Raw genomic sequence first — 144,179 nt, forward strand, 5'->3', positions numbered from 1 at the left:
GTTGGTTTGCACTGTAAAGGGTATGCCTACAATGTTATTCCCCAGTGCTGCCTGGGAGGAGTGGATTACACCATTATCAAACTGCGTTGTAAGGGTTTGGGCACTACAAAGTTGTTATCATGCACAATAAGACAGGGTTAGGCTACAGTATTATGACCTGTCCTGTGAAGGGGGTGGCCAGTGTTATTACCCTACAATGAGTTGGATACTCAATGATAATACTTTGCCCTGTAAGTGGGCATATAGTGATTTATATTCTGTTGGGAGTGATGTATGGTAATCCATCGCCAGCTGTACACTTCCATTCTCTTCTTTGAGCTGAGGAAACTGGAAATTGAGAGGAAACTGAAAAATAATGTAGTAGCCTTCTTGCAAAATATATTAGGAGCAAATATACCAGATTGAATTGCAAATCCTTAACCTTTAGCACTAATAAAAAGGGAACTGAAGTTGGAAAACAGGAACAGAATACAGCATTTCAGTATAATTACTAACTCCTATTTGGATATAATTGGTAATGCACAAATGTGTGAAGGTTTTTTATTTGTTTATTAATTGTCTAAGTGCATTTAATGAAAAAAAATTTCCAAACAAAGCACTTGTTACTTTGTACCAAAATATTAAAGTTTCACTTTGTTGTGGTTTCAATTAACATTTAAGCCACACAGTTTCGTTGTTACCCTGAGGTTAGCTTTCTTCCTTCCTCAATAATTTGTGAAATCAAGACATATCATGTGATTGTTTAACTGATTCTTTGGCATAATCATACCATTGCCTAATCACTCCTTGCTGATTTACCCTGTCTCCTACAAAAGCAAGACACTACTAAAGTTAGAAATCTGTGACGAGAAGGAAAGAATTAACATTTCAGGTTGAAGACACATGTTGCCTAATCTCCTGTATGTCCAATCATTTTCTTTTGTTTTTAATCTTTTCTGTGATTTATTTTTTAAAGATTGGATTTCTAGAAGACATTTGATAAAGTTCTATACAAGAGTTTTACCAGGTAAGCTGCACAGCAAAGCTTTTAGTAGGGTGACTAGAATATTTTTAGTCCTATAAGCAATAAATACTCAGATGTGAAGTGGGGATATGAACTAACCTAATTTGAACATGAGTAAAATCAATGTAGAAGGGTTATGTTCGCGAAGTCGTTTTTGCAGATAAAAGAGATTTGCTTTAAAAGCAAGCTGAAAAAGCTATTTGAAGATAAGTCAGTGTTCAGTTATCAAAGGTATTCAAGGAAGAGAGAGAGGTGGTATAAAACCAATATGTTCTATTTAAAAAAGAAGGCAGGACACCCAAGCCTTGACTGGATGTCAAAAAGCAAACAAAAGAAAAAGGCAAAAATGGGCACTGACATCCTAAACTAAACACTGCAAAAGGACTGGAAGAGGAGAAGAAGATGCAGTGTGAAATCATAATGAAATTAGTATCAAGAATGAAAAGAGGGATGTGAAAGTAGCATGGAAAATCAGGAAACGTGTTTTATAACTTCAGAGAAACAGGATACCCAAGGAAAGAGCAGGGCCCATCAGAGACCAGAAAAATATCTTGTGTGTAGAAACAGCAGACTTCGGCATAGTTCTTAATCAACACTTAGAGTCATAGAGTTGTACAGCTTGGAAACAGATTCTTTGTCCTACTCATCCATACTGACCAGATATCCTATATAAATCTAGTCCCATTTGGCAGCATTTGACCCGCATCCCTCTAAATCCTTCCTATTCAAATACCCATCCAAATGCCTTTTAAATGTTGTAATTGTATCAGCCTCCACCACTTCGTTTGGCAGCCCATTCCATACACACACCACCCTCTGTGTGACAAAGCTGCCCATAGGTCCTTTTTAATTCTTAACCCCTCTCACATTAAATCTATGCCCTCTAGTTTTAAACTCCCCCGCCCCGGGGAAAGTACCTCGTCTGTTCATCCTATCTATTGCCCTTCATGATTTTATAAACCTCTTTAAGGTCACCCGTCTCCCTCAGACGCTCCAGAGAAAATAGCCCAATTATTTAGCCTCTCCTTATAGCTCAAACCTTCCAACCCTGGCAACATACTTGTAAATCATTATGAGCTCTTTCAAGTTTCACAACATCCTTCTTATAGCAAACAGATCAGAATTGCACGCAGTATTTCAAAAGTGGCCTTACCAATGTCCAATACAGCCATATTATGACCTCCCAACTCCTATATTCAATGCGCTGACCAATAAAGGCAAGCATACCAGACACCTCCTTCACTATCCTATCTACCTACATATCCACTTTCAAGGAACCCGCACTCTAACATCCCTTTGTTCAGAAACACTCGTCAGACCTTACCGTTACGTGTATAAGTCCTGCCTGATTTGATTTTATCAGTGTACCCTAGAGCTCTAATGGAAGCTAGGGAAGTGATTGCTGGGCCTCTTACTGAGATATTTGTATCATCGATAGCCATAGGAGAGGCGTTGGAAGACTGGAGGTTGGCTAACGCAGTGCCTCTATTTAAGAAAGGTAGCAAGGGAAAGCCAGAGAACTATAGACCTGTGAGCCTGACATCAGTAGTGGACATGTTGTCGGGGGAATCCTGCAGAACAAGATTTGTGTGTCTTTGGATTGGCAAGGACTGATTAGGGATGGTAGGAACTGCCAATGCTGGAGTCTTAGATAACAAGGTGTAGAGCTGGATGAACACAGCAGGCCAGGCAGCATCAGAGGAGCAGGAGAGCTGATGTTTCGGGTCACTGAAATGTCAGCTTTCCTGCTTCTCTGATGCTGCAAGGACTGATTAGGGATAGTCAACTTGGCTTTGTGTAGGGGAAAGCGTGTCTCACTGACTTGATTGAATTTTTTGAAGAAGAAATGAAGAGGACTGATGATGGCACAGCGGTGGACGTGATCTATATGGACTTCAGTTAGGCGTTCAACAAAGTTCCTCATTGTAGACTGGCTAGTAAGGTTAGATCACATGGAATACAGGTAGAACTAACCATTTGGATGCAGAACTGGCTGTAAGGTAGAAGACAGAGGGTGGTGGTGGAGGATTGCTTTCCAGATGGGAGGGCTGTGACCAATGATGTGCCACAAGGATTGGTGCTGGATCCACTGCTTTTTGTCATTCATATAAATGATTTGGATGTGAACATAGAAGATATGGTTAGTAAGTTTTCAGATGACACCAAAATTGGAGATGCAGTGGACAGCAAGGGAGGTTGCCTCAGAGTACAGAGGGATCTTGATCAGATGGTCCAATGGGCTGAGGAGTGACAGATGGAGTTTAATTTCGATAAGTGCATTTTGGAAAGGCAAATCAAGGCAGGCCCATACTCTTAATGGCAAGGTTGTGGGAATTGTTGCTGAACAAAGAGACCTTGGCGTGCTGGTTCATAGACCCTTGAAAGTGGTGTCACAGGTAGACAGGATAGTGAAGAAGGCATTTGGTATGCTTGCCTTTATTGGTCAGTGCATTGAGTACAGGAGTTGGGAGGTCATGTTGCAGCTGTACAGGATATTTTTTAGGCCAGTATTGCAATACTGTGTGCACTTTTGCTCTCCCTGCCATAGGAAGGATGTTATGAAACTTGGAAGAGTTCAGAAAAGATCTCTGTGGCCAGGGTTGGAAGGTTTGAGCTATAGGGAGAACTGAATAGGTTGAGGCTATTTTCCTGGAGCATTGGAGGGTGAGGGGTGACTTTATAGAGTTTTATAAAGTCATGGTTAGGGTAAAAAGGCAAGGTCTTTTCCCCAGGGTGGGGGAACCCAAAACTAGAGGGCATAGGTTTCAGGTGGGAAGGGGAAGACTTAAAAGGGACCTAGGGGCAACTTTTTCACACAGAGATGAGCTGCCAGGGGAAGTGGTGGGGGCTTGTACAATTGCAACATTTAAAGTGCATCTGGATGGGTGTGTGAATAAGAAGGGTTTTAGAGGGATATAGTCCAAATGTTGGAAAATGGAGCTAGATTTACCTAGGATATCTGGTTGGCTTGGATGAGTTGGACTGAAGGGTCTGTTTCCATGCTGTACATTTCTATGACTCTTGTGACCTGATCAGATCCCAGAATTTATTCACCTTTGCATTTTAAGATGTCCAGCACCACCACCTGTATAATATGGACATGTTTCAAGTTGTCGCTATTCATTTCTCCACATTCTCTATCTCCCATTCCCTTCTCCACAGTAAACACTGATGCGAAATACTTGTTTAGTATCTCTCCCATCTCCTGCAGTTCCACACATAGGCAACCTTGCTGATCTCTAAGGGGCCTATTCTCTCACTTTATAGACTTTAATGTATTTGTAGAATCCCTTTGGATTCTCCTTAAACTCATTTGCCAAAGATATCTCATGTTCCATTTTTGCTGTCCTGATTTTCCTCTTACATATATTCTTACTGCCTTTATAATCTTCTAGGGATTCACTCGATCTCTACTGCCTATACATAACATATATTTCCTTCTTATTCTTGACCAAAACCTCAATTTCTCTGGTCATCCAGCATTCCTTACACCCACCAGCCATACCCTTCACCCTAACAGGAACATACTGTCTCTGTACTCTCATTATCTCATTTTTGAAGGCTTTCCATTTTCCAGCCATCCCTTTCCCTGTGAACATCTGCTCGAAATGAACTTTTGAAAGTTCTTGCCTTATACCGTGAAAATTGGCAATCCTCCAAATTGGATCATTAACTTTTAGATCTAGTCTATCCTTTACCACCACTACTTTAAAACAGATAGAATTATGGTCCCTGGCCCCAAAGTTCTCCCCCACTAACACCGCAGTCACCTGCCCTGCCTTATTTCCCAAGAGCAGGTTAAGCTTTACGCTTTCTCTTTTAGGTACATCCACATTCTTTGGATTTTCTTCATAAAGGTTAGGGCACAGTGCAGACATTATTGTTCACAAGGATAATATGAAATATAAGGTGGCTTAAACATAGAAAGTAAATAGTAAGGGATTTAGTATCTTTGAAAATTGACAAATTACAAGGTCTAGATTAAATCCCAGGCTGCGAATAGGAAGCAAGGGAGGAAAAAGAAGTCTCACTTTCGGCTTCTCTCAGACTTCAGGCATTGTGCTGGAGGACTGAAAAGTTGCTAACATTATAACATTGTTTGGAAATGGAGGATAGCATAGACCAGGTAGCAACAGGTCAGTTGACTAATCTTGGTTATAGGAAAATTATTGGTTAAGGTTCCAAGGAATAAATACGAAAGGCATAGTTAATCATTTAGGAAGAGACAAGTTAACGTACAATAGCCACTGTGGAAGGTTCTGCCTGACTAACTTTTTTTAAGTAATGAACGGAGACTATGAGACATGGAGTTGAAGTGGGCCATTTGGCCATCAAATCTGCTCCACTGTTCGAAGAGTTCATGGCTGACCTGAGAATCCGTAACCCCATTTTCCTATATTTTACCCATACCCCTTTGTTCCCTCACTAATTAAAAATCTGTATATTGGGTGATGAGGATTCTGTGTTTAATGTAGTTGGAATGGATTTTAGCAAGACACTTGATGAGGCTCTAAGTGGCATACTGGAAAGACAACAGTCAAAATCTATGGGATTCATGCCTCCTGACATGTTGGATTGAAAATCGGCTCACTTGCAGGAAGAAAGAGGTTAATATATGTTTGAAAAGGTGTTTCCATTGGAGCTATGCAGGACCAAGTACCAAGACCTTTGCTAATTCTCATGAATATCAATTACTTAGTCATAATTAAGCATTCATAATTAAGTTTACATTTCTTTATAAATAATTGTGTAGCTGGGAGTGAGAAAGAAAGCTGTAAGCTGGTGGCAAAAATCAGGTGGGCAGAACAATGGCAGACAGTATTAAATCCTGAGGAGTGATGCATTTGGGAAGGAGCAACAAGCCAAAGGGAATACACAATAAATGCTAAGTTACTGGATGGTGTAGAGGAATTGCGAGACGTTGCAATCCATGCCCACAGCTCCTTGAAGGTAACAGGACAAATAGATAAGGTGGTTAAGAAGGCATACAGGATACTTTTATTACAATCCTCTTGATATAGCAGCTATTGCTAAAGAGGAAACCCAAAGACCTATCAATTAACTGACAAAATCTATGCAAAAGGATTTCATGTTTGTAACAAAATAAGCATTTTTATATCTATGGAGAGAAATAAAACAAAGCAATTGCCACTCATTTAGTACCATAGATTATAAACATTACTGGTATTATAAGAGATAATGGGAACTGCAGATGCTGGAGAATCCAAGACAACAAAATGTGAGGCTGGATGAACACAGCAGGCCAAGCAGCATCTCAGGAGCACAAAAGCCGACGCTTTGGGCCTAGACCCTTCATCAGAGAGATTTTATAAAGTCAGTTCTGTTAAGTTCCAAGAAGGTCCAGGAGGTTAAATGGTTAAACAGCAGGAGCATTATTACGGTTGGTCTTCACTCTAGGTAGAGAGGTTAGATTAAACTATTTCCAGCCCAAAATGGATGATGATATCATCATTACATTGCGTGATTGGATTCTTAAAGTGACACTTCACCATATTTACACAAATACACAATATCCCTCCCCCTTTACATCAGAATTTCCTGTAATGAAAACATTCATCTTCAAAAGGTCCAGTATAGTCAATGTGGACTCTTTACCCTGGCCTTTACTGTCCCTCCCACAAGTGCAATGGCACTAGTGGAGTTATGTTGTGAACTCTTGCACAAGCTGCACATATTTTTGCCTTCTCTTCAGTTTTTAAGTTCTGGCCACCAGAAATAGCCCTATCTCCTTCATTCTGATAATGCCTCAGTAACCTCTCTGGAGTTGATTAAACACATATTTTCCTAGCTGTCCCACCAACACAGATATGTCTGCATCCTATCCTAGCCACCAGACAAGGCATCTTGCCAACATCTTCATTTTGGAAACCTCTGGTGATGTTCGGCCAGTATCTGGTGGTGACCTTTGCTTGGGACAATCACCCTTGCTCCCCATAATAACATGCCCTTCCATACAATAATCTGGTCTCTCTAGGTTCAAAAAGGTTTCAGCTCTGGTTGTGATGAATCTTTGGTTTCCCCCAATGCCAGCTGTTTCAATTTTGCCAGGTCCAGATCTTTCTGCATTCAAAGTCAGACATTATCAGCTGTGACTGGAAGTGTGTTCAGAAATTTCGAAATCTTTACGCACACTTCCAGTGATGGTACCACCAGTGGTGTATCCGCCAGCAGGAGGCAGCTCAATGCATCCGCACTTGCTACTTGGCCTCCTAGACAGTGTTCAACTTGTAATTATATGCATTTAGTATTCGAGCCCACGGCTGAGTTCAGCCTGAAGCTATGGATGGCACTGCCTTGTCCTCTTTAAGTATACCTAGCAGGAGTCTGTAGACCCTTACTGTGACAAATTTACTTCAATAAAGGTAATGGTGGAACTTCATGACTTCAAATTGAACCACCAAACCTTTCTTCTTGATCTCAGCGTATTTATGCTCTGCATTAGCCAAACTATTGGATTATTCGCTATTGAGTATTACTCTCCAGTGGGCCACCTATGTGCTAATGCAACCCCGAGGCCATACAGGGAGGCATTGCATATCAATTCCATATTTCCAGATCATAGTGTGCCAACACCTTAGACAATGACAACTGTTTCTTCACTCCTTTGAAGGCCATGGCTTGGCTATGCAACCATTTCCAAGGCTGACTTTTCTTAAGATTTCATGTAAAGGTGTCAGGATGGATGCCTGGTTATGTATAAACTGTCCATAATAGTTGACCTGCCCAAGGAAAGGCCTAAGCTCTGGTTCTGATGTGACAGCCAAGCCACCTTTGATCACCCTCACCTTATCTTCCAATGGGTGTAACCTGGTTTTGTTGACTCTGTAGCCCAAGTACCTAGAACACACATTTTTCCCATCGAAGGTGAATGTCCACCTGGGAGAAACTTCTAAGGACTATGTCCAAATTCTCTAAATGCTCCTTATTGTTTTCCCCTGTTATTAGCATGCCATCTGAATATATGACAACCTGGGGTAGACTAAAATGTTCTCCAACACCCGCTGAAAAATTATACAAGCTGACAATACCCTAAATGGCAGTCTGAGGCTTGCCTTTGTTTTGGGTTTTGCTGTGGACTAACCTAGAATCCCTCTGTTCAGGATATGAGGTTATGGAACTTCACTCAAGTGGGGTTCCCCAAGCTCAGTCCAACTGGCAAGGGTGCCCACTACCATCAGAATACCCAGCAACTCATACTCCACTTGCTACATTTTTCAATGATAAATCCAATTGTAGTGCCTTTTTGAAGTCCAGCTGGGCTGCAGCTAATAGGTGCTTTTGCATGGTTACATCATTAATCCCGCATACCAAACGGTCTCTCAGTATCTCATAAAGGGTTAAACCAAAGTTACATGCCTCCTGCTAGCCCTCTTCGTTAAAAATCCCAATATGGATTCCCATGGTTCTCCAATTGCAGTGTAAAACCGATTGGATCTCAGCATTAGAGAAAGCTTGGGGTCATAATATTCTTTAACTAAATCCATCAACTCTTTAAAGGTTTTAGTATCTGGTGTCTCAGGGAAAGTTAGGCTCCTAATAACTGAAAAAACTGTGGGGCCAAAGAATTACTTGTTGCTTATCATCTGCTCCAGTGTAATTTGCCTAGAAAAAATGGTGCATTCTTTCCACATATTGGGCCTAGTGTTTGATAGCAGAATGGCATTGAGTCAAGCTTCCCAAATAATGGCATGATGCCAGAAATGCTTACCCCAACTCAGAGATGACTGTTGCAAGTAAATTTCTTCAGGAGCATGCTTTTCTCTTGTCACCACCGAAATATCTCCACAGAGGCTGGTATCTTGTCACCAAGTCACTCTTTATTTACACATGGAGAGTCCTTGACACTGATCTAGCTTCACTGGAGCCAGCTCTTAGGGTGAACAGGATGTCTGACACTCCTGTTCTTATCAGTCAGCCAGGGCTGCCTGGTTTGACCAGATTAACAGCCCTGGTCTGGGAATTCATATTCTATGAAGTCCACTGGGGTGGCCTCATTACAATCACTACACACTACCTCATTTCTTCCCATTTGAAACAAGATATTCCAGAGAATGCCTATTTCTTTCTGAATATACATCCCTAGCTGAAGACTTTTCTTTCCATGTTGTGTTCTTGTAAGTATAAATGCCATGAAGGCCAACATAACATTTGCCTTCTTTACTATGAGTTCCTAGACTGGGGCTGTTATTCAGGTAACCTTCAGGGTGATGCACATGGCAAGCTTCTTCTGGACTGATCACCTCTTCTATGGGTGAATTTTTTAAGCAGTATTTATCCTTGTCACCACTTTTCTCATGTAAGTTCCAAGAAGAACCAGGATGCTGAAGCATTAAAGAGCAGGAGCTTTATTATGGACGTGCGAGGAATAGGAAGAGAGAGGAGTGGCTACAGGGATGGTGCAGGAGGGAGAGTTTTGGATTCTTGGATAATTGGGGCTCTTTCTGGGGTAGGTGGGACCTCTACAAGCAAGATGGTCTTCACCTGAACCAGAGGGGTACCGATATCCTGGGGGGGAAATTTGCTAAGGCTGTTCGGGTGGGTTTAAACTAATTCAGCAGGGGGATGGGCACCAAAATTGTAGTTCGACTATAGAAAAGGTTGAGAGGAGGGTGGTCCGAAATAAAGTTTCAGGGAAGCAAGATGGCACCGGCAAGCAAGAAATTGGATTGAAGTGTGTCTACTTCAATGCCAGGAGCGTCCGGAATAAGGTGGGTGAACTTGCAGCATGGGTTGGTACCTGGGACTTCGATGTTGTGGCCATTTCGGAGACATGGATAGAGCAGGGACAGGAATGGTTGTTGCAGGTTCCGGGATTTAGATGTTTCAGTAAGAACAGAGGAGATGGTAAAAGGGGCGGAGGTGTGGCATTGTTGGTCAAGGACAGTATTACAGTTGCATAAAGGCTGTTTGGGGACTCGTCAACTGAGGTAGTATGGGCTGAGGTTAGAAACAGGAATGGAGAGGTCACCCTGTTGGGAGTTTTCTATAGGCCTCCGAATAGTTCCAGAGATGTAGAGGAAAGGATAGCAAAGATGATTCTCGATAGAAGTGAGAGAGACAGGGTAGTTGTCATGGGGGACTTCAACTTTCCAGATATTGACTGGGAACACTATAGTTCGAGTACTATAGATGGGTCAGTTTTTGTCCAGAGTATGCAGGAGGGCTTCCTGACACAGTATGTAGATAGGCCAACAAGGGGCAAAGCCACATTAGATTTGGTACTGGGTAATGGCCCCAGCCAGGTGTTAGATTTGGAAGTAGGTGAGCACTTTGGTGATAGCGATCACAATTCCGTTATGTTTACTTTCGTGATGGAAAGGGATAGGTGTGTACCACTGGGCAAGAGTTATAGCTGGGGGAAAGGCAATTACGATGAGATTAGGCAAGATTTAGGGAGCATAGAATGGGGAAGGAAACTGCAGGGGATGGGCACATTAGAAATGTGGAGCTTATTCAAGGAAAAGCTCCTGTGTGTCCTAGATAAATATGTACCTGTCAGGCAGGGAGGAAGCTGTACAGTGCGGGAGCCATGGTTTACGAAGGAGGTGGAATCCCTGGTCAAGAGGTAGAAGAAGGCTTATGTTAGGATGAGATGTGAAGGCTCAGTTAGGGCACTTGAGGGCTACGAGGTAGCCAGGAAAGACCTAAAGAGAGAGCTCAGAAGAGCCAGGAGGAGACATGAGAAGTTGTTGGCAGATAGGATCAGGGTAAACCCTAAGGCTTTCTATAGGTATTTAAGGAATAAAAGAATGATGAAAGTAATATTAGACCCAATCAAGGATAGTAGTGGTAAGTTGTGTGTGGAGTCAGATGAAATAGGGGAAGCACTAAATGAATATTTTTCAACAGTATTCTCTAGAAAACGAAAGTGTTGTCGAGGAGAATACTGAGATACAGGCTACTAGACTAGGTGGGATTGAGGTTCACACAGAAGAGGTATTAGAAATCCTTCAGAAGGTGAAGATAGATAAGTCCCCTGGGCCAGATGGGATTTATCCTTGGATCCTCTGGGACGCCAGGGAGGAGATTGCGAGCCTTTGGCACTGATCTTTAACTCGTCATTGTCTTCAGGAATAGTGCCAGATGACTGGAGGATAGCAAATGTGGTTCCCCTGTTCAAGAAGGGGAGTAGAGACAACCCTGGTAATTATAGACCAGTGAGCCTTACCTCAGTTGTTGGTAAAGTGTTGGAAAAGGTTATAAGGGATAGGATTTATAATCATCTAGAAAAGAATAAATTGATTAGGGATAGTCAGCATGGTTTTGTGAAGGGAAGGTCGTGCCTCACAAACCTTATTGAGTTCTTTGAGAAGGTGACCATACAGGTAGATGAGAGTAAACCGGTTGATGTGGTGTATATGGATTTCAGCAAGGCGTTCGATAAGGTTCCCCACAATAGGCTATTGTACAAAATGCGGAGGAATGGAATTGTGGGAGATATAGCAGTTTGGATTGGAAATTGGCTTGCTGAAAGAAGACAGAGGGTGGTAGTTGATGGGAAATGTTCATCCCGGAGAGCAGTTACTGGTGGTGTACCGCAAGTGTCGGTGTTGGGTCCACTGCTGTTTGTCATTTTTATAAATGACCTGGATGAGGGCGTAGAAGGATGGGTTAGTAAATTTGCAGACGACACTAAGGTCGGTGGAGTTGTGGATAGTGACGAAGGATGCTGTAGGTTGCAGAGAGACATAGATAAGCTGCAGAGCTGGGCTGAGAGGTGGCAAATGCAGTTTAATGCAGACAAGTGTGAGGTGATGCACTTTGGTAGGAGTAACCGGAAGGCAAAGTACAGGGCTAATGGTAAGATTCTTAGCAGTGCAGATGAGCAGAGAGATCTCGGTGTCCATGTACACAGATCCTTGAAAGTTGCCACCCAGGTTGACAGGGCTGTTAAGAAGACATATAGTGTTTTAGCTTTTATTAACAGAGGGATCGAGTTCCGGAACCAAGAGGTTATGGTGAAGCTGTACAAAACTCTGGTGCGGCCGCACTTGGAGTATTGTGTACAGTTCTGGTCACCGCATTATAAGAAGGATGTGGAAGCTTTGGAAAGGGTGCAGAGGAGATTTACTACGATGTTGCCTGGTATGGAGGGAAGGCCCTACGAGGAAAGGCTGAGGGACTGGAGGCTGTTTTCATTAGAGAGAAGGTGGTTGAGAGGTGACCTAAATGAAAGACACAAAATAATCAGAGGGTTAGACAGGGTGGATAGGGAGAGCCTTTTTCCTAAGATGGTGATGGCGAGCACGAGGGGACATAGCTTTAAATTGAGGGGTGAAAGATATAGGACAGATGTCAGGTGGTTTGTTTACTCAGAGTAGTAAGGGAATTTGCCTGTAACGGCAGTAGATTCGCCATCTTTAATTACATTTAAGTCATCATTGGACAAGCATGTGGACGTACATGGAATAGTGTAGGCTAGATGGGCTTGAGATCGGTATGACAGGTCGGCACAACATCGAGGGCCGAAGGGCCTGTCCTGTGCTGTAAAAATGTTCTATGTTTTCATTCTGTGGGCAGCAAGGTTAGATCGAGCTGTTTCTCACCCAAAATAGCTGATGATGTTACCATTATGTCACTTGATTGGATTCTTAACGTGATGGTTCACCATCACTTACTTAAATATGCTTTCCTAGCTACCCACCTCCACCCCAAAGAGTTTTCTTATTGTCATTTATATTTCTTGGGAACAAATCTCTCTCAGCATGAAATGTACTTTAATTATCTTTGGTATTTCGGCTATACTAAGAAGCTTTCAGTAAAATGGGAAAGGTGACCAAGCCAGGGTTTACAAGGGAAGTTAGAGATAATGTTAGAAGCAAGGGTGTGGCATACGAATTGGTCAGAAAACAGTAACAGATCTGAAGAATGTGAGCAGTTTAGAATTCAGCAATGGAGGACAAAGGGATTCATTATGAAAAGGCAAATAGAGTACAAGTGAAGCTTCCAGGGAACATAAAAGCTAACTACACAAGTTTCTATCAGTGTGTGAAAAGAAAATGATTGGTAAATACAAATGTAGGTCCCTTACAGTCAGAAACAGGGGAATTTTAATAGGGAGCAAAAATGGCTGGCCAACTAAATACATACTTTGGTTCTGTGTTCACAAAGGAGAACACAAATAACACACCGGAAATGTTGGGGAACACAGGGTTTTGTGACAGGGAGGATCTGACGGAAATCAAAAAACCAAAAGAACTGCAGACACTGGAAATCAGAAACAAAGACTGGAGAAAAACTCAGCAGGGTTTACAGCATCTATGGAGAGAAATCAGAGTTAGGTTTCAGGTCTAGTGATCCTTCATCAGAACCGAAGGAAATCAGTTTTAGTAGGGAAGCGATGTTGGAGAAATTGATGGGAATGAAAGCTAATAAATCCCCAGGACCTGATAATCTGTATCCCAGAGTACCTAAAGAAGTGGCCCTAGAAATAGTGGATCCACTGATGGTCATCTTCCAAGATTTTATAGACCTTGGAGCAGTTCCTGCAGATTGGAGTGTGGCTAATATAACGATCTATTGAAAAAGAGAGTTATTATAGACACCCTGACATTGGTAGTGTGGACAATGCTAGAGTATGTTTTAAACGATTTAGCAACAGAATACTTTGAAACCAGTGGAAACAGCTGATAAAGTCAGCATGAATTTATGAAAGGAAAATCATGCATGATAGATCTACTGCAATTCTTCTAGCTTGTAACCAATAGAGTTGATGACAGGGAGCCAGTGGATGTGGTTTATCTGGACTTTCAGAAGGCTGTTGAACAAAGTTCCATTTAAGAGATTAGCATGTAAAATTTAAGTGCATGGGATCGGAGTAGTGTATTAAAATGGATAGAAAACTGGTTAGCAAACAAAAAACAAAGAGAAGGAATAAATAATTTTTTTGAATGTGACTAGTGGGGTAATGCTAATGCCCCAGCTATATATGAATGATTTAGATGAGGAAATTAAATGTAATAACTACAAGTCCGTGGATGACACAAAGCTAGGTGGAAGGGTGAGCTATGAGGAACATGCGGCGATGCTTCAGTGTGATCTGGAGAAGTTGAATGAGTGGAAAATGCATGGCAGATGCAGTACATGTGGAAATATAGAGGTTATCTACTTTGGTAGCAAAAACAGCAAGGCAGAATATCATCTGAATAGCTATAAATTGTGATAGGGAAATGTGCAAGGAGACCTGGATATCCTCATACAATAGTTACGAAAGTAATCTTAAGGTTCAGTGGGCAGGAAAGAAGGCAAATGCTATGTTGGGCTTCATAGCCAAAGGATTCAAGAACAGGAGGAGGGATGTCATACTGCAATTATTCAGGGGCCTGATGACACCACACCTAGAGCATTATATGTAATTTTGATCTTTTTATCTGAGGAAGGTTGTTCTTGTTATAGAGGGTTTGCAGCACAGGTTAACAAGACTGATTCCTGGGACGGCAGGACTGATGTATGAGGAGAGGTTGAGTTACTTAGGATTATATTTGTTAAAGTTCGGAAGAAAGAAGTGGTGGGGAATGAGTCCCATAGAAGTTTATAAAATTCTAACAGAACTGGAAGAGTAGATGCAGAAATGATGTTCGTGATGGCTGGGGTTCCAGAACTGTCAAAATAGAAGGTAAACCATTTAGGACTGAGATGAAGAGAAATGCCTTCACTCAAAGAGTGGTCGGCCTGTTGGAATTCACTACCACAGAAAGCAGTTGAGGCCAAAACATTGCATGATTTCAGGGATAACACAGTGTGGAGCTGGAGGAACACAGCAGGCCAGGCAATATCAGAGGAGGAAAGAAGGTTCCCAACCAAATTTCCTGCTCATCTGATACTGCCTGGTCTGCTTTGTTCCTCCGGCTCCACAGTGTGTTATCTCTAATTCTATCATTTGCAGTTTTTACTATTTCTGCATGTTTTCAAGGAGTTGGTTATAGCACTTGGGGCAGAAGGATCAAAAGGTATGAGGAGAAAGCATGAACCGGCTATTGAGTTGGAAGATCTGCCATGAGCATAATGAATGGCAGAACAGGCTCAAAGTTTTGAATGGCCTACTCCTGCTCCTATATTGTATGTTTTCTTTAAAGAGATCAAGGCAGTGGGATCTTCAACTCTTTGCCCTCGCTTTAGCCATATACTGTTTCTTTCCAGTTTGCTTCCATAAATTCTGTATAGCTCTTTCCAAGGTAACTGTTCAAGCTGACGCCTGTCTGTCACAAGACTTTATGCAGACTAATATAGATTTCTTCCACTAGCTACATACTGCAGCAAAAGTTCCATTTGCCTTTTCTTCATGAAATGCAAACTGAACTGGCTGCTTCAGCAAACACACAGACACATTAGACGAAAGAACTTTCAACCAAGGATTCACCCTGAATCACAATCTCGATGGCAGTGTTTCATACTCAGGACCATCAGTGTAAATTAATTATTTTGTATTCAAAACTACTCTTTGATTCTATCACTGTTAATAACTTATATTACTAATGGAATTTTATGATTTTGTTTCCTATAGACTCACTGCACTGCATTATAAATTGGAGATGTATCATTCATTGTTCAAGATTTTCATTGTCAATTCCAACATTCTAAGACAAATGTGGATTTTATGTATAATAAAGGCAAGGCTTGTTTGAGTTGCTATAACAGCAAATTGCTCAATCAGATGCTTTCATTTGTCCAAAATAAAGCTTAAATTAATAAATTGTTACATTCTAAAACTTATAAATTATGGACCAGGCTTTTTGCAGACATAGAATACAAGAGCAAGAAGATTATGCTAGAACTGAATGAAACATTAGACCAAAGCTGGAGTACTACATACAGTTTTCTTTGCAATACAGGAAGGATGTGATTGTATTAGAAAAGGTATGAAATAGATTTACAAAATGTTGTTAGGAATAGTAAATCTTAGCTATGAGGAAAGATTGATACACTAGGGTTGTTTTCTACAGAGCATTGAAGTATAATTTGAAGTGTACAAAATGATGAGGGATTTGGACTGGATAGAAAGAAATTACTTCCCTTTGCAGAGGGGTCAGTAAGCAAAGGAGGATAGAATTACATTAATTGGTAGACAGATTAGAGAGGAGTAATGGATTTTTTTAAAACCCGTAGTCTGCTGGGTCTTGTAAAAATTGGACGTGCTGTTGAATTACTGCAGCCTACAGAGCAATGGACCACGACTGGAAAATAATGTACTAGAAAGTTATTTTTGTTTGGCACAGACATTACGGAATGAATAACTTCCTCCTGTGCCATTCATTTTCTGTCTAATGTTACAAAAGTGAATTGAATAAATTCCATTTCTTCTGTAGTTAGCTCAGCCTAACATCACACACACCCACACAAATTTCCAAGCCTTACTCCTCTGTCACTGATTTTTTTCTTCTGTGGTGTATGTTAAAGGAAGTATTCACAAGTAGAAGCTAAGTGAGGCACTTCTGGGTGTGTTGGAGGAATTGAGCACAGCAGGAAGAAAGGAATTGGACAAATGACTTTGGGGAATTTTCCAGCCATTAATTTAAGCAAATACAGTGCATCCTGTACTCAGGAGAACTTCCTCCATCTTATCTATCTTTCTGAGAGCTAACATGTATCTTATCTGTGTAACACACTAGTGAAGCTGTAGTGAATGTTACTTGCCTTTGAAAGAGGAAGCAAGTTGTGAGCACACATTCCTCTAGTCAGGAGGTTATGTGTTCAAGTCTCACTCTACGATTTTAAACTAAAAAAAAGTGGAGCTTATGTTATGAGGGAATACTGAGGGCGGGCTGCATTGTTGAATGGTGCTGTCTTTCAGATGAAATGTTAAACCAGGACCCCATCTGTTCTCTCTGTTGAATGCAACCAATCCCACAACATTATTTTGAGGAGAAGGGAAGTATAGATTTCATAGACTATGTGGAAACAGGCCCTTCGGCCCAACAAGTCCACACAGGCCCTCAGATCATCCCACCCACACCCATCCCCCTATTACCCACCTAATCTACATATCCCGGAACACTACAGGCAATTTATGACCGCTTCACAACACATCTACATTCTGCTTGCAAAAAAGACCCTGAGCCTCCGGTTGCCTACCACTTCAATACACCACGTTTTTCACTAGCCAACATCACGGTCTGAGACTTGCTGCACTGCTCCAGTGAAGCATGCACAAGCTGGAAGAACAGCACCTTCTTTTATGTTTGGGAGGTCTACAGACTTCTGAACTCATTATCAAGTTCAACATTTTCAGGCATGAGCTCTCCCATGTCTTTTACCCAAATCCACACACACCAGGCCCTGTTAACACTGCTATCATATGGTAGCTCCATGGTTAGCACTGCTGCCTCACAGTGCCAGGGACCCTGATTTGATTCCACCCTTGTATGTCTGTGTGGAATTTGCATACTCTCCCCATGTCTGTGTGGCCTTCCTCTGGGTGCTCCGGTTTCCTCCCACAGTCCAAAGATGCACAGGCTAGGTGGATTGGCCATGCTAAATTGTCCATAGTGTCCAAGGATGTGCAGGCTAGTGGATTAGTCATAGGAATGCGGGGTTATGGGGGTAGGATAGGGGGTTGGTTCTAGGTGGGATAGTTTTCAAAGGGGGAGTGTGGACTGCCCCTCCAAAGGCTGAATGGCCGACTTCCACACTGTAGGGATTCTATAATTCTTCACACAACCCATTTTAAGCCACTGACAGTCCCCGTTAACAGCTATTCACCCTGCTGGGATGATTATTTTCCACTCTCTTGCCTGTCCAACTGTCCCTTTTTCTCAGATAGTAAAATGTGAGGCTGGATGAACACAGCAGGCCCAGCAGCATCCCAGGAGCACAAAAGCTGACGTTTCAGGCCTAGACCCTCTGATGAAGGGTCTAGGCCCGAAACGTCAGCTTTTGTGCTCCTGAGATGCTGCTTGGCCTGCTGTGTTCATCCAGTCTCACATTTTATTATCTTGGATTCTCCAGCATCTGCAGTTCCCATTATCACTGTCCCTTTTTCTCTTTGTGTTCTATTTCCACCCATCATTTACTCCTTACCCCTTCCCCCAACCTGTCTTCTGCACAAAAACCAACATTTTTCTAGCTGCCATCATTTCTGAGAAAGGATCACTGAACTGGAAATGTCAACCCTGATTTCTCTCCACAGACACTGCCAGACCTGCTGAGCTTTTCCAGAAACTTCTGTTTTTGTTTCTGATTTCCAGAATCTGCAGTCCCACAGATAAACTCACCAGAATCATGGCTTTCTAAATTAATGGAGAATCCAGATAGCACAGTGTTACAGCTAATCAGGTATTTGGTTTGTTTGCGCTTAAAAAATACCTGTTTGTGAAATCTGTATGAAAACAGGCTGGATGTGACGGTGGTGTTATTGCTCCCCTCTTGAGACAGCGGAGGTAAAGATTACTTGTCTGATTGGTCAGGTGATGACAGTCCAAGAAAATATGCGTAATATGTGGGCTCTGAGGATGAGGAGTAGATAGCTGTAGTCTGGATTCAAGGACTATGTGACAAGTTGAGTAGGGAGGCTGAGGTGCCGAGTTTCTTTGTAGGTGTTAACCAAACATAGATTGGTCTTGTTCCACAATGTTGCATGTCCGTCAGTGAGTACTCTGCAGGTTTTTGTAATGTTAGATCCTCAGTTGCCCACCTGTACCATGGCTGTCTTAAACTATCCAGTATACAGACAGCACAGTGTTACAGCTAACATGTTAACAGTATCCAAGCAGAGTGTCTGGTCGCATGCTGTGGTTAATCTCCGTATATCCAGGCAGTTCAACCCTCATCCTGCTCAGTTCCCACAGATATTCTAACAATGTTTAATTCAAACATGGTAACATGGGCATGATTACAGAAGGTGTGGGCCTCTTGCTTTTGGTGGTACATATTAATGATTTGCCTGGGTTGGAACAAAGCTATGAAGAGATGCTGGATCAGCTCAGCTTGTTTTCTTTAAAACAGGGAAGGCTGAGGTGGGATCTGATTGAATTTTCTAATCAACCTGTTCGGAAATGTTATGGCACACCTCTGGAGGGGGTGGTTCAACCTCCTGGTTCAGAAGCAGGGACATCACCATTGCATCGCCAGCACAGCCCTTGAGATTATGAGGGGCATGTACAGAGTGGATAGGTAGTTTATCCCATTAGTTGAAGGGCCAAGAAGAGGAGGCATAATTTTAAGGTGCAGGGCAAGAGGTTTGGAAGAGATTTAAGGAAAACAGTTTCACCCAGAGGGTGGTGGGAATCTGGAATGCATTGCCTGGGAGGGTACGAAAGGTCAGAAACCTCACAAACTTTAAAAAGTAACGTGATGAGCACTTGAAATAACATTCAAGGCATTGAGCCAAGTGCTGAAAAGCGGGATTAGTGTGGATGGGTCAGTGCAGACTCAATGGTTCAAAAGGCCTTTTCTATGCTCTGTGACAGCTGATGGGCCATCCAACCCTGGTGGCCTAAGCCTCCACATGAACGATGACTACTTAGTTGGAGGTTCTGAACTCCAGCATGAGTAGTTTAAGAAAGGAAGGGTCCACTGGGGAGGGGGAGTTGAAGGGTTAGGGACATGAAGCTTCCTGGGACCTGGAAGCACTTTTAGGGTATCTGATAGTCAAGGTTGGTACTATAAATAAATACAAGCCTTTTTGTTTGAAAAGGTTGCAGCAGTAAATAATCACCAATCTGCTGCCCCTCTCCACAAACCTGCATTTATCTGATAAACATAAAAGGCAAACATAAATCTTGTTTTCTCAGTGGGACTGAGTCTCATACTTGACCCTGCTCTCAACTAACACAGACCTTTGAATATTGACTTTAAATTTCACTGCACACCAAAGCTAAGTGCCTTATTGAGTTCAATGAAATCTGTGATTTGTTCTCAAACAGAGAGCAAAGCAAAAAACATGATCAAATCTCTTCTCCTCAGCTTCTGATTTTGAGTGCGCCCTTTACTTTTTAAGTTGATTTTGCTGAAGTTCAGAACCACTGGCTAAGTAGCCGTTGTTCATGTGCAATCTTAGACCGTCAGTGCTTGATGGCTGCTCATCTATGGAAGCGTTAACGTTAAGACCTACCTGTTGTCACAAAAACTTCACACTCACATTCTATAACAGGGTCACCAGTCTATAACAGATAGTGACACAGTACCTAACTGATTTTACGCCCCTTCCCATCAAGTGCCCTTGAGTCCAACTGTAGAATCTCAATCATATCTGATTACCAAATGCATGCCAGTGGCTGGGCCGAATAATACAGCTCAGTAATCACCAGGCGGTCTTGATATTCTGTGAGAGGAGGTTTCCTCGCCCTAGTGATAATTTCGTTGAGAGATGCAGTTTCACTTGAGGAAATGGGAAGAAACATTTTTCACTGGCAGGTTTCTACTAGCTAAAGGTAGGTAAAGGGGATGCAATTAAAGAAATTTTGCCCTCTGGTTCTTTGCTAATCGGCTTTGCTAATGGTGGATGTAGTTTGAGTAACTTTCAAAGAGAAATTGGATAAATACTTGCAGGGCTGAAAGGAAATCTCCATCAGTGCTATCAACGTCATTCTGCATTGCAAACCAGTTGTCCAGCCAACTGAGCTCATGGAACTAATTCAGTAGCTTTTTTAGAGTCACACAGTCAACATAGATAGAATAATAATCACAAAGAATTGTAACGTCTGGAAATCATACAAAAATGGAAAATGCAGGAGAAACTCAGCAGATCTGCTGAGAGAAAGAGTTAACATTGTTGTGACCCTTCTTCACAAACTGCTTACGGTACGATTCTGTGACTGTTGGAACCCTGGAACAATGGTCAATTTAGATCAAGTTTCTGTGAGCTGCAGGTTTCCTGCTGGGGTTACACATGGGCAGGTGGATGGGGCCATTATCAGGAAGGCACACACTAGTCAGCATCTAGAAATGGCCACATTAGGTAATATCTAATGATACCACACATTGTGTCCTGGCTCATTAATATCTGAAAGGAGCACAAACCTTTTAGTCTGAGTCAGTCTAAGTCATGCACCTTCTGTAGATTCTAGCTTCAGTATCCATTAAAATCATTCAGAGAATTTCATGCTGAAATTAAAGTTTGTTGCTTGGGTGAGTCTCTGTCACCTTCATACACAGACCACACTCAAGTGCATCCACCCATTAACATAAAACAAAAAACTGTTGATATTAGAGCTGTGAAACAAGAACAGAAATTACTGACAAAACTCAACAAGTCTGGCAGCATTTGTGGGAAGAAGGCAGAGATGACGTTTCAAATCTGGTGACTCTTCATCAGAACTTGCATCAACCCATTAGTCTGGTTGAAGGCTTCCCATTGATTCTGGATCATTTTAACTGTGCTGCCTGCAGAACACGAGCTCTGTATTGCAACTTGCAGTTGCAGGGCTGGTGATCCATTGAGATTGGAGCTGAGATACATTCATAGATGATAAGAGAGATTTACTTGGTCATTCCTGATCTCTGAATAATCGAGACTGTCACTGCCATTCCTAGATTAAGAAGCACAAGATCAGATTGGATGATTGCCCTTTGTGGCCAAGCTAGTTGCTAGTTCCCAGTTAATTATTGCACAGCATTCCTCAAGTTTGCTCCTACTGTTTTATGAGTTACTGATATGACAGTAGTGATTCTGTGAAAAAAACGAGGTTTGTCTTGGCGTCTTGTTTGAATGTGAACTGTGCCTTAGAGTGAATGATTCAGGCCTGCCTAGGATTTTCTCTCAAGAGCAACATTGCAACTCATTCCAAAAAGAAGCTGAACATATATTTAGGGTGTATTGGTACTGCCCAATTTCATATCAATAGCATAACCCAGGACATAATATTGGGAGCCCCTTGTGATCTTAGCTTGATGTTATGTCCTACACATGCCCTTAGTTTCACATTCCTAATGTTTTTGAAGACTGAGAGAAAGAAAAGATGAGAGGAGCCCAGATATTGTACCAATAACTGCTTTATTTAAAAGAAGTGACATACAGGTAAAAGTTCATGTAAATTTCACTTAGCTCGATGGTACTTTTCAAAAACATAGCAACATTAAACTGCCAGATTTGATGGTTTCTTTTGGAGTTGAAATTTATTGCTCTGCAGCCTGCCTTGCTGAAATGATCCTCTACTTCATCCTGGCTTAGTTGGCTCAGTTGACTCATCTCTAGATCAATAAAGAGTTTCCCATCTGGGTACATTAGCACATATTTTAGATGGAAAGTTCATTACTGCTGCCTTCCAGATGATACACAAAATGAGGCTTAGTCTGGTCTTGCATCTAGATGGAAATTATCCCAGCCATTAATTGCAAGCATAAATACAAATTTAAAATTAGCAAGGTTTGTTAACATTATCGGCTGGTTTTAAATTTGCAGAATTTAGCTGTATGCAGGCTGACTGCCTGTTTCCCAGATCACAATTAAAATGACTCTCATAGGAAGGTCCAAAGTTCTACACAGGTTGAAGGTATAGAAGACACTACATAAATGCAATTTCTTTCTTAATACAGCCCAAGTGCAATAACAGGCTAGTTGTAAGCTTGCAAAAAGCTGCAGATTGAGGTAATGTCATCATTATGGGCTGTACACTATAAACTGTCACTGTGTACAATGAAAGCATTATCTTCATCTCCTGTAAACACTCTCAGTGTTATTTAGGTTTCAGGTTATGCTCCTGAGAACCTTCAGCTAATTTTGTTCTGCAGTCCTCATTGAATGCTGGGGTACAATCTCATGATTGTACACAGTACTTTGACCCATGGCCCATTCATTGTTTGTGAGTTAGTTGGTCAGTGATGGAACTAAGAATGTATCACAGCCAATCTCAATTTTATCTTCACCAAGCATCTATTTATTATGCTTATCGCATCAGGGTCCAGGCTGATTTAATTTACCTCACTTGCTTTAATGCTTTGAAGTTGACTGTGGTGTCCTTTGCGCTGTAATAAAACAGAAATCTGGTCTTTATCCCAAAGCTACTTCTGGGAGTCTCCTGTGTAGAAATTCACTGTTGTGTTTCTTAAAGTATAATAATGTTGGCACTTAAAAAAAAACTTTATTAGCTGTGAAATGCTTTGGGATATCCTAAATTGTGATGGGTACAAACAAATGCAAGTCTTTCTAACTCAACACAAATTGACCCACGATGGCCGAATCGATGTCATTTGGTACTAAACGGGGAGTTAATTCAGCAGGGAAACTAGCCTCTGGCACAATTAAATGTTCGGCATCACTCAGCTGGAATAGATTCATTTTCTGCAGGAACTGTTGACATAATAGGATGGTTTCTCTATATTGTACCACTCTGAAGTAGCAGGGTAACACATTTCTCTGCCCTATGACTAAAATTTGAACATAGAGAAAAGGAGAACTGTTGCAGGTCTAAAACGCCAAAGCCTTGATCATCCAAGGTACCACTTCTCAGTCAGTGCTTCAACGAGATGAGTGAAAGAGGTCAGAGGGTGTGGATGAGTAGATTGTGACTAACTACAGTTAGACATCAGCCGACTGATGTCACAAATCATAGCTTGATGCAAATGCAAGGCAGGAGGCTGATTGGTGGGTAGGATTAGTGAATATTTCTAGTCTTTAAAGTAAAAGTCGGATCTTTATGTTTAGGCCTCCAGCATTTTCTTCTTCCTTCACTTAAAAATAATTGTTTTAAGTACTTGATTGATACTGGTGACTTTTTAAATCTCTTTTTATTTTATAAAAACTAAATCTCAGCACAATCAAATGTAAATTGCAGGTATTCTTGAGTAATTAATTTATAAAGTTAGATTTTAACGCAATAGCGATGGCAGAATGGGTGATGTATTGCCTTTGCAACATACGGAAGCTGTTGCACACCAAAGAGACCCAAAGTGAATATGTTTATGGTAAATGTTTGCAGCTTGAGGGACTTCAGATTAGAGTCAGAGCTAGAGTTTGAGTTGCTGACATTGCGCCACATCAGGGAAGGAGAAAGTTACCTTGACATTTTTGCTGCAGAGGACAGTCATACCCTTCCAATTAGGTCATTCAGAATTGGACTGTGATCAGAGGCAGGAGAGTATGACCACAGGTAATGCAGATATGAGGACCCAGATTAAAACTGGGGAGTCTTGGCCCTGTAATTTTCCATCAGTTATGAGGTACTTGCAAGCTGTATAGACAAAAGTGGTGACTGCTAGGAGGGTGATTAAACTGACAACAGCACCTCAATACCAGAGGCATTCAAGTTAGGGAAAGAAATAGGAATGTAGTTGTGGTAGTGGTCCATGTAATTAGGGGGACAGATGCTGTTCTCTTCAACCATGAGCAGGAGCCCCAAAAACTGCATTGCCTGCCCATTGCCTGTGTTAAGGACAATTTCTCAGGACTGAAGAAGGACTTGGAGAGGGAACGGAATGATTCAGTTCTCATCATCCATGTTGCTACCAGCAAAACTGGTAGGTCTAGAAAGGAGAAAGACTTTGTTGAAAGACTTTGAACGGTTATGAGCTAAACTTTACAGCAGAACTGCTAATAATCTCTGGATTTCCTCCCGAGCCATGAGAAATCCAGCAAAGGGTAAATAAGAATATGTGTTAAATGCGTCACTCAAAGATTAATGTGGGTGGAATGGCTTTCGGTTTGTGGGACACTCTTACCAGTACTGAGATAGAATGGGGCTATTCTGGTAGGATGGGCTTTACTTGAAACATGGTGGGACCAGTATCCTGTCAAATTAAATAACTAGGGCTGTAGAGAGATTTAATCTAATTAGAAGGGAGAGGGAGTTGAGGAGAAATGAAATTTAGACTTACAAAGCAAGAGGAAATGGCAGAATTACCGGGCAGTTATTTGGATTTGGCAGGAAGAATTGAGAAACCAAATATTATAAAGATGGGGAAAAACTGCAGAAAGCTATAAAGCAGATGGATTTGTGGGTTCTCATCCATGAATCACAAAAAGCTTCCAAGTTCAGAGGGTAATCACAGAATCTCTACAGTGCAAAAAGATCATTCAGCCCATTTAGTCTGGACTGACCCTCCAAAGACCATCTGATTCAGATCCCCTTACACCTAATCCCAGTAACCCTGCATTTAGCATGGCTAATTCACATATCCGAACATCCCTGGGCTCTACAGGGCAATTTAGCATGCACATCTAACCTGCACATTTTTGGACGGTGGGAGAAAACTCGAGCACCCGTTGGAAACCCACACAGACGCAGGGAGAATATGCGAACTCCATGGCTGGAATCAAATGTGGGTCCTGACTGTGTGAGGCAGCAGTGCTAATCACTGTAATAGGGAAGGCAAATGGAAAGTTGTCTTTTATTTCAAAGGGAATAGAGTATAAAAGTAGGGATGTTTTGCTAAGATAATCCAGGGCATTAGTCAGTCCAGAGCTGGAATATCATAAACAACCTTGGGTCCCTTATTTAAGGTAAAACATACTGACATTGAAGGCAGTCCAGAAAAGGTCACTGGATATGGAAGGACTGTCTTATGATGAGAAGTTGAGTAGATTGAGCCTGTACTCATTGGAATATAGCTGAATGAGAGGCAGCCTGATTGAAACATATTAGATTCTGAGCAACTTGACAAGGTAAATGCAAATATATCAAGAAGGTAGTCTAGACCCTAATATTTATGTTATTTAAAGGTAGGTTTAGGGTGCTGTGTTGCAGATGTAATTTGATTGGTCACACTACTTGGCTTTAAGCAAAACACACATTATTCTTAGCCCCAGTTAAAATGTAAACCAACAAAAGAAGAATTAATATAACTTTAATTATTGGAAAACATAATAGAATAATAGATTGTTTGACTACTAGAGTATATCTGTTCCAATATAATAGCATCCCATGAACACACACTTGGCAAAGGCAAATTCAGTAAAATAGATTGTCTCACAAGCAATTCTGGCAGCAGGGAGAGAAAATTCTGGTAGAGAGAGACAGAGAGAGAGAGAAGACAGCTTCCACAACCAGCTTCAAAACTCCAACAACTGCTGAAAGCTAAACTAAAATTCTTGTTCTGTAGAAGCTTGAGTCTACCTATTCATGTGGCTGCTATTGTTCTAACTTGTAAAACAAACCCTCAAGGCTTCACAAGCTGTTTACTTTATTGACTTGGAACAGATCATTCAGCGCCTCTGTCTCAACCTCTCTTCACAAAAAATGAACAAAATACAGCACATAGTATCTTTACACTTATGGGAGGGTCTAGGATCAGAAGCCATAATTTCTGAATTAGGAAGCACACATTCAAGACAGAGTTGAGGAATTTCTTCTCTCAGGTGGTAATGAATCTGTGGAATTCTTATACTGCAGAGGGCTACTGAGGTCGGATCAACTGAGAGAGGCAGATTTTTAATCAGCAAGGGAATCAAGGGTTATGGGGCAAAGGCAGAAATGTAGTTCAGGACTATCAGATCATCCACTACCCAATAGAATGGCAGAGTGGACTTGATGGTTTGAATAGCTTTCTTGTGCTCCTGCATCTTATGGTGAGTGACATTTGGCTTTGTTTTTGCGTTTGTATTGTTGCTGTATAATCATGTGTCCTATAATTAGTGGCTTAGAGTCAATAAGGATAGTAGAGATATGTTGGATTGTTGCTAGTAAGTAGGAGAAATGGTGTCATTATCCAAAACAAACTAGTCTTCAACTTTTTATCGTTTTCAATTAAGACACAGAACTTTATTATGTATGGTTCCACTTAATCATCATGGAACCATGCTGCATATGTGAACCTAAACAACGGCTTTTTGTAATTTAACTGTAAATGGTAGGGGCAAGACAGCATTAGCCATATCATCAACAGAATCATATCATAAACCACTCTGCCCACCGCTGAAGCAACTCCATTCACCGCTGATGTCACTCTGCCCACCACCTCCACAGCCATCAGCTCCAGGGTATACACTAGCACCCAGCCCTGCCGGGTCTTCACCATCCCCTGAGAAAAGACACCATCGATGCCGCTCCGCCCACTGCCGATGTCACTCCGCCCACCACCGATGTCACTCTGCCCGCCACCTCCACAGCCAGCAGCTCCACAGTGTACAATAGAACCCAGCCCTGCCGGGTCTTCACCATGAACAGTCTGAACACCATGAACTATAAAACCCGTGGGGAGGCCCCTTGACCCTGACCCCACCCCCGGCCACCAAAACATCATCTCCTCAAGTGAACTCCCACCCACAGCCTCCAAATTCATCACACCCAACCCTGCACTGCCCGTTTCTATCTCCTTCCCAAACCTGACTGCTCTGGTCGACCCATTGTCTTTGCCTGGCCCTGCCCCACCAATCTTATCTCCACTTATCTCGACTCCATTTTCTCTCTCCCCCCCCCCACCCCCACCCAGTTCAGGAACTTCCCACCTACGTCTGTGACACCAGCTACGCCTTCCACCTACTCCAAAACTTCCGATTCCCTGGTCCTGGACACCATGGCCTAAAGGCCCTCTGCTTCTTCCTGTCCTGCAGGCCCAACCAGCGTGCCCCCCCCCCCCCCAAAACTGACACCTTTATCTGCTTAGCTGAACTCGTCCTCACCGTTAACAACTTCTCCTTCTATTCGTCCCACTTCCTACAGATAATAGGGGTGGCCATGGTACCAGCGTGGGCCCAAGCTATGCCTGCCTCTTTGTAGGGTACATGGCACAGTCTCTATTCTGCGGCTACATTTGCCCCATCCCCCACCTCTTTCTCCGTTATATCAATAACTGTATCGGCGCAGCCTCATGCTCCCATGAGGAGCCCCAACAGTTCATCCACTTTACTAGCATATTCCACCCCAACCTTAAGTTCATCTGGACCATCTCCGATACCTCTCTCTCCTTCCTGGACCTCTCTGTTTCCGACTCTGGCAACCACGTGGAAACCGATATCTATTTCAAGCCTAGTGACTCCCACAGCTACCTAGAATACATCTCCTCTCACCCACCTTCCTACAAGAATGCCATCCCCTATTGCCAATTCTTTTGCCTCCACTGCATCTGCTCCCAAAATGAGACATTCCACTCCCAGGCATCCCAGATATCCTCGTTTTTCAAGGACCGCAACTTCCCCTCCACAGTGGTCGAAAATGCCCTCGACCACACCTGTTGCGTGTCCTGCAACTCATACTTCACACCCTCTTCCCACAATAACAACAAAGACAGAATTCCCTCATCCTCACGTACCACCCCACCAACCTCCGGATTCAACACATCATCCTCCGCCACTTCTGCCACCTGCAGTCTGACCCACTACCAAGGACATTTTTCCCTCCCCACCTTTACCTGCCTTCCGGATTGACCACACTATCCATGACTCCCTTATCCGCTCCACACTCCCCACTAGCCCCACCACCCCTGGCACTTTTCCCTGCAACCTCAGGAAGTGCCAGACCTGCCCCTACACTTGCCACCTCAATCCCATCCCACGCCCCAAGAAAACCTTCTATGTTAAACAGATGTTCACCTGCACATCTGCTAATGTGATATATTGTATCCGCTGTTCCTGATGTGGCCTCCTCTATGTCAGGGAAACCAAGTGGAGGTTTGGAGACCACTTTGTGGACACCTGCGCTCGGTTCATGACAAATGACTACACATCCCAGTTGTGAATCACTTCAGTTCCCCCTCCCACTCCTCGGACAAAATGCCATCCTGGGCATCCTCCAGTGCCACAACGATGCCACCCGAGGGTTGCAGGAACACCTCATATTCTGCTTGAGAACCCTGCAGCCCAATGGTCTCAATGTGGACTTCATAAGCTTCAAGATCTCCCCACCCCCAACCTCATCCCAAAACCAGCCCAGCTCGTCTCTGCCTCCTTGACCTGTCTATCTTTTTTCCCACCTATCCAGTCCTCCTACCTCACTGACTAACCCTCACCCCCACCTCTTACCTACCAGCCTCATCTCCGCCTCCTTGACCAGTCCATCTTCCCATGACTGACCAACCCCCATCCTAACTCCCCACCTATACTCACCTTTACTGGCTCCATCCCCACGTCCTTGACCTGTCCATCTCCTCTCCACCTATCTGCTCCTTTATCCACCTTCCATCTGCCACCCCCCCCCCCCACACACAATTTATTTCAGAATTCCCTTCCCCTCCTCCATTTCTGAAGAAGGGTCCAGACCTGAAACTTCAGCTTACCTGCTCCTCTAATGCAGCCTGGCCTGCTGTGTTCATCCAGCTCCTCACCTTGTTATGCATAAACAGAATCAACACAGTTTCACTTTCTAGTGCATCCCCTGGAATCCTTCCCTCTAGCCTAGGACGTTGAAGCCATCTGTAGTAATCCCTACTGCCTTGGTTGAATTCTGCTTGCTCAGCACATGTAGGACTGTGATGGTGTGTCCCTACCTCTGAACCAGGAGACCTAGGTCCAAGTGCGACCTGCTCCAGAGATGTCTAATAACATCTTTGAACAGAAAACATCTATATTGGGCCAAGTAGTTACCTTATGTGCTGGTGGAGAAATGAATGATACTTTCAAAAGTATCCTGGCTGCTGCAACTGGTATGTTGTTATACACTGTCACGTTCTCACAAAGTCACAGTCTGCAAAGCAATATAGATTGGTCAAGTCAATGGGAAAAAAATTATAAATGGAATATAACTTGAGGAAATGACAGGGTATCCATTTTGTATAAAAAGTAGAAGAATATTATTCAAATAGTGAGAGTCTACAGGTTGCTGTGATACCGAGGGATCTTCAAACATGAATTGCAAAAGGCTTACCATGTAGGTAGGACAAGTAATTATGAATACGAAAGAGTTATGAGCTACATTGCAAGGGTGGAATATAAAAGTAGGGAAGTCTTGCTACAACTGTGCAGGTGATGGTGAGACCATGCCTAGAATATTGCATATGGTTTGGTCTCCTTATTTAAGGAAGAATATACTTGCATCAGAGCAATTCAGACAGATTCAACAGATTTGGTTCCTGTGCTGAAGGTCTTGAATTTTGGGAAAATGTTGAGTCTATTATCATGGAGTTTAGAAGAAAAAGAGATAATCTGACTAAAACGTAGGATTCTTAGGGGACTTGTTAGGGTAGATGCTGAGAGAATATTGGCTCTTGTCAGAGATTCAGAACTTGGGGCTACAATTTAAAGTCAAGGAGCTATCCATTTAAGATAGAGTTGAGGGTGATTTTTTTTCTTTTAGAGCTTGGACTTTGGCCCGTAAGTATATTCAAGATTAAATTGGACAAATTTTGATTTGCAAGGAAGATTTATGAGAAACAGACAGACAGGAAACAGGTGTTAAGGCCACAATCAGATTAGCATTGGTCTTATTAAATAGTGGAATAGGCTTAAGGGGCTGAATGGGCATTTCTGCTCCTTTTCGTACAGTTTTAACTAGTTTTCAATATTAATCCAGGCATACCCACTTAACAACGGGGCCTGTTTCATAGAATCCAACAGCTAATAAGACTCACTGAATCTTTTTGAATATAAATTCTTCCCTTTAACTACTTTCATATTTTCCTCATCCTCACTGACCTGACTTTTGACAGACATCATTTCCTGACTGTCTAATGTAGTGGAATAGCTAAGTGGAAAAGTGCTGCTATTGTCTCACAAGGGTTAGTTAAAAAATTCTTCCCATCAGCCTGGAATACCTCAAAGCAGGTAGAGCATTGAATAGGTTACAAATGGATCAGCCTTTGGGTCAAGAATGCCTTTGGGCCTTGGCTTGGTGGAGAACACATTGCCTCTGAGTCACAGGATTGCAGATTTAAATTTTACTTCAGGACTTCATCACAATATCAAACTTCTCAATCCACTGTATTAGTGAGGCAGCGCCACATTGTCATTGCCATCTTTCAGATGAGATGTTAAATTGAGGTCCCATCTGCCCTCTCAGATGGATGCAGAAGATCCCATGGCACTATTTTGAAGTGCAAGGGGGTTATCCTGGATGTCTTAGCCAAAATTTATCCCTCATTCAATATCATAAAAACAGACCTCGCTATGTGCTAATTCGCTGCTATATTTCTTATCTGACAACATTGACAATACTTCAAATGTACTTCATAGACTAAAATATTTTGAAGACCATGAAAGGTGCTATGTAGCAAATCTTTCTTTCTGTGGAACTGACTGATGGACTGTGTTAGTTGGCTTTGCATCTTCCACAACAGCTCTCTCTTTTCCTACTGTGAGGACAGCCGTATTGTGCTCAGCTGCTGTTTTCATATTGCTCAGTGTCACTCTTCAGTGACCTGAGTTGGAGAATGGGCATGGGTTTGAAGTTGTTAATTGTTAGTTTTTATGGCTTCAGATTTGTAAATAATCAATGATTGTATTTCACATAAACTCTTTGGTGTTAAATCCTTAAAGCAGCACTTGAATAATAATACTAAATATCCTCTACATTTCATTATCATTCCAAAAGTCCAACTAATTGATGATCATAGCATGTCATAGATAAACTGGTGTCGAGCATTAGTTAGCAATAAAATCATTTTTAAAAATTATGAGAGGAATAATAAGGTGGATAGTTGGAGTTTTTTCCCATGATGGAATTGTTAAATATTAGGCAACATAGGTTTAAGGTGGGAGAGGCATAATTTAAATGAGATGTGCGAGGCAGGTTATTTACACAGAGGGTGGTTGGTGTCTGGAACACACTGCCTGAGGAGATGATAGAAGCAAATACGATCGCAATGTTTAATACACATTCAGACAGACACATGAACAGGCAAAAATACGAGGGATACAGACTATATGCAGGCAAATGGGATTAGTTTAGAATGGCATTATGGACGATACAGACTTGGTGGGCTGAAAGGTCTGTATCTGTGCTGTATATAAATATATTTGCTAAAGTTCTGCACAACAGACTTGTGAGCAAAGTTAGAGCTCTTGGAATAAAATGGTTAATAGCAATATGAGTATGAAAGTGACTGAAACAAAGAGTAATGATGAATGATAAGAGATAATGGAAACGGCAGATGCTGGAGAATCCAAGATAACAAAGTGTGAACTTGGATGAACACAGCAGGCCAAGCAGCATCTCATGAGCACAAAAGCTGACATTTCAGGCCTAGACCCTTCATCAGAGCCAATGATTGTCTTTTGTACCTGAGAAATGTTTATTTTTTTTAAACAACCTGTTGAGACATGTTAGACTCACCTCTAAGACTTGACCCTGAACTTTCTGATCCAGAGATAGAAATATTGCAACTGTGTCTCATTGGAGGAAGATTTATAGTGGACTTCAGCCAGAGAAGCTTGCACTTGATATATTTGTTTGGATATTAATGAATTAGACCTTGATATTTGGGCAGAATTTCAAAATTTGAAAATGTTGTGGACCGTAAGAATGACAATGTGAAATTTCCCAAGAATACAAGCAGTTTGGAGTGGGCAGACTGTGGCACTCTAAATGTAATGCAGTGAAATACGAGGCAATGTATTTTGGTAGGAAGAACTACAAGAAAGGAGAAAAACAGAAAGCAGGTAACTATGGGACAGTTAGTCTAACGTGCCATTAAGAAACTGCTAGAATCCATCCAGGTGGTAATAGGAAGCTATTTGGAATTTCATAATACAATGAAAGAGAGCCAACGTCATTTTATGACAGAAAAATCATGTTTTCTTAAATTCAGTTGTGGATGTGGGCGTCCCTGGCTGACCAGTAGTTATTGCCCTTGAGAGATGGTGATGACCTGCTTTTTGACCCATGTGACATATTGAGTTATTGGGTCCAACATGGTGGATAAAAGGGATCTAGTAGATGTAGTGCATTTAGATTTCCAAAAGGCATTTAATGACGTCTAACATAATTTTTTACTGAACTTATGCTGTTATGGGTGATAGTAACTTAGATGGATAATTTGCTGATAAGTAGAGAACAGAGTTGGGATAAATGAGTCATTTTCAGAATCACAAACTATAACTAGATCAATGCTTGGGCCTTAACTATTTATATTAATAACTTGAATTAAAGGATAGACAGCATTAAAGCTAGATTTGCTAGTGATGCATAAGTAATTTAGGAAAATAATTGTGTTGAGAATACAAACAATACAAAGGGATATATATAAGTGAGTCAGAAAAAAATTGGCATGAGTATATTTTGGGAAAATGTGAGTTAGTCAGCTTTAGCGGAAAGAATAGAAAAGCAGAATGTTAATTAAATGAAGAGAGACTGCATGACTATGCAACACAGAGGGATCTAGGTAATTTATACATAAGTCACAAAGTTAACATGCAGGCTCAGTGAGTATTTAAAAAGACAAACGAAATATTGAACCAAAAGCAGAAATTGCTGGAAAAACTCAGCAGGTCAGGCAGCATCTGTGGAGAGAGATCTGAGTGAACGTTTCCAGGTCCAGTGACCTCCTTCAGAACTTTCCAACATCTGCAGTTATTTTGTATTTTTAAAGTGGAATATTGGTCTTTATTGCCAGGGAATGGAATATAAAAGTAGAGAAGTCTTGCTATAATTGTGTGGTACATTAGAGCGTTGTGTACATTTTAGGTCTCCTTATTTAAGAAACAATGTAATTGCACTGGAAACAGTTCAGAGAAGGTTCAGTTGATTGATTACTGGGATGAAAGAGTTTTCTTATGAGGAAAGATTAAGCAAGTCTGTACTCTTCGAAATTTAGAAGGATAACTGGTGATATTGTTGAGTCAGAGCCTGTGGAGCATGACAGGCTGGATGCTGAGAGCATGTTTCCTCTCCTGGGGGAATATAAAAATAAGGGATCACAATTGACTGAATTCAGGAGGGATTTCTCCCCTCAGAGGATCATTAGGCTTTGAAATTTTCTTCTGCAGAGCGAAATTGAAGCTGGATAATTGAATATCAAGGTTAAGTTAGATATTTGATTGACAAGCCAATCAAGGGTTATAGAGGGATCAGCATAAAAGTGGAATTACGTGCCAAAATCAGATCAACCATGATCTTATTGAAGCAGGTATAATGGGCTGAATGGCTTATTCCTATTGTTTAAGAGTATAGAGAGTCAATATCAAATAAAAGGTACAATTCTGAAGGAAACATATTCAAACTGTTATGATACAGTGGTAAGTCCTTGCCACTAGTCAAGAAGGTCCAGATTCAATTTCCACCTGTGCTGGAAATGCCTCAATGTATCCAAACAAATTGATTCAAAATACTTGCAATTCTAAGCAAAGAGAGGTGTGGTGCAATGCAACAGCAAAGAGACTCCAGGATATACATATACAGATCATAATGTGGTAGATAACACAGTTTGAGCTGGAGGGACACAGCAGGCCAGGCAGCATCAGAGGAGCAGGAAAGTTAATGTTTCGGGTCAGGACCCAAGAGAGGTTCAGAGAGAGGTTAATAAGGTATACTGGATTCTGGACTTCATAAATGGGACTTAAAGTACAAAAGCAATGAAGATATGCAAAATCTGCATAGAACACTTGTTCAGCCTCACCTGGAGTATTGGGTTCAGTTCTGGGCACTACACTTTAGGAATGATGTGAAGCCATTTGAAAGGTGCAGAAAAGATTCATGAGGATGATTCTAGGGATGATTCAGTTGCGTAGTAAGATTGTACAAATTGTGACTGCTGTCCTTGGAGAAGAGGCGGTTGAGAGAAGATTTGATACAGGAAATCAAAATCTTGAGGGGTCTGGACAGAGTAGAACTGATCCCATTAAGGAAAGGATCAAGAACCAACTCTCTAGAATTTCCTCCCTAAACTTTCCTCCCCTCAGAAACACTTTAAAACCACTTTTTGACCAACTATTGGTGCCTTGATGAAGCACCTTTTTCATTTATTTTACATGTGAAATATACCACCCTGAATGCATAGTGTTGATATAAGTTACAATTTTAACAGGGGTACAGGAGTAGCGGGCTTAGGGGTAAGTGTGCCCAAATCATAAAATATAACATAACCTTAATATTTAACTATCCAGCCCCTCCTTCCCTTTGCAGAAGAAAATTTCAAAAGTCTAATGATCCTCTGAGGGGAGAAATCCCTCCTAAATTCTGTCATTTGTGACCCCTTAGTTTTGTACTATGGTCCTGAGTTCTAGGTTTCCCCCAGGAGAGGAAACATCCTCTCAGCATCCAGCCTGTCATGCTCAACAGACTATGATTCAACAATATCAGCAGCTGTCGTTCGAAATTCCTAAGAGTACAGATTTTTGCTTAATCAGCAAATTATTAGAGAAAAGTTGAGAAAGTGAAAATAAAGAAATCCTGGACTTTACAAGTGGAGCGTAAAGTACAAAAGCAAGGAAGTAATGATAAACCTTTGTAAAACACTGGTTTGGTTTCAACTGGAGTATTGTGACCGGTTCTAGATACTGCATTTTGGAAGGATGTGAAGGTTTTAGAGAAGGTAGAGAAAAGATTCTCTGGAATGATTCCAGGGATGAGAAACTCCATTTAGATTGGACAAGCTGAAGTTGTTCTCCTTGAAAAATAAAAGACTGAGTATTTTTGGTGGACATAATCAAATCCATGAAAATCTGAACAAAATCGGTATGGGGAAACTGTTTCCATTAGCAGAAGGGTCAGAAGCAGCAGCGACAAACAAAAGAAGCAAAGTGACATGAAGAAAGCCTTTTTTTACACAGCAAGTGATTAGATCTGGGATGCACTGTCAAAAAGTGTGCAAGAGGCAGATTTAATCATGTTCTTCAAAAGAGAATTGGATCATTAACTAAAGAAAAAATAATTGTTTTCCACAGAAATAATCTGGGAGAGGGACTAAATAAACTTCTCTTGCAGAAAGAGATAATGGGAACTGCAGATGCTGGAGAATCCAAGATAATAAAATGTGAGGCTGGATGAACACAGCTGGCCAAGCAGCATCTCAGGAGCATAAAAGCTGACGTTTCGGGCCTAGACCCTTCATCAGAGAGGGGGATGGGGTGAGGGTTCTGGAATAAATAGGGAGAGAGGAGGAGGCGGACCGAAGATGGAGAGAAAAGAAGACAGGTGGAGAGAGTATAGGTGGGGAGGGAGGGAGGAGATTGGTCAGTCCAGGGAAGACGGACAGGTCAAGGAGGTGGGATGAGGTTAGTAGGTAGATGGGGGTGCGGCTTGGGGTGGGAGGAAGGGATGGGTGAGAGGAAGAACAGGTTAGGGAGGCAGAGACAGGTTGGACTGGTTTTGGGATGCAGTGGGTGGAGGGGAAGAGCTGGGCTGGTTGTGTGGTGCAGTGCGGGGAGGGGACGAATTGGGCTGGTTTAGGGATGCGGTGGGGGAAGGGGAGATTTTGAAGCTGGTGAAGTCCACATTGATACCATTGGGCTGTAGGGTTCCCAAGCAGAATATGAGTTGCTGTTCCTGCAACCTTCGGGTGGCATCATTGTGGCACTGCAGGAGGCCCATGATGGACATGTCATTTAAAGAATGGGAGGGGGAGTGGAAGTGGTTTGCGACTGGGAGGTGCAGTTGTTTGTTGTAAATTGAGCGGAGGTGTTCTGCAAAGCGGTCCCCAAGCCTCCGCTTGGTTTCCCCAATGTAGAGGAAGCCACAGCAGGTACAGTGGATGCAGTATACCACATTGGCAGATGTGCAGGTGAACCTCTGCTTAATGTGGAAAGTCGTCTTGGGGCCAGGGATAGGGGTGAGGGAGGAGGTGTGGGGGCAAGTGTAGCATTTCCTGCGGTTGCAGGGGAAGGTGCGGGGTGTGGTGGGGTTGGAGGGCAGTGTGGAGCGAACAAGGGAGTCACGGAGAGAGTGGTCTCTCCGGAAAGCAGACAGGGGTGGGGATGGAAAACTGCCTTGGGTGGTGGGGTCGGATTGTAGATGGCGGAAGTGTCGGAGAATGATGCGTTGTATCCAGAGGTTGGTGGGGTGGTGTGTGAGAACGAGGGGGATCCTCTTTTGGCGGTTGTGGTGGGAGCGGGGTGTGAGGGATGTGTTGCGGGAAATGCGGGAGACGCTGTCAAGGGCGTTCTCGATCACTGTGGGGGGGAAGTTGCGGTCCTTGAAGAACTTGGACATCTGGGATGTGCGGGAGTGGAATGTCTTATCATGGGAGCAGATGCGGCGGAGGCGGAGGAATTGGGAATAGGGGATGGAATTTTTGCAGGAGGGTGGGTGGGAGGAGGTGTATTCTAGGTAGCTGTGGGAGTCGGTGGGCTTGAAATGGACATCAGTTACAAGCTGGTTGCCTGAGATGGAGACTGAGAGGTCCAGGAAGGTGAGGGATGTGCTGGAGATGGCCCAGGTGAACTGAAGGTTGGGGTGGAAGGTGTTGGTGAAGTGGATGAACTGTTCGAGCTCCTCTGGGGAGCAAGAGGCGGCGCCGATACAGTCATCAATGTACCGGAGGAAGAGGTGGGGTTTGGGGCCTGTGTAGGTGCGAAAGAGGGACTGTTCCACATAACCTACAAAGATGCAGGCATAGCTGGGGCCCATGCGGGTGCCCATGGCCACCCCCTTAGACTGTAGGAAGTGGGAGGAGTCAAAAGAGAAGTTGTTGAGGGTGAGGACGAGTTCGTCTAGGCTGATGAGGGTGTCGGTGGAGGGGGACGGGTCGGGCCTGCGGGACAGGAAGAAACGGAGGGCCTTGAGGCCATCTGCATGCAGAATGCAGGCGTATAGGGACTGGACGTCCATGGTGAAGATGAGGTGTTGGGGGCCAGGGAATTGGAAGTCCTGGAGGAGGTGGAGGGCGTGGGTGGTGTCACGGACGTAGGTAGGGAGTTCCTGGACCAAAGGGGAGAAGATGGAGTCCAGATAGGTGGAGATGAGTTCGGTGGGGCAGGAGAAGGCTGAGACAATTGGTCGACCAGGGCAGGCAGGTTTGTGGATTTTGGGAAGGAGATAGAAACGGGCCGTGCGGGGTTGGGGAACAATGAGGTTGGAGGCTGTGGGTGGGAGGTCCCCTGAGGTGATGAGGTCATGAATGGTGTTGGAGATGATGGTTTGGTGCTCGGGTGTGGGGTCATCAACCCCGCCCATGGCCGACGCCGACGGAACCCACGGCCGACGACCTCATCGCTCCGCCCACATCCTCCACAGCTAGCAACCCCAGAGGAGACAGCCACACTGAACCCTGCTGCATCTTCACCATTCCCCCAGACCTCCCACTGACTGAGGACGAACTATCAGTCCTTAGTAAGGGACTCACCTTTGTCCCCCTACAACCACACATCAACGAATACCAGTCACGATTGGACATAGAGCAGTTTTTCTGCCGTCTTCGCCTCCATGCCTACTTCTTCAACCGGGAGCCTAACCCTCCCTCCACTGACCCCTTCACCCGCTTCAAACCTAAGTCCTCCTCCTGGACACCACCCCCAGGCCTCCTACCCTCCCTCGACCTCTTCATCTCCAACTGCCGTCGAGACATTAACCGCCTCAACCTCTCCACCTACTCCAACCTCTCCCCTGCAGAACAGGCAGTCCTCCGCTCCCTCCGCTCCAACCCCAACCTCACCATCAAACCCGCAGACAAGGGTGGCGCAGTGGTAGTATGGCACACTGACCTCTACATCGCCGAGGCCAGACGCCAACTCTCCGACACCACCTCCTACCGCCCCCTCGATCATGACCCCACACCCGAGCACCAAACCATCATCTCCAACACCATTCATGACCTCACCACCTCAGGGGACCTCCCACCCACAGCCTCCAACCTCATTGTTCCCCAACCCCGCACGGCCCGTTTCTATCTCCTTCCCAAAATCCACAAACCTGCCTGCCCTGGTCAACCCATCGTCTCAGCCTGCTCCTGCCCCACCGAACACATCTCCACCTATCTGGACTACATTTTCTCCCCTTTGGTCCAGGAACTCCCTACCTACGTCCGTGACACCACCCACGCCCTCCACCTCCTCCAGGACTTCCAATTCCCTGGTCCCCAACACCTCATCTTCACCATGGACGTCCAGTCCCTATACACCTGCATTCCGCATGCAGATGGCCTCAAGGCCCTCCACTTCTTCCTGTCCCGCAGGCCCGACCCGTCCCCCTCCACCGACACTCTCATCCGCCCAGCCGAACTCGTCCTCACCCTCAACAACTTCTCTTTTGACTCCTCTCACTTCCTACAGACTAAGGGGGTGGCCATGGGCACCCGCATGGTCCCCAGCTATGCCTGCATCTTTGTAGGTTACGTGGAACAGTCCCTCTTTCGCACCTACACAGGCCCCAAACCCCACCTCTTCCTCCGGTACATTGATGACTGTATCGGCGCCGCCTCTTGCTCCCCAGAGGAGCTCGAACAGTTCATCCACTTCACCAACACCTTCCACCCCAACCTTCAGTTCACCTGGGCCATCTCCAGCACATCCCTCACCTTCCTGGACCTCTCAGTCTCCATTTCAGGCAACCAGCTTGTAACTGATGTCCATTTCAAGCCCACCGACTCCCACAGCTACCTAGAATACACCTCCTCCCACCCACCCTCCTGCAAAAATTCCATCCCCTATTCCCAATTCCTCCGCCTCCGCCGCATCTGCTCCCATGATAAGACATTCCACTCCCGCACATCCCAGATGTCCAAGTTCTTCAAGGACCGCAACTTCCCCCCCACAGTGATCGAGAACGCCCTTGACCGCGTCTCCTGTATTTCCCGCAACACATCCCTCACACCCTGCCCCCGCCACAACCGCCCAAAGAGGATCTCCCTCATTCTCGCACACCACCCCACCAACCTCTGGATACAACGCATCATTCTCCGACACTTCCACCATCTACAATCCGACCCCACCACCCAAGACAGTTTTCCATCCCCACCCCTGTCTGCTTTCCGGAGAGACCACTCTCTCCGTGACTCCTTTGTTCGCTCCACACTGCCCTCCAACCCCACCACACCCCGCACCTTCCCCTGCAACCGCAGGAAATGCTACACTTGCCCCCACACCTCCTCCCTCACCCCTATCCCAGGCCCCAAGATGACATTCCACATTAAGCAGAGGTTCACCTGCACATCTGCCAATGTGGTATACTGCATCCACTGTACCTGCTGTGGCTTCCTCTACATTGGGGAAACCAAGCGGAGGCTTGGGGACCGCTTTGCAGAACACCTCCGCTCAGTTCGCAACAAACAACTGCACCTCCCAGTCGCAAACCACTTCCACTCCCCCTCCCATTCTTTAGATGACATGTCCATCATGGGCCTCCTGCAGTGCCACAATGATGCCACCCGAAGGTTGCAGGAACAGCAACTCATATTCCGCCTGGGAAACCTGCAGCCTAATGGTATCAATGTGGACTTCACCAGCTTCAAAATCTCCCCTTCCCCCACCGCATCCCTAAACCAGCCCAATTCGTCCCCTCCCCCCACTGCACCACACAACCAGCCCAGCTCTTCCCCTCCACCCACTGCATCCCAAAACCAGTCTAACCTGTCTCTGCCTCCCTAACCTGTTCTTCCTCTCACCCATCCCTTCCTCCCACCCCAAGTCGCACCCCCATCTACCTACTAACCTCATCCCACCTCCTTGACCTGTCCGTCTTCCCTGGACTGACCTATCCCCTCCCTACCTCCCCACCTATACTCTCCTCTCCACCTATCTTCTTTTCTCTCCATCTTCAGTCTGCCTCCCCCTCTATCCCTATTTATTCCAGAACCCTCTCCCCATCCCCCTCTCTGATGAAGGGTCTAGGCCGGAAACGTCAGCTTTTGTGCTCCTGAGATGCTGCTTGGCCTGCTGTGTTCATCCAGCCTCACATTTTATTATTATGCTCCTGCAGAAAGTCAGCTTGGACAAGATGGGATGAATAGCCTTATTTTGTTGTAAACGTTATTATGCTATGATAGAGAAACATTATACGTAATGCATGTGTTTGTGTGTGTGTGTTAAATGGTAGATATTGATAAATAATTGAGAAACAATGTAGGTAGATGGAACCTACATAAGGGAAGCTGATATGCTAGGACGAGGAATCTAATTTACACTATATACAACAGCAAGAAGTTAAATCAGCAACTGCTCCAATCCCATTGGTTTCTGCTGGAGATAGGTTAGAATTATCCTGATATAAGCACAGATAGACAAATGCTGAAATAATCAAATAAAATTATGCATACCATGATAACCTAGCAATGCTTTAATTATAATTGTTGGCCAGGCCCAGATCATTTTGAATTATTGGTCGTATTGGTTCAGAGATTATTATCAATAAATTATTAAATGTGGAGGGTGTGCTCTCACTTTAGAAAACTGTGTTGTAATGAATAAGCAATTTCTAAAAGGAGCAGAGGGGAAATCTGAAACAGTTAAACATCACAGACATTATCACATTCCTCTTACACTGTAGTATAAAAAAGATATGGATTGCATTTAAACTACACCCCTCAGTCAGAATATGGATAAATAAAAATATTTTAAACAGTCAAGTAAAACTAAACAACTGAAAATACACTTAGGGGTATCAGTATTTGAACAAAGACAGACTTAAGGTTCAGATGGACACTCAGCAGCAGAAAACTCATTCTGAATGAAGTCAATACAATGCCCTCTCATTACTCTTTAGGTTGTATCTTCCCAGCGTTTTCTGTGCTTTATTTCTGAGTCATAGTGCATCAGCTGCTGCCAAGAGACAAAACGAGAGAAGATTCAGGCAGGTTAGACCAGATTGCTGCAGTGTTGCAATTCATGTTGGCAAGTACACAACTGAATCATGCAACCATAGCATCAGCTCCACAAACGACTTAGTGACAGCCTGAACCAACACTGTATAAGCTCAGAAACCCAATTCAATAGTCAGGAGACACATTATTTTCTGTGATTATTCTCACAACCCACCCCACTTTCCCGTGGTGAAAGGGAGAGAGAGGTGTGAACCCGACATTCCATTGCCTCAGGAACATTTCTTTAGCTCTCCTGACAGTCCATCCGCTTGGGGCTGCAGCCCTCACTGTGGATTAACTGAGCAGGGGTTCAGATTATTTAAGAGAAAGGGTGGCATATTACTAACTGAGATGGATAGCAAAGAACAGGGGCTGCAAAACATCCACTCAGTTGAATTGCAGTTAATTTCCATGTGGCATTTGATACTAAATTTGATTAAGAAGCTAACTGGATGGAGGGAAATGCTTTAAATAAGTTAAATTTGTCAGCCCCATCATGACAGCTTGTCCATCTGTAGGTTCTGGATTCAAGCCTTATGCCAAGAATTTTATGGCACTTTTAGCCTCTTAAAGATTACAATATAGGGGTGTTGTAAAATAGAGATGATACTTAGGCCACATAAGGTGATGTCAGGGTAGGTGCTCAAAAACCTGAAAGCCAAGAGGGTCTGTTACGGATAGTCTTTAAAGAGAAGTGAAAGTTTAGATAATAAGACAAAGGAATGCATGATAAACAACAGGACCCTGGGAAACACAAGATTCAGAAGGATCTTGGCATGTTATGTCCACCAGTCCCTTAAGGTAGCAGGACAAATAGATTAAGTGGTGACTTGGATCACAGCGTGTATCCAAACGGTTCTTTTCAGATTTGGATAAAATTAATTAAGAGAAGGCTCCACAACAGTGATTTGCTTAGATATGAATGTTTATTAAATAATATAATGACTATTGTGGTAATAATAAATGGAAGTGAAAAAGGAAAAAGAAACAAATCTCGTGACCTTCTACCCGTGTGGGGCCTCTCAATGGCTGGTCTGTAGGCTTAAGTCTCTACGTGTCACCGTTCATGATCCCTGTCCGAGGTGAATTCCAGCAGTTTGGATCGAAACTCTCTCTGTCTTATACAGTGTAACAAATAGCCAGCACTGCAGAAAACAAAGCACAGCTATAGAAAAACAAGTTGCAGGTGCCGTCCCCAGCTCGTAAAGGAATGTGAACAAGACTTATCCAAGGTCATGCAGCTTGTCGAATATCATCAACAACTTTAGCCATTCAGTCCATCCTATACAATCTGTCTTCTCATGCAGCCATTGAATATCACCATTAACTTTTAGCCTTTTGGCCCAAATTATGCAAGTGGTTAAGAAGGCATATAGTATACTCGCCTTTATTAGTTAAGGAAAAGAGATTAAGAGCAGGTAAGATATGTTGGAACTGTATTAAATATGAGTTAGGCCACAGCTGGAGTATTGTGTGCAGTTCTGGAATTCACATTAATTGCCTTGAAGAAGGTGCAGAGCTGATTTACAAGGATGTTGCCTGGGTGGGAAAGTCTTAGTTATAAAAAGAGATTGGGTAGATTGGGATAACAAGGTGTAGAGCTGGATGAACACAGCAGGCCAAGCAGCATCAGAGGAGCAGGAAAGCTGACGTTTCGGGCCTAGACCCTTCTGAAGCTTTCCTGCTCCTTTGATGCTGCTTGGTCTGCTGTGTTCATCCAGCTCTACACCTTGTTATCTCAGATTCTCCAGCATCTGCAGTTCCTACTATCTCTTGGGTAGATTGGGGTTGTTTTCCTCGGTACAAAGGAGACTGAGGGGGAGCATGGTTGAGATGTGCAAAGTTGAGGGGCATAGGGTATTCAGGAAGAAACTTCCCTGCTTGGTGGAGGGTTCAATGTGCATGGGGAAATAGATTTAAGGAAAGGGGCAGGGGATTTACAGCAGATATGAGGGAAAATATTTTTGCTGAGAGGGTTTTGGGAATCTGGAACTCACTACCTGTAAAAGTGATAGAAGCAGAAATCCTTATAACACTTAAGAGACGTTTGGGTGTGTAGAGCCAGGGCATGTAAGGCAATAGGTGAAGTGCTGGAAAATAGAATTAGAATAGTTATATGCTGGTTTTTGACTGGTGCAGATTTGATGAGCCATTTCTGGGCTGTAGACTTCTCTGACTTTATGAATTGTCAAACATGGATCTGAGAAATTGGGTGAAAGCTTGGGATCAACTCATGACACTGGCTTTGCCTTCTCTCCAAAGATCCACAAGAATTACCATTATACGAACAATGACTGCATTAGAAACTAATGTAATATTCAACAGCAGCATTCATAATCTAAGAAAAGCGGTGTATCCTTTAAAAGTAGCACAATTTCCGGAAATACTTGTTGTCACAACCATGTGAACACATTTTGACTACATAATCATACTATCACTATGATTACAGTACTGCACTGTTGGAGAAATTGACTTTTGGTTGAAACATTAAAGCTAACCTCTCACATAAAGGTAGTAAACCCCCCTTTCATAAAAGGGGAGTGGTAATTCTCCCTAGGCCAGGGCTATTATTTACCCCTCAATCAACTTTACCAAATAAACAGATAATCTGCGCTTTTATCTCCTTGTTGCGTGGAATCTAGCTATGTATAAATTAGCAGCTATGTTTCTTGCAGTACTAACCTTAAACCCATGTTTCTCTGACACGTAATTGATGAACCAGCTTTTAAAAAGACCCTGGATGTCCCTAGATCCTGCACAAAATTTCAGTTCTTTCCTCTGCTGGCGTTCACATCCATTGTTTGTTACTTCCTTCTGAAGTTTCAACTGATGTCAAGCAGTGGTGCTAAGAGAATGAATTCAAGTCCTACTGTACAATAGCAATAATTTCCAGCTCTGTACCAGAGTCTTTTCACTTTTAAAACTGTGTCTTAAGCTTGTAACAATGCAGGGCTGACTTGAATCTGCAAAGGCTCTGAGTTCTCAATTTCAGCTGACACTTCATAATGAATCTGAAAGATCAACCTGAACTGGAATTACAACTCGAGCTATCTAAATGAGCTGGAAGTCAAACTCATTCACTATCAATGAGGACCTCGAAGCAAAGTTCATATTATCAGGTGCCAAAGGACAATCAATACCTAAAGCATAAAACGTACTCTTTCTTTTGTAATTATGATCCCATCCACCCCATTCACTGCAGTATTCTACTTCAAGAAAAAGGCAGTACCGTTTCAATCACTGCCCCTCTGAAACAGGAAGTGTGTTTTCAAAGTTCGACTGCTTGCTGTAGTCCGCTTACACACTCACAAACACACACACATTCTCTAAAGAACAAACACAATGACACGTTGGTGGACTGCTAATCCATAGACCCAGATAAAAGCTGTGAGGACAAGTGTTCGAATCCCACCACGGCAGATGGTGGAATTTGAATTCAATAAATATCTGGGAATTAAGAATCAAATGATGGCCATGAATTCATTGTCGATTGTTGGAAAAACCCATCTGGTTTACTAATGTTCTTTAGGGAAGGAAACTCCATCCTTACCTGGTCTGGCCTACATGTGACTCCAGATCCACAGCAATGTGGTTGACTCTTAACTGCCCTGTGGGCTATTAGGGATGGGCAATAAATGCTGCCTAGCCAGCGATGCCCTCATCCTGTAAATTAATAAAGAAAAAAAAACCCAAATGCATACTCACACGTGCACTTAAGACATGCACTGATACGTACAATCTGACAAATGCTTGCAACATAGTGCAACATAAATTCACTATCACTGCAAAAACATACAGTTGAATTTATTCATACAGTAAGCTTGTTATAACAGCATGCCAAGGCTCTTAACATGTATACGCAAATTCATACTTCTGCATGCAGAAATTTATAAACCCCCTGTACAATCATGCAGAAACATGTACTCAAATAGATACACAACCACACATGCTTGTTTAAGTAAAAACTGAAAGAACTGTGGATGCTGTAAATCAGGAACAAAAACAGAAGTTGCTGGAAAAGCTCAGCAGGTTTAGCAGCTACTGTAAAGAAAAATCAGAGTTAACATTTTCGGGTTCTGAAGAAGGGCCACTGGACCCAAACCTCTGATTTTTCCTCACATGCTGCCAGACATGCAGAGCTTTTCCAGCAACTTCTGTTTTTGTTCCACACATACTTATTTCCCTTCAGTATTTTGATCATGTTGAAATCACCCGTGTGAATCTGACCCTCCAATGTCGCAAAACTGCAAGTATTAATTTCAGATAAACAGCCATTTTCCCACATTGTCCTCCTTGCCCTTCAAAACATGTGGAGGCAAATTGTTGAAATTGCACAGTTTCACTTAACAGGCTCCGCGCCCAGATGTCAGTTGACAATCTTACATTGATATCAGAGCTATTGAAAGTTTTCGAGGAAATTTCTCAAAACATGCAGATGTTTCCACAGCACATAGAGTACAGATCTGTGTTATCAGAACTTTGTGGGTGCTGTGCACTATACTCTTCCCTCCCTTTGATCTGTTCTGCTGTCTCCAGGATGTCTCTGTGAAGACCAAGGGCCGAACAAGGGATGAGAAGCATTGTGTCATTTGCTTCCCACACCCACTGTTATTCCTCTTTCCTGTTGCCCCAGTCTCTGAGAATCCCTGGGCATTGAGACAGGCCATGCAGGAGATGTCCCTGGTGTAATATTGCCGGAGGTATTCCCCTCTAGTTCCATGTTTATATAACACCCTCTAGCCCAGTAATTCTATAACACCCTCCTGGCCCAGAGTGTATGTAAACACCCGTCAGCCCAGTAATTTTATAAACTATTCATCCCCCAGTTCAGAGATTTTATAAACCGTCCAGCCCGGTTTAGTGTTTTTATAAACCTACCCCACCCCCAGCCCAGTGGTTCTACCATCACAGACTGAGAGTGACCAGCACACAATAAGCACAATGGTGGCAGCCATATTGTCTTTCCCATCCTCCCGCCTTAGTCCTACACTCCTCATATCGGACCTCGCACTTCCTGAGTGGGAGAAACTGCTTATCTCTGAACCGTTTGTCTGTACTCCACTGCAGGCAAACCTAAAGTCAAACAGGAGCACCTAGTCTCCAGTTGTCTTGGACCACCCTTGACACTGGACCAAGACCATGTGCTGCTAAGTCCGTGTGGTAGCCAGTATGCCGTGTTTTTTCTGTGTTAAAAGAACTCTCACACAGGCAGCTTCCACACCCTCAGGATGAAGTCTGGGACCTCGAATGTCAGGGCTCTTATGGACAGTCCTGCCAGTGACAGACCAAAACGCTGCATCACCATCATTGCCCAGGAACTATGCTATTGACATCACCACCCTAAGTGAAACCCAGAAGGCAGAGGAAGGACAGCCCAGAGAGCAAGGTGGTGCTACACTGTTTTCTGGAAAAGGCAAGGCCAAAGAAGAGCACTGCATCTATGGAGTCAGCTTCACCGTCAAAAATGAAGTGACAGGCCAGCTCAAAGACTCCCACCACGGAATAACCAAATGCCTCGTGACACTCCAACTCATCCTTGCTCGGATGCAGTATGTCATGGTATTCACCAGTGCTTAATACAGCAACTGAGGACAAAGAAGAATTCTACTCCAGCCTTGACTACTGTCTCTCACAGATGCCTGATATGAATAAGCTAAACATCCTCATCTACTTTTACACCAGAGTTGGCAAAAGCGCAGATCTCTTGGTTCATGTAATTGGGAAAGAGGGACAAGGGAACTAAAACTCCAACGGTACCCTTCTCCTGACCAAAGGCCACGAACACAACCTCCTCATCACCAATACATTATTTCGCCAAAGTATAAATACAAGACAACGTGCAGCATCCCACTAAACACTTACACCTCCACTAAACACTTACACCTCCTTGATCACATCATCATCAAGTGAAGGATCGGAAAGATGTTAGAATTACCCATGCCATGACATGAACCAATGACTGCTGGATGGACCATCACCTGATCCAAGCCAGGATCAACATAAATATAGCCCTGTCGCAACACAGAGTTGCAGGATTCCAACAGCTTCAAGGCCTCATGGCCACCATCATCAATGCTTGCAAAAACTCAATGAGTCTCTTAATCAGGAAACAAAAAGACTGGTTTGACGAGAATGATCAGATTCAAGAATTAATAATCCTTTCTGAGTGTAAAACAGCATCAACACTCTGAAGAGCAAAGGCAGACCCACAGGCACTGAAGGCAGATGTCCAGCAATGAACCTGAGGCATAAAGGCCAGGTGGTGGGTGGTGAGAGTACTGGAGGGCAACCATGTCGTGCAGGGTTTCTTTTGTGCTGTCAAGACTGCCTATGAACTGAACGCCCTAGGCCCATCCCACGTCTGGCCAAGGATGGAGTGAGTCTTATCAAAGACAAAGAAGCCATCAAATAATGCTATTTGGCGTGGGGGGGGGGGGGGGGGTACTTCAGAAACCTCCTCAACCAGGGCTCAGCTGTTCATCCAACCATCCTTGAACATACCCCACAACACACAACATGCCATGAGCTCAGCAACACCCAAACCCCACACAAAGTAGAGAAGGCTGTCCACCAGCTGAAGAACAACAAAGCTGCTGGAGCAAACAGTATCTCCACAGAAGCATTGAAGTGCAGAGAAAAGAAATACTGCTGCAGCTATATGCCTTATCTGCTTTGTCTAGAAGGAGAAGTGCATTCCACAAGACCTCTGAGATGCCACAGTCGTGAGCATTTTCAAAAAGGGAACAAGTCTGGCTGTGGTAATGACAAGGGAAAATCTCCCTGCTGTCGACCATTAGGAAAGTCATTGCCGAGATCCTCCTCAATCATCTTCTCCCTGTGGCTGAGGAACTCCTCCTGGAAACAATGCGGCTTCCAGCCATAGAGGGACATAACAGACATGACATTCACAGAGCCACAGCTGCAGGAGAAAAGAACCTAGCCCTGTGAGTGGCCTTCTTTGACACCATTAACCAGGAAGTATTATGAAGCATCCTTCTCCACTTTGGCTACACCACAAAGTTCATTACCATCTTTCGCCTGCTCAACAATGACATGGAAGTTGTGCTAATGATAAATGACTCCACCACAAATTCATTCCCTGTTTGGACCAATGCCAAACAGGGCTGCTTCATCGCCCCATCACTGTTCTTGCTGCAATGCTTCACCTCACCATCGACAAGCTCCCTGCTGGGGTTGAACTAAGGTACAAAACCAAAGGAAAATTATTCAACCTCTGTCACCTTCAAACCAAAACCAAATCACCCCAACCAGTGTCATCAAGCTGCATTATGTGGATGGTATACGTATCAAGAATCATAATTACCACTCTGACTGTTGCATGTAGCATCTTCCCTCAATGGCTCTCGCCCACCCCATCCCCCAAAACAATTAAGCCTTCCTGGTCTCTGCACTGTACACCAATTCACCTGAAATACGTTGCTGCCTTTCCTATTGCCACACTGTCATTTACAACTCTTCCAGCCCCTTTCATCTCACTGATTCCCTGCTTAGTTTCTTTGTCTCATTGATGAAGAAAATGGCCCAGCATAGGGCTGAAAGGGCCAAGATGGGTGACATGGTGGCTGAAATTCATCTCCTCATCCTTTATGAGGTGACAATCCTTGAACTTATTAGAGAGGTAACCACTTGAGGTCCCAGCTGACAGTGGTCAAACCCGTGGATGAGTTTGAAAAATCCTTCGACTGAGCATAGCAACACCTCCTGACTGTAAACCCCTTTACTTGACTATGGACTGTACCCTTAGACTTTCTGGCATGGCCATTTTGAGTGAAACAAATGCGGTGTGTTTGTCACATCGGCTGCTGCCACATACCATAGGTATGACATTGATGTGGCACAGTGCTGTACGTTAATATAATTGCTCCCATGAGTGTTCATTGCCAGTAAGCATGACAAGCTGCTTGGCTGTCTACCTACATTAAAAGGCAAGACAGGACTATTGGTGAACTTGTAAGCTTTGAATTAAGTGGCAAGGCAGAGATGCTGTGTGCCTCGAATTAAGCAGAAAGTGAATGAATCATAAGTAAGCAAGGTAAGTGGCCTGAAATGCATCCTGATCCATTGCATGAGTAATGTGTGTCCCTGTGCATAGAGAAGCCTGGTAGAAACATTGCAATGAAAAGTGTCAGTGAGATCCAAACTGCAATAGTGAAGTGCTCAAGGATATTACAAGTTAGTCTGAGATATGCCATGTGGTGATGCTGGTGCATTGCTGTTGACTTCCATGAAGGTGATTGCTGCCGATGGACCGTGATTGTAAAATGTTGGTGAATGATGGTCAACATGGAGACCTGAAGAAGATGCAAATGAGCTGCAGCTGCCAAATAACTGCTGTGACTTTCGAATCATCTGGTTTCTCACAGGTATCTGGGACGATAGAAACCAAAACCTTGCCATTTATTAGCAAGATTCTCACCCAGCATTGTTTATTGTTCATTTCTGTGGGATGTATGCATCACTGTCTCGCCAGTATTTATTGTCTATCCCTAGTTGCCCTTGAGAAGGTGGTGGTGAGCTGTCGTCTTGAACCACTGCAGAACACATGCTGTGGGTTGACCCACAATGCCATGGGGGAGGGAATTCCAGGATTTTTACCCAGCGTCAGAAAAGGAACGGTGATATATTTCCAAGTTACAATAGTGAGTGGCTTGGAGGGGAACTTGCAATTGATGATGTTCCCATATATCTGTCCTTCTAGATGGAAGTGATTGTGGGTTTGGAAGGTGCTGTCTGAGGCCTTTTGGTGGATTTTTGCATTTGAACATCAGTATGGAGGGAGTGAATGCTTGTGAATGCAGTGCCAATAAAGCAGGCTGTTTTGTCCTGGATGGTGTCAAGCTTCTTGAGTACTGGGGCTACTCTCATCCAGGCAAATGGGGAATATTCCATCACACTCCTGAGTTATGCCTTGTAGATGGTGCAAAGGCTTTCGGGAGTCAGGAGGTGAGTCACCGCAGTATTCCTAGCCTCTGACCTGCTCTTGTCACCACTGCTCGAGTTGAATTTCTGAACAAAACAATGATAACTCCCAGGATGTTGATAGTGGGGTAATTCAGTGATGGCAACACCATTGAATGTCAGGGGATAGTGGTTGGATTATCTCTTATTGGTGATGGTCACAGCCTGGCATTTGTGTGGTGCGAATGTTACTTGCCACTTGTCAGCCCAAGCCTGGATATTGTCCAGATCTTGTTGCATTTGGACACGGACTGCTTCAGTATCTGAGGAGTCATGAATGGTGCTGAACATTGTGCAATCATCATGAACATCCCCACTTCTGACCTTATGATGCTGGGCAGGTCGTTGATGAAATATCTGAAAATGGTTGGATCTCAGATACTATGCTGAGGAACTCCTGCAGGGATACCCTGGAACTGAGATGACTGACCTCCAACAACCACGACCACTTTCCTAGGTGTCAGGTATGACACTAACCACCAGAGAGCTTGCCCCCAAATAACCATTGATTCCAGTTTTACCAAGACTCCTCGATGCCACACTCATCTGAATGCAGCCTTGATAGCAAAGGCTATCATTTTCACTTCACCTCTGGAATTAAAGCTGTTTTGTCCATGTTTGAACCAAGGCTGTAATGAAGTCAGGAGGTGAGTGACCCTGGCAGAACCCAAACTGGGGTCACTGAGCAGGTTATTGCTGAATGGGTGCTACTTGATAGCACTGTTGATGTCACCTTTCATCACTTTACTAATGATCGAGAGTAGACTGATGGGATGCTAATTGGCTGGGTTGGATTTATCCTGCTTTTTATGTACAGGACATATTGGGGCAATTTTCCACATTGTCAGGCACATGCCGGTGTTGTAACTGCACTGAAACAGCTTGGCTAGGAGAGGGGCAAGTTGTGGAGCACAATTCTTCAGTACTATTGCCAGAATGTTGTCAGTGCCCATAGCCTTTGCCATTCTAGGTGCCTCCAACTGTTTTTTATATCATGTGGAGTGAATCGAATTGGCTGAAAACTTGTATCTGTAATGCTGGAGACCACTGGAGGAGGCCAAGATGGACTATCCACTAGGCACTTCTGGCTGAAGATTGTTGCAAAAGCTTCAGCCTTTTTTTTGCACTGATGTGCTGGACTCTTCCATTATTGAGGATGGGGATATTTGTGGAGCCGCCTCCTCCAGTGAATTGTTTAATTATCCACCACCATTCATGACTGGGTGTGGCAGGACTGCAGAACCTAGATCTGATCTGTTGGCTGTGGGATCATTTAACTCTTTCACTTGTTGCTTATGCTGTTTGCCATGCAAGTAGTCCAGTTTGGTGGCTTCACTTGAAACTTTAAGGTGAAAATTGACCTCTTTTCTCAACGTCGAGTATCTAATTTTTCCAATGTTGCTGTATTTTTATAGCTTTCTTGCCAATGCCCATGTCATTCAAAAGCTGAAAATTTTTTTTATAGAACATAGAACATTACAGCACAGTACAGGCCCTTTGGCCCTCGATGTTGCGCCGATCTGTGAAACCAAACTGAAGCCCATCTAACCTACACTATTCCATTATTATCCATATGTTTGTCCAGTACCTTTGTCTCCACAACTGTGCAGTGGTCCGTCCTATCTATTGTCGCAGACTGATAATATTGGCAAGAAGTAGATTGGTGAGGATGAGAACAAACAAGTTTTCATTCTTGCCGGTTCTCACCATCTGCAATAGGAATGGTTTAACAGATGTGTTCTTCAGTATTGAGTCAATACTGGTAATAGTGAGCCCACATTGATGTGGCTTTGAAGTTACTTCATGCCCTGTTCATTCTGTGCCTTTTGAACATAAGGAATTAGTGATTTCATCAGGCAATGGAGAAGGGTAAATGCTGATTAGCAGGAAATTTTCTTGACCACACTTAACCTGGTGCCTTAGGTCTTCATTGAGCTTGGAGTCAATGTTGAGCATTCCCAAGGTCACTCTGTCCTGATTATGTATTATTGTGCTGGCCTGCAGGGCTGATAGGACATACCCAGGAATGTTGATAGAGAATCTTAAAATCCCTACAGTGTGGAAACAGGCTACCTGGCCCAACCTTTCAAAAAGCACCCCAACCAGACCCATCCCCTTACCAGATCCCTGGAACCCAGCAGTTCTCATGGCTAACCTACACATCCCTGTAGGGGCAATTTAGCATGACTAATCCACCTAATTTGCACATCTTTAGACTGTGGGAGGAATCTAGAACATCCGGCAGTAACCCACGCAGACACCGGGAGAATGTGCAAACTCCACATAGACAGTTGCCCAAGTGTGGAATCGAACCCGGGCCCCTGGCACTGTGAGGCAGCAGTGCTAACCACTGAACTACTGTGCCTCCTGTATCTGGGACATTGACTGTAAGTTATGATTTGGTGAGTATGATATCAGGCTGTGGCACAGTTCTCTCAATTTTGGCACAAGTCATCAGAAGTTGAGGTGGACTTTGCATGGTCACTGAGTAGAATGTGCCTTTGAGGTTGTATTTAACTTTTCTTCAGTTGTTTGACAAAACTAAATGGTTGCTAGGTTGTCAGAGAGGCAATAAGATTCAATAGAGATAATGGGAACTGCAGATGCTGGAGAATCCAAGATAACAAAGTGTGGAGCTGGATGAACACAGCAGGCCAAGCAGCATCTCAGGAGCACAAAAGCTGACGTTTTGGGCCTAGACCCTTCATCAGAGAGGGGGATGGGGAGAGGGTTCTGGAATAAATAGGGAGAGAGGGGGAGGCGGACCGAAGATGGAGAGAAAAGAAGATAGGTGGAGAGGAGAGTATAGGTGGGGAGGTAGGGAGGGGATAGGTCAGTCCAGGGAAGCCGGACAGGTCAAGGAGGTGGGATGAGGTTAGTAGGTAGGAAATGGAGGTGCGGCTTGAGGTGGGAGGAAGGGATGGGTGAGAGGAAGAACAGATTAGGGAGGCAGAGACAGGGTGGGCTGGTTTTGGGATGCAGTGGGGGGAGGGGATGAGCTGGGCTGGTTGTGTGATGCAGTGGGGGGAGGGGATGAACTGGGCTGGTTTTGGGATGCTGTGGGGAAAGGGGAGATTTTGAAGCTGGTGAAGTCCACATTGATACCATTGGGCTGCAGGGTTCCCAAGCGGAATATGAGTTGCTGTTCCTGCAACCTTCAGGTGGCATCCTTGTGGCACTGCAGGAGGCCCATGATGGACATGTCGTCTGAAGAATGGGAGGGGGAGTTAAAATGGTTCGCGACTGGGAGGTGCAGTTGTTTATTGCGAACCGAGCCGAGGTGTTCTGCAAAGCAGTCCCCAAGCCTCTGCTTGATTTCCCCAATGTAGAGGAAGCCACACCGGGTACAATGGATACAGCATATCACATTGGCAGATGTGCAGGTGAACCTCTGCTTAATGTGGAAAGTCATCTTGGGGTCTGGGATGGGGGTGAGGGAGGAAGTGTGGAGACAAGTGTAGCACTTCCTGCGGTTGCAGAGGAAGGTGCCGGGTGTGGTGGGGTTGGAGGGCAGTGTGGAGCAAACAAGGGAGTCACGGAGAGAGTGGTCTCTCCGGAAGGTAGATAAGGGTGGGGATGGAAAAATGTCTTGGGTGGTGGGGTCGGATTGTAGATGGCGGAAGTGTCGGAGGATGATGCGTTATATCCGGAGGTTGGTGGGGTGGTGAGAGAGGGGGATCCTCTTGGTGCGGTTGTGGCGGGGGCGGGGTGTGAGGGATGTGTTCCGGGAAATGCGGGAGACGCGGTCAAGGGCGCTCTCGACCACTGCGGAGGGAAAGTTGCAGTCCTTGAAGAACTTGGACATCTGGGATGTGCGGGAGTGGAATGCCTCATCGTGGGAGCAGATGCGGCAGAGGCGGAGGAATTGGGAATAGGGGATGGAATTTTTGCAGGAGGGTGGGTGGGAGGAGGTGTATTCTAGGTAGATGTGGAGTTGGTGGGCTTGAAATGGACATCAGTTACTAGCTTCAATATATTGTTGTGGTTCTAGAGTCATACATATGACCAGGTGAGAATCTTTCCATTGTTTTTTTGCAGCAGTCGTGTGGTTTTATGATGACTGAGACTATATTATTATTAAAGATTAGTTCATTAAATATAAATTCCCCTGGCTGCCATGGTGGAATTTAAATTCAAGTTTCCAGAGAATTAGACTAAGGTTCTGCTTTACTAACAAGTAACATTACTATTTTTGGTATTGCTGAGAAGAGATGCATTTCACCAAAGCATTTTGTTTTGAGCCCATCAAGAGAGTTCTGAGAAATACCAACGTAAAGGGAAAAATAATGTTTACAGTTTGATTGGTCAGTGAACTTTGATTGGTTGAGCCATTTCATGGAGAACACACTACTTAATAACATTGACAGTTAACTGCCAAGTTTTGTTTAAAGGACATGTTTATGGTGAATATCATTATGAGGTGGGGCCAGAACCATGTAGTAACATTGAGTCATGGCCAGGTTACATCACTGGCCCCATCTATGCGTGCATAGGATCAATATTATTGGACTTCTAGGCAGGGAGGTATTGGAGGCAATAGAGGTCAGTTAAGCAGCAGTAATCCCAGCCCATGGGCATGGCCTTCCAGCTCTGGAAGGGGCCCTTCCCTGAATAATGCAGCACCTGTAGAGAGGTTAACTTGATGGAGGAGTATTGCCTGAGGAAACCTACTTTGCAGACAATACAAGGGAGGGGGAGGGTCTACTTCAACAACCCTAGCCCCAACCTCAACTCCACCACCTGCTTGACCTCAGCCTCTGTCTGCCTTTATCTTCACCCAGCCTTGTGACATTAGCAGCATGCTGCAGACAGATGCTTCCAGCAGCCTTTTGCAGACAACTGATGTCATGGACCACATCTGTGCATGGGCCATTTTAGTGTTATGGATAATCATTTCAATTACGGCCTATTGCACAAACACCACTGGAGAGAAGAAGTTCTACTTCGTTGTTCCCAGCCTTCGCCTCCAATTTGGTCCAAGCCGTCTCATCTCCAGCCTGGTGATGTCAGCAGTGCAATGTCCACTGTTGCGCCATCTGACATCATAGGCCACATCTGTGCATGTGCAGGGCTACTTTGGTGTCATGAATAATGACTCAGTTGTTTAAATTTTAAACCAGGCAAATTTATTCTCGTTGGTCCATGTATTACCCTGAGAAATGAGAAATGAGAAATGGCTACCTCCTATTTTTTATAGGATCATGTGTATAATTTAAAATTGTCAGGTGAATTTACAATATCACGAACTTCCATGTATTGGGCATATTGATGCACAGGGTCCTATTCTTTGCAGACAGAAAGAACATATACACATGCTGTTCCTGTTTAAATTAAACAGTCATTCTGTGGCATGCAGCTCAGGGCAATTCCTTGACCAATCAGAGTCAATCTGTCTGCACTTGCATGCTGACCCTTTTGTGTTATGTACAAAAACGCCCAGATCCTTTTGCTGCACGTTTTTGGAGTCTCTCTATATTTGAATAGTCAGCCTTTTGATTCTTCCTACCAGAGTGCATAATCTCACACTTTTCCACATTAAACTCCATTTGCCAAGCTTTTAACAACTACCTATCTATATCAAAAACAAAGTTGCCTACCCCACACACCAGACCTTGTTACCACATAGCCTGCCGTTACACACCATTTATTATTAGTCACTAATAGTCCCCGTTAACAACTATTCGTCCTCCCACCTGATCATTATCAACTCTTTGCCTATCCAACAGCTCTTCTCTCCTATAAGGGTCTATCTTAGGGCGGTACGGTGGCTCAGTGGTTAGCACTGCTGCCTCACAGCACCAGGGACCCAGGTTTGATTCCACCCTTGGCTGACAGTCTGTGTGGAGTTTGCACATTCTCCCTGTGTCTGTGTGGGTTTCCTCCAGGTGCTCCCGTTTCCTCCCACAGTCCAAAGATGTGCAGGCAAGGTGCATTGGCCATGCTAAATTGCCTATAGTGTTCAGGGGTGTGTGGGTTATAGGGGGATGGGACTGGGTGGGATGCTTCAAGGGGTGGTGTGGACTTGTTGGGCTGAAGGGCCTGTTTCTACAGTGTAGGGAATCTAATCCTATAGTTTACTCCCTACTCCATCCCCCTCCCTTTTTTCTGCATATAAAGTGACTTTTTTGAAGCCACCATCAGTTCTGAGGAAGGGTTGCCACATGCGAAATGTTAATTCTTTTTTTTTACAGATGCTGCCAGACTTGCTGAGCTTTTCCAGCATAACAAGGTGTAGAGCTGGATGAACACAGCACGCCAGGCCAGGCAGCATCAGAGGAGCAGGAAAGCAAGTCTGGAATAACAAAGTGTGGAGCTGGATGAACACAGCAGGCCAAGCAGCATCTTGGACCTTCTTCAGAAATGGGGCAGGGGAAGGGGGCTTTGAAATAAATAGAGAGAGGCGGAGACGATGAAAGAAGGTGGATAGAAGAGCAGATAGGTGGAGAGAAGACAGACAGGTCAAGGAGGTGGGGATGAAGCCTGTAAAGGTGAGTGTAGATCGGGTGTTGGGATGGGGGTTGGTTAGTGAAGAGGGAGGGTTGGGTAGGTGGGAGGGAAGATAAACAGGTCAAGGAAGTGGGGATGAGGCTAGTAGGTAGGAAGTGGGGGTGGGGGTTGGTCAGTGAGGTGGGAGGACCGGATAGGTGGGAGAAAAGACGAACTAGTCAAGGAGGTAGGGACGAGGTGGGCTGGTCTTGGGATGAGATGGGGGGTGGGAGGGGATGTTAAAGCTTGTGAAGTCCACATTGAGACCATTAGGCTGCAGGGTTCCCAAGCGGAATATGAGGTGCTGTTCCACCAGCCTTCGGATGGCACTGGAGGAGGCCCAGGATGGACATGTTGTCCAAGGAATGGTAGGGGGAGTTGAAGTGATTCGTGACTGGGAGGTGTTGTTTGTCACAAACCGAATGTATGTGTTCCACAAAGCGGTCTCCAAGCCTCCGCTTGGTTTCCCTGATGTAAAGGAGGCCACATCGGGAACAGCGGATGTAATATACCACATTAGCAGATGTGCAGGTGAACATCTGTTTAATATGGAATGTTTTCTTGGGGCCTGGAATGGAGGCGAGGGGGGAGGTATTGGGGCAAGTGTAGCACTTCCTGCGGTTGCAGGGAAAAATCCCAGGGGTGGTGCGGCTAGTGGGGAGTGTGGAGCGGATGAGGGATTCACAGAGAGAACAGTCCCTCCGGAAGGCAGATAAGGGTGGGTAGGGAAATATATCCTTGGTCGTGGGGTCAGATTGCAGGGGCGGAAGTGGCAGAGAATGATGCTTTGAATCTGGAGGTTGATGGGGTGATATGTGAGGATAAGGAGAATTCTGTCTGTTATTATTGCAGGGAGGGGGTGTGAGGGCTGAGGTGTGGAAAATGTGAGAGATGCGATCGAGGGTGTTATCGACCACTGAGGGGAGGAAATTGCAGTCCTTGAAAAACAAGGACATCTGGGATGTCCAGGAGTGGAATGCCTCATCTTGGGAGCAGATGCGGCAGAGGCGAAGGAATTGGGAATAGGGGATGGCATTCTTGCAGGAAGGTGGGTGAGAGGAGGAGTATTCTAAGTAGCTGTGGGAGTCGGTGAGTTTGAAATAGAAATCAGTTTCCAGGTGGTTACCAGAGATGGAGGCAGAGAGATCCAGGAAGGAGAGAGAGGTATCAGAGATGGTCCAGGTGAACTTAAGGGTGGAGGGTATTAGTAAAGTGGATGAACTGTTCGAACTCCTTGTGGGAGCACGAAGTGATCCTGACACAGTCATCAACATAATGGAGGATGACGTGGGGCTTGGAGCCAGTGTATCTGCGGAAGAGGGATTGTTCCACGTATCCTACAAAGAGTCAGGCATAGCTTCGGCCTGTGCGGGTACTCATGGCCACGCCCTTTGTCTATAGGAAGTGGGAGGAGTTGAAGGAGAAGTGGTTAATGGTAAGGATGAGTTCAATTCAGCAGATGAGGGTGTCGGTGGAGGGGGACTGGTCAGGCCTGCAGGAGAGGAAAAAGCGGAGGGCCTTTAGGCCATCTGCATGGGGAATGGAAGTATAAAAGGACTGTACATCCATAGTGAAGATGAAGGATTGAGGACCAGGGAATTGAAAGTTTTGGAGGAGGTGAAGGGCGTGGGTGGTGTCAAGGACGTAGTTGGGGAGTTCCTGAACCCGGGGGAGAAAATAGAGTTGGGATAAGTGGAGATAAGTTTGGTGGGGCAGAGCAGGCAGAGACAATGGGTCGACCAGGGCAGTCAGGTTTGTGGATTTCGGGAAGGAGATTATTCCGCAACCTCGCACTATGAGGTTGGAGGCTATGGGTGGGAGGTCACCTGAGCTGATGAGGTTATGGATGGTCTGGAACGTGCAGCCCTCCACTCTAACCGTAACCAGATAATAAAATCCATGAACAGTTGTGGTGTAGCGCACTGACCTCTACATCGCCAAGGCCAGGCACCAAATCTCTGACACTTCCTCCTACTGCCCCCAAAAATCATGACCCCACCCCTGACCACCAAAACATCATCTCCCAGACCATCCATGCTTTATCCATAAAATGTAAAATTTTACATCCAGACACAGTTACTAAAGCAGTTCAAATCTGTACAGGGTTTGCACAAGAGAAGAAAACAAACTGGGGCTTGACAATCTCGATAGTTAAAATTAATCTGAAGTCATTTTGTAATTATGCTAAATACAAGGAGCTATCTACATGTATCTGAGGCATCAGAAGGGACCGATAACTGAATGGACCCTTGTTGTACTTTGGCAAGAAGACCTTAGATGGTGGTCTCTGCCCATTGTGCCTTGGCGACATCTGTCCCAAGCTTTAGTGCTTCCCTCAGCATGGAGCTCTGGACCTTGGAATATGCCAGTCTGCAACACTCAACTGGAAAACCACCATGTTTCGGACAGAGTTGATTGTCTTTCAGGTGCAGTTGATGTTTGTCTTGGTGTCCCCCCCCCCCAGGGAACAGTGTCACGGAGCTGGTCAGGATGAACCTTGACAATAAAACCACTACATTTCTCTTCAGACTTCCTTTGCAAAGGCACGTTCTGGAAGGAGATGTGTGACAGACTCTGCCTCCCACAGCCACTTCAAGAGCAGCTTGTAGTGGTGCAGAGAGTCTGGGCATACATGAAAGATCACACAAGTAATGCCCTTCTCACCATCAGCCAAATGACGTCTTGGTACTTGATGGAAAGTTCCGGTGAAGAGCCGTTGTGCCAAATTACAAAGATCAACCACCTCCTTTTCCCGAAGGGTCTCCTGGAAGCTATGTGTAGACCATTGTGATCTAGGGTGTTTTTCTTCACAGATTTCTCTATGACGGACAGGTGATACAGGACAGTCCAACTACTTGGAGCGTTGCATAGCAATGAGGCCAGACCTATCATCCTTGGTAAGACATGGGATAGGTAGAATCTCAGTAAGCAGTGACACTTGGCGTTTGTATACCATCATTTCTGCACAGCTTGACGCAGCCACACACAAATAAGGCCATCACGATGAAGATTGTGTTAGCAACATTCTTCCCCCACTTTGTCCAGCACTTTATACATGGTGTCCCTTCAGATCCAGTTTATTTTCGACCTTCAAATGAAATAGATGATGGTTCAGGTGACTGCAGTGGTGTAGGTTGTAATAGGCCAGATCTGTGCAACATTCAACAACACCAAGACTGCCTCACACCTGATGACCAGATTTTTACCTGGTGGTGCTTCCATCTGCCTAGTTTATGCCTCACCTTAATGATACTTCCCTCCCAGGTTGTAACGCATGCCCCAGCCCCTCTGAACCAAATACCCAGCACCTTCAGGCAATCTGTCCTGACACGTCAGGGGATAAATGATCAGTAGGCCCAGTTCCAAAACAACATGGCCTCGCTCTTGCCTCGGTTTAACTTGGCTCCCGAGGCCAATTCAAACTGGTCCCACATGGTCATGAGTCTGCACAAAGACGCTGGATCTGAGCAGAAAACAGCAATGTTACATGTGATAGGTAATGTTACTGCAAAACTAAATTCGAGCGCAGCAATGCATACAGAGAACGTTTACTGTAGCCATCGACTACCTCTTTGGGTCAGACAAATGACCTTTAACTTAAATTAAAGATATCCCGAGCCCTTCAGACAATGTAACACACTCGAGGCCACCTCTGTGATTTGGGTTTCCTGAAAGTCAATTAAATATGATGTCCACGGGTGTACATGTAGATACCAGTGCGATGGCCAAAACACTGAATGCAAATAATTGAATGAAATATCACGTTTCCGCACATCTAATGTCCTCCGCACACAAACGAATGAACATTTTAAAGAAATGAACGTGTGGTGGCAACATCTGAACAAGGCAAAGGGTTTGAGTAGTGATATTGTAGTGTCCATTGTAATTGAAAATCTTTCTATTTAAAGATTTTTTTTGCCCCTGTTCAACCATCGAGCTGATTCACAGGGCAACCGCAGCGGAGGCTACCAATACGGCGGCTCAGGAGTGAAAGAAGGAAAAGCCTTTAAGATAGCCAATACCTCAACGTTACGAAAGGCAGAAAACGCTCAGGTAGGAATTTACAAAGCGAAGGCCGGTAAACAAAAGTTTGCGCGTCTCAGTGGTAAATCGGACAGTCAATTTGACTTTGATTGCTATGAAGAATCTCCCCCATTTGCGAGCCGGCGATGGTTGAGTCCGCGGGCGCGGTCACGTGCTCCTCCCCGCCCCGCCATTTTGTTGGTAGTTTGTACTTAGGGTCGGGCAGGAGCAGGGCTTCTCTCTGTGTAACTGGAGCGGTGTTCGGGAAGAGTGACTGAAGGAATCGAGAAAGAGGGAAACGAAAGCATAACGCTAGACGGAGAGAGGAGACGAGAAAGAAACAAGACGTCAAGCTGTCAGCTTTGTAGAATCGCCGGTAGTTTTAGTATTTCACACCAGTAACTGACAAGATGTCCACTCCCGAAGTTCCCGAATACTCTCCCTTCTTTGCGGTAATGGGCGCCTCAGCTGCAATGGTTTTCAGCGGTGAGTTTCGTTTGCCCTCGCCTAAGGGAATGGAAGGGCTGCCTGTTACCAACCATCTTATTGGCTCCTCCCCTGTAAAAGAGGGGGCTCAGTTCCCTAGTTCTTTGTGAAATGACCACGATTGAGCCTGAATTATTTTATTTATTTATTTATTTATATCACCCACCCCCGTGAACGGGTTACTGCCGCTGACGGAGTTTCCTGCAGTGGACACTATGGTCTGCGTAGATCCTTCTCTAGCTGCCGCCGCACGAGCCACTTCGGCTCTCTGTCACCAGCAGTGTGACCTCGGCTATTTCCGGAGGGTGTTACTGCTTCCCCGAGTTTCGCTCGGGCCTAGGCGGCTTGCGCCGTGTCGCCGTTCGGGTATTTCCGTTCCGTAACACCCCGTGGTGCGTTGTGGTTTTGGGTGGAGAATGGATGAAAAGGAGGGTTCGGCAATTCTCGGCAAGGACAGTCCCCAGTCGTCATATGACTGGGGTGCGGGTGTTAACGTTGTATATACGTGGACTGCAACATTTTTTCCTGTTAGAGCTACCTATCTCCGAAGGATTTAAAGGATAAGAGTTCTTCTTTCTGTCTTCTTCTCTTCTCCCCCCCCCCCCACACAACTAATCTTATATTAAATACATTCCGTGTCATTGTAATTAATTCTTGGGCTGTGTTAATTTCAAACGGTTTTGGGCTTTACATAATCTCAATTTGAGTTTAGTTTTGCCCTGCAGGAAATCTGAAACGTAACTTTGTAACCGTCTAAAATAATTTAAGTAGTTTTAATGTTAAAAGCAAATTAATTTGCTACTGATAAAGCTGAATTTTTCTGCTTTTCGTTTTATTCAATTTTACTCAACTAATTCAACTTTTCAAGTAAAATACTGCAGTGTGGTTTCATGGGTAAATGTAATAAGAATTGAAATTGGCTTGTCAAGTATACTAGGGCTTGGTTTGCCCAGTACTTCCATCCTCTTAATTTTAGGTAACATGGTGTGAAGCTGGATGAACACAGCAGGCTGAACAGGAAAAGCTGATGTTTTGGGTTGAGACCCTCCTTAAAAGATTGCTTGGCCTGCTGTGTTCATCCAGCTTCACAATGTTATTGCAGATTGTCCAGCATTGGCAGTTCCTACTATCTTTTAACTTTAAGCCTGCTTTACTCGTGATGCTGTGGATGATCAGTTGATGAAAGATTAAAGCAATCTAAATTATGTTGCAATGTGAATCCCTTGGTGTTGGGTATGCACAGACCAGTAAAATTTTTCACTGGGGTGTGACATTCTTGGAATTCACTAACTGGCAGGCTGGAAACTTGCCAATATTGAATGATGGGTAAATTATAAACTAATTAAACCTATTAGCAACTGTCTCTCAATATTTGGTAATATTGTATGATTCTTTAGAGGTAATTTTATTGCTTAAAGATGTATTGAAGCTTTTTGCCTTCTAATTTGTTAGAACAAATGTGAAATTTCAAGTGAACTCCTTTTTTATGCTATAGGAGAAAAGGGGATTGATTGGTTGACAAGCTAGTTCTGTCTGGAACTTTGCTATGGTGCAAGGACTGGTGAGCTATGATTTTAAAAACAAAACCACAAAGGTTGAACATTTTTTTCTCCTGGAGAACAGGTCACTTGCATACATGTACATATAAATGAACCTGAATAATGACATATACCCAAATTCAACTTGAGGGCAGTTGAGTTGGCATGAACCTGATTGTTCTTAGCTCCAGAGTACTTTGAATTTGGGATTTTGATCCTTTCCTATTTTTAGTCTCTTTTACATTTTGCAATTCTGTATACTGCTGACTGCTTGGTGTCTTTAAGTGGATTTGAAATCTTCAATGTATCAAAATATTTCCAAATGTTGAAATAACTGGGTTTCTATTCTAGATTTTTACTCAAGATTTATATTAATGAATACAGACTTAATGCCAGATAAGTGCTCTGGAGGATCTTGTTGATTCACTGGGCTAGTGGTCTCTTCTTTCTCCTCTCCCCAAATGTGAATGTGAGTACACCAGGCAAATCCAGATTGACTGACTTGCTGATGTAGAGTTACTTGTTTTGCATTGCATACCTATAGAGACAGTGAAGGGTGAGCATATAATGTGGGAGTGTGCATAATCAAGGATAAATAGATGTACGCTGCCAAGACTTAGGATGCATTTTGATGTGATATCTTAAACAAGCATTTCTCCTCCTATCATGTGATGGCTGTGTTCTTGTGACCTTGTGATGTAGAAAATAACATTTGTAAATGGCTACACCTGTACACCAGAGCTTGTTGTTCAGTGCTACTGTTCACCAGTTGCATTACAGCCATGTGTAATAGCAGAATTACCTGCACGTGCAAACAATATCAGGACTGTTGGACCTGCATGCCCTCTTGTTGCAGTGAAATAAGTTAAGCAGCCATTTTGATGCCTGCCTAGAGTCAAAAATAATGCCATTCTTAGTGCAGTAGCTGGTGTTTGTCAACATGGTGGCACCTGTAGCATAGATGTGTCACTTTTTGATGACATTCAGCTATGTACAACTGTCTAAAAACTAGTGTAGAAAGTGTTGCATTTGGCAATATTAAGTAAGCTATACACAGTGGAAGATCAACTTGGATGTTTGTGCACATGCAGTTTTGTGCTGATTTTTGACAATCCCTGTGCCCATAAGTACTCAAAACAAGACCTGATATTGGTTTGAACAAAGCATTTCACTTTTACAGGACAGATGTTTATTGCAGCTATTACCAAAATATTAACTGGTCAGATTGATCAAGTGGTTCACCAGCTAGCATGATCTCTGTAGAGACAAATTTAAGTTTCACTTTTTAATAGCAGAAAAGGGTGATATTTTTCGAGTCTTAAGCCAGAATTTTTGGTTCTCCTTTCATACTTGGCTCACCTCCCATGGAATTAGTCTTTGTAGCAATAGCCCATACTTGCTACCAGTTTCTAATGGATTCCTGTTTCCCTGCTGCTTTAAAACTTTAATATCTGACCCCAATTTATTTCCTCTATTTGGGGCGATAGTGAATTTCTGGTCCTTCTCCCTCCTTTCCTGGCAAACCTCTAGTCTTTGGGGATTGCAGGCTGTGCCCCTCCATCTGTCTGTGGGAACTTGCACAACCAAACCTCCACAACTGGTGTATATAATCAGTGATAATGGGAACTGCAGTTGCTAGAGAGCTGCTAGGCCTGCTGTTCATCCACCTCCACACTGTTATCCTGTAAAGTATTCAGTGATCTCCAGGGAAGCTTCTAACATCTTGATGACGTCCTGTGTTCTTTACCTCTTAGCAATGTGAAACTCTAACCTTTATTTGAACTTGGGTGGAAGTGCTAGTTAGCTCTTCTAGATTCCAGTTCAGTTGGATGTTGTAAAGCACAACTGCTTGCAACTTAATGCACATGCCTTTCTGGGGCATTCCTGAGCCTATTCATCAAAACTTGCATTTCAAAACAAACCAATCTGAAAAAGGGTCCCAACCCAAAAAGTCAACTTTGCTCTTTTGCTGCCTGGTCTGTTCTTCCAGCTCAGTACTGTTATCTCAGACTCCAGCATCTGCAGTTCTTGCTATTCCCAATCCAAACCTGGCTGCCTTGAGTAGATCACATGACAACTTTAAAGTTGCAGTTCCATGCCTCAATTGTAAATGGACCATGAGTGCTTAATTCTGTTTTTTGTTTTAAAAAAGTTCACTGATCATCATCTGTCTGTTTAACATCTAATTGTCAGATTATCTGACCCTGGTACAAGGGCAGGTGCCCTTTTGATTCAAAGGTTGTACGTGGCTCTAAATGAGCCAGAAGACTCTTAAAAACAGCTATTGAAGTCTTGTCTTGATCAGTTTTAGCAAGCTTTTGCCTGGTGGTTGCAAAGTGTCATTTGAATCTTAATTTGCTGAGTGAGTCAGGTTGAATTCCATTGAAAAATGACTCCAAGCTCCCCCTATATTGGGGTACAAAAGTATGGACAGTCAGCAGTGAACAGAATGAAGACCGAGTTTGAGAGCCACTTGTTTAGCATGAAAGTATGACTTTGCACATTGGTAGAGAAAACTAAATTCTGTCCCATGTGTGCCAAAAAGCTGCTTAATACCCAAAGACTTAAAGTTGATCCTGCATTATAATGGGGGAATAACCATCTGCAGCCCAGGTGGTGTCTTGCTGTTAAAGTACACTTTTTGTAAAAAGGAGGATCTTTATCAGGTTGTCTTTTTTGGCTCTTTTGCCTTTCCGATCTGGTAATTCAACTGCTGGTCAGTCAATGTAACCATCAGGGAGGTGAAATGTCTTGTCTGTATGTGCCATGTTCCTTAAGCATTGCTGCCCAGTCCTATATAGCATACTTTAGACAATGACATGACTTAGTATTAAATAAGTCCAAATCTAGTCTTTGCACTTCACTGTACCTAAGTATGAATGTCACCATGTTCTGGTGCTGTCTTGGGATTATTAAAATTGCATATTTAACAAAGCTGATTAACGACCATTGAATAATGGAACAAGATTGAGATTGGTAAGCTGGTTCCTGTTATAGTTTTAACTACTTTGCACCCACTTTTTTAATTGTTGCTACACTTTCACATCAGCACTTGTCTACGAACTTGCCCCATTTAGGCAACCATATGAATGTTGCCTGCCTTTGCACATACTTTATCAAGATTTTGCCCACTTCTAGAAGTGGTCTTCATAGCATCTAGGTACTGGAATTTGGGTTATCAGCTATAGATTACAATATTCAGGTTTGTGAACACTTTGTTTGAAAGGTGTCAGTTGAGAAATGTAATTTTAAGTGACTTGTTATCTTAATGGTAGAATAGACATGATGGTTAAATTGCCTATATCAGTTCCAATTACCTTCATGTTCTAAACAGTGACTTCTGCCATCCTTTTTCAGATTATTACAACCATTTTCTAATCTAGTTTCTCTACTTTAACTGACCAATAGCTGACTGTTTAACTTGACATAAATATGCTGCTACTATTGAGCCTGCCTTAAGTGGACATTTGCTTATGGGACTTCAAAGTTGAATCTAATGCTGTGCTTTCACCTTTTTTCCTCTCCTTTAATTCAACTTGCATTTCTCCAGTTCAACCTGGTGAATTTGTCAAGAGATTGACATCAGTCATTGGCTAACAAATTTTGTGATCTGTGTGGTTCATAAAGGTCTTACAAACCAGTTGGGTAACCGCTCAGATTCTAGAACTGGATTAACAATTTGTAAGTAGACTTTTTCTCTAGCAGATCATGGAATTGAATTCTAGACACTTGTGGGTTGGCACTTGCAGAACTGACTATTGTGGCTGTTGGCTAGTGTAGAATCAACTTGTCTGTTCACTGGATATGAGCATTGCTGTATGGATGAACATGTTGGCCTTTTTCCAAGGCAAATTAGGAATAGGCACTGGCCACCTTAGCCAATTCTGAAGTCAGATGTGCCAAACTTCCCCCAAGAGCCTGTATTATTCTGCAGGGTGCTATGCAGGACATTAGCATACATGCTATCCTAAATATGAATATGGAACTAGTACATATGCTACAGCTAATATCTCAGATCCTGAAAAAGACATCTAGTAATCTGTTGAGACAGGACACTTATCTCTTCTACTGAATTAGTAACCTGGAGAGTGGTATTCACACTTTTTTCACAATTTAGCAAACAACTTGCATTGTCAAAGTGAAGAGTATGAAGGATACTTCCCATTGAGGAATTGTGCTTGGATACTTCTCCCTCCAGCACAAATGGAGAGGGACACCCCATATGCCTTGCCATTGATAATGTTGAGCACTCCCTCTGAATAATTAAATACTAGTTCCTTTGTTAGGTATCTCATTTAGTTCTCAGCAATTGAGTGCTAAAATTAGTTATTATAAACTGTGCACCTTCCCCTTTTTAGCAGGACTGAGATGTCACTACAGTGTGCAAATATATAGTCTTTCATCCTGGCTGCTTTTTCTGGTGCAGCAGTTGAGGTCCATGTTACTGAGCATAAAGGGCTGGTTTTAAGCAGTTTGGTGTTGAGCACAGGTTAAGGTTTGCATAATTACTTTGTATCCTGCTTTGAGTGCATATTATGTAAATTTGCAAGCTAAACCACTTACATTGAAATGCAATACCATAGGCCTAGAATTACTGAAGTATCTCCGGTAAATCGGATTGAGTTTATGGCAGCATGGTTAACCATGCTGCTATTGGGTAGCAATATTTACTCACCTGGGCTCTTGATGCCAGCTGTAATGCCTCTAATCATTCCAAATACCCTCTTTTCTCTCTCCAAGAGCAGGGAGAAGCCTCTGTACTAGCTACTAAAGCTGTCTGGATGACCTGTTTCATATTTTTCTTCTGATCACTATCTTTGTGCACCTGAAGTGCATATTTTACACTGAGGGTTTGTCTCTACCACAGATTTTTAAGAATGAGTAAATTCTCTAGATTTTTCTGATCACAAGAACATTGTAGGAGTGACCTCTACATTGTCAAGGCCAGGTGCCAACTCTCCAACACCACCTACCACACCCTTGATCATGACCCCCACTGCCAGCCACCAATCATCTCCAAACATCCACAAACTCATCACTTCAATTCAGGTGACCCCCAACCTAATTGTTCCCCCCCAGTTTCCCCCACTGCCTGCTTCTGTCTCCAACCCAAAATCTACAAACGTAGTCGACCCACTGTCTCTGCCTGCTCCTGCCCAACTGAACTCACCTCCACCTGTCTGACTCCATTTTCTCCCCTTTGGCCCATGAACTCCCTACCTATGTCCATGACACCACCCATGCCCTCCACCTCCAGAACTTCTGATTTTTCCCCAGTCCCCAACACCTCATCTTTACTGTGGACATCCAGGACACCTGCTTTCCCCATACAGATGGCCTAAAGGCCCCCTCCATCCTGTCCCACAGGCCTGATCAGACCCCTCCACTGACACCCTCATGCACTTAGCTGAACTTCTCCTACCCCTCAACAACTTATCTTTCAATTCCTCCCACTTCCTACAGACATGGTGGCCGTGGGTACCCACATGGGCCAAAGCTATGCCTGCCTCTCATGGGTTACGTGGAACAATCCCTCTTCAGTACCTAGACTGGCCGTAAACCCCACGTCTTCCTCCATTACACTGACTTTATCGGCACTGCCTTGTGCACCCATGAGGAGCTCAGTTCATCCACTTCACTAGCACCTTCAATCCCCAACCTTAAGTTCACCTGGACCATCTCTGGTACCTGTCTCCTTCCTGGACCTCTCTTCTTTGACCATCTAGAAACCAATATCCATTTCAAGCCCACTGCTACTTAGAATATACTACCTCCCTCCCACCCACTTTCCTGTAAAAATGCTATCCCCTATTCCCAATTCCTTCACCACATCTCCCAGGTTGAGGCATGCCACTCAGCCAGCCCAAGATGTCCTCCTTTCCCAAGGACTACAGCTTCCCCTCCAGTGGTCAAGAATGCCCTTGACCATGTCTCCTGTATTTGATGCAACTTATCCCTCACCCCCACCCTATAATAACAACCAAAAGAGAATCCTGTTCGTATTCAATCACCCCACCAACCTCCAGATCCAATGCATCATCCTCAAACACTTCTGCCATCGGCAATCTGACCGCACCACCAAAGACACTCTTCCCTCCCCACCCTTATCTGCTTTCCAGAGGAACCACACTCTCCGGGGGACACACTTGTCTGTTCCACACTTCCCTCCAGCCCCACCTCCCTCCAGCCCCACCTCACCTGGCACTTCCCTGCAACTGCAGAAAGTGCTACATGTCCCTCAACCCCAAGACTTTCCACATCAAGCCCATGTTCACCTGCACACTTGATAATGTGGAATACTGCATCTGCTGTTTCCATTGTGGCCACCTCTGCATCAGGGAAACCAAGCAGATGCTTGGGGACTCCTTTGCAGAACACCTAGGTTTGGTTCACACTAAACAACTGCACCTCCCAATTGCAAACCATTTCACCTTTTCCCCTTCCATTCCACAGACATGTCCATCCTAGGCCTCCTGCAGTGCCACGATGATGCCACCTGAAGGTTGCAGGAACAGCACCTCCTATTCAGCTTGGGAACCCTGATACCATTAGGCTGCAATGTGGACTTCACAAGCTTCAAATCTCCTCCTCCCCCCCCCCCCCCCCCCCCCACTGCATCCCAAAACCAGCCCAGCTCATCCTTCCACCTCAAGCTGCAGCTCCATTTCCTACTTACTAACCTCATCATGCCCATTTGACCTATCTCCTCCTACTCTCCCACCTACACTCCTCTTACTGGCTCCATCCCCATCTCTAATTTGTCAGTCTCCTCTATCCATCTTTTAATCTGCCACCCTTCTCTCCTCTGCCACTTTTCTTCTTCTCCCCTCCCCCCAAAAAATTCCTGAACTGCCTTCCCCTCCCCATTTCTGAAGAAGGGTCTAGGCCTGAAACATCAGCCTTCCTGCTCCTCTGCTTGGCCTGCTGTGTTCATCCAGCTTCACATGTTTTCTAACATTGAAGTAATTTGAATGTAACTGTTGTAAACTTAGTCTGTAGAGGGAAATATTTTAGTGGAATTGAATTAGCTTTATTGCCATCTATTCAAATGAGTACAGTGAAAAGTTCAGCTGTGGCTCCACAGTGCCATTTTAGTACAGACACTTAAGATCAAATTCTAAGCCAGTAACAATAGAAAAGTAAAGAAATAATCCAGTGTTACAGGTCATAGGAATAAGTTTTAGAAAAACTTTCAAACCTAGAAAAGGAAAGTGGACTGGATTGGAAGCCTTCTTGGGATGTGTTAAAGGAAGTGGAATACAATTCATTATTATATCACATAATACAGACCTGAACTACAAAATCAGATGGTAGTTTGGAGCCAGTGACCAGCAGTACCTGAGTGAGTCAGTAAAATCAGACCCTTCGAGTAACACCACCTTCCAGTACTAAAGAGACCTTGGAATCAGCTTGAGTTAAAAGGTTCTATGGCTGCCATTCCCACTTAGAATGTTTCTTGTCTTTACCTAATCATTTGGAGCTAATGAATAATCTCTCCAAGAGTAAGTTTTGTGCAGATTGAAGAATGCAAGTCTCGGTCACTTCTGTAAGAATATGTAGTTTTTAGCATTCTTTCTTTTTCCTTTTTAGCTCTAGGAGCTGCTTATGGCACCGCTAAGAGTGGAACAGGAATTGCTGCCATGTCTGTTATGAGACCTGAGCTGATTATGAAATCCATTATTCCTGTTGTGATGGCAGGTATAATTGCTATCTATGGACTGGTGGTGGCAGTATTAATTGCCAATTCACTGACGGAAAAAATAACATTATTCAAGTAAGTAGCCCTTTTAACTGGTTTGTTTTTGTGGTCTGGCAGCTATGTGTTTAACTTTCTCCCCCAGTGTGGCTGCTTGAATTGTTCTGAGAATCATCCTTGAACTAAATGCTAATATGAAATAATAGTATTGCAACCACAAGGCCTGGTTTTAGTACTCCTCCTCTTTCCACTGCATGCCCCCCCCCCCCAACCAAAGTTGTCTAGTTCAACTAGATGTTTCTGTTGCTCTGCAAATTTATCCAGATAACAATCTACTTTATTTGTAGGCCTCTATTGAACACTGCCTCAGTCTACTTTTTTAAGATCCTGACCACATGCAGCATAGTCCTTTTCTTGTCTTTTTTCCTGTTAGTCACCACAAATCTGTTTTTATTTTTCTGCCAGTGGGTGGTTTCTCAAATCCTCGTCAAGACCATGATCAATCCTAAGGAGTTTCAAGTCTTCTCCATATTTTGTACCTGAAGCTCTTTGCCCAAGGAATCATTTTGTGTATCTACTTTACACCTGCAATTCCTTTATAGGCACCCAATTCTGCCAGAATAGCAGACAATACTCTAGTTGAACAGATTATTTTGCAAAAAAACTTCCTTGTCTTTGTTCCCTATACTAACTGGACCAGCAATCTTCCTTGCTACCTTTGTGCATGCATATGCAGGTATCTCTGCTCCTGCAGCTCCACTTTTAAAATGGTGCACTCACTTTAATGTTGGCTGTCCTTGCCCTAAAAATAGTTTCTCTGCATTAAATTTCATCTGTCTTCAAGTCCTTGTTTTCTTGCCACTCTCTTCACATCACTTGCTTTAACAGCATCAGGAGATTTTAAATTGATACCTTATGGTATGGTTCTAGGTCATTTTTTATCTATCACACTGCTGGCAAACCCACTAACTTTCTCTCCTCCGGTAAGAAAGAGTATGAATTGTTATCTTTTGTCACTGGGCCAGTTCTGTGCCCTGCAACTTCAGACTCTATTGAATTATCTCTTTAGCTTATACCACCATTTGCCAGGAACAGCTATTTTAGTACATTGGATAAGTTGATCCTACCTTTAACATTAAAATTATCTTTCTGGGGTGGACTATTTGGAAGCGTCATTTTAATGAGAGCCCTGACTCCACATTAAAATTGAAACTTTGGGTGAGTTATGTATTGGTACATTACTCCACCAAAAGGTGGAAGCTTATCTTACAATGTATTGTGCATAATTTATAGGTTGGTTACCTATCTGAGGAAATAATGAAGATTAAATAGTTAAATATTAGTGTTTCCCTCACAAAAGGAACATTGTGCTCAAATCTTGAGGTAGGTTTTGATGTTTTTGTAGTTATTGACAAGGTACCATGCAAGAGCCTGGGAGAAAACTTAAATATTAAAAGAATCTTAGGGAAGAAGGATAGTGAATATAAACAATTCAGGACAGTTTGGCTGGCACCAACATTTTCTGTTCTGGTGTGTACAGCAATGACTTGAACAATTAAAGTGGCATCCTGATGTGATCTTCAAAACAAAAGTATTGTCTCCTTGAATAAGGAGATTGGCTAAAAGTTTCAAGATATTGAAATCACTTGATTTATAATTGGGTGATTTGTATCATTTCTAGGTAATTTACCTATTTGAGGCTGGTGTTATCTCAGTAGTGGACTGAGAGTAGCATGAGCAATGAAGTTTTAATGCAGAATCTTGTGAAATGCTAGACAGAACCTCATTTCACAGTTGGAGCACTGTAGTGTTTGGATTTTGCAACAGCCTTGCTTATGAGGGAGCTTCTTGTATGATTGTGTTTCCAGCTATGAGAGCAATTGATGGATTGATTTAGGATGACTTAATTTTGTTTTAATCTTGCCCTGTTCCCACTTTTTTTGAAGGCTGCCAGTGTTTGGTGTAAAACATCTTTGTAGCATATGGGCATCACTGCTCACCCCTAATTCCTTAGGTTGTAATGAGTTGCCATGTTGAAGCACTGGTCTGTATAGTGTACTGTGGTGTCAGGAAAGGACTCTGTTTAAGTGAAGTGAGGACAATATATAACTAATGTAACATGGCATTGGAGGGTAATACTGTCAGTGGTATTCCTTTCATTTGCCTTCTAGGTTGTTGAGGGCTCATCTTTGGAAGATCCTGTGTCAGAGCCTTGTTGAATTTGCTACAGTGCAACTTGTCAAATATGAAAGGGGGCTGCCACTATAAACTTTGTTCAGATGGTGTTGAACTTGTTTAGGGTTGGAGCTGCCCTCAGACAAGTAGTGAGTGTTCCATCACATTCTTTATTTTGGATTTGTAGACTAACAGGCTTTGAAGTAGAGTTTACTCAAAATAACACGCAGCTTCTGATCTGCTCTGGTATGCTTGATTTCTGGTCAGTGGTAACAGTGACAGTATTGATGGGATATTCAGGAATAGTTAATGGAAGATGATTCCATTCTCTTGGAGCTGTTAATTTCCCTGCAATTGGCTACCACCAGTTTACTTTCCCTTTTTACTGAGCCCAAGTCAGGACTTTGCTGAAGTGTTCTATAGAGATACAGGCTACTTAAATATCTCCATTTAATCAATACTGCACTTTGTTGCCATCTGTTTCTGGCATTGGGAAGGTATTTGAAGTAGCTGAAGACTCAGCCTTGGATGCTACTCCAGAACTTGTATAGTGTCTTGATTTGAGATGACACAACTACAACGATCTTAATGTAAAAGTGGCTCAGTTAGACTTTAATTCCCACTGACTTTAGTTTTGGTCGGGTGCTTTGTCTGAGTTGGAGGCAGTCTCAGTCCTTAGTTCACCTCTTTCCATCAACATAAACTGGGTCATGTATTGGCTCATCAGTTGTTCAGCTGTTGTGGACAAGTAATGCCTAGGCAACTTTCCACACATGGGTAGGTTTGTACCTAGTTCTGAAGCAAAGACATCAATCTCATGGCTGAGGACCGGGGTGGGGGGGGGGGGGGGGGGGGGAGAGAAGGGGGAAGAGAGAGAGAAGAATGGGCATTCTTGACTTGGCATTTCCACCTGAAGACTGCAAATGCATTGGGCTGGGCTTGCCTATCATTCTTGGTATGATACTTGTTGAAACTCCTGTCTGTTGTATAATTGTCCACTGCAATTGAATAGATGTAACGAGTCTGCAGATCTTTGATCCATTGGTTATGGGATTGCTTAACACTTGCAAGTTGCTGCAAATTGGCATAAAATAGTCCTGTTGTCAAGGTGACACCCCTGCCTTTATGGTGGTGTGTGGGCAATTTTTCCTTAATTTATTTCACCAAGGGATCTAAATGGAGAAGTTCATTTGTCAGGTGGCAGAGTTGCTAAACCTCTTTCTCAAATCTACTACCTTGTGTAGCGGCATTTTCAGTATGAAAACTTGCATCTTCAATGACTGATCATTCTTTCATAGAGGAAGACTGAGGGAGAATGCTTGCAAAACCTCTTTTGACTGTCACTATACAGCCATGTCCTGTGATGGCTCAGTGATTAGTATCTAGGTCTCAGCATGACTGAATAGTTTATCAATTGATAAGCTATTGGCCTAGAGATGGTTTGACTGGGTTTATACCCAAGTCCCAGTAAGTATGCAATCTTTGATAATGGGGTTTAGTGTATTAAAAGCTGCTTAAGATATTTAAAATTTAAGAATAGTACAATTACCTCACTGCTATTTTGCATAAAGATGCAGAAATCTTTTTTGCAGGTGGTAATGTGGTCTCTTTTTGTGGGAGCGTGATTGCTGTGGCTTCTTTATGAGCATAACGTGAATTTGAATGTAAGACTAAATTCAAAATCCCAATTTCTTTATTAACCATTCTTAATAAAACTAGTTACATTTATATCATTACTGTAACTTAGCCAAAATTAACAGTTGTTTGTTAATTAGCCACATGGTTCTCTGCAGAGTGTTTTCAAGACAAAGAACATTAACCCAGTGTGACTGTTGAGATGTAATTAGTGTTACTGAAATGTGATTTGAGTAAAAGAATCAAGATTTTAATTTGGTTCTGAAGTTTCAAGTTTAGTTTGATCCAGAAGTAGGTATGTGGAGTCTTTAGCACACTTTGCTGGTGCTCAGTTGATATAAATTTCAGGTCCTCAAAGCATTTGGAGATGATGGAATTGTTTTAGTAAGGTGCTTGTTGAATCATGAAATAATTGAGGATAGGAGCAAAGTGTTAAAACTATCACTCAGCATGGAAGAAATCCTTGTCTTCTATAAATGTTTGCCATTATTGTAATAAGATCTGTCAGTGTTCAGAAGCCTTCTCATTCACTAAATGTATCCATTAAGCCACAAATCTCCAGGTTTAGTCCAGTATTTAAACTGCAAATCTTGAGCTTTTGACTTGATTTGACAATAGAAAAAAATCTTTAATCCTATTCTCAATGTTTCTGCCTAGTTTCAAATCCTAAGCATGTCAAAGTTTGTTTTTAAATACCAAACATATGAATGATTTTATGCATTTGAAATTTACATCTAGCCTTAATCATTTTTCTGACTAATGTGACCAAAACTGGCTAACAGTCGAGCAAAAATGTTTTGCACCAGCATAGTAATAGCATCTGGATAAAACCATTCCACACAGAAGTGGAAGTAAGAGCATTTTGGCCCATCAAGTCCATGCTGCCATTTAATTATGGCTGGTGGGCATTTCAACTCCACTTACCTGCACTCACCTGTAGCCCTTAATTCATTGAGATCAAGAACTTATCGATCTCCGCCTTGAAGAAGCTTAACGTCCTGGCCTCCACTGTGCTCTGTGGCAGTGAATTCCACAGGCCCACCACTCTGGCTGAAGAAATGTCTCCTCACTTCCATTCTAAATTTACCCCCTCTAATTCTAATGCTGTGACCACAGGTCCTAGTCTCCCCACCTAACAGAAACAACTTCCCAGCATCCACCCTTTCTAAGCTAGGCATTCTCTAAGTTTCTATTAGATCGCCTCTCAACCTTCTAAACTCTCATGAATACAATCCCAGGATCTTCAGCTGTTCATGTATCTTGGGCCAACCATTCCAGGGATCATCCATGTGAATCTCTGGACATGCTCCAGGGCTAGTATGTCCTTGAGGTGTGGGGCCTAATATTAGACACAGTATTCTAAATGGGGCCTAACTAGCGCTTGATAAAGTCTCAGAAGCACATTGCTGCTTTTATATTCCAACCCTCTTGAGTGACAACATTTTACATTTGCTTTCTTAATCACAGACTCCACCTGCAAGTTAACCTTTAGAGAATCCTGGACTAGCACTCCAGATCCCTTTGTACTTCCGCTTTATGAATTTTCTCACCTTTCAAGAAAACAGTCTATGCATGTATTCTCTTTCCAAAGTGCAAGACCTCACATTTGTTCACATTGAATTTCATCAGCCATTTCCTGGACCACTCTTAAACTGTCTAAATCTTTCTGCAGCCTCCCCCACCACCTCAGTACTACCTGCCAGTCCACGTAACTTCTTATCATTGGCAAACTGTGCCAGAATGCCTCCAGTCCCCTTATCCAGATCATTAATATATATTGAACAGCTGCAGACCCAACATTGAACCCTGCAGGACACCATTTGTTGCCATTCCAAAAAAGAGCCTTTTATCCCAACTGTCTACCTTCTGTCAGACAGCCAGTCCTCAATCGAAGCCAGTAGCTCACTTTGCACACCATGGGCCCTCACCTTACTCAGCATCCTCCCAATGAGGCACCTTTTGGAAGTCTAGATAACATCAACTGGGTTTCCCTGGTCTAACGCTTGTTACCTCTTCAAAGAATTCTAACAGGTTTGTCTGGCACAACCCCCTCCTTACTAAATCCATGCTGACTTCTTCCAATCCAACCCTGCACTTCCAAGAATTTAGAAATCTCACCCTTAACTATGGATTCTAGAATTTTACCAACAACTGACATTACCTAATTGGCCTATAACTTTCCATCTTTTTTTGTCTTGATCCATTCCTGAACAAGGGGGTTACAACACTTTTTTCCAATCATCTGGGACTGTCCTTTTAATAAAAGACTGCTCTTTCAGTGAGGTTTGAGAGATCCTAAAGAACTTGGGTGGTGTGGTCTGAGGCAGCTGCCCACATTGGATGGGTTGAGGATGCTGAATTTTAAAATTAATTTCCCAAAAAATTGATCTAGAATATGATGCCTGAAGTGATGGAGGCAGAGACAGGTAGAATTACCTTGTCTTTGAAAGGCATAATTGAATTTTCTGGGGGGGAACGATTCAAAGGGGCTAAAGGATGAGATTAGTTCAGGTACAGACATAGCTAATTGCTTCTGTGTAACCACTTTGTTCTTTGTACACAAGCAAACTTTGCTTGAGTACTCCCATTTCAAAGCCTTCATCCTTGCTCCTGTGAACCTGTTGTCTAACTATTTTTCAGTTCTGTGAAAAAGCTATATTATTGGCCTGAAATGTCAGCTGTTGCTCTCCACTATGCTGCCTGGAGAAGTACTTTTCAAGCTGGACTCCTGAAATTTAAACTTAAGTGTTGTGCATTTTGGCCTTTTTACATTTGAATCAAATGGGCAAGTGTTGAGTAACATTTGCTTTTGGGATTTATTTGCCCTATTGAAGTGCAAACAAATATTTGTACAGGAGCCACAGTCTGCATATTATCTGACTTCATTCATCAACATATACTGATCTGTAAACTGAGTCAACTAGTGCTGTTCAGGTAGTGTTTCATGTGTAAAACTTTGCCCAGAAGATAAGCATCTGGAATATAATGTCCCAATATCATCCTTGCCTTGAATATCTATCTTTGTTCCATTTAGCTAGACATGTGTCCAGAATTTTTAAAGGAAGCTTTAATACAACACAATCCCTCTCTTAGCAATTCACCTCAGTTTCCACCCAAAAGGCAGCTGGTTGAGAGAAATTCTTTGCTCAAACCAACTGGAATTACCTTGTCTTGGTAGGTGGGTAACATCACCATGTTACTACCACAGTTGTAACATGGCTTTCATTCTAGTACAAGCTAGCACCATATGGTCATCCTGTGTACAATCTTCATGGTCAGTGTAGAAATTTCCCTTTCTGATTTGAGTGCAACTGCACAATTTACTGCCTGATTATACTACAACTGCTGAAATTCTAGCAAGAAAGTATTGGCAGTGTCAAAACTAGTGTTTACAGTTTGTATGTAGAGGGTGAAGGATAATGTTTCTGGAATTTCTCAATGATGCTGTTTAATTTTTGGAGTCCACAATTGCAGCATTTTCAGAGTCTTATCAGAATGAAAGTGTTTTAAACTTGAATGTAACTACTTCTCTTTATGTTCACATTACAGGAGCTTCCTTCAGCTGGGTGCTGGTTTGAGCGTGGGTCTGAGTGGTCTTGCTGCTGGCTTTGCAATTGGCATTGTAGGTGATGCTGGTGTACGAGGAACTGCACAGCAGCCAAGGTTATTTGTCGGGATGATCCTGATTCTCATTTTTGCTGAAGTGTTGGGTCTTTATGGCCTGATTGTTGCTCTGATCCTTTCCACAAAATAAAACCTGCAATTAAAGCGCATAGCTCTGTCATTCAAATGGTCTTTACTCCAGAATGTGTACAGTTGTATCACTTTGGTAGTGAATCTCTTGTAAATGCGCAATGTATGTTAGTGATTGTGTCTGTCTTGTGTATATTTAGGTATAGAATTGTATTGGTTTTAAGAGCCAGATTCAGTGGCTCCTAAACACATGCAATTTCCAATCCATTTTACTGTTGAGGAGCACTCTGATTCAATTAGGGTTGTAATGTTTTCATTTTTCCACTGAATTTTATTTATAAGATTTAAAAATGTTCATTGTTATTATGGAGCAAGATTTCTGGAGTCCCCATGATATAGTAGATTATTGCACTGTCAGTAATTGTATTTGCTCAGATCTCCCTGGATGTAATAATTGGTTAAAGATTGGATCTGATCATAGTCCTGCTTTTTGTGTACTGGTATTGGAGTGAGTTCTACTTCGCGTTTTTAACATCCTGAGGCACATGTAAATGTTTCCAGTAGTAAGATGTATGCCTACTCAGTGTGCACCCAGTGTTGGGTGTTACATTTCTTCTGGTGTTTCCAAATAAAACAAAAATCCTCAACTACCCTTTGTTTTGAAGTTGCCTAGCATTTTGTTAAACCATATGCTGCCTTTGAATTGGTCAAACTTGGACTTTTCATTCTAATTATTATGCCTGCCTTGGGACATCTGTAGAAACTGTTACTTGCTGCAGGTATTTCTCGAGCAGTTTACTTCCTGGTTGACAGATCAATACTCTGATAATTCAAATCATGGTGGAAATGCTGAAATATTTGTAGGTAATAAGGAACTAAAATGGCTTATTCAAATATTGTTGCTGGGAAGGCAGTGGTGCAGTAGAAAGGTTACTGAACTTAACCCAGAAATTTTGGCTAATGCTCTGTCTTTTTGAATATGGCTTCAAGTAGAAATTGTATACCCTACAGTGTGAAAACAGGCTGTTTAGCCCAACAATCACTGCCCCCAAAATCCTATGAGAACTTACTTTTTTAAAAAAAGTGTATAGTGGTATACTACTGCCTCTGGTCTAGCAAGTAGCACTCTTTTCAGGCAAGTGGAAATGTTTGAACAATGCATTTTTAGGTTGGGGGGGGGTGGGGAGAGGAAAAACATGAGTTAGTGGTTCAGCAACCTGTCGGATCATTATTATTAGAGTTGCTAAGAAATAGTAATCAGTAGCATATCTTTTACATTTATATTGCAATGAGAAATACATCAACTACATTGTGATGTGAATCCTCTTGACAAATTGAATTCACTGAATTTTACATGGCTCCTCTTCCGTATCTAAATAGTCTGCAGTTACCAGCCTTGCCATTTCTTTCTCAATAAAATGGTTATTTAACTAGCCATGCAGCTTCAACTGCTACTGCCAGGTCCAAATCTATTCTTAATTTACAGTTCACATCTGGTTTTTGTCATGGACTGCCATTGTTTCACTGACTTTTTTAAGTTTGCCCTTCATGGGAAGGGCATGGAAATTTGGAGCTCTTCCTGTTGCCCACCCCACCTAAAAACACCGATGGGTAACTGGGTCAGTTGAAAATTGTTATCCAGACTTCAGTTGTCAAGTGCTGACTAGCCTTGATGGGACTGGTGTTGAAGGCTTTCACTTATTTTTGCCAGCTGATGCCTATGCTGCCTTAAATATTCTAAGATTCTGTATTCTCAGTTGCCTTCAACAGTTCAGATGTTTTGAATTGGGAGCCTGCTGGAATCTTTTCTGTGTAGTGCAAACACTGACCAACTGGATGCACAAGTTGCTGACTGTCTGTCTCTTTTTTCAGAACCCAAATTTCAACCTTGCAGATATTTTCTTGATTCTGGAGAAATGACTCTAATCTCCCCTCTTTACCAAGCATCTTGGGTTAAACATTTTTGTCCCTGCTGAAATGAGGTAGGTATGGAGTTTGACTCTTTTGTTGGACAATTTTTTTCTGGATCCATCATAGATGTTAACAGCTGCACTTGCAACTAGCATTCAATGCTATGAACAGGGTATGGCATGCAATTTAGGCTGCAATGTAGCCTAACTAGTTGCTAGGTTAATTAATCTAAATATATTCTGTTGGTCTTCCACACTGAACTTCTCTTGACTGTACCATTTGGGGTATATGTCCCCCTGACTGACTCCATATGTCAGATGTGCAATGCTATCAGTAATGGAATGAGAATCGAAGTGCTTTAAGCGCTGCCTTTTGAAGAATGTCTTCATTGACCTGTAATTAAAATGTCACTGGTGCAGTGCTTCACTTGAAAGGGAACTAATGTTCTATGCCAATGAACTGCTTTTGCTGGGGGAATAAGGTGCAGTCAGACCTTCTGATATGGACAGAAAGCAGAGTTGACTGTTTCTGGTCCAGTGACCCTTAATCTTTTGCAAGTTGCTTGAACTGCTGTTGCAATCTGCTTTATCTTGGGCATTTTATAAGCCACTTCACCCATGACACCAATTTTTTTGGACAGTAACAGTATCCCCAGATTGCAATACCTGTTGAGTTTCAAATAGTAGGTTTTGAAATTTTGTGCCCTGTACCCCCAGAGTTTAAGTTGTCTTCTACATGAGTAGAAGTCTCAATGCTGACTCTTGGGGGAACTGTTGTAAGACTTGGTCTAGTACAAAAAATGTTCCTACTGTTAGTTGATTTTTAGCTAATTTTGTATCCCTGTTACCTTTTTTCTTTACAAGTTTGGTCAAACTTCTGCAATGTTTAGCACCCAACTTTGTTTTGATGTTCATGTGCACTGCATCAACTTTTACTTTCAGCCACTTTCTGTCACCTAAACTCTAGGTAAAGGTTTCCTAAATACCACTAGGCCATCACCTTTTTTGGCTTATTGCTGGACTGTCTAATCCAGAGACCCAGGTTTGAATCCTGCTATGGTAGGTAGAATTTTGATTCACTAATGACTATGGCACCATTTTCTGAATTTAAGGGGGGAAAACCCACCTGGTTCACTAATGCCTTTTAGGGAAGGAAATCTGCCATCCTTATCTCACGTCCTACATGTGACTCCAGACCCACAGTAATGTGCTTTATTTCTAGCTACCATAGCAGGATTCAGACCTGGGTCTCTAGATTAGACAGTCCATATATATGCTCCTTTTTCACTTATCAAAGCTAAGCTTCACAATGTCAGGAGATCTCACCCATGTTGTGCTCCTCTTGCTCAATGTGGGAGCTCAGGGACAGGGTTGATGTCCCCGACCTCTTCACATGCAGGAAGTGTCTAGCTGCAGCTCTTGTTAGACCGCATGACGGCTCTGGAGCTGTGAATGGACTCAGTTCGGAGCATATGTGATGCTGAGGGGGTTGTGGATAGCACGTTTAGCAATTTGGTCACACTGCAGATTAGGATTGCTGAGGGAGATAGCAAATGGGTGACCAAAAGGCAGAGGAAGAGCAGGAAGGCAGTGCAGGAGTCCCCTACAGTCATCTCCTCCAAAACAGGTATTCTGTTTTGAATACTGTTGGGGGAGATGGGTCACCAGAGGAAAGTAGCAGCAGGTTCACAGCACCATGGCTGGCTCCCCTGTACAGAGGGGGGGGGGGGGGGGAGAAAAGAGAGGGCGGGGGGGGAGTGGAAGGGCAATAGTCATTGGGGATTCAATTGTAAGGGGTGTAGATAGGCGGTTCTGCGGTCAAAAACCAGACTCTCAAATGGTATGTTGCCTCCCAGGTGCATGGGTCAGGGATATTGCCGATCAGCTGCAGAACACTCTGAAGGGGGAGGGTGAACAGCCAGTTGTTGTGCATATAGGCACCAATGATATAGGCAGAAAATGGGATAAGGTCCTACAAGCAGAATTTTGGGAGTTGGAGCCAAGTTTAAAAAGTATGACCTCAAAGGTAGTCATCTCAGGATTGCTACCAGTGCCGAAATGAAACAACAGCTAGGATGAATGCATGGCTTGAGAGATGGTGTAGGAGGGAGGGGTTCAGATTTTTGGGACATTGGAACCGGTTCTGGGGAAGGTGGGACTATTACAAATTGGATGGTCTACACCCAAACCAGACTAGAACCAATGTCCTTGGGGCTGCTTTTGCTAATGCTGTGGGGGAGGGTTTAAACTAATGTGGCAGGGGGGATAGGAACCAAATATTGGATAAGAGGTAGAAACAAAAGCCTGTAGGGAACTAGATAATGGAGTCAGTGTGACTAAAGGAAATAGTAGTTGGGGAGCAGATGATGAACACAAAGGGACAGGTGGTCTGAGGTGCATTTGTTTTAATGTGAGAAGTTTAGTAGACAAGGCAGATGAGCTTAGGGCTTGGATCAGTACCTGGAGGTATGTTGCTATTACTGAGACTTGGTTGAGGGGAAGGGCATAACTGGCAACTAGTTGTCCCAGATATCGATCCTTCAGGCAGGAGGTAAAAGGGGTGGAGGAGTTGCAGTAATGGTCAAAGATTATATCACAGCCACACTGAAGGAGGGCCCCATGGAGGACTTGAGCGGTAAGGCAATATGGGTAGAACTCAGAAATAGGAAGGATGCAGTAAAAATGCTGGGGCTGTACTACAGGCCTCCCAACAGCAAGTGTGAGGTGTACAATTATGTAAACAGATCATGGAAAGGTGTAGGAGAAACAAGGTGTTGTGATGGGAGATTTTAATTTTCCCAACATTGACTGACTGGGATTCATTCAGTGTTAGGGGTCTAGACGGAGCAGAATTTGTAAGGTGTCCAGAAGGGTTTTCTAGAGCAGTATGTATGTAGTCCAACTCGGGAAAGGGCCATACTGGACCTGGTGCGAGGGAATGAACCTGGCCGGGTGGTTGATATTAGAGTAGGGGACTAATTTGGAAATAGTGACCACCATTTCATAAGTTTACAATGGTCCTAAAGGAAGAGTACTAAACTGGGGAAGGCTGACTATACCAAGATTTGGCAGGATCTGAAGAATGTAGATTGGGAGAAACTATTTGAAGGTAAATCCACATTTGATATGTGGATGGCTTTTAAGGAGAGGTTGATTAGCATGCAGGAGAGTCATTCTTCTGTGAAAATGAAGAATAGAAAAGGCAAGATTAGGGAGCCATGGATGACAGGTGAAATTGAGACTAGCCAAGAGAAAGAAGGAAGCATACATGAGGTCTAGGTGACTGAAGACACAAAGCTCTGTAAGAATATTGAATGTAGAGCAAATCTGAAAGGATTAAGAGGGCTAAGACGACAGAGCTGGCAATCATGGTTAAGGAAAATTCCAAAGCCTTTTATTCATACATAAAGAGCAAGAGGGTAACTAGAGAAAGGATTGGCCTACTTAAGGACAAAGGGAAAGTTATGTGCCCAGTCAGAAAATGGGTGACATTCTTAACGAGTACTTTGCATCAGTATTCACCAAGGAGAGGGACATGACAGATGTTGAGGTTAGGAATAGATGTTTGCTTAGTCTAGGTCAAGTTGACATAAGGAAGGAGGAAGTGTTAGGTACCCTAAAAGACATTAAGGTGGACAAGTCCCCACGTCTGGATGGGATCTATCCCAGGTTAATGAGGGAAGTGAGGGGAAATAGCCGGGGCCCTAACATATCTTTGCAGTGTCCGGAGACACGGCTGAGGTCCCAGAGGACATGAGACTTGCTAATGTTGTCCCCTTGTTTAAAAAGGGCAGCAAGGATAATCCAGGTAATTATCGACTGCTGAGTCTGATGTCAGTGGTAGGGAAGCTACTGGAGAAGATGCTGAAGGATTGGATCTATTCCTGTTTGGAAGAAAATGGGCTTATCAGTGATAGGCAACATGGTTTTGTACAGGGAAGGTCATGTCTTACCAACTTAATAGAATTCTTTGAGGACGTGACAAAGTTGATTGAGGGAAAGGCTGTAGATGTCATATACATTGACTTCAGTAAGGTGTTTGATAAGGTTCCCCATGGCAGGCTGATGGAGAAAGTGAAGTCACATGGGGTCCAAGGTGTGCTAGCTAGATGGATAAATGGCTAGGCAACAGGATTCAGGGTAGTAGTAAAGAGTTTCTCAAATTGGAGACCTGTGACCAGTGGTGTTCCACAGGGATCTGCTGGGACCCCACTGTTTGTGATATATGTAAGTGATCTGGAAGAAGGTGCAGGTCTGATGAAGTTTGCTGATGACATGAAGATTGGTGGAGTAGCTGATAGAGAAGGGGACTGTCAGAAATTACAGCAGAATATAGATAGACTGGAGAGTTGGGCAGATAAATGGCAGATGGAGTTCAATCTGGGCAAATGTGAGGTGATGCATTTTGGAAGATCAAATTCAAGGGTGAAACTATACAATAAATGGAGAAGTCCTAGGGAAAATGATGAACAGAGATCTGGCTGTTCAGGTCCATTGTTCCCTGAAGGTGACAATGCAGGTCAATAGGTGGTCAAGAAGGCATATGGCATGCTTTCCTTCATTGGGTAGGGTATGGAGTACAAGAGTTGTCAGGTCATGTTGCAGTTGTATAGGACTTTGGTTCGGCTGTGTTTGGAGTACTGTGTACAGCTCTGGTCGCCACATTACCAAAAGGATGTGGATGCTTTGGAGAGGGTGCAGAGGAGGTTCACCAGGATGTTGCCTGGTATGGAGGGTGATCTCTATGAAGAGGTTGAATAGATTAGGATTATTTTCATTAGAAAGATGGCGATTGGGGGGGGGGGGTTGCAGGGGAGGAGAACCTGATTTGAGGTCTACAAAATCATGAGGTGTGTAGCCAGGGTGGACAGCATAAAACTTTTCCCCCCAGAGTGGGGGGACTCAATTACTAGGTCATGAGTTCAAAATGAGGAGGCAAGTGTAAGGGAGATATGCGTGGAAAGTTCTTGAGGGTGGTGGACGCCTGGAACATCTTGCCAGCGGAGGTGGTAGATGCAGACATGTTAGCGTCTTTTAAGATATATTTGGACAGGTATGTGAATGGGCAGGGAGCAAATGGACACAGTTAGAAAATAGACAGGTTAGACAGAAGTTCTTGATTGGCACAAACTTGGAGGGCTGAAGGGCCTGTTCCTGTGTAGGTTTCTTTGTTTCTGCCATCAACAGTTAGGGATGGGCAGTAAAGGCTGACTTACCCAGTGACACCTTCATTCCACTAACTTTTTTTTATATAAATTCTCTTTGTGAAGTGAGAATCCCAACAGAGGCCATTGAGCCCATCAAGTCAACACCAGCCCTCTGAGCATCCCACCCTATCCCTGTAACTGCATTTTAGCATGGCTAATTCACTTACCCTACACCCTGTTTTGGGCTGTGGGAAGGAAAAAAACAAGCAATGGAAACCCATGTGCACACAGGAACTTGCAAATTTGGTTATTTTAAACACAGGAAGATAGTCCACTACTTACTGAGTTTTTATGGAGTAATTAACTGAAATTAAGCTCCTAAAGTATGGACTTATGCACAGAGGGTATGTTTGAACAATGTCTAATACCTGCTCTAACTTGAGTCTGTTTGAAGTTCAGCATTGTTCTCAAATGAAATTTGGAAGTACTGTAGCTTCAAATTTTGAAGCTGTTCTGTACTCCAAGGCCTAAACCATTAGGGGAAGAAAGGGTTCTAAAACTAACCACTACAACTCTCTCCCTTTCTAATTAACTCTTTCCCCTCTAATTACATTCATTAAGGAAGTGGTTAATGTTTCATTCCATGAGCTAACTTAATTAAAAGGCTCTTGCTATTAAATTTGTCAAATTAACAATTCTAGAGGCTTCCCACCATTGAAGTTGATTTGTTGCTGACTTAATGCTTACGTTTCAGGCCTAGACCCTTCTTCAGAGGGATGGAGGGGGTGAGGTGGACTGAAAATGGATAGAGAAGATAAGTGGAGAGGAGAGTATAGGTGGGGTGGGGATAGGTCAGTCTGGAGAGGACTGACAGGTCAAGGAGGTGGGAAATGGAGGTGTGGGATGAGCTGGGCTGGTTTTTGGAATGCATTTGGGGAAGGGGACATTTTGAAGCTTGAAGTCCACACTGATACCATTGGGCTGCAGGGTTCCCAAGTGGAATGAGTTGCTGTTCCTGCAACCTCTGTGTGGCATCATTGGGGCACTGCAAGTCACCCAGGATGGACATGTTGTCTAAGGAATGGGAGGAGGGAGTTAAAATGGTTGGAGACTATGAGCAATCATCCTCTTTGCAGTTTTGGTTCAAGGTGGTTGCAGTACATCAACAGTGATGTTTGCACCAATGTGCTAGGCTGTGCCATTGTTGAGGGGTTTTGGAGTCCATTCTGCTAGCTTAGCTGCATCCTGTTTGTTAGACTTTCAAGCTCAAGATAAACAGTGATATACTGCACCCTAAAGTTACACATTGTGGTGCACCATAACTTGTTGCCATCTACTGAAGTGCATTGATGACAAGGTTTGCATTGCTAGGTTTGTTTGGAAGCTATCCCATTTAGCATGGTCGTGTTGCACAATATGCTGGGGTGTTATCACTGAATCAGGGACTTTGGTGAGGGAAGGAAGTTTCTTTGCCATGATGCCAAGGCTTCATGTGGTTCAGATTCAATGTTGAGATCTCACCCTCCTGCATATCCATTACTTTCCAAATGGATGGAACATGCCAAGAGATGGTACTGGAGGAATGTACCATATTTACTACAAATTGTGATTTGAGTAAGACCCTAAAGTTACACATTGATTAAATAGACTATGGAACATCGTGCCACATTTTGGCACAAGTTTGTGGAGTCACTGCCTGTGTAATGTAGTGGGTGTTGAGTAAAAGCTGATGCAATAACTGTCTTTTCACATGAACTACTCTGCAACCAGAATGAGCAGTACCTTTCCTCACTCCTATCCAGCAAATTGAGTCCCAGGACTGGACTGAGTTTTTTTTGTTCAGTCTATTCTCATAGGAAAATGTAGACAAGATGAGTAGACAAGAGATGAACTTCGAATGAAACAGCAGGTAGCAATGAGTGCAGTTCCCACCTATAAGCCTGAATTAACTGGCTCACCTAATAGGAGCGTCGTCAGTGCTGGAGCACCAAGTAGCACAAAGATTCAGTTATCAAGACCAACTATGGGTTTGTTTTACAGAACCATGTTCAACCTCCCAGGAATAAAAAGTTTTCTAAAGTATTGGATTTGGGAATAAATCCGTTTTCTGTTAGCTACATGTGTAGTCTGCTTTGAATACAATTTGCAGCTGAACATTGCTTTTAATGGAGGATGTAGACTATTTTAGTGGTGTTTCTCTTCTCTAACTACTTTTCACTTCTCTAGCTTCCTTTATGTATAAATAACTGTGTAATTGGCATTGTCAGGCTTAGTGCATTGCCAATTAAATTAATTTAAAGCAGAGCAATATCTTTAATTACAGGATTAATCACAAGCTTACAAGTGATTATGTCTTTGTTTGTATACATGTCCACTATTAGTGTCTCAAACCACCTCTTTCTTTTCCAACAGCCCTCACCATAGCTCTAAGTAAGCACTGTGCTGTAGACTGTCATTCTTAGACCATTCCCTATGTATGGTCTCCCCTTAAGAAATAATTCATGTCCTAGGAATGTGAACCTCAGATCTCGATTTCCACTTAATGCCTTTAAACTTTCTCTCCAAGATTTTGAGCATACTTCTGTCTGCTGCTGCCAGAACTTTTTTTATGGTAACCTTTCTAACTTTTTTAAAGTCTGTCAATCAACCATGGATAAGATGTCCACCACTCTTGCTTCAGACAGGCAATGTACCATTACATTTCTCAACTCTTCAATCACAACTCAACTGATGGGCCATCCATTTCCCTCCTATAGAATCACTCTCCTATTCTTACAACCTGTTTCTCAGAATCCTAGCTTGAGAGCTTTAAACTTGCTTTGATATTTTCACTGGAATTTCATTCCTCAAGTTCCCCATGTCAGCTGCCTTTTTGATTTTCAAATATTCACCAGTAAGGCAAGCCAATTTGAACAACAGTCATAAAGGAATGAATTGAGACTGAATGATCCCTGAGTATATCCTCTTGCTGTTGTCTGGAAACAGGCTGACAAATTGAATAGTGTCACATTTTCCACACTGTTGAACTACTGTTTGCTGTCAGATCTGGTTACTTGATGTCACCATTTGTCTGCCTACCTTAATAGGTACAGTTCTGTACACAAGTACTGTGGTCATGTTACTGAACAATCTTAACTCTCATCCCACCATTTTGGGATTTGAGAATTCAAAGCTAGGATCAGTACAGCTGTTAAATTGCTACAAAAACCTGTCAACTAACTTAGAAAGAAATCTGCCTGTATTTTTTCCAATTTGGGTCTTTGTTTTCCTGCAATCTTCAGTCCCATCACCAACTCAGTTGATTTGCTAGGCCACTTCATAGGCCTTTTTGAGTCTGATCTTTTAGAGCAACTAAAAACTAAGAATAAATACCAGTCTTGTAATCCACAATTTGAGGTGAAATTAAGGAATAACTATTGTAGTCAGTAAACAGTTAGGACATTGTATACCTGTGATTCTAATGTGTAGCGTACTTGATAGGTGAAATTTCCTCCATGTACATCCAGAACTTTGCTTAAAGATGCTTTGAAAGTCAGAACTTGCCTTTTAGCTTTACAGTTAAGTATATTTTGAATGCAGTCACTCATGTAGGAAATACATGAAACTTGACTAGTCCCAATATTGCTGCACAAGATTACTGTACAGTCCCTGTACTTGTTCTACATGTGTGATTCAGACATTTTAGTTAGCTGCTGCTGCTTCTATAGACTACAATGTCTCCAAGAAGCTCAACTGTATTCTGCACCTGATGAGGGTGGATGGGTTCTGATCTACTTTTGGCCACACAATGAATACTTTAGTGAGGTGAGAATTATACTTTAAAGTCCAAAGTGTTGGGTTCAACACATATACCACAGACATGAATATACATTCTCACCTGAAACTTCCAGTGCGGTACTGGAAGAATGCTATTTTTAGTGAAGATGTAATCTGTCTGAGTTGGAGTCTTGGTGGGCCTAAAAGAACATACACTACTATGGGAAGAACAGGGGTGGGAATGCAGTGCTGGGTGATCTGTCTGCTATTTATCCTTCAATCATTAGATGTGGTTTGTGGGATCTTGTTGAATGGCAAATTGCTGCTACATTTCCTATAGAGATGGCATTGTATTTGCATTATCTAAAACGCACGTCGTGACTGAGTAAAAGCACCTTTTTAAACAGAGGTTGAGTCTGCGTTTTAAATGTTTTTTGCTGTTTATCAAACCTGGTAAATTGTGGAACATAATATACAGGCCCTTTCACCCATGTTGTTGTGCTGGCCTATTATCCCACTCTAAGATTAAAACTAACCTGCATACCCTTCATTTTACTTTCAGCCATGTGCCTATCGAAGAGTTGCTCAAATGTAGCTGACTCTACAACCACCACTGTGTAAAGAAACCTACCCTTGCTATCTCCCCAATACCTTGCTCCAGCTCCAATCACCTTAAAATAATGCCCCCTCACAATAGTCATTTCTGTCATGGGGGGGAAAAAAGTCTCTAGCCATCCACTCTATCTCTCTGCCTCATTATCTTGTACGCCTCTATCAAGCCACCCCTAGCTCCCTCAGCATTTCCTCACAAGGTCTGCCCAAATCTCCTCTGCATCCTCATTAAAGCTTCCAAATGTTCCAAATCCTTCCTACAATGAGGCAACCAGAACCAAACATGATATTCCAACCAGGGTTTTAGAGCTACAGGATAAGCTCACAGCTCTTGAACTCAATCCCCTAACCAATGAAAGCCAACACACCATCTAACAGCCCTATTGACTTGGGTGGCAACTTTGAGGGTTCTGTGGATGTGGACCCCAAGATCCCTCTTCCTCCACATTGCCAAGAATCCTGGCATTAACCTTATAACGAATCACTTTTCCAGGTCAAATTCCACCTGCCACTTCTTTGCCCAGCTCTGCATCATGTCAACATCCTTTTGCAACCCACAACTCCACCAATCTTATGTCATTGCCAAACTTACTAACCCATCCTTCCACTTCCTCATCCAAGTCATTTATATTGAATTTATATTATCTGAATTGCATAACAATAACACCCTGCACTGAGTGATGTTGCTTTTATAATAAAATGCAGAGGTGTCAACAAATTGTTTGAGAACAGTGAAAATCAGAGTGAAGTAACTGAGTTGCAGCTGAAAATGCAGCGTTACCAAAGATAGTTCTTCAAATGAGTTTTCTCTTGTATGTTACAACAGTTGTTTTCCCTTCACCTAGAGAAGAGAAATCAAAAGTGGGATGGCCAGGCTGCTGCAGGCAGCAGTATTGAGAGTCTGATTGTTTTCTACCTGTAGCAATACAGTAGAAAGATTTTGCCTTCCTCGTCAAGGCATTGCAAAATGGCCATTTAATTTTTTCATGTGTAAGTACTGTTGTAGCAATCGCTGATGTATGAACAGTAAGCTCCCACAAATTGGCAATGTGTTCACAACAGAATCTATTTTTGTAACAGTGACCTAGACAAAAACCAGTTGGGACTTTTGGGGAGGAGTCATCACCCAATCAAGTTGACTTTGACAGATGTGAAGTCTCACACTCAACATAAGCTCACAAACCATTTTGTCAAAATAATTTCCCCTTGCAGGCAACAATTTTCAACTATATCTAAAAACAGATGACAAATAATCAATCAATGTGAATAATGAACTGCGGAGTGGATAATTTCAGATATTTTTTACTGACCTATGGTCCGCTTGACATAAATGGGCAGGTATTCCAATTGCGTACCACAGTAAGAGGAAGTAGCCTGTATGACTGCAGGCCCTGAGGAGGGGGAACTGATTCTGACCTTGATTTTTGCTGCATCGTTCATTGATCAGGGGAATGTAGTGTGATTTACAACAAACTGAACCAATTATAATCAGTATGCAGTGCAGAGAAGTTAACAGGGAGTGACACAAACCAGATTCAGCAAACGAAGCCAATTGGGCAAATGACTATTTTTAAAAAAAAAGCTCAGCGCTGCTGTAGGCTAAGAATTAAATGTGAGATCAGTGATTATGTAATTGAGAGCTTGAGGTCAACAGAAACTTGCATTTCTGCACTCCCTTTCAAAACAAGGTGATCACAAGGATAATCAAAAAAAATTAATTAGGTTAGATTACAAAAGGTTTGGTCAAAGAGGTAAATTTAAAAGTTTGTTGGAAAAGAGAACTGCAAAGGAAGGAGCCTTAAGGAATATTTGATATTTGGAGGTTGTAGGATTGGAGGATAGTACAACTAGAGGTGGCGGGGGGGGATATGAAACCACAGGAGAATTTTAAAACCAGGGTATTGCTGTGAGTTAATGTAGGGTCAGAGGGTGATAGAACAAGTGACAGAATGGAGTAGACACCAGCATTTGCATGCTGGAATCCAGACACAAATTCAAGAGTAAACACAGGTTTGAGTTTCAGGCCAAAAATCTCTAATTCAAAAACAATTCATACTCCAGTGACACAGAAATTTGGAACAGCATCATGTTGATACACTGCTTCTCAGCCTTAATAAAAAGGGGCAGTGCATAAAGTAAAATAAGTAAGTGATAAAAACCAGAAGAACTGTGGATGCAGGAACAAAGTTGCTGGAAAAGCTCAGCAGGTCTGGCAGCATCTGTGGAGGAGAAAACCAGAGTTAACATTTCGGGTCCAGTGACCCTTCCTCAGTTCTGAAGAAGGGTCACCGGACCCGAAACTTTAACTCTTGTTTTCTCCTCCACAGATGCTGCCAGACAAAATAAGTGATACTCTGCAATCACACCCACTGTGCCCCAGAGAAAACAAATTCAGACCTCATCATGGCAGTAAAAGAATCTGTAATTAGGGCATTAGTAAAAAGAGACAGTGAAGTTGTCAGAATGCTGCAAAAACCCAACAAATATGCTTGCATAGAGAAGGAAATCTACCATATTTAACCAGACTGGGCTTATATTCGAATCTCATATCAATACCGCTGCCACAAGTGCATTGACAAATCACTCTCCATTGTGACCCAATGGATCACGAAAGGATGAGCAGCAAATATGAGGCACTGCACAAATTATATAATTTTAGCATCGTGCTGCTTTGATTTTCACACTTCGTGAAGTCCCTCAGGGCTGCTTTTATGTTTAGAAATGCATGTAATCTTTTTACCCAAGTTCTCCTTGCAAAAATGAAGCAGAAAATGTATGCGGGTTCCCTAAGGAGGGAAAATAAAATGCACGAAACTCTGAAGGTTAAAGGTCGCAGGGATTTCCAGCAAGTACTCAGTCATGTTACTGTGGTACATGATCAGAACAGGTGAGAGCTCAAACCATTAAGATTGCCTCATCACCCTTATGTGTTGTTTCTGGGTGGAGTGTAGAGGTTCTTTGTCAATCAGCTGCAATGCATGCCACAGCAAACCAGGTGTTCCACTAGAAAATGGCCAGTAGTTGTGGATGTACAACCCAGAGAGGAGCAGCAGCTGAGGACTGGAAAGAAAAAAAGCTTTCAGCATAAAATCGTGTGCTTTGCTATTTGGCCATTTTCCAGCTCTATTGCTGTCCTCAGCTTCTAAACTTATTAATGCAGCATTTAGTTCACTCACAAAATCCAACATACCCACGTGTCTCATTAATATTTCACAGCCAGTGGGAACATATTGACAACAATTACACCAAACCAAGCCTTGTTAAAATTCTACTCAGCATTATTAGTTCATAACCATCACAACTTACAATCAACACTCAGTCTCCTGAATTTGTTAGGAAAAACAGGGGACGAGGGTTTGATACCTGTGAAAGACAGAGATAGATAAATTCTGGATTAGGAAAGGGATCAAAAGTTATGGGATAAGTCTCGAGAATGGGACTGAGAAACATGTAAGCCATGATCAAATGGCAGCAGACTCAATGGGCTGAGTGGTCTAATTCTGTTCTGATATTTTATGGTCTTAAAACAGACCCAAATAGAACACTTATTTCATCTAAAATGTTATGCTTGCTAAACAACATATTTCACAGGCTTTGTGCAGGTGCCAAAATATTCTGTACACATCAAGAATCCTCTTTAATATTCACCTATTTATTTTTAAATCTTAGTGTGAAACAGCTGCTTAGCATTCTATACCAGACACCTCCATAAATAGGTAAATTACTTGCAACACCCATGAACAAATCAATGCAACTCCACCTACACACAGCAGCTAAATCGCAAAATCAAAATAGGTAGCACATCTTATTTCTGAAAGTTCTCTCCGTACATCTCAGCTTCTGCCTCACAAACTCAATTTGATCACCGACACCTCTTTCCGCACACAGGCGTGGGTTACATGATTCCAGGGGGAAGGGAAGCTATGCCAATCAAATGTTCAGGCACAAATTAACAAGGACACAAGAATGGAAGTCTAAAGGTGAGGCAAGAGTGATCTATTGATATCAAGGTTGCATTCAAGTGAATGTGGCATCAAGGAGCCCTTGCAAAACTGGAATCAGTGGGTATTGGAGCAAACTCTCTGCTGGTTGGAGTTATGCCTGACACAGGAAAATGGTTGTGGTTGTTGGTCAGTCATTTTAGCTCCAGGACATCTCTGCAGGAGTTCCTCAAGGTAGTGTCCTATCTTCAGCTGTTTCATCAATAACCTTGTGGTCATCATAAGGTTAGAAGTGGGGAAGTTTACCAATAATTGCACAACATTCAGTACCATTCACAACTCTTCAGATGCTGAAATAGTCCATGTTCAAATGTAAAAGATCTGGAAAATATCCAAGCTCGAGCTGACAAGCGGCAAGTAACATTCATGCCATACAAATGCTAGGCAATGACCATCTAATCACTGCCCCATGACAGCCAATCGTATTACTGTCTCTGAACTCCCCATATCAACATCCATGGGGTTAGCATTTATCTGAAACTCATTGAACTTGCCACATAAACACAGTGGCTACAGCAGTAAAAAAAAAGTCAGAGGTAGAGATACTGTGGTAACTCACTCCTGACTCCCCAAAGCCTGTCCAACATCTACAAGAGACAAATCGGGAGTGTGCTAGAAAATTCCTCACTTGCCTGAATGAGTGCAGCACCAACAACTCTCCAAGAAGCTTTACAACACCTACAACACTTGATTACACTACATCCACAAGCATCCACTCCCTCTACCACCGATGCTCAGTAGCATTATCTACAAGATGCACTGCAGAAATTCACAAAGACCGTACCTTCCAAACCAATGATCACTTCCATCTAGAAGGACAAGGGCAGCAGATCCATGTGAACACAATCACCAAGTTCCCCTCCAAGTCACTCACCATCCTGACTGAGAAATCTCTGTTGGGTCAAAATCCTGAAATCCATTCCCTCAGGGCATTACAAGTTAACCTACATGCAGCAGTTCAAGAATGCAGGTCAACACCAGCTTCTCAAGGGCAATTACGGATGGCCGGTTTAAAAAAATTCTGGCCAGTCAGCTCAGATCCCAAGAGCAAATTAAAAAAAAACTTGTCACTAGACCATTGGTAATTGATTATCTTTCCAGGGAACAAGAGTCTAACCAAAATGTGGTCCTGTGCGATAATGTAATAAACAGGTTTGGACATACTTGGGCCACCAACAAACAACATTATAAGGAATTGTGAAAGAAACTGTGAAAAGTTATCATCTGGAAATATTTTACTTGCAGAATCTTCTCAGCATATAACATCTGTGTCAATTTGTGCTTGGAGAAATCACAAGACTTGTGCATAGTTTCAAACACAGGAGAGGATGAATTCTTGGATCTTCTTAATGGTCCTACTATTCCACACATGGGACAGCGGGCAACAGTACTCCTCCTTCAGGCATTAGTGATGTTCCAAAACTTTGGTCAGAAGTTTGTTCAATCTGCTGACCATTGGTCGGGGATCATCATTTAGTCCTGCAGCAATCATGGCGTTATCATAAATCTGAAAGAAAGCAAGCCTGTGGTCACATTTAGATAGTCCTTTCAAACAATCACTACCATTGAATGTGCCTTTGCTGTTTTCTTCAAAGATGAAAACTTATTCCAAACAAATATACAAAGGAAAAATAAACAAAGAACTAACTGCGAATGCTAGAAATCGGAAACAAAATCAAATTGCTGGAAAAACTCAGCAGCTCTGGTAGCATCCGTGGAGAGGAAGCAGAGCTAATGTTTTGGTTCCAATGACTCTTCTTCAAAACAGATATCTATGATCATGCATTCAGGCACATGCTACCAATTTGATCGTTACACAAACATGTAAAATAGAGTTTACAAGACAAATGTTTAAAGCTTCATTGTAAGCTTTGGGCATTTGACAACTCATCCTGATGTGGCGATTGTACCCCATCTGGAGAACTGTGTGTTGTTCTTTGTTGCCCTTGATTGTCCTGCTACTGATTATAGTTACTCAATGTCATCAGTCATGTGCATTCATCCTCACACTCTTCATGCATGGTTGGTGTGCCAAACATTGGTCAGAACTGGCTTATATTCTTTCACAATGTAGCACCATAATAAGTAATGATTGTATGATCAGCACTGCGTGTCTATTTCAGGAGAATATAAATACATCTGTTAAAAATATGATTTTTTTCAACACACACACCATCCAGTAAAGTTTCGGTACATCTCTATCTGCTCATTTGTCACGTCTCTCTTTCATTCTCCTCTATATTTGAAGAATGTCCTGAATCTCAAAATGGTTAGACTATAGCTCAATGACTGTGTGACTGGCTGCTGAGCAATCAGGGTTTGCACTTACCGTCTGAACATAATGTGTTGGGGATATTTCTTTTTCCATTGATATTGCATGAAAATGCAGCATTGCAATGCAAAAATCTTGATATGTTGTCTGTTATTTAGTGAATATTGATTTGACAGTGTATACCATGTGTTCCACACATCCTTCCAGCACGATTAATGAAATACAAGTCATCCCCAGTTGGTACACGTGCATTGAAATAATTTGCCAGGAAAGCAGTTTGCAACAGATTATTTCTAATGGCTTATGATCAAGTTTCAATGGTGAATATCTTGTCAAATATGTATAAGTAATAATACAAAAAAAAACTGCATGATGCCAAATTCCAAAGCCAATGTCTTGTGGTTGTACAGATGGCATGGCTTTTGAATAAAGGCAACAGCGATTTTGTCTTTCAAATAGCATGTGTCTAGTCCTTTCTGCAGTACATCCACTTCACAAATTGTAGCTTTCTTGGGGTCTTAGAATGCAGTAGGCAAGAGATTGCTGACAGAACATTTGAGAGAATCAAAAACGCATCGGTGGTTAACTTGCCACATTTAGAAGATACTCTTCTTGAGCGAATCTCTCAATGATACCATGTTTGCAAAGTTGAGAATATACAGTGAGAGGAAATTTAAAAATGTGAAGCAACATCATAAACCCTCTAACATGTGGGGTAGGTATTTGTTTAACATCCTCAATCTTACTTGCATTGGGACAGACTTTATGGGCAGAGAAAATAGATCCAAGCAGTTTATCTGGATGATGTTGATCTAGCACTTTTGACTGTCAAATATTCGTCCTTGCAATGACACTGCTGTCATCAGTAGGTGACGGTTGTGACTACAGTCTGATTTTCTCTCACCATGGCTGTAATATTGTCAGCTACGCAAAAACAACCACACACACTTAAGAATATCCACCTGTCCACAATTCTGCCTCATGAACTTTGCACTGTACTATTTAAGCTGTGTGGTCCTAACTCCATGTCATGCAGATTAAAATCTGGTCCCTTTTTAAGATGAATTTGCAGTTGCTGTTCTGACAAAATATTACGTATCAATAGCTTGGAACACAGCATTTTAGCACCCAGCTTCCATACTGCACTGCATTGGCTTTGAACAAGATGTACAGCACTGAAACAGAACCTTCAGTCTAACCTGCCCATGCCAATCTTATTCTTAAATTGTGTTAAAAAAGATGCCTTTTAAGTGTTGTAATTGCACCCACCTCTACCACTTCCTCTGGCAGTTCACTCCATACACGCAACACCTTCTGCATGAAAAAGCTGCCCCTTTGATTCCTTTCAAATCTTTTCCCTCTCACTTCAAACTGATGCCTTCTAGTTTTGGACTCATTTACCCTGGGAAGATTCTGACTATTCACTCTATCCATGCAGTCACGATTTCATAAAGTTCTATAAAGTCACCCCATTGCCTCCGACACCACAGAGAAAATAGCCCCAGCCTATTCAGCCTCCCACTTCTGCTCAAACCATCCAACCCTGGCCACATCCATGTAAGTCTCTTCTGAACCCTTCCAAGTTCCACAATATCTTTCCTATAGCAGGGAGAGGAGAATTGAACGCAGTATTCCAGAAGTGGCCTAACCAATGTCCTGTACAGCTGCAACATGATCTCAACTCCTACATTCAATGGACTGACCAATAAAGGCAAGTATACCAAATCTTTCTTCACTACCCTGTCTACCTGTGACTCCACTTTCAAGGAACTATGAACCTGCACTTCATCCAGCTTCACACTATTAACCTGCACTTCAAGGTCTTTTTGATCAGCAACACTCCCCAGGACTTTACCATTAAATATGTAAGTCCTGCCCTGATTTGCCCTACTGGGCAGGACTGATATACTTAGGACAATATACGTATCGAATGAACTGCCAGAGGAAGGTACGTCCACAGCTGGTACAATTATAACTTTTAAAAGTCATCTGGATGGGTCAATGCATAGGAAGGGTTTAGAGGGATACAAGTCTTTAAAGAGCTTCAATTCCAATCAAAGAGAATTTGGCAGTTTTCTGAGATCTGTACAACTGTACTCACAGAAACAAATGCTACTGAAAGCTAAGAATTTCTTCCTTTGACTGAATTCTCTTATCTGCTGCCATCGGTTGGTTTTCAATTAGTTGCCCATGAGAAGGTGTTAGTGGAAGCACAGTGATATTGCTCCAAGTCTGGATGGTGCGTGACTTGGAGGGGAACCTGTAGGTGGCTTTGGCTGCTGTTGTCCTTCTAGGTGATCAAAGGTGGAAAATACGAGGAGGCGTGACCACAGTGCAGTGCAATCATCCCATGTGCACCCTTTTACTCACTGCTCTGCAGAGGAGAGAAATAAACCCCAAACACACTAGCATTCTACTCCTTACTCTCCTTCCCACTACCCCCACCGACCCCAAAACAGTATTAACACTTTTCCTTACAACTATGCACCAGCAGTTTGTAATATAAGTGGTATAGCACAAAAGGAAACATGCCTATCAAAATGTCTAGTTGTTTACTTCCTGCAGTCCTGACTTCTACCAGTACAGACACTGCATCACTACTTTACTCAGCACACCATCTCCACCACGTGGCAGATACTGCAGAAATGACAACAGTGCAAAATATGCACAAGATAAGACATCTGTTTCACCAATTCATGACAGTCTCAATGGCTACAGTACTCGATTTTTTAAAAAACACTGTTTAGTGTGACGTGCACTGAGCTCCTTTAAATCAAGGCACGTTTTCTGGAAAAAAGAAAACAATTTTCTTAGGCAAGCTCCCGGTATGAATGCAAAGGCAGGATGCATAAATGCTTAACAAAAAGGCACTTAGGCTCCCCAATGCACTGACAGATCATCCAGGGAGATAAATCACAGTGTCACCTATTTTTGGATGAACCAGAACGCCAAGTTTGCTTTGCCCCAGCTTCCTTTCTGGTCTCAACAATGCTTCTCTCACTTGACTTCACCTGATGAAGGAGCAGCGCTCCAAAAGCTTGTGGTCTGAAATAAACCCATCAGACTGTAACTTGCTGTCACGTGCCTTCTGACTTTGACTCAAAAGGTCATGGGTCTGAATCCCTATCTACAGATCTGAGCACCAGGACATCACTGAAGCAATGCTATGATTTTAGATCAGTACCAAATGAGCTCTGCATTGAGCATGGCTCAGTGCCAAGACAACACAGCACTGTTGGAGGGGCAATATCAAGGAGGTGCCACAATGTTGGACTGGCATTATTGAAGGAGAAATGCACTGTCGAATAGATAATATAGAGTGACCCTGTGTTAGAGAGATGCACCTCTTTTGGACAGTAAATTAAACAAAAGCCAATATCCCACCCCTGCGAAATTCAATAGCTTCTCCCTGCAAAAGCAGACCAGAAGGATGTTGAGCTCTGGGATCATGTTCATAATCCTGTCTGTTGCCCTTTAATGCTGCCACTGAACTCACTAACATTATCACTGGCACAGTATCAAGGCAGATCAATACTCGGAGTGACTGGGTATTTGAACTGAGACATTTGCTCACCTGATCAAGCAGTAGTTGAGCTAGTTCTGTATTCTGGCCTCGTAATTCATTCAGCTTCTTTATCAGAGTGTGACTGAAACAACACATGGACAGATTAAATAATGAGTGCAATCTTCACAATTCCAAAATAACCATGATCTGTGTTTGAAATTTGTGCTGGAAAGGGGCCTGAAGAAATAGAGATATTGAGAGAGGTGAAACACACAAGGGCTGGAGGAGGGAACAGTGCAAAAAGGGATAAAACACCACAAAGGGAAATGTCACCATGGAAGACAGATGGATGGAGATGCAGGTAATAGGTATCCAGTCGTACGTTACATATTCACATGGGGGAGGTGATGGCCTAGTGGAACTATCTATTGCTGGACTGTTAATCCAGAGGGCCAGATAATGTTCTGGGGGCCTGAGTTCAAATCCTGACACAGCAGACGGTGGAATGTGAATTCAATAAATATCCTGAATTAAGTATCTAATAATGACCGTGAATTCATTGTCGATTATTAGAAAAACCCATCTGGTTCACTAATGCCCTTTAGGGAAGGAAACTGCCATCCTTACCTGGTCCGGCCTACATGTGACTCCAGACCCACAGCAATGTGGTTGACTCTCAATGGTCTTCTGGGCAATTAGGGATTGGTAATAAATGTTGCCTAGCCAGTGACGTCCTCATCCCGTGAATGAATAAAGGAAGCTAGTATTATGAATTATATGAGTAGCAACTAAAGACACACAGACACCAATGTATCGCACTCAGGCTCTGTCACCTCACCTTCTCTCCCAGGGTATTTATTTGTGCAGAACCTGGGTGCACTCCTCTTCCACACTCTGCCCCTGTCTACATGATCTGGTCTGGCACAGGCCACTAACTCACCTTGCATTAATTTCCAGTGTTGGCTGCAGGATCTGTGCCCGTTCCTCACTGGACTTGGCAAGCTGCTGCGTGCGCAGGAAATGCCGTGCAGCTCCCATCTCCAGCACAGTAACCATGGCAGGGTGAGTATCCAAACGTGGAGTCAACTGGTTAACAAAGGAGAGAAAACATGTATTGGTTTCGTGACACAACCTAATTTAAGAGACAGACTGAGGTCCTAATGGAACAATCACTCTCAGCATGCTGACCAAAAATTAGGCTTCCCACTTTCCAGCCCTCTCCCTACCCAAGATTATGTGTCCTCAGTTAACTTTTGAACGTTCTTGCCCAATACTGTCAAAATTGGCCTTCCTCAATTTTAGACCTTTAACTTTCAGACAGATCCGGTCTATCTATTTTCAGAAGTCTGTTCGGGCCCACAGAGTACACACTGACCATCCAAAGCCGAACTATTTCCAAAGCCCCACATTTACTTTGGCTATCCCACCTAATCTGAACATCTTTGAACTGTAGGAGGAAACTGCAGCACCCAGAGGAAACCCATGGATTCATGGGAAGAACGTGCAAACTCTACGCGGGTAGTCACCAGAGGCTGGAATCAAACCAGAGTCCTGAAGCTGTCATGCAGCAGTGCTAACAACTGTGCTGGAAAGTGGCAAAGCAAACATAATCTGAAACTGAGAAAGACAACATATTTGGTAAGGCTAAAGCATGGGAACACAAAATAAATGCTAGAATATAAGTGCAGAAGATAGGAGGTTCCTTAAGATTGCATACCCAGAGGTGCCCAAAAGTAGAAGAGGTTGATAAATGTGTTCAGAAGGCATTGGGGATCTAGGTACAGGACGGAAAAATAGTGAATGATAAGAGTCATATAAAATTATAGGCCATAACACCATAGTTAGACTACTGTGTACAGAGTTTCTCATTGCATTACACAAAGTATGTGACAGCATCAGACAGTGTAAAGTAGATTTATGAGGATGTTGCCAAGAATGGAGGATTTTAACTGAGGTCAGATTAGATCGGCTGGGGTTGCTTAATTTGGGCCAGCAGTGGCTGAGGGGAGATCTAATCAAGTATAAAATTGTTCAGAGATTGGATACAGTGGAAAAGGCAAGCTTATTTCTCTTAGCAAAGAGTTTACTAACCAGGGAGAATAGTTTTAAAGTAATTAATAGAAAGATTAGATGGGAGTTGTGTGGAAATCTTTTCATCCAAACAGCGATGGCTGTCTGCAACTAACCACCCCAAAGGGCTGTAGAGGGAGAAACCTTTGTCACATTTTAAAAATATTGGATAAGCAGGTGAATTACTGAACGAGGGTTGTTAAGTGCAATCAATTAAAAAGTGCTTTTCTGACCATCAGTGCCACAACAGATCCAACAATCACCTGTGCTGCTAATTTTCAGTCTTCGCGTGGCACGATAATCTTGCTGTATACACTCAGATGAAGAAAAGCTGCTTGATTAAGGTTTTAGCTGATGATACTGCTCAAGAATAACGACATTAACTTTGGCTGTTATAGTCTGCCATATGCTTTAGTGTTCAGGGTTGGTCCTGCACACAATGTCAAACTGGAGCACTCAGCATCATTAACCTGAAGTAGCTCCCTGACTCCTCTATCTCTAAGCAGGAAGAGACGCCTATTACAGTCAAGAGGGAATGCACTTGAACATGTATTTAAATTTTGGTGTGTTAAGAATCAGAGAAAGGGAACAATGAGAAACAGGAGGAAGTTCACTGAAGGAAAACATAGCGTATCCAGGACACAGTGAATAGGGGGAAAAAAAAGCACCCCAAGCCTGTTCCAGCATTCAATTACATTATGGCTGGTCTGTATCTTGACATCATCCACATATATTCCTCAGCACTCTTGGCTAACAAAATTTGGTAAATCTTGCATTTAAAGTTAATAAAAGTGATAACATCTACTGTTTGGGGGATGTGAATGCTGCTAAGGAAGCTAGTAATTTCACCTTCAAGGTGGCGTTTATTTGCCTTCTGAAACTGTTGCAGTCCATGTGGTGCAGGTTCATTGCTGTAAGAAATGGAATTCCAAGATATGACCTGGTGATATGGAAGGATTAGTGATAGTTCCAAGTTAGAATGACAAGTGACTTGGTGTAAAACCTGCAGCTTGTGGTATTTCCATATGCCTTTTGACAGATGATAGAGACAGCTGATTTGAAAGGGCCTTGGATGAATTACTGCAACACATCTTGCGATGTTACACACTAACTGCCACTGTGCAATGGCGATGGAGGGAGTTAATGTTGAAGGTAGCAAAAAGGGTGCTAAACAAGCGGTTTGTGATATCTGGTTGTGGAGTGGGTGTTGAGTTTCTCGTGCTGTTGTTGAAGCTGCACCAAATCAGGCAAGTGGGAAGTATTCAATTACACACCTGACTTGTGGATGCTGGAAAGGCTTTGGGGAGTCAAGAGGCAGTTATCTGTCGCAGAATTCCTAGCTTCTAACTTGGTCTTGAGGCCGCAACATTTATGTATTTGCCCAGTTAAGTTTCTAGTTGGTAGTAACCCTTGAAGTTGATGATAGAGCAATCAGCAACATTAATCACACTGAACAGGAAGGAAAATGGCTGGATTTTCTCTTGTTGGAGGTGATCCTTATCTGGCACGAATCCAACATGAATGCTAGGTGCAACTTACCAGCTCAAACCTAAATGCTGTCCAGATTTTGCTACAGCTAAGCATGAGTTGCTTTAATATCTGAGTTGTCATAATTGTGCAATGTTCAGGACCAATCATTGAATATTACCACTTCTGTCCTTCTGAAGGAAGGAGGTCGTCGATAAAGCAGCTGAAGACCTAGGACATTATCTGAGGACCTCCTACTGCAATGTCCTGAGGCTCAGACGATTTAACTCAAACAACCACTAGCAGAGAGCTCTGCACATTTACGGGTCTAACGGGAAGAGAAATTTCCTGACATCGCTCCTGCATGACCTGATTTTATTTTAAGATTTTCACACAGCCCAAGGCTCCTCCATTAGCAGGATAGGTTTCCATCTACCTGTTCACTTTCAAAACACTAAAAACCTCAATGAACTCACTCTTTGTCCTTCTATATCCCCGAGAATCCAAGTGCAGTTCATGTAATCTCTTTAGGGTATGTCTAAAAAAAATTGGAAACAGCTCTAATGCCTTCCATGGTTGGGTACATGCAGCAAGACCATGGCATAATCAAAGGAATCACTAGATAGGTCACTCTTGACATTGTCCATTACAGAAAAGGATTCACGAGGACTGAAACAAACACTAGTTCAGGACTTACCGTTCAGAGAATTCACCTCAGTCCCTTTGAAAATGATGTGCTAACATGGCAGTTTTTGAATATTACCTTAATGTTTGCCACTCGTTCTCCAAGTGCATTCCTCATCCATGCCACTAGCTCCTCAGATTCTGACTCAGACAGGCGCTCTGATGCTGTAAAAGGCAAGACAGTCAGTGGAACACTAGCAGTGACAAAGTTACTGAAGTAAAATGATTAGAGAAACAATGTTTTCTGTAGTTTACTCATTGTTTTGTTCTGATGGCTTCATATTTAATTATGCTTATGCACTTGAACTTGAAGGATTGTTGCGATACCTGGATGTTTAAAAAGGACTCAATAAAAGAAAAGTAGAAATTTGTTTAAACAAGGCATTTCTTGAAGGCCACATATTTCAGATAACTGTTGACCTTGGTCATTCGGATTCATTTTAGGGAGTACACCTGACTGTTTTTAAAACGAGGTTTTATGACATTTTGTTTGATTAGTATTTTGCAGGTTGGGGATGATTGGGAAAACCTATTGTGTCTCCTGTTACTGAAGCGCCTTTGTGAATCCAGTATGAAATCTAATTGTTCTCATCCTTTATTTCCCTTCAGAAATATCAAACAAGTGTTTTCTCTTAAAATGAATCGCTGCAGAGTGATGGAGATGGTAGGAACAGCCGATGCTGGACAATCTGAGATTACACGGTGTGAAGCTGGATGAACACAGCATCAGAGGAGCAGGAAAGTTTGCCGTTTTGGGTCGAGATCCTTTTCAGAAAATAATAACATTTCCTGAAGAGGGGTCTTGACCCGAAACGTTAAGCTTTCCTGCTCCTCTGATGCTGCTTGGCCTGCTGCGTTCATCCAGCTTCACGCTGCAGAGTGATACCTGTTTTTTCCCGGCCATTCCTGTATCAAATGGGTGAGAGCAGATCTGTGATTATGTAGGAGAATACACATTTATTATTTTCAAACTTCAAACGGTATGTTTTAACTAGTCCTGCAGCTTTGCGGAAAAAGTCATATACTGAATTTATTACAAATCAATAATTTTGTGCTTATTAAAGAAACCTGGTTGATTGATCCTTTATTTTAAGTCTAATATAGAGAAAGTATATGAATGGCCATACATGAAGCTGGATAAAACAATTAGATTGTTGTCGAAACACAGAGTATGGGACTAAAGAAAGATGTCTTAGTCATAGGAGGTGTTTTAAACTGTCTCTTCATCTATTTTTCCAGACTGAAGCGGCTTCTGGCACCTCCTGGCAATAGAACAGAAACCCAGTGGATGGGAAAGTGACAAGAGTGAAAAGGAAGTGGCACACTTACACACATAGACGTATAGTGACAGAGAGACATAGAAATAAAATGTTACTGTTTGCTCACAGCAGGATTAATCATTAGATGCGGGTCCAAGTCAGTCTAAACTCTACTTCAAGACATTGTACCTGGCCTGTTGTCCTCAAACTTCTCCTCCTTATAATGATCTACCACAATGTCAGTCTCTACAGAAATCAGCTTTTTCCTGTCAAATTCCCGTAAATGTAGTAGAGTCAATTCATCAAACTGGTCGTAGCAAAACAGAACCTGTCGCAAGCAAACAGGAAAAGCACAAGCTAAGGTTAAAAATGCTCACAAAGTATGGCACTGATATACTCAGTTGAAATATAAAACAAACCTCAGTTCTCTAGCTGCTTCAGTGCATAAGTGCATCCATGAGGTAACCATTCAAACCAAATGGAAAAATTCCAAGCAACTCCCTGGACTTTATGGGGAGATTAAACCCATTGGGGCATGGGATTGGGGATGTTGGGGGTGGTGTGGAAAACTAGATAGATCCACAATCTGTTGTGTTGAGACCCTCACGTGATGCTTAGCTAACAAAGGAATGGGGTGGCACGGTGGCTCAGTGGTTAGCACTGCTGCCTCACAGCACCAGGGAAACGGGTTCAATTCCACCCTCGGGCGTCTGTGTGGAGTTTGCACATTCTCCACGTGTCTGCATGGGTTTCCTCTAGGTGCTCCGATTTCCTTCCACAATCCAAAGATGTGCAGGCTGGGTGGACTGGCCATGCTAAATTGCTCGTAGTGTTCAGGAGTGTGTAGATTAGGTGTGTTATAGGTGAATGGGTTGGGGTGGGTGCTCTGAGGGTCCGTGTGGACTTGCTGGGCCAAAGGGCCTGTTCCCACACTGCAGGGATTCTATGATTCTATGAATGATGGGTGAGAACAGCTTACATGGAAGAGCAAAAACAAAGTATCAATTTGCTGAAGGTGAACACCGGTTTTCTTTTTGATTTATGCTGTCAGTGCAGATTTGAGTGCTGATGGAAATCTATTTGGTAAAACAAACAATATCAAAGAAATCTAATAAGATATGCTGACACCCAACATTAGACACAACATTCAAGAACAGTGAGGGGAACAATAACAGGCAAATGTTTGGAAACTCTCGTCCCTCTTCCTCACCTCCATTTCCTTCTTCTTCATGGCTTCGAAGTATGGCGAATGTTCTGCCAGATGACGATTTGGGGCACACAAATAATAAATATTTCGGCTCCCTGCTTTCATTCGACTGGCATACTCAGGTAGACTGGTCATCTGACCTGCCGGCAGCACAGATGATTCAAATCTCAGCAGCTTTCCAATATCTTCCTAGATACACAAGAGAGTCAGTTAAAATACAACTCAGCCAAAATTTATAAAGTCAGCCTCAATGGCCTCAAGAACAGATTAAATCGATACAAAACCATAAAACCTGAATTATGCAGAATAGGAGACTCAAGCTGTTTTGACAACCAAAGTATTGTTGAGCAGTATCCTGAGCTGGGTTGAGTCCCACACATTTGATCTGTGAGACACCCAAGCAAGCACAGAATCCAGATTTGTAAAATCAGAAAACTATTACAAGAACAGGAGAGCATGCTGCCCATCATGCCCGTGACCACTTTTTGGATTGCTGGCTCTCAACTCCCAATTATTTTTCTCCTTAAAATAATCTTGTCCTCAGCCACTCCTTATGGAAGGATGTTGTTAAAATTTAGGGAGTGCAGAAGTTTCTGTGCTGTATAATTCTATAAGGATGTTGCCAGTGTTGGAGGGCTTGAGTCATAGGGAGAGGCTGAATAGGCTGGAGCTTTTTGTTTTAAAAACACTGGAGAGTCAGAAGCTAAGGTGTCACCTCAGATTTATACAATCATGAGGGGGGAATAATAGCCAAGGTCTTTGTCCTAGGGTGGAGGTGTCCAAAACTAGAGGGCACAGGTTTAAGATGAGAGGGGAAAGACTTAAAAAGGACCTGAGGGGTAACTTTGTCACACACCATGTGAACGTATAACACGAGCTGCCAGAGGAAGTAGTGGAGGCCGGTACAATTACAACATGTAAAAGGCGTTTGCAGGGTTTAGAGGGACATAGGTCAAATGCTGGCAAATGGGAGCAAGTCAGAGTGGATGAGTTGGATTAAAGGGCCTGTTTCCATGCTGTATGACTAACATCTTCCCTGCATTTCCCTACTTAGTTCCCTAGAATTTTATTAGTTTATATGAGATCTGCTCTCATTCTTCTAAACTCCAGTGAGTAAAGTCCTAACTGATCCACTCTCATATTATAGGTCAGTCCAGCTATCCCAGGAAGCAGTTTGGCAAACATTTGTTGCACTCCATACCAGAACATCTTTCCTCAGATAATGTGTTCAAAACTGCACACGACATTCTCAGTGTGGTCTCATCAAGGCCCTTGCATTAAGGCATCCTGCTGCTGTTTTCGAATCTTTTTGCTATGAAGGCCAATATACCATTTTCCTTCTTCACTGCCTACTATACCTGCATGCTTACTTTTCAGCGAATGATGTACAAGGACACCTGGATCTCACTACACCTCTCTGTTTCCCAATTGCAGAACATTTGCCCACTCTCTACCCGCTCAAATTCTGTACAATACTTCGGTGAGACCACACTAGGAGCACAGTACATAAGTTTTGGTTTCCACATGCAAGTTTATACATGTACTGAAGGCTCAGAACCTACAATTAGAGAAGGACTAAATTGAGCCTGTAGTTTTTTGGAATTTGGAAGAATGAGATGTGATCTTGCTGAAACCTACAAAATTTGACGGAAGCTTGACAAAGTAGACACTAGGAAGTTTTGTTCCCCCCACCTTGGGCTGATTAATGCACAGCAAGAGGACACAGCTTCAGAATAAGGAAGTTAATCATTTAGGAATTAGAAAAAAAAATTCACTCAAAAAGGTTTAGAATTCTTTGCCTCAGTGGGTTGAAATTTTGGCCCTACAATCACATACAAATCACCTGTACACACAGAGACTTCTACTCAAAGAAGGGCTGAAAAGTCATTTCGAAAGTACACATCCCTCCACCATACAAAATCAAATCAGGAATTTCAGTCATTCCTAACCAGCGACGAATCAAGAGCTCAAGCCAGCAAACCTTCACATCCTGCTCAGTAGTTGTCACAATTCCCTCACGCAAGAACAATCCATAATCCTCATAAAACTTCATGAACTTTTCAGGCTCTTTTTTCCCCTGGTCCAGGAAGAATTTGATGAGTCGTTGTTGCAGAACATCCCGCAGCTTCCTGCAGACAACAACGAAAATCTTTTGAGTTACACATCAGCCCCAACTGTGTGGCTGAATTGCTTCTTTTCTGGGTAAATTCATTAAACAAGGGAGGGAAGCCAAGTTCTCCCAGTCTGACTTCAGCCTATAATCATTCAGCAGAGGGCAGCAGTGAGAGCCCTAAAACTTGTAATTTTTCATAAACCAAAGTTAACCCTAACTTTTCAGCACTAAAGCCCAAAACTTTCAGAACCAACGAATAAAACTGGGGATGAAATGTATATTGTTGCCACATTACAAAATGATTAAATGCTGGATAATTAATTACTAAAATTTCTTTAGTATTGCTGACTTTCATGATATTTCATAGAAAATGCTAATTTTGGATTTGGGCCCAAATCAAACACACGTGCCAAACCCTTGAAAATATTACTCGTTAGAAGGCAATCCCATGACTTCTAGAGTAGAAAAAATTACTTTTACATAAATACACATCATTTATAGAATAAAGGTCACCCTGGAGCAACTAACAGACTGGAATCTACTCAAGGACTTCACAGATCAAACAATACTCTGGATATTATTTCCTTCCAGGACAGAACAGCCTGCTTGATTCACGATCCATTGACTCCTTAATTCACCAGCACACAAGCGGTTGAAGCATATGCTGTACACATTCCAACCCTGCGTACCTGATGAGCACACTCTCCTGTAGCAGCTCTCTGCTGAGATTCAGTGGGATATCTTCACTGTCAACAACACCTACAAGCAAAGGAAATGGTATGAAAAACCATGTTTAGTAGCCCTGATTAGCAGATAACTGACTAGAATCAAACTTTAATCACTATAGCGAGGCATTGTAGACAGGGCAGGTTTAGGCTGCTACAGTCACTGTAAAAGACATTGGACTTTTTATTTAAGATAATAAGATAATAAATTCAGAAATTTTCTGAAGAAGATCCTAGACCTGAAACTTCAGCTTTCCTGCTTCTCTGATGCTACTGTTCATCCAGCTCTACACTTTGTAATCTTAGATTCTCCAGCATCAGCAGGTCCCACTATCTTTGGAATTTTTATTTGTTGGTTTTAGACCACAGACTGGCACTGAGATTACTGAAAGGAATAACTGAGGAGGGGAGGGGGGGTGAAAAAGCTGCTGGGTATAAATATTTAGAAGGACGGAAAATAGTTATCATTAGGCATGATATTGCTCAAATATCAACAAAAATTTCCACCCGTACTCAAGATCCTGGCAAAGAATTAAAATCCCAGTGAGGGTCCTGGGACAGGAAATCTCTACAGGTCACGGTAAATTCCTCAGTGATGGTCCTGGGATGAAGGGAAGTCCCCAGAAAGCCAAATTTTATGCGTCTCCCTGTAATCCATGCTTTGCAATGATTTGTTCCATGGTATGAAAATGATGATGCTTGTACTCCAAAATACATATGTGAAGACGTGACGTGCAGTATCGGTGAGCTAATCTTCAGACAAGAAAGGCAGATAACACAATGTTGGGTTGAAGGATAAAGGGGCAGGCAGATAGCAAGTTGGTAATAACGTTGCTCTGACTGAGACATTCAATGAACAGTAGTTGACACTTAGACTCTAGTAATGGATCGGACAAGGTATCAAATGCACGACACTCACCACGTAGAAATCGGAGCCACTTGGGTAGAATGTCAGTGGCTTTAGTTTGAATCAACACTTTCCGGCTGTACAATGCCACACTGGACCCCAACTCTCTGCTCACATCAAACATACTCGGCTTCTACATAACCAGAGAAAAATATCTAATAGGATTATAAATGTAACCCCCAGTCCTTGACACCATAATGTCAACCCCGAACATTCCGTTTACCCTCAGCCCTAGATAATGCATTCCCCAATCCACCTCAGATACCATCCCCACACCCTGGCACCCCATCCAACCCTGCACCTTCTGGCAGCCTTGACTGAGGACTCCACATCCCCGATCTTCTCTTTGCCTTCACTTGCTGTTTCTCTCTGTCCACCACCAAAAATGACCAAGGCGTGCCCCTCCACCCATGGACATTGCAACCGCAATCTTCGATAACAACCCCAATCCAATCCTTGCCTAACTTCTTCATGCTCGCTTATTTGACAGTCATCAAAATCTGCTAAAATAACTGCTCAATTTGTTTGTTTTTCCATAAGTAATCTCCATATCCAGGCAACACATTTGGAATGCAGGCTGTATTGCTGGAGGTGCATAAAATCTTATGTGGCATTATTCAAAGAATGAAGAGGCTTTGTCTCCATTATCCTAGGCAATATTTGTCCTCAACCACAGGTATTAAATTGTACCTGGCAATTACTACATTGCTGTTTGTGGGATTTTTGCTTCATGCAAATTAGCAGTGTTTCCTACATTACAGCAGAAAGGGCTGCATGGACAATAATGTACTTTGGCACATTTGAGTTTAAGGATATTATTAAAATGCAAGCTTTTCATTTTTGCCGTATACACGGCCAACAGTCTTAACAATGCCCTAATGAACAGCAGTTTTAGATAACTAACCAGCTCTGCACTATCTTTGCTGGACAGAAGAAGAAATTTATAACCAGTTCTAGGACAATTTCTTTCCTGCCATCATTAGACTGATTGAATTGACTCTCTAGCTTCAAATAATGGTGATCTTGCTTTGCGCACCTCCTGTACAGTGTAACCTGTATGTTTTGCTCTGTCTAAGCACCCTATTATCTGTAAGTCCTTGATTGCTATGATCTGTCTGCTTGCAAAACAAAGCTTTTCACTGTACTTAATGATTACAGTAAATCAAATCAAAGACACGAGCCATCCAAAACAACACTCACCATGTCTGGCACATAGAAGATACTGCGAATGTTGAGTGGGGCATCAGTGCAATAGTGGAGGATGTACCGTGGTTTGTCATATGCCTTTGCAACATAGCGGTAGAATTCCTCATGCTGCCATTCACTGATCTCCTTTGGATCCATCATCCACAGAGCCTTAGTGGAAATCATTTTCTCAAATTAATCAACCAAGTAAATCCATCAGTCAGTCCAATTCTCTAGTAATAAATTCCAAAAACTGGAGCCCCAAATCAACTACATCAATTACTCACTGCCTTCAACTCATCAGCCAATCTCTAACACATCCCACTGGGGTTTATGTTTACAGCCCAGCAGTACTGCCACTTTTGTAAATCAGCCTGGCATTCTCTCATCTGATTCAACAGCATTGTCTGCTTCACAAAATCGTCCATTGTTCCATACAGCACAGTCCGCTTTCTGTAGACAGTAAGTACAACGGATTCTGGAGACTAGTCAATAAATGTGGAACACAAAAAGCACAGCTGGTCAGATAGCATCCAAGGAACAGGAAAGTCACTGTGTCAGGCTGAAAGCCTTCGTCATGACTAGGGAGGGAGACGACAGCCCAGAAATAAAGAGGGAGGAGGGTGGGGGTGAGGTGAGGATAGGTGAGGTGGAGATATGTGAATGCAGGTAGTGGGAATTGCAGTTGGTCAGTGGGAAGGACGAAATGGATAAGTGAGTAGGAAGATGGACAGGTGGGGGGGAGGATTTTGAAGCTGGTGAAGTCAATATTCACGCCATTGGGCTGTAAGCTCCGAAGGCGAAATGTGGCGTGTTATTCCTCCAGTTTACGTTTGGCCTCACCCCAACAGAGGAGGCAGCTGAGGATAGACATGACACCAGGGAGTTAAAGTTAGTGGCAACCAGAAGGCCTAGTTGGTGGGTGTGCTCCACAAACTGGTCGTGGAGTTTTTGTCTCGTCTCCCCGGTATAGAGGAGACCACATCGGGAGCAACAGATTCAGTAGATGAGGTTAGGTAAAGTGCAGGTGAATCTCCGCCAGATCTGTAAGGATTGTTTGGGGCCTTGGATGGAGGTGGGGGGGCGGGGGGGGGGGGGGGGGGGGATGTGCAGGGGCAAGTGAGCACCTCCTGTGGTTGCAGGGAACAGTACCGGGTGTGGTGGAGAGGGTTGGTGGGGAGTGTGGAGCTGACGAGGGATTTGCGGAGTGAACAATCCCTGAAGAAAGAGGACAGGGTGGGGAGGGAAATATATTTTTGGTGGTGGCTCTGATTGTTACTAGCAGCAATGTCAGAGGATAATGCACTGCATTTGGAAGTTGGTGGGGTGGTATGTGATGACCAAGGGGACTCTGTCCTTATTTTTGTTGATGGGGAAGAGGGTTTGAGGGCAGAAGCACAGGAAATGGGGGAGATGCAGTTGAGGGCATCCTTAATAACAGATGGGTAGAAACTACGGTCTCTAAAGAAAGAGGATATCTGGCAGGACCTGGAGGAGAATGTCTTACCCCGGGAGTACATGCTGCAGAGGAATCGAAAATACGGGATAAAATTTTTTGTAAGGGAGTGGGTGAGGAGGAGTCAGTAGTTTGAAATGAATGTCAGTGGTGAGTCAGTTACTGGAGATGAAAAGGTCCAGGAAGAGGAGGGAGGTGTTAGAAATGGTCCAGGTGAATCTGAGGGCTCAGCAGAAGGTGTTGGTGAAGTTGATGAACTGTTCAAGCTCCTTGTGGGAGCACGAGGCAGCACCTGTATAGTCCTCAATATAGCAGAAAAAGATGTAAGGGATGGTGCCAGTGTAGTTATTGAAGAGAGACTGTCCCACGAGTCCTAAAAACAGGCAGGCATAGCTTGGGCCCATGTGGTGCCCAAAGCTACCCCTCTGGTTTGTAGGAAGTGGGAGGACTCAAAGGACAAATTGTTGAGCGTGAGAACCAATTCCGCCAAGTGAATGGAAGTGTCAGTGGTGAACTGGGTGGGCCTTCAGGAGAGGATGAAGCAGAGGACTTTTAGGCCATCCTCATAAGGGATGCAGGTCCACGGGGTCTGAATTCCATGGTCAAGATGAGTTGTTGGGGACCAGGAAATTGAAAATTTTGGCAAGGTGCAGGATGTGGGTTGTGTCCCGAACGTAGGAGGTGAGTTCCTTGACCAAAGGGGAAAGAACTGAGTCAAGGTAAGAGGAGAAGAGCTTGGGGGGCAGAAGTAGGCACAGAAAATGGATCGACCAGGGCAGTCGGGTTTATGGATCTTGAGTAGGAGCTAGTTCTCCAACCCTGCACTGCCCACTTCTATCTCCTACTCAAGATCCTCCAGTTACCATGCACTTTAACTCCCCCTCCCACTCCCTTGGTGACATGTCCAACCTTGGCCTCATCCATTGTCAGAGTGAGGACAAACATAAAACTGGAGGAACAACACCCTATATTTTGCTTCATAGTATACAGTCCAATGGCCTGAATGTTGACTTCACCAGATAAAAACTGAAAGAACTGTAGATGCTGTAAATCAGGAACAAGATCAGGAGCGGCATGGTGGCTCAGTGGTTGGCACTGCAGCCTCACAGCGCCAGGGACCCGGGTTCAATTCCAGCCTTCGGCGATTGTCTGTGCGGAGTTTGCACATTCTCGTGTCTGCGTGGGTTTCCTCCGGGTGCTCCGGTTTCCTCCCACAGTCCAAAGATGTGCAGGCTAGGTGGATTGGCCATGCTAAATTGCCCGTAGTGTTCAGAGGTGTGTGGGTTACAGGGGAATGGGTCTGGGTGGGATGCTTCAAGGGGCGGTGTGGACTTGTTGGGCTGAAGGGCCTGTTCCCACACTGGGGATCTCATCAAAAACAGAAGTTTTTGAAAAAACTCAGCAGGTCTGGCAGCATCTGTGAAGAAAAAGTCAGAGTTAACATTTCAGGTCCGGTGACCCGTCCTCAGAACTCGACTTCACCAGCTTCAAAATCTCTCCACTCCCAACTGGTCCATCTTCTTACTAACCTGTCCACTCCACCCTTCCCACTGACCAACCAGAATACCCTCCTAGCCCCATCCACCTATCCTGCCCCTGCCCCCACCCCGGGGCCTCCACCCTCTGTTTATTTCTGGGCTGCCTCCACCCCCTCCCCAGGCCTGATGAAGAGTTTCAGCCCAAAACATTGACTGCTCCTCAGATGCTGTCTGATCAGCTGTGCATTTCCAGCTCCAAATTTATTGACAGTCTACTTTCTACTCAAACTGGGTAAAGAGTCCTCATCATCTACTAACCTGAAGTGTATTCAATCGGCGTCCATTCAGGTAGATTGGAAATCCAACAAAGTTGCTGTATTTGTTCACCACATCTGGAATACAAACCACGTGCAGAGTTATACTTGTTCACCAGTTCAATTGCAGCTGCTATTATAACAGACGCAGGAACTTACTCCGCACTATCCTGCCTTAATGGTCAATAACAAATTCCTTCAACATTTACTTGATTGCTCCATCCACCCAAGTGCTAGCTCTGACATGATCACACTGGAATGCAATTCTCCATGACAGAAGATCATCAAAACTTTAAAGCACAGAAAGTCATTCAATTCGTCCTGCCTGTGCCTCTTTGAAAGAATTGTCATGTATAATCTCAAATCTCGGTTTTTTATCTACAACAATGCAAGTTTGACTTCCTCAGGAACTTGTTCAAATCCATTTCCAAATTATTTATGGGTTTGGTTTCCACCATCTTTACAAGCCCATCATTCCAAATTCCAAAAACTCTTAAGATCCTCTATAAATTATTTTAAATTGATGGCCTTTTGTTATTAACATACCACAAAACCTCTCATCATTCTGAAATTCTCCATTCAATCACCTCTTGGCTATCTCACAGTCTGTCAAGTTTTGTGTAAATTTAATCAAAGAACACAGTAATAGAAAGAAAGAAATGGCAACAAATAGTAGAATAATCGCACCAAGTTGGATTCTGCACACAGCACCTTTGGTTTCTGCGCTTAACCTACAGCAGTATTTTTTTTTACTTCTCACCTCTAACCCGATCTTCACTTGCAAACTCTTGGCAATCTTTCTTCAAATGAATAACAATCTTGGTTCCTGGTTTCACCCCAGTGGCTTCAGCAATTTCATACATCCCAGAGCTGGAGGTACAGATAGTTGTCCAATCAGCAAAGCAGCTTCAGTATGAGTCTGTAAAATACTCTATTCATGCACCACTCCACCAAACTCTCACAAAACTCTCCCACCTCCTTCCCATCCTCAAAACTTTTGAATGCAGACTCATTCTGTTCCCAAAATCCCAATGTGGCCCTTAGAGACAACCCATGCCCTCCCACATTCCCGCACAGCCCTCATGTCAGAGCTCCTTTCCTGCAGCCTCCCACCCCCCCATTACACTACAAATCTTGTACAGTGGGTGTACCTACACTACAAACGTTGGTGGCTCATGGCAGTGGCATACCACCACCATATTAAGTCCAATTAGGAATGGGCAATAAATGCTGGTATTGTCAGCAAGCTTCACATCCTGTGAGCAAATTAATTTTATTCAGCCCAACCCATATCACCAGGTTCTTCTCAAGTTGAGGACGGCCTTTTCTATAAACTGTTGGCATTAGAGAGTGCAGTTTCCTCACCCATCAGAAGCCCATTTATATGCTGTGCTGTCATTCGCTGCTGCCTGTGTGTACACCTCCACTTTATCAGCCACCATGAACACAGAGTAGAATCCAACTCCAAACTGTCCGATGATCCCAGCACTAGCCTCTGCTTGGTTCTGTAAGGCCTCCAAGAAAGCCTAAAATCAAGAATGAAAAGAGAATCTGTTAAGGCAACATTTGAGGAAATCAATCAAATACATTCAAAGGTTCTTACCTGGAATCAAACAAACAAGGTGAGCAATTGGGTACAATATGCACAACTTACCAAATGATACAGCATAAAAGGAGACCCATTGTGTCTGCCTGTATTAGTTCTTTGCAAGAACTTACTCAATTCGCCCCAACTTCCTTGGTCTTTCCCCATACCCTTAAAAATTGCTCCTTCTCAATTAGTTATCCATAGTTCCCTTACAAAGTTAATATCAAAGCATTGCCCTTTTAGTCAGGACGTACCAGATCACACATCATTGTGAATAACCTCCCCCATCTCTGATGAAGGGTCTAGGCCCGAAACGTCAGCTTCTGTGCTCTTAAGATGCTGCTTGGCCTGCTGTGTTCATCCAGCTCTACACTTTGTTAACTGTGAATAAGAAGTCTGACCTCCCCTCCTGGAGATAGCAAGAACTGCAAATGCTGGAGTGAGAAGTAACACTGTGCGGAGCTGGAGCAACACAGCAGGCCAGGTAGCATCAGAGGAGCAGGAAAGTTGATGTTTCGGGTTGGGACCCTTCTTCAGAAATTTCTGAAGAAGGGTCCCGACATGAAACATCAACATTCCCGCCTCTCTGGTGCTGCCTGGCCTGCTGTGTTCCTCCAGCTTTACACTGTGTTACCTCTGACCTTCCCCTCTGCTCCTTTCAAATATACAATATTAAACATTGTGCAAAATATATTCAATTCCAATGAAAAGGAGCATCACAGGCTGAAGAATACCCCATCGGTCCATCGTTAGGCAGCTGACAAAATGACACTTAAAAGCTAAGTCATAGCTTGAAAGGTCTCAGATTCAATATATTCAGCCATGCAGCTGCTTTCAATACAGGCAGAGGTGCTATACTGCCTTTAATGTTGTGGGGTGTGTTATGTGGGGATAGTTGTGTAGAGGAAGCGTGGATACCTATTCCCAGACACTATCCTTTTCAAAACACAGTGAGGCAGGACTAGGCCAGAGTGTGAACACCCATGATTGAAAAACCAAAACAGCTCATCACCAGGCTTGCAAGCCTCGAATAGTTATGATTATGATTATGAAATGGCAGCCCAGGATGGCTGCTGCCAATACTAGGTAGCATAGAAACAGAAGGTGAAGACATTGGAGCGGAGGTAGAAGGAGATGACCCATGGCTTGAGAAAAGGTAAAGAAAATGAATGAACAAATTCTAGAATTTTCCAACCTTGGATCCCGAACGTGCGATGGTTCCAAGGTTCTCAGTTAGTTCCTCCCTGGTCATCCCTATGCCAGTGTCCTGTGAGGGGACAAAATACAATAACAGCACATTGAAACCAGAGGTTCAAGGCCAGAATTACTTATCTCAGTATTCGTCTGTATTAGGAACTGTGTTATACAAAATCTATCTTGAAAGGCTGAGTGCTGTAGTGCTATTCCCAATCAGACGAAACAGTTTCTCCGTACTGACACTGTTCATCGGTTTCAGTATCTCAATCTTTCAATTAGATCACTCCTCAACAAAGAAAAAATTTTGGAACGAGGTTATATAGCCTGGCCTGATAATTTAATCCTTTCAGCCCAAGTACAGTATTGGTGAATCTTTGCAGATTCACTCTCCAGGCATAACATCTCATTGAGTATAAATGGAAAATATTCAGTGCGTTCAGAAGGTCTGGCAGCATCTACAGAGTGAGAAAAACAGCATTAACATTTTGATACAATAATCATTCATTAGAACAGGCTGCCAGAACTTACAGCCTGTGTTTCTCTCTTTAGATACTGCAAAACTTACTGAATATTCTCAGCAATATTCCACCAGAATACATGAACATCAACTAGCCACAAAAAGACATGACCCACTATCACTCATATCCTTACATACAGATGAGGAAGGACACCTCTTTGATTGGGACAACACATCCATCCTACGACAAGCCAAACAGAGACACGCACGAGAATTCCTAGAAGCATGGCATTCCAACCGGAACTCCATCAACAAACACACTGGCTCCAAATCAATCTACCATACCCTGAGAAAAAGAACAGGAAATGACATCACCAACCCAAGGAAACCTAACCAGATAAATAGAAAGCGGGACATAACACCAGTGCTTCGTCGGAGGCTCACTGTTGATGTTACCTAGAATGGTGACGAAATGTCTGAAAACTAACCTTCCAGCTCAGCGAGCAAACTCACATCCAGATTCTCAGCAATTTTTGTTTCTAGTTTAGACTTCCAGAATCCACAGTAAATTGCTATTATATTAAACATTTCTCAAGATTGAGCGCCCAAGTAGACACCAGATGGGGTCTTACCAAGGATCTGTACAACTGCAGCATTACAAAAGAAAGAAAATATTTTTTTCTTTATTCATTTACAGGATGAGGGTGTTGCTGGTCAGGCAGCATTTGTTGCCCATCCCCAATTGCCCAGAGGGCAGATAAGAGTCAACCACATTGCTGTGGGTCTGGAGTCACATGTAGGCCAGACCAGGTAAGAATGGCAGTTTCCTTCCTGAAAGGGCATTAGTGACCCAGAAGGGTTTTTCCATCAATTGGCAATGGATTCACGGTCATCATTAGACTCTTAATTCCAGATCTTTTTAATTGAATTCAAATTCCACCATCTGCCATGGCGGAATTCGAACCTGGGTTCCCAGAATGTTGTCTCGTCTCTGATTTAACAGTTCAGCGATAACACCACTAGGCCAAAATCTCCCCCCAAGGCTGTCCTTACCTGGATGGTTAAGGTACCCTTCTTTGTATCACTCTGTAGATGAAGTTCCAGTGGTGTCTGGTCTTGGCCACTGCTCACCAGTTTATGACGCAGCTTTTCAAGCGCATCACTTCCATTGGATATCAACTCACGAATAAATACCTATAAGAAATTAGGGGATAGTAACAGGATTTTTAAAAAAAAGGAATCGTGCTAAGGGAATTCTCTGAGATCCAGGACAATCTAAAATTACAATAATGAAATCAGTCAGGCACTGTACGTTATTTATTTTTTTTTGTAAATCTTAGGAAGCAAGTCAGATTTTTAATTTCTTACCTCCTTTTCAGAGTACAATGACCGGGCAACAATATCCAGAAGCTTCTTTGTTTCTGCCTGAAACTCATGTTTGGAAAAAGAACCTGGGGAGGGGAGAGTGGTTGGGGGAAGAAAAAGGATAATGCTCAAGAGAGATGCAGCAGCAAATGGGTTACAAACAAAAAGACCTGAGAAGCTGATTTTGTTCTCCTTACAGCAGAGACATTTAGGAGAAATTTAACAAAAATGTTTAAAATGATGCAGGTTTTAAGAGGTGTTGTTACTTTAACAAAACTTTACTTTAACAAAAAAGAGGACACAAAATTTGTCTGACTTAAGATCATTGAGAAAGAGCCTAGGCAGGGAAAATAAAAAAGATTTTAAATGCAGTGATTTACAATTATTGCAGTGAAGCTGTTATTTCTGTTACCTACAATAACTGAATGGAACTCCTTCGAAGGGAAGAGGAAATAAATTAAATAAAAATAACTAAAACAGACACTTCTTTCTCTATAATGGGATGTAGGCATCACTGGCAAAGCCACCCTTGTTTCCCATCTCTAATTGGCCTTAAGGTGGTAAAGATGAGTCACCTGCTGGAAAAGGTGTATTCCATCTTGTGTAAGAACTCCCACAGCACTGCTGGGAAGGGAATCACAGGACATTAATGCAGTATCATTGAAGTGTTAGCATACTTCCAAGTCAGGATGGAATGGAGCTCTGTCGGTCTTTGTGATCCCTTGTGTCTTCTACCCTTGTCCTTCCAAGAAGTACAGGTACAAAGTGGTTTGGGGTGGGTTGCTGAAGTATAACATGTACATGGGGCACAATACTACCACCATGCGCCACAGTGAGAGAGGAACTGGGTTTTCAGTTGGTGGATGAGTTGCCACTCAAATGGGCACTTTCGTCAAGCTTCTTGAGTGTTGCTGGAGATGCACTTTTCCCAGTATGTGGTGAGTATTCCATCACACCCCTCATTTGTACCTTGTGGATGGTGGGCAGGTGAGTAGCTTGCCATAGGGTTCCCAGACTCTTCCTTGTTCTTGGTCACAATATTAACATAACTGATACAGTTCAGCTTCTGCTCAATGGGTGTTGATACTGGGAAATATACTGAGCTCAATTCCATTGAATGCCATGAGAAAATGTTGAGAATATCTCTTGTTGAAGATGGTCATTGACTGCTTTAAATGTTACTTGCCCCTCTTTCTTAAGTCTGAAATAAGTCTTGCTGCACAGTGACACATATGCTTTAAGGAGTTGTGAATGATGAACACTGTGCCCCGATGGTTGCACATCCTCACTTCTGATTGTATGATGGAGGAAAGTTTATCTGAAGAAGGAACTGAAGAAGATTGGACACTACATTGAAGAACTATTGCACCAATGCAATGATAAATTGACTTACTTGGATAATTCGAGGGACAAAAGTTTACAGGGCTATTGGGAAAGAAAAGAGAAATTGAACTAAGTGGTAGCACAACCAAAGAAGCAGCCAGGTGCCAAGTGGCCTCTATTCACTGTATCAGTGTGAAATTCCTTCATAAACTAAAAAAACAAGCTGATATTTTGCAACTCTGAGGTGCCATCTGCCCCACTTACCTTTCACAGTCTCAGAGTTAGAGATGATATTATGCAATGACTCTTCCTCCTGACTCTGTGCTGTCTGTGTGCTGTAAAGGTGCCAGCAGATGGAACTAGTGGGGGCAATTGTGTATTGATTGCGATTCAAAAAGATCGAATACTGGAGCTTGGAAATTTCACACTCTACAACAATAACAATAATTAAAAATTGTTAACAAATAAAGAATGTGTATTTATCGAATAATCTCAATTACATTCCTCTCTCACTGAAAGATCAATTCTGATTTCCCCTCCCTTCACCAAGTCTGATTGCTCAGTTCCTCAGTCAAGAATACAAGATGCAACAAGGTTAAAGATGAATGATGATACTTTACTGTTAATCGTCATCATCCCATTCAAACTGTTAAAAATACACAAAGCTCAGATCAAACAATTAATGTTATCAATGTCATTCTATCTCTATTTCCCCCTTCTCTTACTGCTCCTTGCAATCCTCTCTACAATTTCAGTGGTGGGCATGTGGAATGTGCTGCTGGCAGTGGTAGTGGAATCAGATTCTTTAGAGACTTTTAAGCAACTCCTGGATAGGGACATGGAGGCTAATAAAATGTAGGGTAAGCAGGGTATATGGATCTTAGGATAGCAGGTCGGCACAACATTGTGGGCCGAAGGGGGTGTACTGTGCTATATTCTAAATTTACCTTCTTAGCTCAACCTGAGTGCCACCACCACCTCCAACCCATGATTTATCACTATCTGCAACAGTGTCCCCTCAGTATCCAAATGTGCTCCCACTACCCTTGCACTATCTCCACATGCTGGGCCCTTCCACCACACCTCTCCCCATGTCCCTCCTATTAGGCCCCTCAGTAGTCCCCAATCCTAACATGCCTCCTCATTCTCCCCATGACACCCCTCGCCCCGGGAGGTGCTCTCTCTCTACCCACTCACGTCCACCACCACCACCACCCACTTACCCCGGGCTCTCTCTCTGCCCACCCCCAGTCCCAGTCCCTGACCCCCCACCCCCTCACCCCGAAGCTCCCCCCGACCCCCCCGCCACCCTCCTCACCCCGACCCCCCTCCTCACCCTGACCCCCCCCCTCACCCCGACCCCCCCCCACCCCCCTCCTCACCCCCGCCACCCTCCTCACCCCGCCCCCCCCACCCTCCTCACCCCGACCCCCCCCACCCCCCTCACCCCGACCCCCCCCACCCCCGCCACCCTCCTCACCCCGACCCCCCCCACCCTCCTCACCCCGACCCCCCCCACCCCGCCCCCCCACCCTCCTCACCCCGACCCCCCCCACCCCCCTCACCCCGACCCCCCCCACCCCCGCCACCCTCCTCACCCCGACCCCCCCCCACCCTCCTCACCCCGACCCCCCCCACCCTCCTCACCCCGACCCCCCCCCCCACCCTCCTCACCCCGACCACCCCCCCCACCCTCCTCACCCCGACCACCCCCCCCACCCTCCTCACCCCGACCCCCCCCCACCCTCCTCACCCCGACCACCCCCCCCACCCTCCTCACCCCGACCACCCCCCCCACCCTCCTCACCCCGACCACCCCCCCCACCCTCCTCACCCCGACCACCCCCGCCACCCTCCTCACCCCGACCCCCCCCCACCCCCGCCACCCTCCTCACCCCGACCCCCCCCCACCCCCGCCACCCTCCTCACCCCGACCCCCCCCCACCCCCGCCACCCTCCTCACCCCGACCCCCCTCCTCACCCCGACCCCCCGACCCCCTCCTCACCCCGACCCCCTCCTCACCCCGACCCCCCTCCTCACCCCGACCCCCCGCCCCCCTCCTCACCCCGACCCCCCGCCCCCCTCCTCACCCCGACCCCCTCCTCACCCCGACCCCCCGCCCCCCTCCTCACCCCGACCCCCCTCCTCACCCCGACCCCCCGCCCCCCTCCTCACCCCGACCCCCCTCCTCACCCCGACCCCCCGCCCCCCTCCTCACCCCGCCCCCCCACCCTCCTCACCCCGCCCCCCCCTCCTCAGCCCGCCCCCCCCACCCTCCTCACCCCGACCCCCCCACCCCCGCCACCCTCCTCACCCCGACCACCCCCGCCACCCTCCTCACCCCGACCCCCCCCCAACCCTCCTCACCCCGACCCCCCTCCTCACCCCGACCCCCCCCACCCCCGCCACCCTCCTCACCCCGACCCCCCCCCACCCTCCTCACCCCGACCACCCCCCCCACCCTCCTCACCCCGACCCCCCCCCACCCCCGCCACCCTCCTCACCCCGACCCCCCCCCCACCCCCGCCACCCTCCTCACCCCGACCCCCCTCCTCACCCCGACCCCCCCCCCACCCCCGCCACCCTCCTCACCCCGACCCCCCCCACCCCCGCCACCCTCCTCACCCCGACCCCCCTCCTCACCCCGACCCCCCGCCCCCCTCCTCACCCCGACCCCCTCCTCACCCCGACCCCCCTCCTCACCCCGCCCCCCCCCCTCAGCCCGCCCCCCCCCACCCTCCTCACCCCGACCCCCCCACCCCCGCCACCCTCCTCACCCCGACCCCCCCCACCCTCCTCACCCTGACCCCCGCCACCCTCCTCACCCCGACACCCCCACCCCCGCCACCCTCCTCACCCCGACACCCCCACCCCCGCCACCCTCCTCACCCCGACACCCCCACCCCCCTCCTCACCCCGACACCCCCACCCCCCTCCTCACCCCGACACCCCCACCCCCGCCACCCTCCTCACCCCGACACCCCCACCCCCCTCCTCACCCCGACACCCCCACCCCCCTCCTCACCCCGACACCCCCACCCCCCTCCTCACCCCGACACCCCCACCCCCGCCACCCTCCTCACCCCGACACCCCCACCCCCGCCACCCCCACCCCCGCCACCCTCCTCACCCCGACACCCCCACCCCCGCCACCCTCCTCACCCCGACACCCCCACCCCCCTCCTCACCCCGACACCCCCACCCCCGCCACCCTCCTCACCCCGACACCCCCACCCCCGCCACCCTCCTCACCCCGACACCCCCGCCACCCTCCTCACCCCGACACCCCCACCCCCGCCACCCTCCTCACCCCGACCCCGACCCCCCCCCACCCCGACCCCCCCCACCCTCCTCACCCCGACCCCCCCCCCACCCTCCTCACCCCGACCCCCCCCCCACCCTCCTCACCCCGACCCCCCCACCCCCGCCACCCTCCTCACCCCGACCCCCCTCCTCACCCCGACCCCCCCCCCACCCCCGCCACCCTCCTCACCCCGACCCCCCCCACCCCCGCCACCCTCCTCACCCCGACCCCCCTCCTCACCCCGACCCCCCGCCCCCCTCCTCACCCCGACCCCCTCCTCACCCCGACCCCCCTCCTCACCCCGCCCCCCCCCCTCAGCCCGCCCCCCCCCACCCTCCTCACCCCGACCCCCCCACCCCCGCCACCCTCCTCACCCCGACCCCCCCCACCCTCCTCACCCTGACCCCCGCCACCCTCCTCACCCCGACACCCCCACCCCCGCCACCCTCCTCACCCCGACACCCCCACCCCCGCCACCCTCCTCACCCCGACACCCCCACCCCCCTCCTCACCCCGACACCCCCACCCCCCTCCTCACCCCGACACCCCCACCCCCGCCACCCTCCTCACCCCGACACCCCCACCCCCCTCCTCACCCCGACACCCCCACCCCCCTCCTCACCCCGACACCCCCACCCCCCTCCTCACCCCGACACCCCCACCCCCGCCACCCTCCTCACCCCGACACCCCCACCCCCGCCACCCCCACCCCCGCCACCCTCCTCACCCCGACACCCCCACCCCCGCCACCCTCCTCACCCCGACACCCCCACCCCCCTCCTCACCCCGACACCCCCACCCCCGCCACCCTCCTCACCCCGACACCCCCACCCCCGCCACCCTCCTCACCCCGACACCCCCGCCACCCTCCTCACCCCGACACCCCCACCCCCGCCACCCTCCTCACCCCGACCCCGACCCCCCCCCCACCCCGACCCCCCCCACCCTCCTCACCCCGACCCCCCCCCCACCCTCCTCACCCCGACCCCCCCCCCACCCTCCTCACCCCGACCCCCCCCCCACCCTCCTCACCCCGACCCCCCCCCCACCCTCCTCACCCCGACCCCACCCCGCACCCTCCTCACCCCGACCCCCCCCCCACCCTCCTCACCCCGACCCCACCCCGCACCCTCCTCACCCCGACCCCCCCCCCACCCTCCTCACCCCGACCCCCCCCCACCCTCCTCACCCCGACCCCCCCCCACCCTCCTCACCCCGACCCCACCCCGCACCCTCCTCACCCCGACCCCACCCCGCACCCTCCTCACCCCGACCCCACCCCGCACCCTCCTCACCCCGACCCCACCCCGCACCCTCCTCACCCCGACCCCACCCCGCACCCTCCTCACCCCGACCCCACCCCCGCCACCCTCCTCACCCCGACCCCCGCCACCCTCCTCACCCCGACCGTTGCTCCGGAGCCGGGTTCGAAGCAGCGCGCGGACGGCGGAAAGGCCTCGCACTCCGCGGAGCAGCGCCATGTCCGTCGCGCCGACAACGTCAGAGGGACGGGGTCCTCTCTCGAAAGTGGTCGGTGAGTCCAAGGCTGTCTCGTTCAGCGCCTGATTGTAACACGAGAAAATTAAAAACATAAATTAAAAACCGAAAGAACTGCGGATGATGTAATTCAGGAACAAAAAACAAAGTTTCTGGAAAGGCTCAGCAAGTCTGGCAGCATCTGTAAAGGAAAAAACAGAGTTAACGTTTCGGATCCGGTGACCCTTCCTCGGAACATAAATTATTCATCTTCCCAGTTTTCACAAATGAAAACTTAATTCTGTCGAAGTGGAGTGCGACGAAACCCCAAGGTAAAGATAAATTATGGCGAAATGTGCACTGAAGATTCTGCACACGCAATTTTCTGAAATTAGCCGTCTTTTATTTTCAATATTGTAATTTTTAAAACGTTTGATTCCAACTTTAACTCATCGAAAAGAAAATAGCTATTCATATGAGATGAACTGGTTACTAAGTGAATCGTAAAAGTTCACTGGGTTTATAACCGCAGTATTATGTGTGTGAGAGATTAAACGTGTTGTTTCTGCAGGTAAGGATGAATGGTGGGATCTTGCAAAAGCAGAAATTCACAAGATTTTGTAGCAGAAGTTTATCATTAACCAGAGACTTGGTTCTGCAAAGATGGCAGTTAGCATGACCAGAAACATTCTTTCTGCAGACAAGGACATGGTAGAGATAAGGGTGTTGTAGCAGAGGCTTATTTCTGCAAACCTGACGATTCGCACGTACAGCATGTCTAGTGCTCTTTAGAATAGCAAATAAGGATTGCAGTAAAAAAAAGGGAATGGGGCCTTCGGCCGGCAGAAAAGGGAACAATAAACAAGGGCGGTCCGACAGGATGGGGAATGATAGGTTAAGACCAATGGGAGCAGGGAGGCGTGATTCTGCAACTTGGAAACTGTATAAGAACGGTTAACATTCTTTGTGTGTGTGTGTTCCTGTCTAGCAGACACCCTTTCTTGCAAGATCGCGCAGAATAAAATTGTCTTGTTTCCAAGGCTTTGTCTCAGGCTGAATTTGTGAGTAGGGACTGTTTCTCACAATTAGGGGCTCGTCCAGGATCCGACACGCCAACCGTTCGACACTCTTGGGACGACGGGGAAGGCGCGCCTCACCGATTTCAGTGATCTCCAACTCCCTTGTTTGTTGTTTGCGGTTTGGGCGAGTGCGATCCGGACTGGGAGACCCTGGAAACAAGACGGGTAGACGCGGCGGGTCCGGTCGGCTAACTCTTGTGCACAAGACCCGGGTCAGGAAAGGTCTTAAAGATCTGTCTGGGCGACCAGGGAGCAGCGGTATTTGCTGCAGGTATTGCCGCGGGGACGTACGGGAAGTACGGGGAAGAGTTGTAACGACCAGGTAACTCCACGCACGGACCAAGGTAAGAAAACTGACCTTTAAGTATTGCCTCGGTGGTCGGGACGTATGGAGAATTGGCGAAATATAACAAGTATATAATTGGCCTGATTAATTGGACAAGTAAGGTGTCTGCCTGATTCGAGCACCCAGCCTTCGACCGGTTGTTAAGAGGGGAAATCCCCCACGCGAGGGTTAGGACCCTGAAGCGGGTGTGGAAGAAGGCGCCACCGAATCTCGACAAGATTAATTAAATTAGCATAATGGGAGGCAAGGGGAGTTGCCTGAGTAGCGATCGATCTGCAAATAATGTCAAAGTGGAATATATTCCACCTGACAGCCCTTTGGGGAGAATGTTGGGCAGTTGAGAATACAGCTCCCGGACACGGGAGAAAGATAAGACTACAGTGATAAATTATTGTTGTTTTGTTTGGTCTAGAGAAAGCATTAAGGTACCTAATATTTTTTGGCCCAAATATGGGTCTGATGAGGATTGGTTGTGTCAAGAATTAAATATATATGTCAATCGGAAAGAACCAGTCAACAAGAGTCAGACTATGCGGCTTGTTGGATAGGTGGTGCGAAGGTAGGACTATATCCTATGACTACAGAAAGATCAGGGGGAGGGCAGGGAAAGGACGAACAAGAGAAACCACAGTAGGATCCCCTAACATGTTTGCCACCTCCCTACAACCAGCCCACAGCCCCAGAACAAACCAGAACCAGAATAAACCCCAGCACCTGAAAAACAGCCAGACACTGAGGTAAAAGATACGGAACCTAGGGGGCCCAGAATTACACGATCTGCACAGCTTTAAATTGAGGGGTGAAAGATATAGGACAGATGTCAGAAGTAGTTTCTTTACTCAGAGAGTAGTAAGGGAATGGAACGCTTTGCCTGCAACAGTAGTAGATTCGCCAACTTTAGGTACATTTAAGTCGTCGTTGGATAAGCATATGGATGTACATGGAATAGTGTAGATCAGATGGGCTTGAGATCGGTATGACACGTTGGCACAACATCGAGGGCTGAAGGGCCTGTACCGTGCTGTAATGTTCTACGTTCTATGTACCACACATAAACGAGGGGCAGAAACAAAGGAAAAGGGGAAATTATACCCTTTAAGGGAGGTCCCGATTGGGGAGAGTGACATTGGGCGTGTGAACGCTCCCTTAACCAGTAGTGAAGTTAGGATCTTTAAGAAAGAAATGAAAAGTTTAATAGAGGATCCGGTCGGACTGGCCGAACAGTTAGATCAATTCCTAGGACCCAATTTATATACCTGGGGAGAACTGATGGCAATTCTAGGAACCGTATTTTCGGGGGAAGAACGAGGTATGATTAGGAGGGCGGCCTTACAGGAGTGGGAAAAAAAGGCACCCCAGCAGGACTGAAGGTGGCCCCCGCAGATCAGAAATTCCCGAATGCCGATCCTCATTGGGACAATAATGATAGACACGATAGAGCATCAATGCGGGATTTGAGGGAAATGGTAATATTGGGAATTAAAGAGGCAGCACCCAGATCGCAGAATTTTGCTAAAGCCTTCGAAGTACGACAGGAGAAGGATGAAACTCCTTCTACATTTCTTCAAAGGCTCAAGGAGGCCACGAGGAAGTATTCGGGGATGGATCCCGATGATCCGGTAGCTCAGGGACTTTTAAAAGTCCAGTTTGTAACTAAATCGTGGCCGGACATACAAAAGAAATTACAGAAAATAGAGGGATGGAGAGAGAGACAGATGGAGGAATTACTATGAGAGGCACAGAAGGTATATGTAAAAAGGGAGGACGAGAAGCAGAAACAAAAAGCAAAAATGATGGTCGCCGCCATTAACGAAGTGACAAAGAAAGAAAAAGCTGAACAGGGAACACGGAGGCGGAGAGAGACACAAAAAGAAGAGGCAGATACTAGACGAGGGCGACAACAGGCAGGATGTTACCGTTGTGGAAGAGTGGGACATTTTAGGGGGGAATGCCCAGAGTTAACACGGGAAAGGGAAACGGTCTCCCTAATGGCCCTCGATGAGGATTAGGGGAGTCAGGGGTTCCTTCCTCCTAAGGCCCACCGGGAACCCTTGATAAACTTAAAGGTGGGACCTGAAGGGGAGGAGGCAGTATTCTTGGTGGACACCGGTGCGGCACGGTCATCCCTAAGTTTTGTACCTACTAGTGTTAAATTGACTAACGAGTATCTCAGGGTTTCCGGAGTAAAAGGCGCAGGATTCCTAGTGCCTATTTTTGAGCCAACCCTAATTAGAAACGATGATAAGGAAGTAACAGGGCAGTTACTATACATCCGACATTGGGAGTAATTTACTGGGTAGGGATTTGATTATATTGCTGGGCTTAAAAATTGGGGTAGAGAATAGTGCGGTACCTGTAACAATGGCTGTGTTAACGCCGAGGGAAGAACAACAAATCAGTCCTGATGTGTGGGCGAGGGCTGATAACGCAGGGCACCTAACTATTACCCCGTTGGTGATCACACTAACTCGAAAAGATGAGACGGTTCGGGTTAGACAGTACCCTATATCGTTAGAAGGCCGTAAAGATCTACAACCCGTTATAGATTCCCTGGTTAAAAACTGGACTGCTAGAACCATGTATGTCGCCCTTTAATACTCCAATACTGCCCGTCCGCAAACCAGATGGAACCTATTGAGTGGTGCAGGACCTCCGAGCGTTGAACCAATTGGTTCGAACGCGACACCCAGTAGTACCCAACCCCTATACTTCGGTGAGTAAAATACCTTGTGATCACCGTTGGTTTAGTGTAATAGATTTAAAAGATACATTCTGGGCATGTCCCTCGGCCTCAGAAAGCCGCGATATGTTCGCTTTCGAATGGGAAAACCCATACACGGGTAGAAAACAACAATTCCGGTGCACAGTACTTCCCCAGGGACTCACAGAATCACCTAATTTATTCGGACAAGTACTGGAACAAGTCCTGGAACAACATGAAATACCTCAGGGAACGTCATTGTTGCAATATGTAGATGATTTACTTGTGTCAGGACAAAAGAGAGATGATGTGAGTTTGGCCACAATTGGACTGCTAAATTTTTTAGGGCAACAGGGTTTAAGAGTATCTAGGAACAAACTGCAATATGCAGAGAGAGAGGTGAAATACTTAGGACACCTTATTAGTGAAGGTACCAGGCGCATTAACCCTGAAAGGATTAAAGGGATATTGGAACTGCCCCTCCCGGCCACCAACGAGAATTACGGAAGTTCTTGGGACTGTTGGGCTATTGTAGATTATGGATAGAAGCATACGCCCAGGAAACGAAGGGATTGTACTATAAATTGACAGAATCTGGACATGAAAGATTGCACTGGACGGAAGAGGAAAAGGATGGGTTGCGTGAATTGAAGCGAAGTCTAATACGGGCTCCGGTGTTAGACCTGCCCTCCCTAGATAAGCCATTTCACCTTTCTGTGACAGTAAATGATGGAACGGCCTTAGGGGTGTTAACCCAAAAAGGAGGGGGAAAGAGACAGCCCATAGCTTTCCTGTCCAAGATCTTGGATCCTGTCTCAAGAGGATGGCCCGAATGTATACAGGCAGTGGCAGCCACTGCCATACTGGTAGAAGAAAGCCATAAACTTACCTTTGGAGGGGCACTGGTCGTGAGTACCACCTATCAAGTTAGAACTGTGTTAAATCAAAAGGCGGGGAGATGGCTGACAGACTCACGAATATTAAAATACGAAGCCATTCTGATGGAGAGAGATGACCTCGTGTTAGCAACAGACACCTGTTTAAATCCGGCTACCTTCCTATGGAAAGGAGAGCCCCTAGACCAACGGGAATTAGAACATGACTGTCTAGATATTATAGAGTATCAAACCAAAGTTAGACAGGACCTAAAGGATATCCCCTTACATGATGGGGACAGTCTTTATAGATGGGTCATCAAGAGCGATACAAGGAAAAAGACACAATGGATATGCAATAATGGACGGTGATGAGAATCGAATCGTTGACGCTAATCGACTGCCTAACACATGGTCAGCCCAGACTTGAGTTGTATGCATTAAACCAAGCTTTAAAACAATTAGAGAACCGGGATGGGACAATTTATACCGACTCTAAGTATGCCTGTGGGGTGGTACATACTTTCGGAAAGATATGGCAAGAACGTGGACTAATCAATAGTCGGGGAAAGGAGTTTACACACAGAGTTGATAGGACAAGTGTTGAAAAATTTGGAATTACCCCGGAAAATAGCTATAGTCCATGTACCCGGACATCAGAGGGGAAGTACCCTAGAAGCAGGAGGGAATAAGTTAGCAGACGAGGCAGCCAAAGAGGCTGCTATGAACCTTACAGTAACAAAAATACGGGTTCTCACACCCCTAGTGGAGTCCCCTTCCGTGAGCCCCATGTACACGGAAGAAGAAGAAAAGGAGTTCCAGGAGATGGGGGCCACTAAGACAACCGAAGGAAGGTGGATCCTCCCGGATGGGAGGGAGTTGTTGAGCAAACCAGTCATGAGGAACATCCTAGCCACTTTGCACCAAGGCAGTCATTGGGGCTCCCAAGCTATGTGTCACATAGTGTGAAGAAAGTATGGATGCAAAGGGATATACACGTTAGCTAAGCAGGTATGTGCAGGCTGCCCGACTTGCCAAAGGATTAATAAGAAAGTAATGAGAGAGGGGCCAAAAGATGGAAGAAACCCTGGGGTAAGACCTTTTCAGAGGATACAGGTAGACTACACAGAATTACCCCCAGTAGGGAAGCAAAAGTACTTATTAATCCTAATGGATCATCTAACTGGGTGGGTGGAGGCATTTCCAATGTCCTCGGCCACCTCGAAGGGAGTAGCAAAAACTCTTTTAGAACATATAATTCCTCGATTTGGAGTGGTGGAAAGTATAGATTTGGACCAAGGTAGCCATTTTACCTCTAAGATCCTATAAGAGGTAATGGCGGGGTTAGAGATTTCTTGGGAATTCCACGCTCCTTGGCACCCGCCTTCTTCTGGACGGGTAGAGCGAATGAATCAAACCTTAGAGAAGCAACTGTTTAAGCTAGTCCTAGAGACTCGATTACCATGGACAAAATGTTTACCTATCGCTTTGTTAGGCATTAGGACTGCGCCTGGACGTGATATTGGCCTCTCTCCTTATGAAATGATGTTTGGATTACCTTTCTTGGGTGGAAAAGGGGAATTACCGACTGTAGAGTTCAACGATAAGTTTTTACAGAACTATATTGTGTCGCTCGGTTCTTCTTTGTCTGTCCTTAGGAAAAAGGGTCTGTTGACCCAGACACCTCCACTAGAGTTCGCAGTACATCAGGTACGACCGGGTGATTGGGTCCTGATCAAAACCTGGAAAGATACCAAACTGCACCCAAGCTGGGAGGGACCGTTCCTAACCCTCCTGACTACTGAAACAGCCATCCATACTGCTGGAAAAGGGTGGAGTCATCACACTCGTGTTAAGGGTCCGGTGGACGCTCCTTCCCCTCCGGCAGAGTGGCAAGCTCATCGTACAGACAACCCTCTGAAAGTCAAACTGAGCAAAAAGAATGAACTGAACTGATATGAGAGACTATCAAGTATTGGTTAGAAATTTTATATTGTAAACGTTGCGCGAACTCACGCCTCCCGGGTATTTAAAGGGTTAGAGAATAGACAGATAGGGGTTGGGAAGCTGAAATGAGCAGGCAGCTTTATGTTGTTACGATAATATTGGTGCTAGTTGCCAAGGGGGTTGGGAAGAATCATTTTACCGCTTTATGTCAGAATTATGCTAGAGTAACGGGGCGTACTGACTGTTGGGTATGCACTGCGATCCCACACCATGGAGAATCTGGAATCCCTCTCACTGTAATACGATTTACCAATAGAGAGGTGTACAAGGCACAACAATTTGACTTGGGCTCAAATGATACAAAATGGAGATCTGAAAGGAGTGATTATAAATTCGCGGGATGATTCCCACGACCAGCTCCGAAAACCCTGGGGTGCTATCGACAGCCTTAGGGTTTCCCCACCGAAAGAAGTAGTCAATACCACTTGTTTCTGCAATCAGAATGACAGTGCACCCTTCCAGTTAGGAAACTCATCTTGTGTCGCCACCAGCCAAGTTACTGGCACAAATGTACCTCACATATTGAACAGGACATACTGGATATGTGGCCTAGAGGCCCATCCCTTTATCCCTGGGGAAAGGTACATTCGGGTGACCGAATGCGCAGGAAGCGTAGAAATGCAGGAATGTTATGATCTTGATCTAACACTGCCTCAAAGTCAGAGGCTGGAGTGGCTGTTGCTACCTCGCCTATGTAATTCCCCATCTGAGGCTGTTAGATAAAACCCCAGAAATAACTCAGAATGAGCAGGGGAAGAAGCGGGCACCCCGAAAAGTAACTGAAGGGGATCGCTTTCTCTGGACTTTGATACCTATGTATGGGACTGCCCGAGCAGGAAGAGAAATACAAAAGCTGGCGGCTTCCCTGGAGGAGTTGGCCAACAATACTGCCGATGCATTGGCCAAGAATCAAACCCAAGTGGCAGCCATAACGACTGAAATGATTGCCACCAGACTAACGATTCTCCAGAATAGGATGGCTCTAGACTACATTTTGGCAGAGAAAGGTGGTACCTGTGTCCTAACTATGGAAGAATGTTGTACATACATACCTGACGTTTCCCATAATATTACTGATATCTCCCAACACGTACGAGACAAAATCGCCAAAATAAGGGAGGCCGGTAACCGATACCGGAATGAAAAAGGCTGGGAATGGGGGAGTTGGGGATTACCTGGTTGGGGAGAGTGGTTGGTTAATTTGGCCATTTATGGATTATTGATATTAGTGGATCTGGTGGTGGGGTTTAATGTCCTCAAATGGATACTGAACCAATTAATGACATCTCTAGGGGAACGAACCCTAGTACATCACCAGATGCTTTTACAATCAGCAGATGGTATGCAGCAAAGAGAAAGTCAAAGAATGCTTCCAGAGTTCGAAAAACGAACATCACAAAGAGTGATTTAAGGGTTAACCGTGTACAAGATTGTGAACCTCAACACCAGCAAGCGTAAGAGGGCAGAGAATGGGAAAATGAATTTTAAAAAAAAAGGGGGCTTAATTAGTGCAGAAACAATAGTTTGAGAAAAAGAAAAAAGGGGGAATTGTGAGTGATTAAACATGTTGTTTCTGCAGGTAAGGATGAATGGTGGGATCTTGCAAAAGCAGAAGTTTACAAGATTTTGTAGCAGAAGTTTATCATTAACCAGAGATTTGGTTCTGCAAAGATGGCAGTTAGCATGACCAGAAACATTCTTTCTGCAGACAAGGACATGGTAGAGATAAGGGTGTTGTAGCAGAGGCTTATTTCTGCAAACCTGACAATTCGCACGTACAGCATGTCTAGTGCTCTTTAGAATAGCAAATAAGGATTGCAGTAAAAAAAAGGGAATGGGGCCTTCGGCCGGCAGAAAAGGGAACAATAAACAAGGGTGGTCCGACCGGATGGGGAATGATAGGATAAGAGAAGACCAATGGGAGCAGGGAGGCATGATTCTGCAACTTGTAAACTGTATAAGAATGTTTAACATGCTTTGTAGTGTGCGCCTGTCTAGCAGACACCCTTTCTTGCAAGATCGCACAGAATAAAATTGTCTTGTTTCCAAGGCTTTGTCTCAGGCTGAATTTGTGAGCAGGGACTGTTTCTCACATGTGTAAATGTGAAATTTGACCAAACTGCTGAATTCTACAAAATCTCGTCCATAGTAAAGATTACGAAAACAGTAACTTTAAGATTGTTAAAAGGCATTTGTTCTCTATTTCCAGGTTCAGCCACGAATTGATCGATGATTTCTCAAGTGGACAGCAAAAATAGTAGTACTGACACCAAGAGAAATCTATTATACTTTGGTATTTGAGACCAATATTCTATAAGTAAAACTGGACTTGGTGCCAGTAAATGTAGCTATTAATATTAGTCAATGCATTAGTAATATTGGTGATGGCACTAGTAATATAGGCCATTGCTATTGGTCACAGCATTTCTTAGGATGTTGCATTGCAAATGCTATAGTTAAGGTTGAGGAAAAATTACCTCACTTTCATGCTGCTAAGTTTTAAATCCAATACACGATCTAGTCAAATATTGAACATTACAGGTTGCTGTTGACCAATCAGCAGGAGGGCTAGGTGAAATTCCAGTTTCAACTTGGAGGAGGAACAGCACCAAAAGGTGAATATTGCTTACCTGCAGTCACCACCATAGTTTTGGGGTCACAAGAATGAGAACAAAACCATCTTTGTAAAAATCCAGGCTCCACAAACATTTCGGTGCAAGCAGGCTCAATAATTGTACCTAGTTTCTAATAGGCAAGACTTTAAAAAAAACACATTAACACTAATCATGTTTTCTCTTCCCTGAAATATTTCAGATAATTAATTCCTTTTGGAAACCAGTAATTTCAGAAGACTGTCACATGCACTGTGGTTTCACAATCTCTGGACCAAGCAAGCATTTTGCAGCTGATGAAGTACCTTAATAGTGTGGTCATTGTTTAACTGGAAAACATGGTGGTCAACTTGTGACAGCAAGAATCTCACTAAGATGCGTGAGATGGTGGATAATCTGTCTATTCTCTTGACAACAACAGTTAGAAACTCCCTCATAAATGAGTATAGGAGGCATGGTTGGTAATTTTGCAGATGATACCAAAATAGGTGGTGTAATGGACAGTGAAGAAGATGTTTATCTCAGTACTATGGAACATTGATCAGATGGAGTGGCAGCTGGAGTATTATTTAGGTAAATGTGAGGTGTTGCATTTCTTAAGGCAAACCAGGGCAGGACTTATACAGTTAATTGTAATGCCCTGGTGAGTGTTGCTGAACAAAGACACCTAGTGGTGCAGATACATAGTTCTTTGAAAGTGGAGTCACAGGTAGACAGGGTGGTGAAGGCGGCATTTGGTATGCTTATTTGCATTGGAGTATAGGAGTTGGGATGTCATTTGCAGCTGTACAGGACATTAGTGAGGTTGCTTACAGGAAGGAGCTTTTTAAACTTGACAGGGTTGAGCAAAGATTTAAAAGGATGCTGCTGGAGTTGGAAACTTTGAGCTACAGGGAGAACTGAGTAGGCTCAGAGGCTGAGGCGTGATCTTCTAGGTGGTTATGAAATCAAGAGGGGCGTTGGATAAGGTGAATAGCCAAGCTTTTTCTCCTAGAGTCAAGGGAAGTTCAAAACTAGAGGTTAAGGTGAAAGGGGCAAGATTTAATAAGACCTTGAGGGGTAACTGTCATGCAGAAGATGGGTCACATGTGAAATAAACTGCCAGAGGAAGTTGTTGATGTCGTCATTAGACAAAATCTGGAACAACAGATAATATTTCCTTTGTTTAGATCTTAACAAAATATTCTCTTTGTGAAACATAAGCACATAGTGTTAGTGATTTGAACACAGAACATACAGCACAGGAACAGGCCCTTCGGCATTTCACGTCTGTGCAGACCAGGATGTTGTTCTAAACTAAACCCATCTGCCTGTACACAGTCGGTTTCATTCTGTTCTCTGTTTGTTCACGTGCCTGTCTAAATGGCCCTTAAAACTTTGCTAATGTTTCTGCTTCTACCTCTGCCATCTCACCTAGCAGTGCATTTCAGGTACCCACCATCCTCTAAATAAAGTAACTTTCCTTGTACATCTCCCTTAAACTACATCCCCTAGTTTTTGATGTTTCCACCCTGGAAAAAAGGCTCAGACTATCCATGCCTGTCATAATTTTATGTACATCTATCAGGTTGCCTCTCGGCCTCTGATGCTGTAGCGCAAATAATCCAAGTTGTCCAACTTTTCCTTGTAACAAATATACTTCAAACCAGACAACATCCTGATAAATCACTTCTGCACCCTCTCCGAAGCTTCCACATCCATCCTATAGTGTGGTAACCAGAACTGTGCATACTACCTTCGGTCACGATGGAGGCAGAGTAGGATGCTCCAACCAGAGCTCCTCCACTCCTTCTGCTTATTTCCCATTTTCATTTCTCTTTTTGGTGTTGTCCCCGGAGGTAGAGCAGGCTTGAGGCATGGAGCAGAGTGGGCTGGAGGCCCAAGTGGGCACAGCCAGGGGCCTTGAGCAGAGCAGGGACGGCCAGTGGGCTGGAGGTCTGAACAGAGAGGGGAAGGCCAGTGAACTAGACCCTCGAGCAGAGCAGGGATAGCCAGTGGACTAGAGGCGCAAGCGGAGCAGGACACTTGTTGGACTGGGGTCAATGATTAGTGGAAGCCCCCTGTGCTGATCTGCTGCATGCCCTTTATAGAAAAGGCTGTATTGCATATCTTTTTAACTTATACTACGGATAACTAATTAATGTAACTTTTTTCTTTTTCCCTTTATTTTTTGATTTTGTATCTGAGATCTGTACCTAAGATGGCACCATGTGGAGTGACAATGTAAAGTTTTCACCGTACTCCTATATTCCCGTCCTTGAGTACGCATGACAAGAAAGGATATCCTAATTCTATTCCAAATGTGGCCTGACCAAAGTCTGATACAGTTGCAGTACGACTTGCCTTTTAATACCCTGACCAATGAAGGTAAGCATACCCTATACCTTCTTAAACCACCTTACCCACTTTTGTTTCCTCTTTCAAGCAGCTATGGCTTTCGACCCAAGATCCCTCTGTATATCAATATTCCGACAAGCCCTGCCATTTACTGTATACTTCCTTCTTGCTTTTGATCTCCCAAGATACATCATCATTTCACACTTGTCTGGACTGAACTACATCTGCCATTTTTCTGCCCGACTTTGTAGCTGATCTATATCCTGCTGCATCCTTTGATAATCTTTCTCACTATCCACAACTCCAAATTTTCATGTCATCTGCAAACTTATTAATCGACTTTTTCATCAAAATTATTTATCTATGTTACAAACAAGAGGTGCCAGCATTAATTCTTGTGGAACACCAATGGTCACAGATCTCCAGTCAGAAAAATACCTGTCTACAACTACCCTCTGTCTTCTATAGCCAAGCCAATTTTGCATCCAACTTGTTAGTTCACTGTGAATTCCATGAGATTTAACCTTGTGGACGGGTCTACCCTGAGGTAGCTAGTCAAATGCTTGAATAGAGTCCATGTAGACAGCATCCACTGCCTTTCCCTCAGGGTCATCTTTGTCATGTCCTTTGGTTTCCCTCGCGCAAGAATCCTATCATGCGGGCTGCTGAAGAAGAATTTCTTCACTGAGAGTGTTGAGAATCTTTAAACTCCTTGCCACAGAGAGCTGTGGGGGCAGAGTCCTCATGTTTATTTAAGGTTGAGATAGACAGATTCTTGATCAATAGGGGTACAGTAGGGGAATTAAGTCACAGGGAAAATGCAGGAAAGGGCTTTTAACAAACTAAAGTTAAAGTGAAAGTGAAATTGAATTGACTGAATTATTCACACAAAATTTTAAGATTTTGAAACGCACGGCAGAAATATAATTCCATTAATCCCGAAACACTTCATTCAGGATCCCAAACAAATGAGTCTAAAAGCACCACTTGGACATGACTCACACCTGTTATTAATAAACCCTTTATCGACTGCTCCCTTGCCCAGTTCTGCTACCTTTAATTATTTTTGCATATTTACACTCAGGTCCTTTTGTTAGTGAGTTTCAGGGTATTACAGCAACAAATGATGTTATGCTGCTATTCCAAACGCAATGTTTGTCATCAAAATAATGTATTTGAACCTAGCGCTGTGGTTGACTCTTAGTTATCCTCTGAAATGGCCTAGCAAGCCAGTTGTACTAATTGCTACAAAGTCTCAACAAAATGAAACCAGATAGACTACCCGACATTGACTGAGGCACCGGAAAGACAGTAGCAGAAATATCCCTGTCGGCTCTGCAGAGTTCTCCTCACTTACATCTGGGGGCTAGTGCCAAAATTGGGAGATCTGTCTCACAGACTAGACCAGCAACAGCCTGATTGTCGTATTCATAGGCCCATACCTTATGGATAATGCCCCAGATGCCACCATCACCATCCCTGGATATATCCCATCCCACTGGCAGGACTGAAATGGCAGAGGCGATGGCGTAATGGTTTACAGTCAGGAGGGCATTGCCTTGGGAGTACTCAACATCAACTCCAGACCCCACAAAGTCTCGTTGCTTCAGGTTGAACATGGGCAAGGAAACCTCCTGCTGATTGCCACATGCAGGGTGTTCTGCTATAATGCGATTGTTGCACTGGAATGCAACCAAGTGTTGTAGAAAATTGCATTATATAAATAACTAGGCATAACGGAAAAGCAGGTTGGGGGTAGACCACCAAAAGTGTAACACAAAGGATAGCACTGACTGTAAACCATTACACCATCGCCTCTGCCATTTCAGTCCTGCCAGTGGGATGGGATATATCCAGGGATGGTGATGGTGGCATCTGGGACATTATCCATAAGGTATGGGCCTACGAATACGACAGTATCAGCAGCTGTTCGGACAGGTTGGTCCAAAAGTGACAGCGGCTTTGCAGCTCCTTCTCAGATTGACACAATTGTCCTTGCTATTTCCATAAAGCGGAGGACAGTCACTCAGGTATCCAGTTCAATACTTCTCCCTTAGTCAGCAACACAGTGGTCTGGTCTTTATCATATTGTTGCTTGTGGGACAGTGTTGTGTGAAAGTTAGCTGCTGTATTTTCTACAATGAGTGCACTTCAAAAATATCTCAGTAGCTGTCAATCTCTTTGTACTTCCTGAAGTTGTGAAAGGTGCAAACCTTTGTAAGCAAGATGATCTAAGTTCAAGTACTTCCTCAGAACGCAATGGCCAGGGAAGGTGCATTCAAAATTTGACTAAAAAGGTTGAGTATTGATCGGCAAATTCTTCCAACACTGCCAATAGCAGACTATAAGATTGGGAGAAACTCCTGGTCATCCATGTGACTAAAAGAACATTGGAGACTCTACCACCACTATCCATAGTTCCAGACTGCAACATATCATTATGTGAATGCTGCCGTAGGATCTCAGACTCCTTCAGCAATCTTATCACCACATGGGTATCAAGGGATATGGAGCAAAGGAGGGAAAATCATGTTGAAACATAAGTCAACCATGATCTGACTAATTACTTGTATAGGCTGCTGGAGCCTCTAATGTACCCAGGACCTGTGCCTCACAACGTTTCCTTTCAAGCTAAGTTAGAACATAGAACATAGAAAAGTACAGCACAGTACAGGCCCTTTGGCCCACGATGTTGTGCCGTGGAATAATCCTAATCCAAAACTAAAATAACCAAACCTACATTCCCCTCAATTCACTGCTGTCCATGTGCATGTCCAGCAGTTGCTTAAATGTCACAAATGACTCTGCTTCCATGACTTCCACTGGCAAAGTATTCCATGGGCTCACAACTCTCTGGGTGAAGAACCTCCCTCTGACATCTCCTCTATACCTTCCTCCTAACACCTTAAAACTATGACCCCTCATGGCAGTCAGTCCTGCCCTGGGGAAAAGTCTCAGGCTATCAACTCTATTTATGCCTCTCATTACCTTGTACACCTCGATCAGGTCACCTCTCTTCCTTCTCTCCAGAGCGAAAAGTCTGAGCTCAGTCAACCTCTCCTCGTAAGACAAGCCCTCCAGTCCAGGCAGCATCCTGGTAAACCTCCTTTGCACCCTCTCCAAAGCCTCCACATCTTTCCTATAATAGGGTGACCAGAACTGGACACAATATTCCAAGTGTGGTCTCACCAGGGTTTTGTAGAGCTGCAGCATAACCTCGTGGCTCTTAAACTTGATCCCCCTGTTAATGAAAGCCAAAACACCACATGCTTTCTTAACAACCTTATCCACTTGGGTGGCAACTTTGAGGGAGCTATGCACTTGAACACCAAGATCCCGCTGTTCCTCCACACTGCCGAGAATTCTGCCTTTAATCCTATATTCAGCATTTAAGTTTGACCTTCCAAAATGCATCACTTTGCATTTATCCAGGTTGAACTCCATCTGCCATTTCTCAGCTCAGCTCTGCATTCTGTCAATGTCTCACCGAAGCCTGCAATAGCCCTCGATACTATCAACGGCACCTCCAACCTTTGTGTCCTCAGCAAACATACTAACCCACTCCTCAACCAAGTCATTTGTAAAAACTACAAAGAGCAGAGGCCCAAGAACAGAGCCCTGCAGGACACCACTCAGCACTGACCTCCAGGCAGAATACTTATCATCTACAACCACTCCCTGCTTCCTGTCAGCCAACCAATTCTGAATCCAGACAGCCAAATCACCCTGTATCCCATACCTCCTGACCTTATGAATGAGCCTGCCGTGGGGAACCTTATCAAATGCCTTGCTGAAGTCCATGTACACCACATCCACTGCTTGACCATTGTCAACCTGTCTCGTGATTTCCTCAAAGACTCAATAAGATTTGTAAGGCATGACCTGCCCCTCCCTTTAATCACGCTATGCTTTTCCAAATAGTCATAAATCCTATCCCTCAGAATTCTTTCCAAAACCTTGCTGACCACAGACGTAAGACTGACTGGTCTGTAATTTCCAGGAATTTCCCTATTCCCTTTCTTGAAAAGAGGAACAACATTTGCCTCCTTCCAATCTTCTGGTACAACTCCTGTGGAGAGTGAGGAAGCAAAGATCTTCGCCAGTGGCTTAGCAACCTCCTTTCTCGCTTCCCGGAGCAACCTAGGATAAATATTAAAGTTAGATATACTATTTTTCACTCATCCCTACATACCTTACTTTTCCGGATAACAGACCTGCTGGCTTCTTTTCATTTTAATGAAGGCTGACAGGGAGAATTTCTCTGGCACTCTCAGAATCACAGCACTGTAGATATCATTAGCAAAGGGCTGCTGACAGCAAGATGCCTACTCAATAGAGTCACATTATAACCAACTCACATTGCCGGAACGCATTATAGCAGAATCTCCTGTACCATCCTCTCTTAGCTGATGAATTGGTACACCTCCACTGTACAAAATACTTAAGAGGAAGCACTGAGGGTTGCAAGACACAAAGTGTACCCTAGTTGCAGCTTTCAATGTCCACCACTGACAGTGGCTCAGCAGCAGCGCTACTGATCAAGCTGGCAGGGTTTTAAAAGACATAGCTGCTGGACTAGGTCTGCAGCAGTTGCTGAGGGGACTAACAGGAGGAGAAAACATACCTGACATCATTCTTACCAATGTGCACGTTGCAGTTGCATCTGCCCATGACAGTATTGGTACACGTGATCTCTGCACAGTCCTTGTGGAGACAAAGTCCTGCATTCACATAAAGAATAACCTCCATTGTATTGTGCAGCATTATCACCATTCTAAATCAGACAAACTTCAAGCAGATCTAGCAATTCAAGAGTGGGCATGCATGAGGCATGGTGGGCCATCCCAGCAGAAGAATAATACTCCAGCATAGTCTGTAACCTTGTGGCCTGGTCAAATGGAGACTGCAGGAGGGCATGCCAGAAGCAGCACCAGACATTGCTGAAAATGAGTTCTCAACTTGATGAAGCAACCAAATGGGACTTCTTGTGTGTAAAACAGCATAAGCAGCAAGTGATAGAGCTAAGCAATCCCACAAACGACAGATCTGGTCTAAGCTGTTCAGTCCTGACACACCCAGTCATGAACAACTCATTGGAGAAGGTGGCTCCACAAATATCCCCATCCTCAATGATGGAAGAGCCCAGAGCATCTGTGCAAAAGACAAGGCTGAAGCTTTTGCAGCAATCTTCAGCCAGAAGTCCAAATGCATGGTACAACTTGGGCCTCGTCCAGTGGTCCCCAGCATTACAGATGCCAGTCTTCAGCCGATTGGATTCACTCCACGTGATATTAAGAAACAATAGGAGACACTGGATATTGCAAAGGCTATGGGCTCCGACAACATTCTGGCAACAGTACTGAAGACTTGTACTCCAGAACTTGCTGCTCCTCAGCCAAGCTGTTCCAGTGCAGTTACAACACTGGCATCTACCTCAGGAAAGTTGGCCAGGTGTGTCCTGTGCACAAAAAGCAGGGCAAATCCAACCCAGCCAATTGCTGCCCATCAGTTTACACTCGATCATCAATAAAATGACGGAAGGTGTCGTCAACGGTGCTATCAAGCAGCACCTGCTCAGCAATAACCTGATCAGTAATGCCCAGTTTGGGTTCTGCGACTCAGCTCCTGACCTCATTACAGTCTTGGTTCAAACATGGACAAAAGAGCTGAAATCCAGAGGCAAGGTGATAGTGACAGCCCTTGATATCAATTGAGTGTAGCATCAAGGAGCCCTAGCAAAACTGGAATCAATGTGTAACAGAGGGCAAACTCTCTGGTGGTTGAAGTCATACCTGACACATAGGAAGATGGTCATAGTTGGAGGTCAGTCATCTCATCTCCAGGACATCTCTGCAAGAGTTCCTCAGGGTGCTGTCCTAGATTCAATCATTTTAAACTGCTTCATCAATGACCTTCCCTCCATCATAAGGTCAGAAGTGGAAATGTTCGCTGATGATTGCGCAATGTTCAGTACCAGTCATGATTACTCAAGATACTGAAGCAGTACATGTTCACATGCAACAAGATCTGGCAATATCTAGGCTTGGGCTGACAAGTGCAAGTAACATGGATGCCACACAAATGTCAGCCAATGATCATAAGAGACAATGTAACCACTTGCCCCTTGACATTCAATGGTGTTACCATCACCAAAGCCCCCACTATCAACATCCTGGGGTTCATCATTGACTAGAAACTCAACTGGACTCAGCACATAAACCCTGGCTGGAAGTGCATGCCAGAAGCTTAGAACACTGCAGTGAATAACTCACCTCCTGAATCCCCAAATCATGTCCGCCATCTACCAAGCATAAGTCAGGAGCATGATGGAATACTCTTCACTTGCCTGAATGAGTGCAACCACAACAATACTCAAGAAACTTGACACCATCCAGGTCAAAGCAGCCAGCTTGATTGGCACTACACCCACAAGCATCCACTGCCTCTGCTGCTACTGGATGTCAGTAATGTGTACTTTCTACAAGATGCACAGCTGAAATTCACCAAAGATCCTCAGAAAGCACCTTCCAAACCCATGACCTCTTCCATCTAGTAAGGACAACGGCAGCATGTTTACGAGAACACCACCACCTACAAGTTCCTTCCAAGACACTCAACATTATGACTTGGAAATATATTACCATTCATTCATTGTCACTGGGTCAAAATCCTGAAATTCCCTCCCTAACAGTCAATGCACAGCAGGTGTTTGCTGTGATTCAAGAAGGCAGCTCACCACCACCTTGTCAAGAATAACTAGGGATGGACAATAAATGCTCACAAGTCAGTGACTCCATCCATCCATCCATCAAATCAAATCAAAGAATCAATGAATGAATAAACAAACAAACATATACCCAAGTATAATAATTCTGCCACAATGGCATTGTCAGTCCTCTGGAAGAAGCTGTTAAGAGAATTCAAAATTATTCTAGTGGTGTTTGTTTATGGATAGGATGAGATTTATCTATGGAGGATTGGAGTATGACAACAATCAAGGATCCTATCTGATACAACTCCACCCCCTCCCCACTATTTCCCAAAATCATTTTAAACTCCCAGGGATTCAAATTTATATACCCCAGCATATTGGCATGTTCTTGTGGCACAATCATGTGGAATTTAGTTGTGTTCGCCACTCCCCGTTATTAACTATGTAGCAGTTCTTCCAGTAAATTATCAAGATTTAGTTTATTCACAGTCTTGAGGGACAGTATAAAATCTAACATTCTCTACATCTG

At 44.2% G+C, this 144,179-nt stretch overlaps 2 protein-coding genes and 2 long non-coding RNA genes across 4 annotated transcripts in view; 3 read left to right on the forward strand and 1 right to left on the reverse strand.

Moving 5' to 3' along the window:
• Positions 1–892: 892 nt before the first annotated feature.
• Positions 893–61,066, forward strand: LOC125462340 (uncharacterized). Its single transcript, XR_007249647.2, has 3 exons — positions 893–1,006; positions 59,770–59,853; positions 60,865–61,066. It is a non-coding gene; the product is annotated as an uncharacterized LOC125462340 (long non-coding RNA).
• A 98-nt stretch (positions 61,067–61,164) lies between these two features.
• On the forward strand, positions 61,165–78,852 carry atp6v0cb (ATPase H+ transporting V0 subunit cb). Its single transcript, XM_048552274.2, has 3 exons — positions 61,165–61,465; positions 70,594–70,777; positions 78,059–78,852. The coding sequence occupies exons 1-3, from the start codon at positions 61,390–61,392 to the stop codon at positions 78,261–78,263; spliced, it is 465 nt and encodes a 154-aa protein (XP_048408231.1). The 5' UTR covers positions 61,165–61,389; the 3' UTR covers positions 78,264–78,852.
• Positions 78,853–94,845: 15,993 nt separating this feature from the next.
• On the reverse strand, positions 94,846–125,044 carry trap1 (TNF receptor-associated protein 1). The gene is made up of 18 exons (XM_059654048.1): positions 124,908–125,044; positions 120,465–120,629; positions 118,881–118,963; positions 118,566–118,706; positions 117,054–117,125; positions 115,636–115,796; positions 115,031–115,140; positions 114,275–114,348; positions 111,038–111,193; positions 109,850–109,970; positions 108,895–108,964; positions 108,074–108,221; positions 106,096–106,281; positions 105,075–105,213; positions 103,706–103,791; positions 100,346–100,491; positions 99,475–99,547; positions 94,846–95,135 (listed from the first exon to the last, which is right to left on the reverse strand). The coding sequence occupies exons 1-18, from the start codon at positions 124,984–124,986 to the stop codon at positions 95,034–95,036; spliced, it is 2,112 nt and encodes a 703-aa protein (XP_059510031.1). The 5' UTR covers positions 124,987–125,044; the 3' UTR covers positions 94,846–95,033.
• Positions 125,045–136,802: 11,758 nt separating this feature from the next.
• LOC132210906 (uncharacterized) overlaps positions 136,803–144,179 on the forward strand; it is a 52,382-nt gene continuing 45,005 nt past the window's right edge. The window contains exon 1 of the long non-coding RNA XR_009447139.1: positions 136,803–136,968. This is a non-coding gene — a long non-coding RNA (uncharacterized LOC132210906). The remainder of the gene's footprint in view (positions 136,969–144,179) is intronic.

This window comes from Stegostoma tigrinum, chromosome 23 (genome assembly GCF_030684315.1).
Source record: "Stegostoma tigrinum isolate sSteTig4 chromosome 23, sSteTig4.hap1, whole genome shotgun sequence".
Classification (NCBI taxonomy): Eukaryota; Metazoa; Chordata; class Chondrichthyes; order Orectolobiformes; family Stegostomatidae; genus Stegostoma; species Stegostoma tigrinum.

What these genes read in the sequence shown, in the direction of transcription:
- atp6v0cb (XM_048552274.2), top strand. Translation starts at nt 61,390, where the DNA reads ATGTCCACTCCCGAAGTTCCCGAATACTCTCCCTTCTTTGCGGTAATG. An exon ending in AGCTGCAATGGTTTTCAGCG is followed by an intron (nt 61,466 to 70,593) that starts GTGAGTTTCGTT and finishes TTTCCTTTTTAG; the next exon opens with CTCTAGGAGCTGCTTATGGC. An exon ending in GAAAAAATAACATTATTCAA is followed by an intron (nt 70,778 to 78,058) that starts GTAAGTAGCCCT and finishes TTCACATTACAG; the next exon opens with GAGCTTCCTTCAGCTGGGTG.
- trap1 (XM_059654048.1), bottom strand. Translation starts at nt 124,986, where the DNA reads ATGGCGCTGCTCCGCGGAGTGCGAGGCCTTTCCGCCGTCCGCGCGCTG. An exon ending in TCGCACGTTCGGGATCCAAG is followed by an intron (nt 115,797 to 117,053) that starts GTTGGAAAATTC and finishes TCTTGATTTTAG; the next exon opens with GCTTTCTTGGAGGCCTTACA. An exon ending in GTGGCTCCGATTTCTACGTG is followed by an intron (nt 108,965 to 109,849) that starts GTGAGTGTCGTG and finishes CTTTGCTTGTAG; the next exon opens with GTGTTGTTGACAGTGAAGAT.